The sequence below is a fragment of the Micropterus salmoides genome, unplaced genomic scaffold (assembly GCF_014851395.1).
Source record: "Micropterus salmoides isolate LMB-PRFRI ecotype aquatic unplaced genomic scaffold, ASM1485139v1 Ms_hic_scaffold_7, whole genome shotgun sequence".
NCBI lineage: Eukaryota > Metazoa > Chordata > Actinopteri > Centrarchiformes > Centrarchidae > Micropterus > Micropterus salmoides.
In genome coordinates this window covers 34,746,985-34,891,163 of record NW_024044459.1, presented here as the reverse complement: position 1 = coordinate 34,891,163, position 144,179 = coordinate 34,746,985, and the positions used below count along the sequence as shown (strand labels likewise).

The 144,179-nt window shown below is 42.0% G+C and overlaps 2 protein-coding genes across 7 annotated transcripts; both read right to left on the bottom strand.

The window, feature by feature from the left end:
- Nucleotides 1-8,949: 8,949 nt before the first annotated feature.
- Nucleotides 8,950-26,695, bottom strand: cdca2 (cell division cycle associated 2). 5 transcript variants are annotated; one of them, XM_038703730.1, is made up of 15 exons: nucleotides 26,396-26,695; nucleotides 25,722-25,917; nucleotides 24,661-24,797; nucleotides 21,887-22,052; nucleotides 21,336-21,493; nucleotides 20,767-20,913; nucleotides 20,199-20,328; nucleotides 18,198-18,511; nucleotides 17,832-17,883; nucleotides 15,731-15,805; nucleotides 15,364-15,449; nucleotides 15,141-15,203; nucleotides 14,824-14,895; nucleotides 12,781-12,958; nucleotides 8,950-12,586 (listed from the first exon to the last, which is right to left on the bottom strand). In XM_038703730.1, the coding sequence occupies exons 2-15, from the start codon at nucleotides 25,915-25,917 to the stop codon at nucleotides 11,664-11,666; spliced, it is 2,697 nt and encodes an 898-aa protein (XP_038559658.1). In that variant the 5' UTR covers nucleotides 26,396-26,695; the 3' UTR covers nucleotides 8,950-11,663. The 5 variants fall into 5 exon arrangements, with proteins under 5 accessions (XP_038559658.1, XP_038559659.1, XP_038559661.1 ...); XM_038703731.1 differs by having other exon boundaries at nucleotides 14,824-14,892; XM_038703733.1 differs by having other exon boundaries at nucleotides 12,781-12,943; nucleotides 14,824-14,892; nucleotides 26,396-26,694.
- Nucleotides 26,696-34,185: 7,490 nt separating this feature from the next.
- sema4c (sema domain, immunoglobulin domain (Ig), transmembrane domain (TM) and short cytoplasmic domain, (semaphorin) 4C) lies at nucleotides 34,186-128,591 on the bottom strand. 2 transcript variants are annotated; one of them, XM_038703488.1, is made up of 18 exons: nucleotides 128,080-128,591; nucleotides 116,405-116,492; nucleotides 97,790-97,917; nucleotides 78,308-78,510; nucleotides 62,848-63,002; nucleotides 57,462-57,524; nucleotides 55,272-55,370; nucleotides 54,799-54,895; nucleotides 54,168-54,287; nucleotides 52,640-52,791; nucleotides 49,723-49,898; nucleotides 47,504-47,648; nucleotides 46,729-46,942; nucleotides 43,083-43,198; nucleotides 40,374-40,531; nucleotides 39,708-39,793; nucleotides 36,921-39,467; nucleotides 34,186-35,441 (listed from the first exon to the last, which is right to left on the bottom strand). In XM_038703488.1, exons 4-17 carry the CDS (start codon nucleotides 78,429-78,431, stop codon nucleotides 38,572-38,574), a joined length of 2,601 nt encoding a protein of 866 aa, XP_038559416.1. In that variant the 5' UTR covers nucleotides 78,432-78,510; nucleotides 97,790-97,917; nucleotides 116,405-116,492; nucleotides 128,080-128,591; the 3' UTR covers nucleotides 34,186-35,441; nucleotides 36,921-38,571. The 2 variants fall into 2 exon arrangements, with proteins under 2 accessions (XP_038559416.1, XP_038559417.1); XM_038703489.1 differs by lacking the exon at nucleotides 116,405-116,492.
- Between the last annotated feature and the right edge of the window lie 15,588 nt (nucleotides 128,592-144,179).

Genomic DNA, 144,179 nt, shown 5'->3' with positions numbered 1-144,179 from the left:
CTGCTCACCACGCCTGCTGTCGGGCCTGCTGGCTCTTGCTCTGCTCCACTTCTTCCTGCCTCCGGTTCTAAATCTGGACCGTTGCCAAGCCAAATAAACTTACGGCATCCCTTTCAGTGTAAAAAAACCCATTTCATGCTACATTTACCGTGCTTGCTTTATTGTTGTTGTTGTTTTTTGTCACCAGATTTTTAATTGTGGGGGGTTTTGGCTAGTTGTTTGTTTTTAATGCTACATCTTTTTGCAGTTACATGTCAGATCCCCTATTGTGAAATGTACCTAAAATAGAATCTGATTGATTGCTTGTTTAGATTCAGTGGAAGAGGAAGTTTACATATTGAGTCCAGCTGAAGAGGCAGTTTCCAAGTAAACAAGGCCACTTGACACACGACTAAATCCTTTGGATACTTCTATATATAGAAGAATATGCAGGTGGATACAAGGGGAATTGATGTGCAGAATAAGAACATGATCAGATGGAACTTGGTTAACATGAAGTAAGGGAGCATGAATGTTCAGCTGTGAGTAGGCAGCAGTCAATCTGTGCCACCACCCGAGCAAAACTCATTTCTGTGTTCCTGTTTTTTCGGGTGATGACTGGAGTGCCGCGCTCAGATAGCCAGGCAGTGTCCAGGGCTGCTTTTTTTGTCCGTGTGAAACTAGCGAGCTTCCTGCTGGGCCTGGCTTGTTGCCAAGTCCCCAAACCCCAACCCAACCACTCCCCCCACCAACCTTAACTCCAACTCCAAACCCCTCCCATCCTGAAATGAGCTGAAACTTACAACGGAAATTTCCAAGGCCTGTCCGCCCAAGAGCGTGCCCCCACCCGTCTAGTGAGCCCCACCACTATCCAAACCCCTCCTCCCTCCCTCCGGCCCCTGCTCCCTCCCCTGCCTCGAATCCAAAGGGACAGACAGCAGCTGGAAGGTGAAGTGCAGCTTGTTGGCACACCTCTCGCGCTCCCTCCAACTCCCCCTGTCTGAAGTCTCCCTGAAAACACCGCCTCCTTCACTTCAAACCAGAAGTGCTTAAGAGTGCCACAGAGAACACTTGGACGCATGGAGGGAAATGTGGAGGACTTCTCTGTTTGACAAGTCAATTGTCCTGCTGTGGTTAACAGTCGTTGTAAGTGTAAGTACATTTCAAGCAGAGGCCTCTGACAAGGCCATTAACATGCACAAATAGCTCTGACTTTAACTCGATTAAGTAGCAGCAGAGGAGGAACCAGTCACTGTAATGGATAGTGCTGAAGCGGGAAAACTCCTGACACATCTATTCCTTATTTTAAAGGCAGGATTCAAAAGGTGACTTTATATGTTCATTTAGCCTCATTGAGATCAAGAACTGAAAGCAAGAAACTTTCATAGACAAACACGCAACCGACGAAGGAAGAACGACATGCATGAAGCCAGACGACCAACCATCCAGGAACAAAATATCAGAAATAAAGTGAAAATTTCACATTCAGTTCTGCAAAGATGCTGTAGAACTTGAAAATCATGAGACGATTGTTTCTTCTTGTCAGATAGGAAGTCCAAAACTCTCATGTCTGTCCGGTAAATATGAAACTGGAACCAGCAACAGGTGGGGGTAGCCTGCAGTTGGGAGCGATGGAGGTTAAAAAAACTCAGCTCTCAAGCTCATGTTATTGTACAAGTGTAAAAACTACAACTCTCTGTTCTAAAGGGGGAAGTCTGTAACAGTAACATCCTGGAGTCTCCACTTGTTGTCCCAGTCAAGAATGGTCCGACACATAAACCCCATAAAACCCTGAATTGTTGTTTTTCCGCTCTCTGTATGGATCAAACCAATAAGATACGATGTGTTCATTTGTAAGCTTTGGTACTGCAGGTGAGCAGATTTTGTCACCTTTGGATTGAGCTAGGCTAGCTGTTTCCAGTCTTTACGCTAAGCTAAGCTAAGCTAAGCTAGCTGCTTAAATGTAAACGTGTATGAAGTGTAAAAATGTGAAAAACATTCTGAAGAGTCCAGGAAGTAGGCTGCTAAGCAAAGCTACCTGGCTCTAGGTGTCATATTTAAAGCCCAAACATGAGAGTAACATCGATCGTCTCATCTTACTCCTGGCATGAAAGGCAAATAGTATCAAAGCTGAATATGGGATCTTATTTATTTTGGATCGTAGGATTTCAGATTCACTCCCTTTCTTCCATTCATACCTCAAATATAGATCCCCACATCTATGGTAACAAGAGCCATTTGCTTTGCTTTGTTATGCACCAATGTTTGTGTGGCAGAGTTTTCTGCTTATACTCCAAGGCACTACACCAGCAGAAGCTATAGACAGTGAAAGTGGAAACACTGAAGACGGGAGGAAGATAATAGAATAAATGGTTAAATTAAATTAAATGATAATTGAAATAAAAAAGACTGGAGGGTTGTTGTGCTCTCTCTGCTTTAACAGCATCAAAGCACTGAAAAATATCATCTGAAACTAAATAACTGCTCCACAGAGGTTTTCTTCACTTTGCCACAACAAACAGCAGCTATATCACATGAAGCCTTGTTTGGCTTGTTGGTATCCAGACCTCCCACATTACAGGCTCCTTCCCAAGTCCCAGCCTCAGAGTCTCAGAGTACGGCAGCTCTGCAGTGTTTGCAGAGCAGGATGCACCACAGACAACAATGCAGCCTGCAGGACTCTCTCACACACGCATTCCTGTGGGCCTGTGGTGGTGGTGGTGGTGGTGGTGGCGGCGGTGGTGGTGGGGGGACTTAACCTCTGGAGCTCAGCAGGCTTTGTCTACTCTACTTCTCCCCCACCTCCATCCCTCCCACCTTTTTTTACCAAGCGCTCCACTTACACACAACATGGTTTTTCTCACACCACAAACAGAACACGAAGACCTTCATTAAGAGTCGGGAGCGAGATTTATGTCAAAAAGGATCTGTTGGTTAATGGAACCACTGAACGAATGTGATTTCTTTATTTCATCAATATGAGCCATGCAGTATGTATTAAAAGCCATTCAGTTTGCAGTCATTTATATTAATGGTAGCACTTTCAGATTACTGCGGGGTAATAGGGGCAAAGAAGTGTACGTTCCCATGAATGATGATTCCTCCACAGTCGTACTAAATTGCATTACAGAGGCAGTAATGATCCGTGTTGTTGTAATGTAAACTGTGGTGAATCAGTTATTCATTTACTATGGTCCCTAATTGAATAATTAGATTCTTGTCTGTGTAAAAATATGCATGTTTGTCTTCCCCTGTGCTACCGAGAGGTAACAGATGGCGCATGTTATGTAATCATATTGATGTAAATTAAAATCACAGATTATCCTGAGAGACGTGGAGCAAAGTGACACGCATACATATCACGCTCGGGGGGATAAATACCTTCAGTCCTCGGGGGTATCAGTATCTGGCCCAGGTGACAGTGACAGAGGGCTCGCTGTGTTTTTCATATGGCGACAGACAACTGAAACTGCTGCTGAGAGGGATGATAATATCACGCCTCATTCATCTGGGGGTTTCCACGCACACACATTTCCCGCCTGGAAACAGGCACCTACAGGGACGGAGTGAAGTGTAAACTCATGTCAAATTGGTTTTCCAGCCTTTTTATATGTGGGATACTTTTCAGCCACTTTATTGGCTGACTTAACTCTTACATGGGGATATATTAATACAATTGATCTGTACTTTGGCCCAGACTGAAATATTGGTAATGGTGAAATGTAACTAGGTGCATTTAATTTTGAGGTACTTATACTATATAGTATTTCCACTTTATGCTACAGTTTGGAGGCAAATATAGTACTTATTACTCCACTGCATTTATCTGACCAGCTTTATTGCAGATTTAGATTATTAATATAAAATATAAATCAACTAATACATTCTGAAGCATTTAAAGTATTTAAAAATACTCCTACCGTTAACACGATGAACGCATTAGTGCATCACTAATTATAATTCAGTTATAAAATATAAATGAAATGGGCCATTCTTAGTACCTTCACTTTCATACTTTTACTTAGGTAAGATATTGAATAGGACTTTTACTCATGTGAGTGTTTTTACATTGTAATACTGCTACTTTCACTTAAGTAAAACATTTGAATACTTCTTCCACCACTAAATATCAACTAAAACAACTACAGGATGGACCATCGTAACATTTTGTGCAGACATTCATGGTTTCCAGATGATGCACCTTCATGACTTTGGTGATCCTCTGACTTTTCCTCTAGCGCCACCATGAGGTTGACCTAAGTGAAATATCTCAACAACTGTGGGCTGCATTGCCATGAAATTTGATTCAAACATTCATGTTACCCACATGTCTGAACTGCCAAAGACCTGCAAAACGAATGACGTTCTGATTGTCACTGACAACATCAGAAGGTTTCAGCAGCAGAGCTCCTCCTGACCGAAAGCACTTCTGTCAGCAGCCTTAAAGCCGTGGAAACATGATGTCATAACAAATAGTTAGCTGCTGAGTTATCAGCAAAGCTTATATCGGTTCAGTTATGGACTGAACTGATCCAGCAACATAGTGAACGTAAGCCTACTGACTTAGGCTCTTGCACTTACTGATACAAACTGAAGTGCATTTGAAAGGTGATGTGCTCGTTATGCTTGGAAAGAAGTGAATACAGTCAGTGACCAGTAATCTTTGAATAAAATGGAACAAAATTTTCATAATTTACACCTCTAGCATTTAGCTCAAAGCACCACTGCACATAAGAACATCCTGACATAGCCTGTAGCATGGCTGTAGTCTCAGTTTTGTTATCTTATATATATTTCCCTCTTAGTTTGTACTTTTATTCTAATTAGTATTCTTACAGCACACTAGCCTTTTAAGCAAAGCCTCAAGATATGCCACCCTGCACAAACTGTACCAGCATGTATCTTTGAATCGTTGTTGCTTCATCTTTTTTCACCCCAAGTTATATAAAAGCATAAACTTTCATCTCTAACCGTCACGACAGGAGCAAGTACACAGAGGCTGCCGCAGAGCTGCAGTGGCAGTGAACTTCCCCTCTGAGGTCATCAGTCCAAGTAACTCAACTTAACCCCGCCGTGTGCAGACACTCCAGCCGGGCCCCCCGAGGCCGAGTCCTTCCCTGACCCGCAGAATCACAACATACCCTTTTACTTCATCGGGGGGCCTGGAAGTCATCACTGATACTGGCAACACACAGGGAGCTCTGAGGTCATCAATAATGACTCCATTTACTTAACACCTGCTCATTTATCACGGCTGACACACGTCTGCCTGGCCCATTTCTCACAGAGGAGCCAGCCAACCACTGCAGATCTTGATCAGGTCACCTCGGGCTCTGAGATGGGTTTCAGTGGATTAATACACAGAAAACACAAAAACAGTTACACAGTCACGTTTACTATGCACACATGGATGTTAGAAATTCAGAATGCCTTGGATGTAATAGATATTTCTGATTCTGGTGGGTATTTGTGCTCTGCTTATTTTAACTGATCTAGGATTCTGTCCTCTAAAATCATCATTCTGTGCCACAGTGTGTGTGTAAAGACAGCAGCTTGGTTCCGCATGAGAGTTTCTGTTTTTCACTCCGACATCTTGGGAGAAAGCTACTGAACCGTCTCCTCTATCTACACTACATCGACGGATGGGTGACGAATCAAAGGAAAAACCTGGAAAGGAAAACAAGAGATTTCTATGACAATGAGCACTGAAGCTGATCTGGAGGCTTGTTATGAAAACCAACACTAAAATATGTTGAGTCACAAAACAGTCTGGATGCTGCTCGGGTGTGAAAAAGATGTCCCTGTGGAGCTGCAGGGCTGCTCTTCAGTTTGGGGATCCTACTAGTCTCTGCAACACACTGGAGGTGAATGGACACAATGCTTTACTCTGGATAATCACCAGACCTTACTGTCAGCAGCGTTCAGAGGGACTATTTCTCTTGTAAAAAAACCCATGCTAGCTGCTCTGTGAGGCTATCTTAAGCTAAAGGTTAGCGCGCCAACATGCTGACGTTTATCAGGTTTTAATATTTACTATGTTTTTCATCTTAGTTTAGCGTTTATGCATGTTGACATTTGCTGGTTAGCACTAAACACAGCTGAGGCTGATCAGAACCTCATTTGTTTTTCAGGTACTTGGTCATTAACCAAAGTGTTGGACATTAAGAAATTTTAACTGGATGATGAAGCTACAGTTATATTGTAACACCAAAGTTATCACAGTTCATCCTCAGGAACATGGATGTCTGCAAGTTATGTTATGACCAGCCATCCAGTAGCTGTCAAGACGTTTCACTCAGAACCACAAATGTCAGGCGCCAGTTACCTCACGTGCACCCAGCCCCCCCCCCCAAATAATCTTAAAAAATAAACAAACATCAGTCACCTGGATTCATCCTCTGGCGACCACAAACCCCATCCGATATTTCAGTCAGGACAGAATCGACACTGCCTCTGTTCACTAGGAAACTCTGTATTTTTTTCTTTACCAGAGCTGATTCTTTAAGCACTTCTGCAGTTAAATCTCTGAGGCCCCTGAGCCAAACCAGTGCCCTTCAGCTCAGTTCTCACACAGTTGAGCAGAATCGAAGTTAGAGCTCCTCTTCAGGGCTTTAAGAAACAGCAATACTTCTTGTTTTCCAGTTGTAACGGCAGGCTGCCTCCTTTCTCTGGAGACCTGATGTCGATGATGTCGGCTTAGCTGACCAGGACCAGCGTGTCTCAGATGGACTAGATTTTTTTATGTTATTGAGCATTTATGATTTAGGCCTGCAGTGTAGAGGTTTGTTCTCCCCCCCCCCACCCCCAATTCCTGCTAAACACCGGGGAGGGAGTGGGTCTGGAACTTTCCCCAGCATGCAACATGCAGAGGGGAGGGGAATACCCTAGACAGGTCACCAGTCCACCACAGTTAAACAACACACAGACAAAAAGGGACAGCTCACACCCACGCCCAGTGGGAATGCATGTTTCAGGAATGTGGAGGAAACTCAACATGGGGAATACACGAGCAGATTCACACTCAGCAGGACATGATGTGAGGACTGAGTATCAACTTCCCTTCATGGTTTGTGCAGTTTCAGCTTGTCCCTGTGGAGATCAAAAGGCCAAATGACAAGAACATTGGTGATTCAAACTACAAATTCTAGTGTAATGTAATACCCAGCCAATCGTGGCCACGTATGATTATTTGATTTTAAGAGAAATGTAAATGTGAGAAATTTTAAAAATGGCTCCTACTCCTTATGGTGGCTGCAGCTATGGGGTTTAATGTCTCAAAAGTATTGATAATAATTAATTAAAAAAAAAGTTCTTTACCATTACAACTTTTTTCTGTTATACAAAGACGTTTTTACATTAAACATTCATAGTTTTATCAAGTAAAGTCAAAACATCTGCTGTCCTGCTTTAACTGAAGTAAAATCATCTTTTTTTTTTCACGCTACCAAACCTTTCTGATAAATCTAAAGTTTCCTACAACACGGACATCACGTCTGAAGAGTTAACGTTCAGGCAAACACTACTTTTCCACCCTCACAAGGCATTCACCTGTAGCAGTCGAGCGAATCGAGTTTGAACTTGCCCGGATGTTTTGGAGATTTGTTCGGGTATGTTACTGGGCAGCGCTCCGTGTCCAGTGCAACACCCCACACTTAAAACTGACAGGACTGTTTGCCCTTTTAGACACCTCCCTCCACGAATCGTCAAATACACCATGTGATTACTCTTACATTTAAATGCAATTGTCTGTATTTGTGTTTTCTATAAGGCACCTGTTGATGACTGACTGCCAAACTGTATATGCCCTTTTTAAAGATACATCACTGTCCATGTTGCATTTACAGTATATGCACATAATGTTCCCTGTAGTCAAGATAATTAGTTGCCTCTTTCATCTGTTGTTAGCCAGAATACCAACAGTGTCGGTAGTGCCCGTGTGAGAAAAAAAAGGCCTATTTTACCATAAATCCGGTAGCTTCCCGACACAAACAGGAAGTAATTAGTCGTCTCCTCTTCCTCCTCTGGCCTCACTCTGCATGAGTTCACAGATAATGCAGAAACACGGAGACACCTACAGCACTTTGTAAAAGCCACCACACATTTAGACGCAGTGGACGGACACAACAAACTCACTCTCCTCATGTACAGCTCAATGAAGGCATTTCCTGTCACAAATAAAATATCTTTTGGAAGAATGGCATCCGTTATCCTTCTTTTCAGCTCCACAGCCGCGGATGTTTTTCATTTAGTCCCAATAACGCTGACTCAGCTGACACCACTATCAGACTTCACACAGCTCGCTCTGGAGCCACAGAAGGCTTCATACAGCTTTTCCTCCCCCCCCCACATGTGCAGTCGTCCTCCTCAACCCCTGAAAACAGACACTCGTGTGTAAATAAATTCCCCTTGAAAAGTATTGCACTAAACGGAGGCAACCTCAGATACAATTCGACCTGACGATACGCCTTATGACAGCACAGGGATGCCAATGATCTAGCCCAGCCCAGAGGTTTTCAAAGTTGGACGCGGGCCCCAAACAGTTTCAGTGGAGGCTCAGTAAATCAAAGTGAAAGAATATTACATTAGTTATCAAAAGGAGACCCCGTAGTTAGCCTAAATGTGTGCGAGTTGCTTCAAAGAGATTAGTTTTGGGAAATATTACTGTTTTCCCACCTCCCCAGAGTCAGAAACTAAAACATGCTGTAGGATGTAACTCTTTTTAATGTATTCCTGGGAGTCTGAAGTTATGTCAAACAGCATTATTAGGCCATCTTTGTTCAGGTGTTGAGCGTCTATGGGATCAAATAACACAATAACGATCCCCTAGACATCTAGGAAACTAGGGGAGGTGCATTCTTCTCAAGCTTTGTCTGAAGGGAGTCTACAGTCTATGATCTAGCTCCTTTATGGTTAATAAGTGTATTGATGTTAAACGCTACACATAAAAATGTACCATGTTGAGTAAAGCTGGCTTAAAAAAAAACATTTATTCACAGCTCTTTAAAGCGATGGAGAAGGTTTTGTATTGGAGGTTGGAGGCCAATAAAAAGAACTTATTACCTGACAGATCTTTAAATATTGTACATTTCTTTCTACTGATGTTATAAAAAGGTCGAGTCCTTGTTCAGCTGAAAACTCATCAAAATCATCGAATTAGTTGAACTAAAACATGGAATTACCATTACAGCAGAAAATACTGGTAAAGAGACTGCCTGTGATGAGACACTTAAGAGTTTGAAAAGAAAAGTAGCACTTAGAGTAGAGGCAGCTGTTTGAGGCAGACACAGCTGTAGCGCGCAGACACGCTGGGACAGAAGAAAACCAGACAGAGTAGCTAGAGGGTCTCCTGTTGTTGTCCCGCCTTTGTTTGTTGCCCTCCTCCTGCTGTCTTCAGCTCCACAGGAGAGCCGTGCAGGGCCGAGAGAGCGCGTCTCCGAGCTTCAACAACAGAGCACTCCCAGCACAGAAAGGACAGAGGCAGCGGGACAACTTAATACTATTCAGCGACTAATTAACTAATTGAAAGACAAAAGTCTCTAAAGCTGGAAGTATAATTACTGCCTATGCCTCTTTGTGTCTGTACAGCGAGCGCTCATCCGTTTTCAAAATGAGCCGTAAAATCAAGTGTACAGTGAGTGTGAAATCTGGTGGCTCAGCCCCGTATTTGTCAATGAGATCAATGCTCTCTTATTAGCGACAGCAACAAGAGCCCCATAGAGACTCGATTTATTGTCGTCTCTTTAACTCTCGTTTTGTCTGGGCGAGCTGGATGGGCCGTAGGCGGCGAGTCGAGCACCGTGAGGTCAATCACATGAAGCTGTAAAATGAGATGTAACCCACATTCATAAGGGCCCCGGAGAAAAGAAAAAAAAAAAAAAAAGAGAAAGCAAGAGGGAAAGATAGAGCTTCAGTGGAAAGAAATGGACTCTCATTTTTGCAAGTCCTCCTTCTCCAGCTGTCAGCCCCGCTCCCTGTCCCATGGGGGGTTGCCACGGTGACAGGAGGCCACATGTCTTGGGGGCGTCGTTTTTGGTCAAAGGACCCCATTGTTCTTGTGTTAAGCCGTCTTCACTATGCCCCTCTGCCAGGGAGGGGACGGGGACGGGGGGGCGCTTCGGCTTCACACCCACTTGTATAGGAGGTGCAGCACTTGGGCTGAAAGCTCATACAATAAAAACAAAAGTCTCCGCCAGTTAGAAGTTTCAAAATCAGAGTGGGGAAAAGACACGGTCACAACGTGGGCACATGATTTAAAAAAAATGAAACCCACACAAGCCTTAGGTTATTCTTGTTCAGCAGTAGCACCCAACAAAAAGTCTTTGACACAAATGAATGTGCATCCACTAAATTATTTCCCCTCCTGACGATATCAGTTCCCCGTGACTCTTCTTTCATAGTCCATCAACTTGACAGACGAGTAACCGGGAACTGCAGCTCCTCAGGTCCACCACCAGATGGCACAGTAGCCCCACTGCGTCAACCCCACTACTATATGATTCTGTCCATTTGTCTTCCAGTTGCAATACAGAAGAGACCTTGGCACACGCTCGGAGCCAGAACCCTCTGGTGTCCTTCAGCCAAGTGACACTGACTTGATGTAAAAGGAGGGAGTCAATTACCCAGTGATGGATAGATTACAGTCATGCATCATTCTGGAGCCAATTTTCCTATGTGAAGTGAATTTGAAACTCAATTTGTTAGAGCTCCCTCCATCCCGCTCTGACAGATGGATGAAGCCAGCAAAGAGGAGGCGATTTGAATCTGAGGTTAGAGGTCAATTTACTTCCAGACATTTGGCTGTGCTCAAAATGTAGATCAGAACGGTCATTTAGGTATCGATGCGTCCTGTTATGGCAAAAGAGGTCCAGGTTTATGTGGAAGGAAAAGCTGCTGCACTTGAACTGAACTGACCACACAGCTGGAACATCACATTTGTGGAGACGGTTTTATTGTCTGGATGAATGAGCTTGAATTTGATCTAATTAAGTGTCTTTGCATGCAACAAAAGCATTTAACCAAGTCTGGAACATTTTAAACACGTCAGGAAACTCACTGAGATCACATCAACATCTTCTTAACTTCACATTAAGCCGATTTCTGTTTGACTGGCTATTATTATTATTAATTACTGACAGTGTATTAAAACCATTCATTAAAAGCTCAGATAATGCAAGGGGACGGGGACCTCTCCTGGACATCCGCATGTATGTCAGGAGTTTATAAACAAACCCTTTCCAAACACAAATACACAGATTTATGAGAGCCTATTAATTTGATTTCTCTCTGTGAGTGAGGCACGTCGGTGAAGGTGAATCACAGCGCATCTTCATCTATCCAGAGTAGATATTGACTCGGAGATGCTCGATCCAGTGACTTTGCAGAGCGAGACTGAAGATGCGCTGTGATTACCAGCTGAGTGGTTGGATATTGATTAGGAGGTGGTCAGCGGAGATGATTGGGCTCTCAAGCGTATTGACTGGCTTCGTTAGTGGAGGGAAGCGCGGGCTACAAATTACTGGTCAGCACTAATAATTCAAAGGGAACAAAAGCATCAATATTATTTACAGGCCGTTTCTTCGCAAAATCATTCCATTTAATTTTAAGAAAACAGGGTAATGAATGTATCACCCCCCCTTTAATCTCAGTTCACCCAAATAAGCACACAATGTCCCATACAGTAAGTCTCATGAAGCGTCGTCTTGCGTCTCCTCGGGGAGTAAAGGTTGGGCGGGTGGCGCAGCACTGAGCCGTCGGCCCCGGGTCCTCCTGCGGGCGTCTCTACTGGAGTCAGGGGAGGTTCGAGGCAGCCAGGCGAGACCTGCACTGCTGCTGTGCTCTGCGTTGATCTGGTTTCTCAGGCTGCGGCGTACTGAGCGTTGCCCTCTAGTGACGACAGGTTTGAACACATCCTCGAGATTAAAGTCCGCCTGCCAGGGTGCGAGGTCCAAACCGACTACGCCCTCCTCTTCCTGGCTATCAGAGCTTGACCCGATGTCGTTTGCTTGGGGTCCCTGTTCCTCCACTTCACGGCTCGTTTGGTGATCCTCCGCCTGGCTCGCCTGCTCCTGTGGGACTGTGGGGATTAAAGAGCTCCTCCTGCCTCGCTTGGCTTTTCTCTGTCCTCCCTCGAACGGCAGACTCAAAATGTTGTTGGATTCCTCACCTGAAGGAGGGCGGTCGGAGGTGGGTGGATCCAGACTGCCATGACATTCAAGTTTTCCATCCGAGTCTGCAGAAGTCTGGGTTTCAAGTTCAGGGTTAGCTCTTCCTTGTTCAGGTACAGTGTGGGTTAGTGGGGTTTCCCATGACGCCTCAGGCTTTGTAGTGGTTTGGTCTTCACAGTGCTCCTCGGTCTTTCCTCCAGTCTGGTCCACAGTCCCCTCACTGAACAGGTCACCATCAGCAACACTGACCTTCTTCTTCAGTCCTCTCCCTCTGGCCCTTGGCCCAGAAAGCCTCCCCGTGGCGCTTTCTTTACTGGAGTTGCGAGATGATTGCGAGACGGAGTCTTCTGAAGGATCTTCCAAGGTCTTCGTCACAGTGAGGTCACATGTTGCTTTAGCGTCATTAATCATTTCAGGGTTCAAGGGGGTCTCATGATTTGGGGCTGTTGGGAGAAATGAGGACAAAACAACATCAGGGAAGATTATTTCTACCACTTGTTGCTGACCTAACATTTCAGGAAAACAAACAGTGACTGACAACCACTTTGAAGGGTCGCACATATACGGATATTTTAGATTCAATATAATTAACTATGACTTACTATGAGATAAAGTTAGCTTTTGCCTCCATGTTTACCTGTGCAGCTCGTAGAGGGCGTCTGTGCTGCTGGAGACTGGCCGACGGAGGACAACCTCTCCGTGATGGGACTCAGGTCGGGGTTCTTGGAGGCGTACGACCGAGAGCCGTACAGGGTGCGGTCCACGTCCTTGTTCCACCGGCGTGCGGCAGCGGAGGTCATCTGTGGACAGACCGTCTGCAATGTTAGAAAGGTTCGTACGGACATGACAATCGGTTATTAGCTGGTCAGCACTTGTGATGCGGGGTGATTATTTCTTCTACATCTGTTCAACACTACTGATTATCTGGGAAAGTGATTATGTTAATTGATTCTTACAGACTCTTCTGATATCACCCTCAGCATGTACATGTTTGAGGCTCATTGTGGGTTACTGAATAAATAAATAATAAAATTTATCATTTTATCGTTAAAGCATTTACTTCTCCACAGGATCTGGGGTGATTTTATTTAGCACACGCTTTTGTGTTTCATTTCCTGTCCCTGACGTATTATTGTGTTAAAATTTATTCTGATCAAGATGGACCCTTTGAGAAGTACCACTTCAGTTTCAGGTGGGCAGTAATTCCTGTTTGGTTCGTCCTCTGGATGACACCATGTGCTTCACAATGGATCTGGGAGTTTTACACACGGCTTTAAATCACATTTCATCAGCTCGGCCCACCATCTGCACAGTGAGACGGCAGAACTGAAAAGGTATTCAGCTAACCTAATTTGGCAAAAAAAAACAAACAAACAACAAGCAGCTACAAAGCTGTTAGAAGAACCAGACACTTCAAGCTCAGTAAACGGACTGTTTAATGTGAGCTACTGCAGACTGTCCAGGCAACTTGTCTGACGCACAGGGGAATTTATTGCAAGTACACACTCCCTGCCATACTGGATAAACTCCTTACAATGTGTGTAGTTAGCGAGCTTCAGTACAGCTCTTGGTACTCTGATTAGCTGCCCTCATCTGGATTATCCCATTTATTAATTAATCTTACCCGAATGGGTTAAAAGGATAAATCTGGTGATTTTCTACATTTTCCATTCGGTCAACAAATACCATGAAAACACTAAAACCAATGATTGTTTCCTCCTAACAAGTACTGTGTGCACCCACAGGTGATATCTCTTCTTCCTCTGCGCAGGTAGAGCTCCACCACGTCAGTGACCTTAACAAGACCTATCTGAATGAAAGGGGAGAGAGCCATAACTCTACTTTAACTGATCACCGGGGCATAAAAACTGCATGTATAGAATCAGCAGGACAATCTGGTAAAAATTGCTGAAAAAGTTTGACAACTTTGCCCCAAAATAAGGTTTTAAAAAAGTGTTTCCCCCCCACTGGTTATTTTATACGCGTCACTACCACCATGCATGCGTGGTAGACCCTTAGGTCAGTGGAACACCCCGATTAGCTGAAATTTGTTTCCTGACTCAGCTGTTAAAAGCAGATGATTGGCTTTATAGCGGGAGGGGAGGGACAACCCCTGTGGCGTGTGTCCTCTATAAAACGTCTCTGCTAACACTAGCGTATCAAATCAGCCACTGAAAACAAATTCAGATTTCAAACTGAATTTGTTGGGGAGTTAATATTTGGCAAAAATATTTATGTTTTCTAAAACTAAAACAGAGGCAGGGTAGGGAAGTCAGAAAGTATTGAGACTAACATATTGTTGGTTTGGCTTTCATGGCATTTATTAGAATAAAAACACACACACACACACACACTTTACCTTTCTGCCTCCATTATCTGTGACAGCAGGGCGGGCTCTCCACTCATGCAACTTAATGAATTAGTTTAAGTTTTCTTAATGAGTTCCCATTATTTATAAAGCTGTGGTGAGCATGATAAGTGTGTGCTGGTGTTGCTATAGATAGTCAAATGTAAGGGCAACACTGACGCATATATTCATACACACAAACAGTTATTTTCCCCATCTCAGGTAAAGAACGCTGTGGTTAGATTGTGCAGCTATCAGCTCCACGACTGCCTCCCAGATCCCTCAGTGAAGTGGTGTAAAGAGAAATCAAACGAGCAGACTCAGCCGACTCACCTTCATCTTCCCAGAGGCCAACTTGGCAGCAGAGCGTGTCGACCTCTTCACAGGTTCGCTCTCTTCTGGCTGCTGGGGGAACACGAGAGTTGGCATGAAGATACGTTATATAGACTGTCTCTCTGCCACACACTCTCTCTCACACACTCAAAATGGAAATCCTCAGATGAGACTTAACTCAGATCCAATGGAATTAAACAGTAGATTAGATGGGAGCATGTTATGACCCCTAAATTATTAAAAAGACAATCTGGTCTGGTAAGTAGAGATTTCTACTAATTCATGCAAGCTGAACACAGTTTGTGGAAATAGCAGACCTTTCTCTTTTGACTGCCGGAGCGAGCTGGAGCCTCACTGGTGGATTCACCCTTTGGTCTCGGCTGTAAAGGAAAAGATTTAGAAGTTTCAGGTGAATCAAATGTAGATTTCACAGTATGGGAATCTACAGAGGACAGTAATAACAGATGGTCACTGAATAAATATGTACCTATCCCAGAAAGTAGATTAAATAAATAGATAAAAGCTTTAATGTTTGCAGACCTTTTTCTTTTGGTTTCTGGATTGAGCTGGAGATTGAGCTTCCTTCCATTCGAGGTTCATGGTTGAGGTTGCACTGGGCTGATTCTCTGAGGAAAGTGTAAAAAAGTATGACAGCTGAAATGACAACTGACAGCTGTAGGAAATATTAACATTGATTCTGTAGGTTAGCAGAGTAAACGGTAACCAACACAGACTAAACATACATGTTACACAAACCTGTGCAGTTTGTGCTACACACAACAAGCAGAAATGTCATTTCTGCTTGGTCTTATAGCTCAACACACTGGGATGTGTCAGGAGACAAGAGAAGGTGGAGAAGAGGACAGATTAAGACATTAAGTTAACTGACAATGAAACTGCAGTTCACCTGTCAGACTCTGAGAAAGAGACTCCTCGTGGAAGGCGGCGTTTAAATTCAACGGCTGGGCGTCCCACATGCATTCTGAAAATGCAACAAATGGAAAGATGTTAACATACAGACAGACATTTACAACATTCTGCTAGAGACAATAAATATAACTCAAACTAATAATGATAATAATTTAGCCCAGTGTTTCCCAACCCTCTCCTGGACCTTATTCCTGCGTGTTTTAGATCTCCAAATTTTAAGCCACGTGGCAAACTCAGCTTAACAGTAGTGGCGCCTTGTGGGCTCATGTGTGGGTGTGGCCAATCTCTATCCCTGAGCTGAGACTCACTGCAGTAACTCTGGGCACTTGGGCTGCGGGCGAAAAGTCAAAAATTCATAAGGACTTAGGAAAAGATGACAGCGGGTTTAAGAGAATCCGACTGCTCTTTTCCAAGCGACGTAATTATGCGACAGCGGATTTTACAGACGCGGCCTGCTGTGATGAAACTACAATTTTCTGAAGATGGACTACAAAAAAACGCATCTTTGATACTGTGGTGTTTTAACGCAGGCCATCTAAAAAGGTGGAATATATGTTAGTACTTCATAATAAAGATAGCAAAAAGGCCTGTAGGGTACCAGTCACCACATAATGGAAAGGGTTGTCACATTGAGAATGTTTGCTCACACTCACCCTCCTGCCCACCCATAATTATCAACATGAATCCCAATTATTGTATGTAAACAGTGTTTCCCACAGAATGACAGTGAAACTGTAGCGGGAGAGAGACAGCAAGTGAGCGAGCGAGCGAGCAGAGGTGCTGAGCAAATTTGTGTTTTTATTGTGGAACACTTTATATAACAGGGGCTATTTCAGCAATTTGAAACATAAAACTGTGTAGAAAGTAGCATCAGATTACAGCAAAGCCAAAACAAAAAGGACACCAAGTGTCAAGTATCACAATGTGCATCTTGCAGGGATTTTATTGTTTGAGTTTGAGTTTGAGAATGTGCGTCGCTTTAAATGCTGCTGCCGCAAGGACTTGTGGGACAGCATTATCTCCTTTCATTTTGTAAAGGATGGTTCTGGTGTACCCTATGCTAAAGGAGATATGACAGGAAGCAATGAAGCACCTTTCATTATCATTTAGAGAATTCAACCAGCTCTTATCACGGCTGCCACTGAAATACGTCCGGTTCACATCACTCAGTTAGGAACCTTCCTAAGCAAAAAAGACTTTGACCGCAGCCCTGTAGAGAATATTTAACGCCTAATTCTCATTCTTAGGGAGGATGCGGATGCTGCTTCTGGGCTGGGGTCACAGACCCGACTACCCCGTTTCCCTCCCCAGGCTCCACCTTTGCCTCGGTTTCTTGACATGCTGTTTTAGTTGTAGTTTTTGTTCCTCGCACATTCCAACACCCTTACACACATTTTCCATGCATCCACCATCCTACCCTGACATGACTCAAACCACTGATGTTTATACCTCATACTTTATCACCTTTACATTTGCATAAGTCTTAATATGGCTACTTTAGAGTTAAATCTCTCTTGTTAAACATTTACCGTGGTGCGTCCTCCCTTTTGTTGTGGCCTTTGGAGCCAAGTCATAACAAAGTTAACGTCAGACTACACTACCGACAGCCAGCTTTCAATTTAGCTTGTTGTACTTTTGGCTAATTGCCAAGCTAACGTTAGCTGTGCTAATTTAAAACAGAGGATGAGCGACTGAGGACAGAGCAGATTAAAATAACACCTTCTACGTGTTTACGCTTGAACAGATTTATTGATAATTGATGCAGTAACTGAGTGTAGGTGTTGTCCATGCAGGTCTGATGGCTGCTGTGTGTGAGTTTGCTGGAGCAGAAGCGCTGGCTGCATATGGAGTTTACTATGAGTTACTTGAATCTTTAAGTACTGACCAGTGGGCTCTGATTGAAAACATGTTGACTATTCTTGACGCAGCTGATAAGATAATTAGCTCAGCTACAGCCACCGAAGCAGACGTGATCTCTTCATCGAAGCATTAAAACTTCTTTACAATAATGTGAAGAAATTACCCCATCTGTGGGGAAAAAAAAAAAAAATCCATATCGTGCATCACTACTAACCAACCTGTATCGGTCGTTCCTATAAAGTCAATCTCCTCCACTGAAGTGAAAACAGCCTATGACAAGAAAATAAGAGAAAAACAGTGTTGTTCAGTGCAGACTAGTCTGTAACATGTACAGTCTAGACCAGATAAATGGTTCTTGGTAAAATACAGTTATCACAACATACATGACAACAACTCATAAGCTCGTCTCTAAGTATACTAAGAGAAAAAATATTGACTGTGGAACACATTTCCATGCACCAGGAAATCTTGGATGTTTGACATTATCCTGGTTATTTCATTGTTTTAGGACAGTGCAGTATGAAAACCATGTTACCGTCACAGAAACATCAGCAGCCTTAAAACAATCCTGGAATATTGTCTACCTTTCCGGAATCCTCTTCACCATCCTCTCCCGCAGACTGTATTCTGCGGTTGCGAGGCATTGCGAGTGTGGGTGAGGCGCCGAACACAGTGGGGCTGCCGAAGTCTGGCTGAGCTTGTGGTGTCTGGGATTCACTCCTCTGCGGTGTCTTCAGCAGCGAGCGCAGCTGTAAGCTACCACCCGGGGTGGGCGCTCGGGCCGGCGTGCCGCCCTTCTGTAACGGGGTGCTGGGGGGCAGGTTCTTGTCAAAGAACTCAGGAGAGAGTGGACCCCCAAAACGCACCCTTTTCTTCTTCTTAGCAGTGTTATCCTCTCCTGGACAGAAAGGGAGTAAAGCTACTTTAACCTCTTAGATTGTACCCATGGTTCTTGGTGTTGATTTCAGAGGTTTTTAAAGATGAATGTACTAAATGTTTTAAATGAGCAGGCATTCCACTAGTGTATTTTATCTGCATGAAGGCGTCGAAATGTTAGTGTGCTTTTGCATGTGTGTATAGATACAATAGTAGATGTTTTGATTGTTATTTTTTTCGTTGTATGCAGTGTTTCCTCACAGGATTTAGAGAGACTATCGTGAAAAGGTTGCCGGTTTAATGGTAAACCGTGGTAAAATTCCCGACTGTTATTATTTCTGTACACATTTTAATTACCACGATAACCGGGTTCGGTTACAGCGCTATTATAAAAACTCACAGCAAAAACTGTCCAGCATCAACCAAAGTTAGCAGCATTGTCCCAGAAGCAGGCGCGCATGCGCAGTATGCAACGTGGGTTTGTGTGGGTCACGGCGCAAGACAGCGAGATTTTTCAGTCACTCTGTAGTCTTGTCCTATTTTAATTTTTATGAGGGCGCTGAGGGAAACTTGATTGAAGAAAACGACCTTATAGTGAACGCAGGGTGAGTTAACTTATAGGTTTGGTTTGTCTGACTTGCTAACAGCTTCTAAACTGAAGCTCTTTGTTAGCTGCTCTAGTAAAGATACTACACGTCGTTCTGCTGCTGTATGCATTGTTGTTATTATGGCCTGTCTACCTGCAGCACCAACTAGCCTATCACCTACTCGAGGCTCGTTCAATAAACGTCCTTGTTGTGCAAACATTATATGACGGAGGAGAAGACAGCAAACAATCCTTCTTCGTCTGCAGGGTGCTTCCATAATGGCAGTCTGTATGAAAAGATGAGCGGTCACGAGAGATTTATATATTGTGTCCTCATTTCAATGCATTTCTGCGTTCATTTGTTTGTTTCCAGTTCACATGGTAACCGCCAAACTTCCTGTAAATGGTCTGAAAGTCCGAACCATCCAAATAATGTTTTCACACTAGAAATTAGGTTCACCACAGTGTGTTACACAGTAAGCGCTCAATACAAAACAGTTCAAACACCAATTAATGCGTCCATCTTTCTATTTCCCAGGTTGAGGTTCAATTCAAAAGCTGGCCAACGAAAATGAAACTAAGTTATGCCTCTCATGTTTAATCGACAAGCTTAGTAATTCTCCAACCACACCGGAGTTCCCCACCCCGCAGCCTCCGATGCTGGTGAGCAGCGCACTGACTGTGACCAGGCTCCAACTCGGGACTCTTTCGGACCTGTGCGTTTGGGTTTAAAGGCCGTTTAGTGCGTTTTGTGTGAAAGCCCCCCTTAGACAAAAAGTACTTCAAACAAAGCATCGATGAACAATCTATAATCTGGGACAGCGGTATAGTGATGGTGGTGAGCCCTACATTGCAAAACATCCCATGTTAGTCACCAACACTCTCACCTTGTAGTTGAAATACACACGATGTTAGGAAATCACAGAAAACTCAAATGCAGTTAATTGACTGCATTTTCTCTCTGAAAATACAAGCTCAACACTCTCCTGGTGTTCAAGCTGGATGCACTGACACTCTGCTGGTATGCTGGCTGGATACACTGCATCAAGCTTAGCTCTATATACCATGCCTCTAAGGCAGGGTTAAAACAAGATTAAAGGCCGGTTACTCAGTGTGTGTTTACCTGTGGGCATCATCTCCAGCAGCGAAGGAAGAGAGGGGATGCGGAAGGAGGCGGCAGGCCGGTCTGATGAAGCGGCTGCGGGATCATCAGGAGGTGGTCGGCTGGGGCTTTGGAGTTCAAAGACTCTGTCCTGTTGAGAGAGAATACATCAGAGCCTCCATTCGGTTGGACTGCAGTTCAAGGAGCTTCACAGAACAGGTTCAGGAGTGAATGATGTTGCAATTTATCTGGTATTAGTGTACATATCTGTTCATATAATCTGGAAGGACGCTGAATGTAAAATGATATTAATCAATTTATCTCAGCAGATCACTGTGTGTGTGTCCCCTTTGCATCATTTAAAATGTCAGCACTGACCTAAGTGACAAAAACTACATTTCTTGTGGCTGCTGGTTAACAAAAGCCTTCAAGTGGTTTGCAAGAGGAAAATCTTGCCAAGTGGCACTATCACAGCGGGAGCTCATGTGTGTCACAGCAGAATCACTCTAAATCTACACACTTTTCTCTGTGATTCACTCCTAACTTTTGTGTGCACATGCATGTGTGTTGCAGTCTGAATGAACCTAACCTGTTGGTTCGCAGAAGGGGAGCGGCCTTGGAGCTGAAAGTCAACGTGAAGTGGTGGCGATAAGAGCACAGCCTGGGCCTCCTCCCCAGTCTTACTGAATGGCAGTGGTCTTTGTGTCACAACCTGCGCTACTGGATCTTCATCTTCCTGTGGATTTGTTTAAAACAATTCCCACTGCTGTTATTCTTTTGCACAGTGCAACAACAACAAGAACAACAACACAACTGGCTGTGGATTCATAAAATACAAATGTGCTGATTCGGTACTTAAGAGTGATACAGAAGACTTAAAACTCACATTTCACAAGACACAAGTAGAAGAAGACAAAAAGGTGCAACGATAAATAAATAAAGCTCGATACCAAGCTCTTAAATTAAATCTGATTTGCTTGTTTTTCTCTTTTTGGGTGCTTCCAGTCAAACAGTTCTGTGTAGCCCTGAGATCTACAATTCATAGGAGTTAAAAATAATCCGCCGATTCAATGGAAGCCAGGAAGTACAGAGAGGTAAAAGCTTTTAGTTGAATTATTTACAGCAGCCAAGAAAAGTACACGGTTAGGGTGAGTGTACCTCCTGCTCCTTCAAACTGAAGTGGAGGATAGGAGCGCTGGCCTCTCTAATCTCCACCTCGCAGCCTTCTAAGGGGCCCAGGCGCCTCCTCTTGCTGGGTATGGGCGTCATCTTTGGTGGGTGGTTCTCCTTCCCTCCTTCATCACGGCTGTTCCCATCTGAGAGGGAAGAAAAACAAAAACCACCAATCGAAAAGGCAAGTTATATAAACACACAAAAACAAATGGGACTTGGGGATACCTCAGTTAAATAAAAATATCTAATCAACATCATACAAAATACAGCTTTAAAAAAAAAAACCTGATCAAAAGGAGTGGAGATAAAATCTCACTTCAGCAACAAACAGCTCAGAAACTGGCCCATTTAAAAAGCTGACCCGAGCTCAGATGAAATGACTGCTGTAAGATGTTGTCAGAGCCAGGCTTTTACTGTGCTATTCATTAATCCATTGCTTTTGAACAGTGCCTCCAGACATCATAAAGAAATCCTACTGGCATAGATCCTCGTTGAGAAATGAAACTATTAATCCTGTGGCAACGAGGCGGCCTCACCAGACAGATAATCTCTTGTCTTGATGCGTCCTCCAGTGCCGCTGTCCTGCCTTGGCGTTGGATCACAGGCCTGACTCTCCTCCACATCCATCAGACCCTGGAATGAGGCCATCTTCTGCCTCAGTGTGGAGATGTCCCGGGGAAGGAAGGGGCTACTTCTGACAAGCTGAGAGTTGAGAAGGCAAAAAACAAACATATCTGCTCAGTGATGCAGCTTGACAGGTCATACACATCAGAAATTACTGAAGTGGTATTACTGAGAGGCAGCACATCTATCACACACACACACACACTCCAGGAATATTATGGTTTGCTGAGCTGTGCGTCATCTAACAGGAAAGTCACAGGAAGTCTCATGCATGAGAATATTCATTACCATTCACACGTGTAAAAGAATATTTTACTTTCCTTCAAGTGAAATTTGACCCAAAACATATCACTTCAGTATCAGACTCACCGCCTGCAGACTTGGTAGTTTCCCCAGCGGAAAAACAGTCCAGAGAAACTTCTTGACCAGTTCTGCAGCATAATGCACTTTTCCACTGTCCATTTTGTGCTCACCGTCTTCCAAACATGTATAGCTTTGCCAACATATGGCTGATGAGCTTTTAAGCAACTCATGCCCTTAGCTTAGCCCCGCCCCCCACCCCGGTTAGAAACATGTTATCTGAAGCAATGACAGACAGAAATCCTATGGAAGCTGTATTTTTAAAAGCTAATGTGCACAGTACAGGATTTTCAAATCTTAACCAATTTTTAAAAACAAGGGATACCACAAACATAACGACAGAATGGACAGATGTTTTAAACTTAAGAGTGTACACACCAGATGGTTAAGTCCAGACGCAGGACCACAACGGTTTCACAGTGGCGGTCCCGGGGACTTGAGATTTCACAGAAACTCGCATGATCAAACGTGACTTGACAGAAACAAACATGGAGGCAGCTGGCTGCACTTGTGTGTGCTATGTTTTGCACAGAAAAACAAAAAGAAGAGAATCAAACTGTGGATAAACTCGAGGCTGAGAGGAGGGAATCAGCAGATTTATTTATTTATCAAATATATAAATTTCAAATCTGTTCAAAATCAGGGAGCCTCTGATCCAGTCTGTGACCTTTAGATGTCTGTAAACCCCTCACACTACAGATCATTTGGGCAGATAATGCGTTCTCACACGCCTCAGACCTCCACGATGGTGAGGAGCAGAGGAATTGGACCCAAACGATCCCAATTATCCTCTAGTGTTTAGCCAGCATTAATCCTAAATTGTTTTGTCAGAGATTTAAACTAGATTTATATGCATAATTAAAAAAGCACTGTGTTTCTCAACTGATCCTAATAGCTGCTTCATCAGCATCAGAAAACAATACCAAGTTAAACTCTATTGTTAAGATGTTTTAAAGAACTGAAGCATATTTTGTTTCGGGAAACACTGAAAATAATAATAAAACAGCAGAGATGTGGATTATGGAGCAGAAGTGATTTGAAAAGCATCAGTGGATGTCATCATGCTTCTTATGCCGCGGAGACTCGGTCCTGTTAGAGTACACTGTGACTGACACGTTCTTTTTGGCGAGGTGTCACTTTAATAAGCTCTCTGAGGGCTGTCACTTTATAACATTAACATATTCATTCATGTGTTAACATATTCAACATAGCAGTCGAAACAAGGGTTTAAGGATTATTACACTGTCACACGGTTTGACCTTTCTTTTCACATTGATCTTGTCGAGGCTTGTTTAGTGGACTAATATATTTGGGTAATCCTGTGGATTTCCCATCACACTAGTAATTAAGTTAAAGAGAAGCCAGGGAGGGTCCAGTGTTCTTGAGAGCGATACAAGTTCTTTTCTTTGAGTAATACTGACGTTTAAAGTGCATTAATTGCAGTATTTTTCTCCCACAATAATCAGATAAGATAAACATCAGTCACAGGATGGTCAGAACTTGTAAAGAGGGCAATTAAATTATCTCAGATACGGCAATTTTTTCTCTCTTTACTTCAGACCACGCAAATGCATTGCTCAGGTTAGGCGGGTGTATAGTTCTTTTTGTCAAGCTTCAAATGTTTTTATCGCATTTGTTTTAAGTGTGTACCAAAAGCTCTGTACCCTGCTTACTTGACCGAGGCTGCAAAAACTTCTGTGTGTAGATTGAAGTTGTCCTCTTATAATAATGATACACTGTGTAACACACGGGCTAACTGATCTACACATGTGACGTTTGTTTTAATGCAGTGTTTCTGCAACATTCATTCACATGCCGAGGGCTGTCAAGCTTGAATTTTCAGAGCAACCCCCTGTCCGTAATATTGCCTTTTTTTATTTATTATTTTTAAACAGCTACGTAACAGTTCGTTCCCTGTTATTTTTGCAGCATTAAACCAACGTTGATGCATAGAGCTAATATCAAAATTAACACTTCCTGGCTGCAGTGCTGTTTGTAAGGTCTGTATTTGGACACTTTACCAGTAATCGTACACAAACAACTGCGTGTTACTCATGTTAGACATGATAGCCCGTCTGCCCTCAGGTCAGGATATGTTAATTGTGTTACTGAAGCTGATGTGATGTATTTACAGGGGCCGCTACACGAAGATAATGACTCTTTTTTTTAAATTAATTATTATAACATGCATTACAGAGAGGGGGGAAGCTGGGGCACACTTCACAGTAAATAACTATTTAATAAAAATCTCAGTATCTCACAGCGAAATGAAAAAGTGTAGAGTTCAGACAGATATGATGCGACTGGATCCCGAGAAGCATCTCACCTCTGGAGTTTGGAGGGTTGGAGGAGTCTTCGTCCTTTGTTGTGCCATGAAGCGGATGAGGGAGTTTGTCTCTGGGGAGCCCCGGACACCGACGCTGGACCTCCGCCTTGCCTTTATTTGTGCTAGACGAGACTTATCTAGAGCAGGAGGGAGAAGAACGCCACTTCAGGAAAACTCAATTGGTGCTATATTTGGGAAATACAAACTTCCCCCTTGATGTCTTATGTCTCTGATTTTATGCAACAGTGGTGCTGAAGAATGCATCTGTTATAGACTTTGATCACATTTGTGAATGTAGCGTGGCGGTATATTTTCTATTTCTAGTAGCTATCAAAATGAAACCAACGTGGAACCGAATGACATCTGCACTGGTGTGTTCACTGTTGCTTTACATGTTCAGTGCTTGTAAAATATCCACAGTGTCAGCGTCTTGTAATTGATAACAACTCTCTGCATTTCTACTACAGTGAGTCGCCAATTATACCTTTCCGGCCCGCCCAAGTAAAGTCTTTGTGTGTCTGATACTACAGATAATAATGAACCCTGCAGTCTGTACATAGCATTTCTCATGGTTAGTGGTCGACGATATGGATTTTCCACTGGCTGTTGCCGATATTTTTATAGCACAGGGCAGCCGATGGCCGATTTATAATGCTGATATGAAAAAAAAAAAAAGATAAATCATGTATAGTGGCATTACTCCATGCAGAGTACAATCTAATATACATGTTATCTCAGCCAGTGACGGCTATTTTAGATGGAAGCTTTATTAATGAATAAAACAAACAAACTTTGGGTTCTTCTGTAGATTTCAGAGCATGACAGTTTACCTGAAGTTACCTCATTTAGCTGCATTATTCTCTACAGTCTTACAATATATATTTAACGCTAGTCATTCATAGTGTTAGATTACATCTGCTGTCATTTAGGATGATATATCAGCCTTGTGAGTGCAGGTATGCCAGATTAATCAGCCTACCACTACTCATGGTCTCTACCAGTGATAGCTGAAGTATAAATCTCTGTATATGGAAGCATCAAAGTAGGACCAGTCCTCTCACCTTTGCGGCTTGATGAAGATGCTGGGGTAAAACTTTGGACAGAGATGCCAAACTGATGAGGTGTGAGGCCGGAGAAATTCAGGGGGGCCGAGGTCTCATTTAAAACCAAAGAGGGGTCCTCTTCTGAGGGGGACAACATTTTCTCCTTCTGATCTCCCTCGGTGCTGGTAGCAGTGTTCATCTTCACGGTAGCCATCTGCACAGAACATTTACACACATCTTATTATTCAGGAGCAGCTGAACCTCAAGAACAAGTAGACAGTAACTTAAATACTACCTGTATTCGCTTATAACATTATTAGTCAAATAAGGATAATGTTTGTACGCCATGACAGCTAATAATAATGTGATTTCAGCATGAACAAAACTTCATGCCCAAAGCAAACTTTCCTCCTGACTTTAGCAGGATGCTAATACAGTTAGCTGAATAACGTTATGCCCATTATCACGCTTGTACTAAATTTGGTTAACAATAAATGCGTTTATTGGATGAATGGTGAGCTTTATATTTCGCTAACATGTTAACAGCTACAGTTTTGATCGCAGGCTACTGTCAGCTCGGATAAAACAGAACTAGCTTAACGCTAATTGTTGTTTAGTGGTAGGTTAGTTTGTCATGATGTTAGCTAACAGTAACGTTACTGAGTGACAGAAAGTAACGTTTAAACGCTTACCTTGTAAACTCAAGGGTGTATCAGGCTGCTAAAATGTATATACATAAAAAGGCACATAGGCTGCTGTGTCATAAAAGGCCCCTAATATCTCAACACATATTCCTGTAAAATAAAAACGAAAGACATAAAAAGGAGCAGACAGCGATTCAAATCTCGCTCCACGCCGGAGCGCCGTGTATCCCTCCGCGAGAATAGTCCGCAAGGCTCGTTAACAACACGCACATATACAACTTAAAAAAAAAAAAAGGGCGAGGTGTTGGTTACTGTTTAGGTTTGCTTGCAAAATATCAAAAAAAACATCCACGTGCTTTGTCAAACGCGAGAAAATTTAACGCCCGGAGGGTCTAACTTCCGTATTGTTAAGCGCTCCGGCTAAATATGAATTGGCCAATAGAAATGCCGGATAAGATGCCACGTGACCATCGAAGGTCAAAGCAGGACAGATAGAAATCATGAAATGTACAACAAACTAATTTAAACAACAACAACAAGACACATCTTTGCACATAATTAAAATGCACGATTGTTTATGTGCACCGTTTATTTAAGAGCCAAAGGGCAGATGCATGAAATCATGGCTCATTTTCATTAAAACTCTACACTGTAAAACACTTTATTGGCTAATAAATTGCAGTGCATTCACAGTTTACAATAATTAGCCTATTTTACAGTAATATACATGAAAACCCCAGTAAGGTATTGTATTTCTAAAGTAACCAGACAATAGTACAGTAAAATTACAACATGATATTGCAAATAATCATCATAGTTACAGCAGTTTATAGTAATATTACAACCACAACATTACTGTAAAACTACACTATGTTATTGCTCAATTACAGTATGGTGCTGTACACTAATCCCAATTTGTAGTTTTGACTGTATTATTATTTGAACTCCAATAAATAGAAATCTCTTGCAAAAAAAAACTTGCACTAAATGAACAGACATTTCAAAGAAGCACAGTGACATGCACAATGGGATGAGTGGAAAACACTGCTGTGATAATCTTGCCGGCAGTCCTTTTGCATTGAGAGACAAGCCTTTGGTTTGAGAGACCCAGGTTGAAATCCCCACTCTGACACTTCCACCAATGTGTCCCTGAGCAAGACAGGCCAGACCAGCAACTTAACTAGTTGCCCCAGAGGCGTGCGACCCCCTGACATTTATTGCTTTGGATAAAAGTGTCAGCTAAATTAATAAATGTATCTGCCTCCATAATTTGCAGAAGTACATGTACTGGGATTGTGGTCATAGACAGTAAATATCTCGGCAGGAATACAGTTCCCAGTCTCATTTATACATACTGTACAACATACTTTACTATATTCCCCTTGCAGTGCTGCAGTACAGTAATCATTGAGTGCTGTATTAATATGCTGTACTACTATATTGAATGACAGTATAGATTTCTTATCTATTCACATTTTGGAAAGTCTGGACGATGGATGCTGCTGTGAATCTGCTCAGGTTTGGTTGTACTCTCTGCCCAGCCTCCCTCACCGTTGGACCATGGAGGCCCGAATCTCATCAGAGATCTCCTTGGCCTCCTCTTCTTCCTCCTCTGAGTCCACTGAACAGAAGAGCTCACCCGTGGCTCTTTTTACAGTCTTGCTAAAGCTCTGGGTTGCGTTTCCTGTACAACCGCGGCGGCGAACTATCTTGGTACGATGCATCATTAAACCAACAAACATCTGAAGTACAATCATTTCCCAAAATGGTCGTACCTTGTTGGTACCACCGTGGTTTGAACAAACACGTTTCCAGGTGCTTTCGTCTGATTTTCACAGCAGGAAACTCACAAAACGTTGTCATATTCTGCCTAAATATGTTATTTGTGACCAATATTAAGTGACTTTATTATGCAAACTTATTATTTATGCTTTTCATATTATAGTTGTACAAACAATAACAAGAAAATCAACAATATAAATAATATATAACCTTTTTATTTAGTTACTTTTTATAAAGTTATAACTTTTTTTATGTTGCAATAGCGACAAGAAAAAATTAAGAACTATTAGCGATTACAAGACATTTAGTAAAATAGGTATAATCTGCAAGTTTATCTTCATTTTAACACTTTAGCACTATTATGAATCCCTTTGCCACAAAAGATGTCAAGGTCTTGAGAACAGCTTGGTGATAAGTGCCTGAGCTTGTGAATGTTCTCTGTTGAGACAGACACAGGTTTGAATCTCGTGAGTTCTCTCTTTATTATAATGTCAACGAAAGCTCTCAGGAATTTATTCATTACAGTACTTTCATGAATATTATGCTGTCCCTTTTGATATTTATGTTTGTAATGAAGAGAAAACCCATCTTCCTCAGAGGCACAGAAATGTATACATGAAGGTAATATTAAAAGTTATGTCTTTACATTCTCCATTTTGTCCTTTAACCTTAATATTAAATCAAGTTATTATGAACAGGTGGGTAATTTGTGAGAAAAACGCCTGCTGTTTGTAGATGGTCTGAAGATTTTCTACAGGCTACTTAGTACTGAATCAATGCAACCCTACCCATGACCTGACAAATACATTTAAAAGTACTTTTACAACTGTGCCCATGGGAGCAGTCTGCATGGATAGCATGACATTTAAGTTTAGCATTTAGAATGGCAGTGTGCTTTTATTCATGAAGATCCTGCCAGATGTAGAGAATTATGGGCAGTGTTGAAAAACAAATGTGGTTTGAAACTGCAGAGTGTAAAGCAGGAAATGTGTTTGTGTTTTAGCAGAATTAGTTCATGAATGACAGGTTGTGGTCATTGTGTCTCAAGTACCAGTGTTAGTGTGTAAACAAGTGAGAAAAACTGTAAGAAAAAGCAAGAATAATCAATCATTTTGATGTTTGGGGGTAAAATTTCAAAAAGCAATTTTTTCCCAGTGATCCAGCTGGACTGGAACTTGCTCGCTCGACTGCAGGGCCCCATCTGCTGTTGGCTGTCTTGATATCAAACAGCTGGAGCTCGACTGCATTCCTCTCTCAGTCTGTTGGTTCATAGCTGACCTGATGCTCAAAGTTTAAACTCCCCCAATCTGTCACCCAGACAGGTGGCTATCAGCATTTTCTTGTTGGAGGTTATATAGCGTGACATACTGTTTCTTTTTTCATCATTTCTAAGTCACATTGCTCTGCAGGAGTTCACTTTTCTCTTCACACAGACAGCACAGCAGCAGTCGATGTGGACTAGACTGCGAATCACTTTTCAAAATACATCCAATGAAAAAATGTTTTAAATTTCATGAACTGTTTTCTCACTCAAACTCAACTGCCACCAAAACTGTGGTAACACTTTCTAATTGTGTGGGACGTTGTGGCGTTTTACCTTTCTCCTCCGGTCGCAGAGCGGTTTACAGTCCTTCCACCTTACTCTCCATTCTTCAGAGGAATTCTTGTCCTCATGGTGGTTTTTGATAACCAGCCAGATGATCAGATGTCCCTCTTGGACACAATGACTGCTGGGTGTCTGGATCAGATTAGATGTATTACAATAGAGGACATAAGGTGTGATGTGGATGAAGACAGGGTTCACTAGCACTGCTGTAATATTATATCTGTAGCTGCCCTACATTGTCCTTCTTTAAGGGTAATATCACACAGGTTTCCGCAGACCGTGTAAGCCAAAGGTGACTCTACAAAACAATGAGCCAAAACTCTGTGTGGTGCTTGGACTGACGCAAGTGCCTTGATAAGGACGAACTCTGCGGTCCATCTCCAAGGTAACCCAAGGTCAAAATTAGTTTATTTTTGGGAGCCTGTTGGCTCACATGGTAGAGCGCACGGTGTACAAGGTCTTACCGCAGCAGCCTGGGTTTGTGTCTAGCCTGCAGGCCTCTGCTGCATGCCATCTCTGCTGTTTCTGTCAAATAAAGGCACAAAGCCCAAAAACTAAAACAGACAGACTGGTTGGCTCACTTTTGAAAATGTCGCATGTGGTTTTACTTTTTATTTTATTTATTTTATTTTTTTTAACAATCGCTAACCTCCTTTTGTCCAATCTGTAGTCATATTTTTAAATTTCCTAACACAATTAGCCCAACATCGGTCTGTTCAGGACCATGCCGTTAACACAGTTCATGTTGTTTCTGCAGAATATGCAGTAAATTAAACCATTTCTAAAATGTTGTATTTTTCTTTACATTCAAGCTTACTCAATACCAAAACTATGGATGTTTCTTGTCTTGTGTACAAATGGTTGCACACAACATGAAGACATACTTTTCAAAACCTTAAATAATATATAAAGCTTCTACTTCTGCTACAATAGCAGCTCAAAATCTATATTGAAACAACAGAATCAACTTCATCATTTAAACATTGAGAAACAGCTGATTTATTATAATTTGGGTAAAACAGATCAACCACAGCTAATTCCAATCTCAACCAGAGACATAGCCAGGTGTTGAAGATCTTTAAATCACATACACAATGCAGTAGAGTTGAGTTTATCCTATGTGGATACAGAACAATACAGAAGAGGAGAGAAAGAAAGAATAATGTCTGAACAAGAGAGAGAAATAGTTTTGCCACGGAGAGGAGTAGCTCAAGCAGGGAAGGTTTTTCAATCCAGGTGCACAGCGAGAGATGACTTGATGTTCAAAGAATAAAAGGTGGGTTTGAGCAGAAAATGTGCTATTTGGCTAATTGCGTGAGTTAGGTGTGTTGCTGTGTTAAGACTTTGGATAAAGTGTCTTAAGTTTAGGTAAACGCTTGTTAGCAATTGACAAAACCTGTAATAACACACAAAGTAACTTTAGGTTAACTTAGGTAAGCTTAGTGTTGTGAACCAGTCTCCAATAGAATCTGTATAGATTAGTGAATAATAACCTTCTCTGGACACTTAGTGAACCTCGCGTGTCTAGGAAGAATAAACATCTCCAACGTGTCCTTCAGATTTTGGTTTGGTATTTCACCGTGTTCTCAGTCTGCTGCTTTTGCCAGGCTCCCTGGCTGGTCTTCAATAAATCTTTCTGGCTAAGACAGAGTTTCCTGAAACCTTCCTTATCAATAAAGAGTTGACTAGCTCACTAGAATTTCTTTCACATGGTGAATATATATAGTTTTGTATTGCATTACTGGAATTAATTGAAAATTGAAACATATTCCAGCATCTCTGAGTCAACTTACTGTAAGGTAGAACAATCCATGCAATATAGAAGGGCCCTTATTTTTATTGTAATGGATTCTTGGTTTATGATAAATAATATATAAATATATATATATGATAAATAAATAACACTAATTATAATGCTAGCCATTGTTAGTGGCCAATATATAGTGAATGACAAGGTGTTAGTGTTGGCAGGCAAACGTTGTCAGTGTTTGGGGACACGAGTCGATCCTGACATGTGCAGGAAGTGTTTTGGTTTCATTAGTGCTTTTTGGACGTGAGCTGCATGTTGCTAAAGAGGACTGTGAATAGAGTGTGAATAGTTTTTTAAAAAGTGAACTCCTACAGAGAACTTTAAACAAAAGCTGTAACACACATGATGGAGATGTGGGTTTTGGGCCACAGCAGCAGGGAAACATAGTACTTTATATCCATTGCCTTGTTTTTCTTTTTGGTTTTTAATGGCGGTAAATAAAGTAAACAAGCTTTCTTGTTTAGTTGGTTATAAGCCAAACAACCGCCAGCATAAACCACAATGAATGGCACTTTAAGAAAAGCATTTAAAAATGTATCCATATTTTCAGCATGCAGCATACTCTCTGACTGAAAATCAATACTCCCAAACAGGTGGGTGAACTGTGGCCTACTCTTGAAAAGCTCAGTAAACCCAACCCACACACACACACACACAGAGTACCTACATTTGTGAGCTTCTGCAGTCTGCGGCGCAGCTGAGCACACTGAGATCAGATGCAGCCGTGATCCTCTTTCCACTGCCGGGACTGTCGCCCACATGAAGCATGCGGCTTCTTCTGTTGACACCAGGCAAGGCTGTGCAAAGTTGATGGAAGCTTCACTGTTTTTGTTTTGTGGTACAGGCTGGAGAAATGAAATGACTCCAGACATTCACAACACCTCAAACATGAGATGTTTACAATTTGAAAATCTCGAAGTCTTATTTTGAGAAAGTAGAATGACCAACACATTGATACACAGAGTTCTGGAAATCAAAAGACAGAACTATAAAGCGTTCAAGCTGAAGCTGAACATTTCATTTACATAAATTTAGCTGATGCTTTTATCCGACTTACAATTATAATACAAGCTATATTCAGTATGTCAGAGGATTCACGCCTCTGGAGCAAGTGTCTTGCTCAGGTGCACATCGGTGGGTGTGTCGTTTTTCGGCACTGTCAATATCACTTAATACATAATTAATCACATATTACATAAAAAAAACAAAAACATAACTGTCATAGCTGATTCAGATTGGTTGGAAATGTGTCATTCGGAGTCAGCCTATCCTAGCTTGGTTATTGTAACAATGAGTAAAGATCAGCCTCACACGTTTATAATCCTATTTGTGTGTTTATTTCCCTCCTAAACACAAATATGTGGAATCACATATTCTGTCCCATAAGTACCCCCTGAGGTACAAGTACCCCTGGTGCAAATCACTGGTTTAAATCACTTAAAATATACAAACACCAATTAATATTTACGTACATGTCCCTTCCTAAATACGTGTTAAAGGACTAATCCAGTGATTTAGCGTTGCACATCCAAAGAGACAGATTTTAAAATGAATGGTCAAAATCGAGCCAGCAGAAGCTGACACATCCCGACTTTGACCCCTTTGTGAATGCCTTCAAATCCACTGCATATTATTCCCATAATGCAGTGGTTCTTAAACCTTTTCAGTCAGGCCCCCCTTTAAAATCTGAAAAAAAGTTAAAACCCCCATCATTTCTATCAATCATTAACAACACAGGTGATTGGATCAAAAGATCCAGGTTATAAAAATATCCTTGCTTGCACCAGAGCCCCCTTTTTGTTATTCATGCCACCACATGAATCACATTCGTGCAACTTTGGGTCAGCTCAACGTCCATGCCCCCCCTGCAGTGGCACTATTCCCCCCCAGGGGGACCCGTTTACCAGTTTGAGAACCACTGCCATAACGCAACCCAATAGCTCTTTTTGTTAGACCCTCTGTAAACACCCACTCTTTGCCTCTAGTTTGTAATGCCTGCTTTCTATTTTAAATGAGTAGTCTCCCAAGACCATAACTCTGATGACATCACTAAGGCATCATCTGGGTTGTTTTCTCATACTTGACAAAACTCCCTCAGAGCCACAACAATCATATACTGTTTGCGCTGCCTGCAAGAATTTCTATGTACCACTTCTCAGGAGGAACCTGTTCATCTTTTACTATTTGCCTGTAATATTTAAAAGTGTCTGGAGAGTCTGTGGTGCTCTATAATTAACTTTTAGGAAGCTTTCTTTGCTCGATAGTGTTTTGCATCTTCTATGATATCAATATTATACATTAATAATATTCCTAACTTACTTTGTGGCTCCTGTTTGCTGCCTGAACAGAGAGTTGTATGGTTTATAGAGAGAGAGAACAGTATTCTGCACTCATGTAGCCTAGATGCGTGCTTTTGGAGTTTTGCAGCATCCCACTGAAAACATATAAAGGAATCTAATTAGTTCATTTTCATATTGTAGGCTAGTAAGTGTCATATATGGCAGCTCTCATCCGCTTCCAATGCCATAAAAGCATCGAGTCCCTTGATTTGCTCACTCAAAAATAAAGCTCTCATGGTGACAATAATCCACTGAGTTGAGGTATTACTTTGGTCCTCTTGAACAAACAAACTCACACACCTCGAGTATATCTCTATTTTTATTTGTGTATATATACACATATAAAAAATAAGGACATATGTACAATGATAATAAATATCAACATGTTTTTACAAGTGAAATAAGTTACTTAACATATTTTAAAAACAAACAAAATAAAAGATCAATAACAGACAAGCAAAAAACGGGGCAAAATAAAAGCGGGGCAGTAACAGAATAATAATTTGAGAAAAAAGCAGAACTTAAAGCCTTGTTGTGTGAGAGAAAATATTATGAGCAAATGTGTAAGAACTGAAGAAATTGCACATGCATTTTTTTTAAGCTTCAGACCTGTATTCCTTTATCTTTTTAGTTTTGCAACATGTTATAAAAGAAAAGCCTAATTGTGCAGGGGAAATATATTAAGACATAACCGAGTACCAGTGTAAAAAGCTAAAAATATGTTTGAACTATTTGCCTCACAGAATTAACATAAAGCGGACACATTCTATCACTGATCTGCTTTGAATTAACAGATACTTATTTGGTTTTTAGGGGCTGACAAATTAAATAATGGATAAAAGGTTTTGGTACATAATTCAGCCTTTTTATAAAGTGAGAGGATAACGAATTGGGTCCAGCAGATCACTACTGACATATAAACAGGAAGAAAACAGGAAGTCCATCAGCCTCAAGCCATTTTTTTTTTTTTTTTTTTGCATTTCGCTTGAGGGAAAATTTGCAATTTGAAGATAAAATATGCAAAAGGTTGCAGACATCAGCTCAAAGTAGCAAAGTGGACGGACTGCTGAGACTTAAATATCGATCTGGAATCAAATAAAATTAATTTAAGTAATTAAAAAGAAAATGCAGTCTACTTTGGCTTTTCCAAAAAGGTGAAGAGGCACAGAAAAAGTAAACATGTTGAAACGCAGCCATGAGTTCCTGTACAACCCTTGAACCATAAAACCAGACATGTTTTTTTTTTTTTTTTAAAGAGAGCATTAGTGTTCCACAATATTAGTGTTTGTAAAAGTCCAAAAATGACAGATCAAAATGATGCACTTGTACAAGGATGATCATATCAAAGATGGACAGTCCACTTGCAGAGGATCATGCAACACTAGGATGGAGTGCTGATGGCCGAGTACCTCTTCAACCTTGGGATCACTTCGATATTCTACATCTGTCCCAGCACTCTGTACACAGTGGGGCAAAACAAGGTATTTTTGTCCTCCCCTTCCTTCTCGCTGTGCTCCTCTGGTCCCGACAGACACGTCCCAAAAACAAAAGCCGCCCCTGATGGACAAAGCACAGAAAGAGGACAAAACAATGTGAAGTTAGTAGCAGCAAACTTATGAAGTGTTTGCTGTATTTCAAAGTTTCCTTGAAATTAGATCAGAAAGTAGGTCATATTTTTTAGGCCATCATTGCATCACCATGGAAAATATCACATTTTGTGCAGATCGTCCTGTTGGTGGATTACATCATTTAGTCTGGTACTTCATGCTAACACTTCATTATACCTTACTGAATAATTGTAGGTGACTATAAAATAATATAATATAAAAGGAGTGTACGAGAATTTGCAGCAACTGTAAAATAAACTGTGGTATGCTTGATGAAAAGGTCCTGCATACTGTCTGAATCCTGCAAGAAGAACACTGTTATTAAACAGCCGTTTCCGTCTGACAGAGGTCTTCCTTAGGTCATCTTATTTTGATCCTTGTCAGATTGAAACGTTTTCTTTTTAATAAACTGTTCTAGTCACAGGCTTCGGGCAGTGAGGATCCTTATCTTCTGCCAGGAAGGCACCTTTTCTGATGCACCTGTCCCTAGACTTTAATAAAGGCACGCACAAGGACAGCTTCTGATGAGAAGGTGACTGGTCAAATTGTGCAGAATATGACAAGACTAAGGGTCTGCAGCCTAGCGGCATTCAGCTTAACAAATACATTCTGATTTGAAATAGCTCTAAAAACAACCCAGGCTACATTAGCCATACTGAGTTTATGTTACTTAATTTTTCAAGCATATGCAATGCATATATAAATAGCTATAATACCACTTTGTATTTTCATGCTAATATCAGTCTTCTAACTGTTAATGCTAGTCTGTGCAAGTAGCTTAAGTGGTGTGTTACCTTAAAGCAATAGACACAGTTGCCAAGCAATGATCATTTTTATTTAAATGAAGTTAGACGTTTTGGGAAATACTATTATTTGCAGGGAGTTGGGTGGTAAGATTGATACCACTCACGTGCCTGTCCTCTAAATCTGGAGCTGGAGCCAGGAGATAGTTAGCTTAGAATAAGACTGACGAGAGGGGAAACAGCTTGCCTGGCTTCAACCCCACCTGCCAGCACCTCTAAAGCTCACTAATCATCCTTTGTTAAATCCGCACAGAGACCTCAGTGTAAAACAACAAATTGCAGTTTGATGTGGGGTTTATGTTTTGACTGGTAACAGTGACGTCTTGTTTTGACACTTGGTTTAGCTAAACTGTCTCATGGCTGTAGCTTCATATTTAACCGACAGACATAAGAGCAGTATCGACCTTCTCATCTTAGTCTCAGCAAGAAAGCAGGTAAGTGTATTTCCCAAAATGTTTAATTATGTTTATAAGTAATCTGTTGAGCAGAGGGACAGCAAGATAAGCCACAAATATAAACTAACTCATTCTTAACACTGAGCTGCTGAAAAGCCAAATTGGAAATCGTTTAAAGGTTAGGACTTTGCTTAAATCTGTTTGCATGAATTTAATTAAGTGGAACAATACCTTTCACTGGTTCATGACTGCTTCCCGCCTGCAGCCAGCAGTTTGTCAGCACAGCAGCAATCAGTCTGTCTGTCCATTATTCCATCAACACTGTGTGTGTTCTTTTTGTGTAGGAGTGTTGAACAGTGCTCTTCCTCTGTATGAGTCCACAGTAGCCCCGGGTCAGTCTCTGGGCATCGGTAAGAGGGAGGGGTGTCATGGGGTTTAAGGGTGCGTCACAAACACGCTGTATTCCAGGATGGTTGGCATTCAGAGCGTTTGTGTGTGTGTGTGTGTGTGTGTGTGTGTGGGAGGGGTAGTTTCCTTCTTGGCAGTACAACTTACCACCCTCACCAAACACATAAGATATAAAGCACTTATTGAGACATCCACAGCGGTCGCAACAGTGAGGGTTCAACTACATTCTCCATGCCTAATGTCTTCACGTCAGCTTCAATTTGGAATTAAGTGTGCAGTTATTGTTCCGCTGCTAAGAGCTGAATGCAAATCGCCTCTTCTTTCCAAAGAGATGAACAAACGTCTCACAAAAAAGAGAAAAAGGCTCTACCAAAACACGTATCTACACACGCTGTGACTCTAGTAAATGTCATTTGGAGTGCACTTGGAGTATATTGGACTTGAAGGTGCGTTTGAAGGTCACCGTGCAGGGCTGAGCGAGGAACGGATGCACTTGCCCTGACATTGTCATTCACAGACGGGAGCCATTTGTCACTTGATGACCGTTTGAACACTGTAGAAGTAGGAAAAGAACAACAAGAAATGTCTTAATTCAAACCAACCAGCACAACAAATTATAGTGGAAGGGATCGAGGGGTTTCTCCAGGGGTAAATACAACGTGGAGGGGGGGAAAAAATACAAATTTAGAAGAGAAAGTCTTGAGAGATTGTCCTTCATTTAAAACCCCCTTGTGTCTTTCACTCCAATTCACTTCATTTTTCATTTAATTTCCTCTCTTTTTGTCTCTCGCTCTCTCCCTCCTCTCCTCCCGGTCCCACGCAGAGCTCCTGCTACGGGGACATGATTGTCGCCTTGCTTCGAGATTAATTAGTCTTTTTATACCACTCTCACACTCTTGGCTCACAAATACAAAAAGGGAAGACGTGCTTCCAGTTTTTAAGTGCAGTAGGCTGAAGAAGTCTCAAAGGAACAGGAGGACAGAGAATCAGTTCAGTATTTCCAGTCAGTTGCACTTGCCGTTCATCAGCTGGTTTCAGCACAGGGTCTAAAAGCCTCGCTTGGTCCACTCAACGTAAAAGAAATGTGCCCTTCCGAGAAAATCTAACACCATTTGTTTGATTGCTCGAGGTCTTCTCCTCTGCGTTCAGCCTTTTTAAATACACAATTTACACAAGTGGCGATTGCACAGTGGAAGAAGAAAAAGCCACAATCATGACTGCATGTTGCCCAGAACACAATAATAACAGGATGGTGGTGAACACGGTGTACGAGTGTGTATATTCAACATGCTGTGTGCTATAAATGTCTACAGTGAGCCAAACAGGCATTGGCAGAGCGAGAGACAGGGAGCATGGGGAATTGACAGCGTGTCACTGAAAGAGAGAGAGAGAGAGCAGGCATCCTCAAAAGGAGGGAGGTAGGTTGGTTGTTTTGTTTTTCCAACTCAGGGAATGCAGACGGAGGAGGACAGGCCTAGACGGACGACTCCTCGGGGTTGGCGTCGGGCAGCACGCTTCTCTGCTGCAGAGTGCGTCTCAGCTCTTCCTTGAAGGGGCTGGAGTAGTCGTTCCCGCCCATGCCCAGGCCTCCCAGCCCGCCGCCCCCAGCGCCAGCCGCGCTAGCCCTCTCCTCCCCCGCTGTGCTCAGGTTGAGGCGGATGTAGCCATTGCTACCGGAGCCTCGGATATTGGTGAGGCTGAGACGGCTGGGGGAATGGATGGGCTGGCCCGGAATGGCGCTGGGTGACGCCGTGCTGCTGACGCTGCTGGGCCCCAGGGCGTGACCGGGAACGATTTTCAGCGAGCCGTCTGAGTAGTAGTAGTTAGCGCCTGTCTCCCAGAAGCGGTCCTCATCGCTGGGCATCTTGCTGGGCACAAAGGTGGGGGGCTCCTTGGGCAGAGTGATCGGGTAGACCAAGGTGCTCTCAAGAGGCTTCATGTCGGCTCCCTTTCCCAGCGCCAGCTTCAGCCTCCTGCGCAGGTAAAGAGCTGCCACAAGGAGCAGCAGGCACGCCGCTCCAAGGGTGATGACCAGCACCCAGAACAGCCCCATGCTGCTGTCTGGAGCCCGGGCCTCCATGAAGACCGGAGCACTGGCAACTACGGCCACCTGGTAGCGCTCGGTCTGGAACTTGACCCCCTGCTCCTCAGAGTAGCAGATATAGCGGCCTGCTTGCATCTGGCCCGCATTGGGGACAACGAGAGCCTTGAGGGTACGGTCGAAGCGTGGCCCTCCCGCCTCGGGGTCACCCAGCGGGAGCTCACGGTCATTAAGAATCCAGTAGGGTTGAGCCAGGTTGGAGACCAGATGGCAAGGCAGCACCATGTCAGACCCCACCACCACTGTCACGTTCCTCAGACGGGAGTGCTCTGCAGAGGAACACGGGAAGAGTCGGGGGTGGAGGGAAAAGCAGAAAGGACAGGAGGTTAAGTGGCGTCTATAAACATTTCAAATCATATTCTACAGCAGGCAGCTCCCTTCTGCTTAACTCAATTTTATTCAGCTCAATCCAAATGTATTCACTCAGTCCAGCTCAAGTCCATTCTCTTTCCTGCACTGACAGACAATTCCCACAAGGGGCCACTACTGAGGTCTGGCCCCACACTCACCAGGGCTTTGGAAGGGCTTATCGATCTTGGGTTTTCCCCAGCTGAACCTTTCCAGCATGAGGTCCTGTGACAGAGAGGAGGTGGACCTGGAGGGGAAAGGGCAGAAAGCAGAGCGGAAGATTAATGATGGTCCCCCACAGAGTAGTACAGACAGCATTGTATCCAGTATGTGTCAGTGCAATCTGCTGTGTAATAATAATAATAATAATAACCTGAATCTTTAGAAAACACATCAAAACAACTTTAGACTTTTGCAAGACAATTTCAAAATTGTAGCTACAAATACAGCATATCTGCCTTTTATTACAATTTAGATATAGTAAATTTTATTAATTTTCTGACATGCACGAGGTTCTTCTCTGACCACAGCGTGTAATATTAATATTTTATGGTGATGCTTGTTTCACCAGGCTGACTAGGGAAAACAAAGCATGTAAAGCAGGAGAGTTTTACTCCACAGCTTCAGGATGAAAGTCTGTAAAACCTGCAATGAAACCTGCTTCACTATTCTGCAAGGAGCTGCTTATATCCATTAGTATGGATGTCAATATAGAGTTTAAGGGACACATAATAATGTCTAAATACGGTTTCATAGGCTTTCCCATGAGCAGCTTCTTCTTCTGTTTACGGTATGAATGCATGGGTGCACATAGGTAGTCGTCTCACCCGCGGTGGAGGTCGATGCGGACACAGGCCCGACCCTCGCTGTCCCAAGCGCAGTAGGGGTCCCGGGCGAGCAGACAGTCTGGCTGAGAATGATAGCGGCTGCAGTTGGCCAAGGGCAGCTGGAGAACCTCCGAACGAGAGCCGATGTACAAGTACTTCTGCAGAGAAACCCAGAGAGTAGAAGCAGAAGACAAAGAGCAGATCCAGCCATCACCCGGAGACAGAAACCAGAGAGAGATGAAAAGCAAGAAGAAAGATAAACAGAAAGAGTGACTCAGTTAGGGGTTGGAGGAGATAATGGGATAATCACTCTCAATTACAATAACACCCAACCCCCCCCGACCCTCTTCCAATCCAATCTGGGTTGCGCTCTTTTCGCAAAAAGCTGTTAAAAAATGTCTGGTTGCCGCTAAGCCGGCATTAATGAGATAAGCAGTGGGCTTTGGTGCTGGGAGCGCCCTGTCAAAACTACATCGATCGGCGGTCACGCCATTGTAGAGCCAGGGGGACACGGGCTCAGCTGACAGGGCGGGGAGACTGAGAAAACAGCAGGGCCAGAAGTTCAATTCCCCGCTGTGGTGGAGGATCGTAATTACTGTTATTGTGAGGAGGGTTTTAGATTCATGAGGCGACACTTGATCTGAAAAAGGGCAGTGTTGATAAAAACATCTGCTGAGTGGTACCGGGCCAACGCCACCGTGCTGACTGCCCGTCTGATGTCAAGGGATCTATGATTGTAAGTGTCTGGCAAAAAAGGGTGTTAACACATCAGCAGAAGACAAAGTCCCGCTGTTATCGCATGAATACCAATGAACAAGTGATGCAACAGCAAAGCAAGCTAATGGAACCTAAACTATGCTTTCGAAGGATATGATCAGAGGAAGTCCAGAGGTACCGTTAGATGTGCTGGCCGGGCAGGACAGCATCTTTTCCTCCTGACAGACCATAAAGATTTCTCATCTCTCAAAAAGACAGGAAACAAAACATCTAGGAGCAGCTGGAAGCTCAAACTCCAATGATGAAACAAAAGATAAAAGAAGAGGTGCTTTCTTCTTTCCGTCATCTTCTGCTTATTAAAATCCCTTCTGTCTCAATTTGTTGAATTGAATCTGGTCTCTTGAGATGTTTTTAACAAAAATGTACCCAGACAGAGATGAATAAACGGAAATGTCAACACAAGACTTGAAACAAAGACGTCCCTTTATGTCTTGAATCTTTCAGACTATCAGATGAGAATTTTAATTAGAACTAAGTGATGCTTCATAAAGGGTTACTGTGGCGCATATTTTAATGCCAGAACAAACTGAATGCGAGTTTAATAGTATTGAATTTGAAATATTCAAACTAATTATTGTGTGCAAAATGTTCACAGCTTCACAGATTGAAATTAATCTAATGGTTTGAAACTGAATTCTCACATTGCTACAAGTTACAAATTCAGTTGCTCAAAATTCAGCTTCAACTCATCCGGGGGAACAGAAGAGCTACGATTGAGTCCAACTCCTTTTAAAAGACTTCTTCAGACCGCAAGGCTTTCTGGGTATGCAGGTTATTAGCGGGGTTGTGTAGTCTCTCTTCTCTTCTAGTCTAGAGTCCCCCGGACCTGGATGAGTGCCTCTGAGTTGAAACAAAATTTGGAGAAACTGAATTTGAAAACTCAAAAAGCAATACACGTTAAATTCAATTTCAATCTGTGAAATACAATTTGCATGCAATATTCAGTTTGAACATTTCAAATAAAAAAAATGATTGCTGGCACTTCAGCGACTCCACTCCACACCCTCGCATCCAACAAATTCTGTCACTTTCTGAAACTGAAAATGTGACAACCAATGCCCACTTTAAGCTGGCGAGCAAGTACGCAGGATTTTAACTTCTCTCTCAAGCTATTCTTTCATTCTTTACACCAGTGATTCCCAACCAGGGGTACTTGCACCCTAAGGGGTACTTCTGGGGTTACCAGGGGGTACATGGAGATACACTGATTTGATAATATATATATCCACATATTTGTCAACACACAAGTAGGATTACAAATGGTGGTCAAGACATGCCTCCGCTTGCCACCAACCTGAATCAACAGACTGCAGAAAGACTAGAAAAAGACCACAAAACCCTAAAAGTAAAGATACTGTAAATGGCCGAAACATCCAGTTTCTGTCATTTGAAACTACAAAAAAACACCATCGAACAACACGATAAAGCCATCCCATCCATGATAAAGGGGTATTTAGGAACACCTGATGGGGCTGTGGGGGTTACGACAGACAAAAAAGGTTGGGAAACACTGCTTTACACAACCACATCAGTCACTTTTCATGTGTTAAAACCAAAAATTATTTTCACGCCTCTGTGACATTTTGGGGTATTTTATGTCTTTTTAAGATAGCAGAGAAAGATGACAAAGGTTGCCGGCTGGACTTGAACCAGCGGCATTACAGCTCATGCACGGCATCTTAAACCCTGGGTGCCCTGGTGGCCAGCTTTTCACCCTGCTTTTGAGTACGGCCGTTCCGGTCATCTAGAAATATTTTTGCCTTTTGACCTGGTGAGATGGTCAAAGCCTTCACAGCCAGGTCAAGCTAACCGTGCTGACATCATCAGATCATATTTTCTCAGACTCGACAAAGCTCCTCCAGAGCCACAGGACTGTTTTCTCGTGCTACTTTCTGTGAATAACTGAGAGACATCCCCTCTTCTTTTCCTTACCTTGGAGTGGGAGATGGTCAGGCTGTCCACAGGCTGGGCTGCCTCAAACAGCTGGATCTCCTCTATCACGTGGGTCTCGGTGCCCAGGATCACCACCCTCCGCAGCCAGCCCTCCGCTGCAGCACACAGGGGAGGAAGATTCAGCTCACTTCTAATCTGTTTAGTCAAACTTTTCATTCAAAGTTCACTTCAGTGCAATATACTTTCTTCATTCCCTCGGAGCAGTTTTTTTTATGGCATGCATAAAAACATATATTTTCAAACAGCACTCGGCTCCCGATTTGACAGCTCATTTAAATATCATTGATATGCTATTAAAAATATAATAAACACACACACACACACCTGTGACTGCACACCAGTTCATTTGAATAATAAAGATGTGATATCATAAATGTACCCGCACACACGCATACCAGTCAATTTAAATATTAATGATCTGTAAACAAGCACCTGTGACTGCACCGTGTTTCACTTTAATATTAATGATACACTAATAAATTCACAAACACACAACTGTGACTGCATAGAAGTTCATTTAAATATGAATGGTGAGATATAATATGCAAACACAGCCCTTTGATGCCAAACTATTTTTAAATATTAAAACACAAGCTGTGTGCTACCATCTTCTTTCTTTAGCTGCTGTTCAAAAAAACTATACTGAGGGCCAAAAAACATTCTGACTGTGTTGCTCCGCTCCTCAAATGAGTTCAAGTTGCTAGCTGGACAAAAATTAACCTAAGGTAACGGCACTTTTAAGCTTTAATGCTTCATTTGGACTTGTCACAGCAGGTGAAAGTACTGACATTAATGATATTTGGGGTGCTCCACTGCCAGAGAGCCAGTCTGCAAATAGCAAGGCCCTGGAGCTGGAAGAGTGTTAATTAATGTTATTAATTAGGCTTGTCCTTTTCCTTTAATGATGTAAATATCTCTGCTGTGAAAAAAAGGTCTATTAAATAACAAGAAAGTACTCTCTGCAGAAAAAGTTGGTCACATGCATGATCACAAACGCATGAATCTACGGTGTCATCAAGTTGTCTGCAACTTTCATCAACTTCAATTTGTGAAACTTGAACGCCAGCTGCACTGAAATGTCACGCTACCCTGCAAACGAAAAAGAAAACAACTCCTCCTGCCAGAACTCACAGCTGCATTACAGAGTCCAGCTCAGCAAGAAACTATCTAAAGGTGAATTTGAAGGAGTCGAGATGCTGTTCCTGGCCTTTTGAGACCTTCGGTAATAATATCAGAGACATACGAAAACTTTTTCAAGCGGTGTGTGGGGAGCGTACGCTGGAGGCGGATGAAGGGGAGATCCTGTGCTGCTTTCATGTAGGGCATTGTGAGCAAGTTTAGATCCCCTGTGATGAAAGGTGTTTCAGGCACAGCTGGTGGGGTGACCTTGATGTGTGTGTGTGTGTGTGTGTGTGTGTCTATCTATGGATGGAATAGTACTATATGCTGACATGTGCTTTCTTGTGTGGTCCTCTCGATTAAGAGACTGTCACGGATAATATGAAAAGCTAACCCGCCAGCCAACGGGAGGCTTGAGAGAAGGAAATACATGCACACACACACACACACACACACACACACAGGCATATCATCACACTCGCCTCTCACGGCGTCAGGGACCAGTGTCGGCTAATCCCTCAATCCTGTAGCCTTTTTTTTTTTCTCTGAAAAACAGTCTAAACGAGCGCTCCCTCTCTCTCTTTTCACATCAGCTGTCGCTATGCTGCAGCTAATAGCTAATCAAGCCCGCAGCCCAATTGGCACTATGAGCGCACGTCTGCCAAGGGCCCTGTTGAGTTTGTGCTGTGAAGCACGACAAGCGGGAATGACTGCACTTGGCTCAGGGAGTGGGAGTGTGTGTCTGCGTGTGTGTGATTGTGTATAACAATTTGTGAGTGTGTTACCCTTGTGTCTGTGCCCATGTGTGTGTTGGTGTGTCCATGTGTGTGTCCGGGGTTGGCCTCCCTGCATGCCAGCAGAGAAACCCTGAGTCCGCTGTTGTCACACTGTCAGCTGCCACAGTCACTCTGCCGCTGCAGTGATCTGAATGGTAAGTAGTCGAGTCTCTCTCCATTCACGAGATGGGCTGCATTCAAATTCACATTCCCTGAAATCCACTGACAGATTTGTGTTATTCAAGATTAACACTCTGGGAGGGTGGACTGACTTCAGATACGTGCCAAAACAGGACACCTGCATATGGGCCTGACGGCTCCTGACTGGAGATATTAATTAAGTCGCGCATACGTAGACGTTTCCTTTGATGCATGAAGATGGATCTCGGCATGCAAATCAAGTCCTTAATTGAAACCCAGCTGAAGTCTGGCCAGATGGTATGTTGTTTTGTGCCACCATACCTAATGCCAGTACCTGTCCCTGTCTGCTGCCATGGCCTGTAAGCTCTCATCTCTTCAACAAATACTGTGTGCAACTCCCTTCAGCGCACACACACACACACACACACACACACACAAACCCAACCGCAGTGCAGGAACAGGACAATATGAAGAAACCTAGTGCCTAGGATGCATTTTTACTGCCACATTGAGAGAACACACAGGAGGTGGGTGATAGGAACACTATATACTGTACAAGGCAATCCACCCTGCAAAAATAGTAGCTTTGCCTTTGCTTGTCATAAAGGTGATGTTTGTTCATTTTAAAAGCTGTAGACTGTGGCGATCTCTCTTTGCCTGCATTGTATTGTAAGAAGCTGTTGTCATTTTGACCCCGACAACTTAGACAGGTAACTTGAAAAGGTGAAATTGTATCTGAACAGAATTTAAGTGCGCTGGTTTATGTTGACAAGTTCTAACACTGTAAACACAAATGTCTTAAAGAGTTAAGTGGTTGCATCTGAGAGGTTGAATGGGAGCTGCTGCTTAAGCTGAAGTACTTAAATAAGTAGAAGAGCTGAAAGTAGTTTAAATCAGTCGGTGAAAGCATTTTTTATTGTAAGCACAGTAGGCAGTCGGATCGTCACTTTATATGTAAGCACTTAGAGTAGTTGGACTGTAAACGATGAAAGCAATCAAAATTTCATTCACAAGTTGAGACACCAGAGAGTTTAGGTGTGTGCACTGTGAGTAGTTGAAATGTCAGTTGGTATGAACTGAAAGCACTGACAGCCACTGAAATACAAGTTGGACAACTTGAGTGGTCAGTAGAAGAGAATCATTTAGTTGAAATGTAATTTAAAGTTGTGTGTGGACGCTGAAAGCAGTTGAGATGTCAGTTGAAGGGGAAGAGATGAAAGGACTTAAATGATCAGTTTAGGTGAAGCTGAAATTCCCCTTGAAGTTGAAGACAGTTGAAGTGTACGCATTGTAAACAGTTAACGTGTGAGTCGACTCAAGAGGTTCGCATTTCATGCAATTTGCAGCAAAGTAAACATGGAACTTGAACTGCGATTTCTGAAAAGGCTGAACCAATATGACTGAGTATGGAGTACTAACGATGGTGACTTGTTTAAAATGTGAAGTATGAATGAAGTTGAAGATGGGTGGGAACACTGAATTCACTGCTTGACTTATACTGGCTTATTCCAATGCCCAAAAACTTTCAACTAAAACTACCAGTGGCACCATTTTTGCAGCAATATTTGGAACCCTCATGTAATTTGTACCTGTGCCGATGAAGAGCATGTTGTAAGCCCGCTGGTCCAGGGCGCTAACCCGGTCCACCGCCAGCCTCGTGAAGTTGACGCCCTTGGTTAGCAGCAGGGGGCGAGCCAGAGCTTTGTCCTCCATCAGCGGGTGCTTCTTGGCAAAGTTGAGCGTGCCGTCAGGCAGCTGCAGGGAGGTGTTGTAGCCGTTCGCCCTGTCTGAGTTAGTTATACACTGCAGCGCAGACAGAGGACGGAGAGACGGGGGACAGGAATGGACACAGAGGAAGGAAATGAATGGAGGAAAAGGACGAAGGGAAGAGTGAGAGGAAGGAGAAAGAGGAAGAGGAGGAAACTTCTTAGCTGCAGCTGGCACAGGTTGGCATGGCTAGTTGGCTCTGAGATGACGGCCCTCCCTCCCACTCTCCCTCCATCTTTCTTTCACTCTCGCTCTCACCTCCGCCTGCCATCACACCCCTTCCTCTGCTTCCTTTCCTTTCGTCCTGGATCATTACGTTCTTAGGTTTTTGTGTTGTGCCAGCTTTTCTTTTTTTTTCCACTTCCAGTGCTACAGCGCCCCACGCCACCCATTTCTACTTCCTTCCCTCCCTCTTTCATTATCCCTCCTCTGCCCACTGAGCTCTCCTTTTGTGATGCAGTAGTTCACAAAAAAAAAACGGTGCACAAAAGCCCTACATTTTTAGAATAATACTCTCTCTTCCTGCTAAGTTGTCTTGAAATATTTTCATTTGCCAAACATCATATCATATGTGCCAGTACAGGACTTCTCTCTTACCGATCCAGGCCGTGGAGCAGGGACAGCACCGGTGTAGCGTCCCCACCTTTGGGATGCCTCCCTGTACTCTTTGTAGGCTCCTTCAAACACATTCTTCACATCACCGATCTGGTACTGGCACACTGCCGACACGTCCACGTCACCCCTGAAACATGCCGGCAAGGCGAGGAATTAGTGAGAGACGGACTTCCTGTCATCCTCTTGTGGAAAATGTGACTTTTCAGTAGCAAGTAGCTTCTGGATGCAGCACAGGTGAAGCCAGACTAACAAGAATGTGAGTTGCTATACAGAATGGAATATGGGAAACTGTTAAAAGCATGGAATATGAACTACCAATGAACATGTTTACAGGAGGCTTCCAGAGTGTGCAGATGTGATATTTTCAGAAATCAGCCTAAACTGTCCTTTACTGAGCGAGCTGAAATGATGGGATGTGTTGACACATCTCCGCTCTTTCTGTGGCGAAGCACACTGATGTACAAATTGATGCACACGTAATAGACTTCCTTGATAGGGCCCTGAAATCAATCAGTTGGTGCTGTGACTCAGGAAATGCGTTTCATTTGATGGTAAGGTCGGGGGGTCTGGGATCTTAATTTCATTTTCCAACCCAATTTTAGACCCCAAGTGAAACTGAAATTGGGTATTGATGCATGACCCACACACATTAAATTAAACTTCTACTCCTCATCTCACAAATCTATTTGATTTCCACGCTCATTCACTGGAATGAAAACATTTTTCAGCTCTGAAATGGAGTCAGTTGACATATTGATACGTACATATAGTGAAAACTTTGTGCTCTAAAACATAACAAATAAATTCCATACCGATTCTTCCGTTTTTTATCGCAGTTAATTGTTATTTACATTCGCCAAGGTACATTAGCTGCAAGCTTAGCTTTACACGGAGTGTGTACCGCAGCTGTAAACAGGAAATGAGATGATGTATCCATGAATTCAGTGCTTTTCCAGTGCGGAACAACACTGTTAATGTGCCACGGGTTTTATAAGGTGAACGTCAAAACCAAAGGACAGCCCTGATGTCTTAGCAAGTTAAAGAGCTAGCCTATTCAGAGAGATTATGGCTTGAACTCCGAGTCATCATTTGCATAATGTCCAATTATCTTAATGTTATCTCTGTTGAAGCCAGGGGGCTTTAAGGAATCCCCAGTGAGTCACACAGCGCAAAAGGGTTGGGCTTATTTTTTTTTTTTGCTGCAGTAAGAACTCTGAATGAAGAAACAAAGCTTGAAGTTTAAAGCTGGTTCACTTTGTGATATGATATCTTACTGAAGAGCACAAAAGACTCACATTAAAGAGCATTAGCCGGAGATGGATGAAGTCTCCAACTTTCCTCCCAAAGAAAAGCTCCTGCCCTCGCTCCTATGTCTTTGTTGATAAGTAACTCATTAACACATTACATTTATGTAATGGTCCAACAAATGCCAATTTTATTCCACTAATAATACCACAGTCACTTATCAAAACTAAGTCACTATTGTCAACACCCTGTTAATTACCCGATTGTAGTTTAATTATCACACTTTTCTCTGTTGCTACTTCACAGGAAAAATGTCAGAACCGTTTAGTTTGTCCTACATTTATTTTTATCAAGCTAAAAACTAAAAGCCAATAACCAATATTATGATACATTTCTGCTCCTGAGAAGAAATAAAGCTTTTAGGTCATGATACTCAAATTGGAAGGTATAACATGTAAGGAAAATATAAAATTATTTGATGACACTGAATCACCAGTCAGTGTTTCAAAAACCCGGGTCTTCTAATGAAAATTTGTCATCTACTTGTTGATGTTTGGACCTGATTCTGTTTGGCAAATGGGTTCATTATCATCTGAAACACCATTAAGTCCATGTGACGTTAAATCACTACTACAACCAATAAAACATATTCAAGCACACTTGAGTTGTATCCACTCAAATTAACTCATAACACTACTGTCACTTAGTGGCCTGTTGTATTAAAAGCCCAATTACACAGTAAATATCTACTCACACAAAGTACATAATTACAGCCATCATATCAGAGTGACTGGCTGACCCATGATTTTAATAAAAAGCAGAGTATCTGACATGTTGTGTTGTAGTGCCTCGCCCTGACCGCACACGTAGTAATTAACTCACATTTATTTGAGGATGATACTGAAATTGAGCTATGTCTGCAGTTTTCGTTACATGTCTCTGACAGCAACACTCACCACTGGGCGTGGAAGATACCGTAGAAGGTGGTTCCCCGCCAGTCCTGACCCGGCAGCGTGAAGACGGCCCTCAGGTTGTTGAAGGAGACGTGGCGCTCGGGGATGGAGCACTCCAGCCGGGCTTTCTGGAAGGTGGTCCACTTCTTCTGCAGGGTCCTGGTACCACCCAGATCACCCTGAGAGAGAGGGCGTATCAGGTCTTGTCAATGGAGGGTATGGGTCAACTAAATTATATCTTGATTTTTTAAAGCCCCCCTCCATTTAAAAAATATGTTTAGCTTCACTTGGATGTTTGAGCTTCACTGTGCAGAAGGATCCATGTGCTGCACATTCATCTGTTGAAGGGGGAAGTTTCTCTGTGTTAACCCAACATCTCCCAACATCTCCCAACATCTCCCAACATCTCCCAACATCTCCCAACATCTCCCATCTCCGCTGATAGATTCCATTTAAATTGTATAGATTTTATACATTTGATTCTGATTGATTACTGATTCTACTTTTATTGTTTTTTCTTCTTTCTTTTTACTCTGTGCACTACATTCCCTGGTGCTGCTGTGCCAACAAGATCAATAAAATAACTTACCCTCTAAATCTCAGTGTAAGGCCAGTTCACCAGTGTGATTATGTGACATCACAACTACTGTAGTTTGGATGCCAATCATGGGCCAATATTAAGGCTGGACGATACGGCCAACAATGTTATCACGCTAAAAAGTTTCATATCTTTCGATATCGATAATTATCACCATAAGAATCAAATTGTAATTTCTGATTTTTGCTTCTGAGTGAAAGTTGAAGAAACCTGATGGTTAATTTTAGACTCTTCTTCATGTTTAACACTTGAAGCCAAACAGTGGATCACTTCACAAGTCTGAGGTGGAACATTCAACACAATTATAATAAAATCTTTGTCAGCAAATATGAAATGAAGTAAAAGCTTTTTTTCAGTCCTCATTCGTGTACGATTAAAGTGAATATAATTAAACATTTACTGAATATTTATTGAACATTTGTTATATTGTTATTGAAAAAAATTATATTGTGATCATTATTGTTATTGTTTTATTGTCCAGGCCTATCCTCAAGTGCACATTAACTGATAGATGTTTCATAAAGTAAACTTTCTAATGAGGCAATCAAGCTGCTTTTGTGGCAAAAAACATATCAGATATTACAAATCAAAGCAGATTATTCTTTATATGATTTAAAACATGTCAAAAGTTTTCCCCCTGAAATTTCATGCAGCGAACTTCAGCCTGGCAAATGCACGCACAGATCTTAAACTGTGCTGCATCACTCACACGACACACTGCAGCACGTATCCAAAACATCTTTTGCTCTACAGCGGCTGAAAACCTTGTTTTTCTTTAACTTGTACTAGATGGTGTGGTCAGCGCACCGTGACATCACTGGCTACAGATCACACTTCTTACCACGCCAGTGTTATCAGACATGCAACAGACACAAAGAGGGCAGTAAAACTACATAGTACCACATAGTATCTGAACTGTTGCCATGTTGGGAAAGACGCTATTGGAGCATCTAGACCACTGAAATGCAGTATAATCATAATGTTCAATTATACAATAAACATTGCATTGTATAAATTGATGAGTACTTCCTTTATATAGTATTGTATGGGCTCAAAAGAAGCATGTCTGCCAGAGACATCTCATTCCTATTACCCTCATTTAAAAAATGCAAATGCTCATATTACAGCAGTGAGATATGGACATTGTTGCTTCTGCTGCAATATCAGTAGGATGCGCTAAATTATTCCTCCCTCTAGTACACATCATGTGTGAGCATCTGTTTCTAATTTCATTCAAAGAGCTTTATTGTTCATTACAGCACGGACATTAAAGGGTGCTTCCCATAAAACAGTGCATATATTGTACATTTAATTACACACATGTCCCAAGACTGTTAACAACCTGTCTCCATGTTCCTCAGTTTTAAGGTTACTGAGATGATGTGGTTGGAACATGACACGAAACCCTTAACTAAAAGGTCAAAAAGAAAAAAAGTCTCCCTGAGTGACAACGAGAGGCACATCTGATGTCAGTCTATAATCACTGTGGTATATCAAACCTAATCAGTTATCCTAATGAGACCATTCATTAAGCAAATGAATACATTCATTACTAAATAGCTCTATGTCAGCGTAATTGTCTTCACATGACACTTTGTTAGTTAACTGGTGCTGAGCTGAAATTCAGTTGTTCTTGTTATTTAAATGAAAGTGCAGAGCAGCTATTTTATTTGTGCTTTATTCTGGTATTATTATATTTTATATATCATTATCATTACACAGTATTAGTAGTTTCAAGTTTCTGTCATGTTCAGCACACCACCTTACGCTATCTGTCCTCAAGTCAAGATAAAAGACTGAGTGATTCATAGATTAAAAAAAAGAAAATCAAAGCTATCTCCTGAGCCCTCTTGAGAAAGGGTACATTTAAGTTACGTAAACAACAGTGCTGTGTGCTCTCTGTTTATGGCAGCTTGTGTGAAAATCAAGCTAAAAGTAGAGCAAGCGTCAGCGGATCTGACCTTAAAATAAAGCGTCAGTCTGTTAACTTTGTTATGTAATTAACATCAGGCTGTTCCAGGTGTGACTTATAAGCTTATTTGCTTACTTTACATATATTTAGCCGTTAAACAGCTCTACTGGTTCCCTCCTTATATGGGCATCTCCTGTTGAAGGCTGCAAACCCACAACTGTTAGCAAGTACTGTCTGACATTTTTAAATGCTCTGAAGCAGCTGCTAAAACAGCTGGAGAAAAGGGAAAACAAATGATTTCAAGCCAAGCACGCATGTGTCCCTGTGCACTCTCAAACCGTCACTTGCAGATAGACTACTGCTTGAGTTAGTCTGTGCTTTTCCCTACATTTTGTTCCGATCAGTGTTACCTTGCAGACTCGGGCCACTCTGGCCACAGTGAGCTCAGTGTCACAGTCCAGCTCCAGAGCTCGCTCACTGAAGAAGAAGTAGATCTTGTCGTCGTCCCCCTCTTTACTGCCGCTGCTCTCCCTCACCAGGGCTGAACCCACAAAGTCCGGCTCTGCATGCGCACACAGGAGAACAGTATCAGACAGTGTTTTTACACACAATAGTAAAGACATACATCACAGCTGAACAGTCTCAGCCTGTAGGTGCATTTGGACTGAATCACACACACACACACAGATATTGACACACAAGCTTGACACCTCCATCTCATTCCCTGCCACCCTTTCTCACCTCTCTGTCTATTTTCTATCATCACTCTCCCCCTCGCCTTGTCTCTCCTCCAGTCATTTCTCACTCTCTGTCTCCCCAGCGCTCCCTATTATCGGTCCATTTTGTGTTTCTCACTTCTCCCTGTCCTTCCTGTCTTTCTCGCATTCTCTCTATATCCAGTCCTCATTAGCTTGTGAACTATTTCTTTTGGTAGAAAAGGGACAGACACATTTTTCAACTCAAGTTGCTGCTGGCTTTAAATGTAAAGGATACAACGTTTTCCTATATGCTATTTCTTTTAGTATAAAATCCTTTGAAGCAGCATTTTGTGCAATCATGGGACACTACAACTCAAACAGAGGACAATAAAATACTTTTAAGCTGGCCAGAAGCTGCTTCCGTTCAGGTGAGGCTAGCTTCACTGACCCAGGTCCAGGTCCAGCTCTGTATCACCACGAATGCACGGACACATCGGTCTAAACCTCAGCCTCATCTGTATGTTCCTCCCGGCTCCCCCTCCATTCTCCATTCCCCTCACCTCTCCCTCTATCTTTTCATCACCAACCCTAATGTCTGTTCTTTCATCACCCATTTTTTCCTGCTGTGACTTCATCCTCTTCTCTCCCCTTCATTTCTCTGCAAGTGGCTCTCTCCTTCCACCTCCCCCCTAAAAGATAACGATCCTTCGCTGTAGCTCAGTCCTGCACTTCATTTCCTGCAATTCATTTCTCTTTTTTCTTGTACTTGCATGTTTCTGGCTCTTAAAAAAAAAAAAAAAAACTCAGTTAAAGAGAAGCTGGGTGTTATCAACCTATAATGTGATTTATTTTATAATAATAATAATTTTTATAATTTTTATTTTATAATATTGTGATTTATTTTATTTGAAAACATATTTAATTTGTCAGTGTCACAGAGTATTTTAGTCTAATTCTTTACAAGTATGCATGCATGCATTTTAGCATACACGTCTGCTAAACTTAGCACACTATAACGTGATACTGGGCATCTTTGTAAAGTAGTTTGGAGGGGTGCCGTCTTTTTTAAAATCATTTCCAAATGACCAATTCTGCAAGAAACAAATATTGGAAAGTTGAGGATTTTTTGGCAAAGAACGGGTCAAATACAAACATATAGAGCATTGACCAAAATGTTTTTCAGTTGGCAGGATTACCACTTCTTTCTCTTTGTCTTTCTCAAGCCCTATATTTCACTTACCATTGAGCCAGGCAGGCAAGTATTCGCTCTTCATGCTGTAGTGCTGTTGGCCCAGGTTCCTCAGAATCACTGGCTCTGTACCCAGGAAGTTGTTGAGCGTTGCTGAGTATAGCTCCTTATCTGTACCAACAAAACACAAAAAGCTTTAGTTTAATTCTGTTTTTCAGCCACAATTGTGCAGGCTAACAATGAGAGAAGGTCATTGGTTCAGCGGGGAGGCACAAAAAAGACGGAGAACGGGCGACTTTAGGTCCAGCGAAGCTGTTCAAGCTGAAGTGAATGTAGCATGCAAAGTTAAATTGGACTTGTGGACTCTCAGTGCAATCGTATGGCTACCCAACAGATGGGAAAAGCTGCAGGAGCAGTTTGTGGAGATTTGATGGACATTTTATGCTTCTGTTAGAGCTGTAAAAACACGGTGCTGTTCACTTTACTATGCAGACTGCTGAGGTGGAACAACAGGAGCTGACTATGTGTTTGGTACTGATTTAAATGTTGGTGCACTAATCATGCATTCTTGATTTGAAATGATCCTTAAATGATCTTTACATCTGTTCTGAAACTTGAAACTTGTATTATTAAAAGTTAGTGTTGTCTGTACATGTAAACATGCACACACATATTTACTTACCCACTATTAGGCCTGTATGCCCCTTTGCAGGGTCATATGGGCATTTTCCCTTCCCATCTTCCATAGCTGCAGCGTCGAGGGTAAAATAATCCGCGTTCTGCAAGCACACACACACACACACACACACACACAGACAGACAGACAGACAGACACAAAATGAGGCTTGTGGTCAGTGTGTATTATGGCCCACCCGACACAGCTGCAAGCTCTGTCTGTCCATTACAACGGTCATAGCTTCACCCCTCGCTGTGTTGTCCGATCACGTAAGTGTCAGATACATGCGCACACACACCAGCATTCACACATTCAGCGAGCCCGGCGTGAGATTCTTTTTCCCATTGCATATATTTTTATTTTGTCACGCATTGGTCTTAGCCTGAGGTCAGATGGCAGACACCTCAAGTTGACACCTGTCGGCACCGGCTCGCAGTAACTGACGAGGGAAACACACACACACACACACGCATACTTACCACGTAGGTGCATTTGGGCTGGAAGGCGTAGGTGCCGCAGGTGTAGAGGTGCGTGTGGTTGTAGCTCTGCAGGAAACGGATGTAGTTGAAGCACTCGGTCTGTGAAGGCGAGGTGAGGAATTGTTAGAATACGATTGTCTTTCTTGAAAAGGCTTTGTCCTACGTTAAGGTGAAGCCATGAAGACTTTCACTATACTCACACATTCTCTGAGATTTAGTTTTACTCTCATGCTTCACTGGGACTGAAATACCTCAAAAACCTTGAAACTAGATCATGTTTGCTGATAATACTTGTTGTAAAATCAGTTGGCAATAACTTCATTTTACTTTTATCTGTCAGCTTCAATCCTGTTGAGGACATCACTTAATAGATGATGTAGTGGTGTCGTCATTATCTCAGTAACCTTTATGCTGAACAAAAAAGCAACAGATTGTTTCCAATCAAAGGATATGTTTGTAATTAACAGAATAATATATTCAGTGTTTTATGGGAAGGGGCCTTTAATGTCTTCACTGTGATGAACAATAAAGCTCTCTGAATGGAGTTGGAAACAGATGCTCACACATGATGCCAGAAGAATGAATAATTCAGTGCATCCAGTTGAAAACAATATCTGTACCTCACGGCTGTAATATGAGCAATAGGACTGTTATTTTTTTAACAGCTCCTGCAATCAGGGAAGATCATCAGGATGAAACATATCTGGCAGATGAGCCTCTTTCAAGCCTGCAACTAACATTACATAAAGACTAGTCATTAAATATAACGATGGGCACTGTAAACATCATATGGTTAGTCCTGCATAGTAAGTTAATTCCTGCTATATATATAACCATACAGTACGAAGGCATTCAAAGATATTTTAGTCACTAGACTAAAGTAGTTGGGCAGAATAAATGAACTTTTGCTAGTATTTTTCCCTAATCACAGGCCGTCACGCTGTATTGTAAGAACCACGCTAAAAACCTGTATTTTTTTTGAGTCAGTTTTAGTTAAAGCAGTGTTACTGCTACTACTGCACTCCAGTGAAGTATTTCCCCTTTGTATTAAAACCACAGTAAAAGTTAATGTTGTGCAATGAGAGAAGTTTTAGCTCTGTTTCCGAAAAGATCTGCGAGCTTCTATGAAATATTAAACAAGACCTCTTGCAAATGCACATTACACAGCCCAAGCAGCGGGAAGCCCTGGCTGAGACTAAAGTGAGGAGCTGGGGCCAATTCTCTATCTGTGTTTACACATGTACCACAATTAGAGGATCATAAGTCTGGACAATGTATGAGTTAATAAACATCATCTGTACAAGAAGCAAATGCAGATATGAAAGGAATAGTTTCTGTCTTAGAAGACAGATCCCACTCTCATGTCTGTATATTTATGAAGCTACTGCCTGTTAGCTTATGTTAGCATAAAGACTAGAAATGGGGGGGGGGCGGACTAGCCTACCAGCACCTCTGAGACCTCACTAATACAAAAACCAAAGTGTAAAAAGAGTTTTACAGGGGTTACATTGGACTATTTCTTCTCTGGGTGCAGTGACTTCCTGGAGTCTTGTCGTCACTGTACTACCTGTAAAACCACAACTTTTTACACTTTGGTGGGCACAGCCAGGCTAGCTATTATCTCCTGTGTCTGGTCTTTATGCTAAGCTAAGCTAACCGACTGCAGACTGTAGCTTTGTACTTAACGACAGACACGGCAGCCTATTGACCTTCTCATCTAACGTCTACTCTGGGGAAATATGCAAATATTCATATTTCCTCACAGCAGTGTTTGTACTTGTTATGTAATGTGCTGTGGCTAATAAACTTTCTATTCAATTTTATTCTTTTGTGTGTCATTTGTAGTATTAGCGAACGGATGAAGCCTCAGTGTAAGTCTTTATCACATAATACATTATTTCTGGAGCAGGACTTCACTCACTTTTTGTTTGTTTGTGAATTGATCGACCTTAAAAGTTGCTGATCCTAACCCTGTCTGGGAGATGCACTTCACCGGGTGCTAATGTAATAACTGGAAGGTTTCCAGTCAGAAACCCCAGACTGACTTGACAAAATGTAATTGGACAAAGTGAAGTGAGTAATGTTGCTCTCATAAACCACTGTCTGAAAAGCGACTGCCATGCCATGGCGCCCCTGAGCATGGCAGGTCACCCCAACAACTCTGACACTGTCAGCTGAAATCCATGTTACCTGGTTGTTCTTCCCCTTGGCGAAACACTCTCTCTTCTTATCCTGCGGAGCGGGCCAGTCGATCTGGAGAACAGAAAGAGACAGATGTGATGTGGGCAACACGTCGTCTGCAGGAATGATGATGTCTGCCTTTGGCACGTAACTATTACATCCCCCAAATATGTCATGTGTCGATATATCATCTTCATCCGTTGGCATAGACCATAAACAATGCACTGCAAATAGATGTGTAAATCACCTCATTTCTTTCGGACGTGGTGCACTTAGAGACACATGTCATGACAAAAAATTCACACTTTCCTCGTTGCCATTTTGCTTAACTCGGCCTCTACACTCTGCACTCTTCTTCACCAGCTGTTGTAACTATAGCAACAGCCACTGACTCAAAAATAGCACATTTAACAAGTACATTTTGGTACAGAAACTTTGATTTTGATTATGTTTTTAATAGATGCATTTTCACATAATGGACCCTAATTAGAGCATGTGCATATTTAAGAAGTTGTTTCTGAAAGATTGGAGTCCAAAGTTACCCTCACCGTGAACTAAAGAGTTACTAAACCAACTAAAGAGTGCAGTTAAGTCTGTTAAAATAGTCCACAGACTGAGACGCCCAGGTGGCGCAGGGAAAAAGCACCACTGCAGAGACCGAAGTTCAGTCCCTGGCAGCTTCAAACCCCATCAGACACACTGTTAGTGAGGTCCTTACTGCTTTACTACTACTACTACTAGTACTACTGTAGTGACAAGCATACGTGGAGGACGCAAATAAAAAAGAAAAGTGTTTTGCTATTTAGTATTATTTACAGTAGCTGCTTTTTCTTAAATGACTGTGTAACACATGAATGAACTTTGCTCCGTGGACAGAGGTCCAAAATATGAAGTGTGATCACTAAGAGGGTTTCCACACCATTAGAGATAATTACACTGGTCATTACAGGCGGAGAGCTGCTGCAAATTCAGAATGAAACTCTGATTTACTTGACTGGATTTAAAACAACAGCAATCAAACATTGGGTAATTGCCATACACGGTACTGGTAGATAGAGTGCGCTTTAAATCCTAGACTAACTTTTATATATAATGATAATAGAATTAGTTAGAATCCTCTGATCAGTACAATATATTAATATTTCAGAGGCAAGAAAATGATTCACCTTCACCCTTCCCTACCACTGTCCACTGAACACTCAAATGTAATTCTCCTAGAAGTCCCACTGCAGAGATGATGGAGTTTAATGGTTAAGATTTAATAACTGAATTAATCATCAGGATCAGTGGCTGTGAAATATTACCTGTACGATCTGTGGGTTTAACTAATGCGTTATAGTTTTTTCTTTTAAAAAAAAAGAAAAGACAAGATAAAATGAAGCATAGCATCTCCAGCAGTTTATTGTTACCTCTAATTTGTTCCCAGGGGACTCTCATTAGTCGCTAGTCACCGTCTACTTTATTATCTACTCCGAGAAATCCAATGTTCACTTGCGTCACACAGATCAGGTATTTAATAAAAAATGTTATGCAGTTGTAGGTCGACAAGTAGCAGTGGTAGCTCTCACTGTTAATGACTAACGGCCTATTAAAGAAACATCTGCCAAAGTAAATGTCCTCCACCTCACATTAACACACGGCACTAACAAGCAACAGCTGTTAAGCAAACATTTCTGCTATTTCAGCTTGTATAGATATCGGACACAAATAGATTGTAAAAATAGATTGTGTATCGTGCATACTCAGTGAAAAGGCCTCAACCCTTAAAAAATGGAGTGGAACATGTTTGATGTTTTATCTCATTCAAATAATGCAGTCGATGCTTTTATCCATTAGAGAATGAATAACAAACAAGACCTTAAAGTGAATACTGGTTCTTAAGTAACTCAAAGTGCTGGTAGAAATTGTAATGTAGTGTACACGGATGGTCCTAAAAACTAATTTGTGTAGCACAGATAGGTGGATATTTTACAATATTTTGTACATAAAATGCTGCAGCAAGGTGAAACAGCGCATTACTGTTGCAAGTGCAGTCAAAACTGTATCAGTGGCGGATGACTTAACAAAGTGAATAAATGAAATAATGAAAAACAATCCACTATAATCATCAGGGGAAATAACATAGCTAAATAATGTAGTTAAAAAGCACTTCAGACACAAATTGGAAGCAGACTGTCTCAAAAATAAATTCCAGAAAAAACACAGCCCTAGAAAATATCCAGGGAAGAAAGGCAAGCATGAATATAATGAAGAAAGACAGCAGCAAAGAAATAAAAGAGTGGCAGTTAAAGGAAGGAGAGGGGGAGGAGGGGTGAGAGAGTGATGGGCAGATGGTGACAGAGGGGATGGACAATTCCCTCATCCTCGCAGTCATTTTTCTGTGTTGGCTCCTTCCCTCTACATTGCACACTGGGGGCCGACAACAGGTGGTCTTATCATTACTGTAAGATGCATAACCCTCACTCAAACAGCCTGTGTTGTATGTCACAGTGTGTGTGTGTGTGTGTGTATGTGCGTCTAATAACTGCTCATTATGGCGGTAAATCGGATAACAATCCCCAAACCGCTGCAGGCTGCTCGCTACACCTTCATTATAGACTGCTGTAATTGTATTGATTGCAATATGGACCAATTATTGAGGGACAAAAGCAAAACCAGATTGAGTCTCTGAGGCTTTAGCGTCCCTGTATGTGTAAGTGTGTGGGTGTGTATCAGGTCGAGTCAAGGGTATTTATAGAGCTCATTTAACATACAGGTTCGCCCCAGAGTGCTTCACAGGAAAAAACACAAGATACACAAATTAAAACAAGGACAATAAAAAAAAAACATGATTGAATAAGTGCATCGTAAACTCTGGGCCAAAGCCTGTGCCCGTGTACTCCCACACGTTCACAGTGGATATGTTTGTGCTGAAAGAAGCAAAATATTGGAGCCAATAGCTGCACATATTACCGTCTAATATCTGGCAGCTTACTCACACTATTACTTTTAGCACCAGATAAGATAATTAACTTCCAAATAAAGTAATAACTTTGCAAAACGTCAGAAAACATCTGAGTCCAAAATATGTAAAACATGATAATGTAAAAATCCAAAATCTCTTTCCTGATGAACAAGTAATCATTATATTATAAGAAGTGCAAGTTTAAGCTATTCTTAAATATAAATATCATTCTGAATATGTTTGTTTTTGTAACATGAAATGGTAATTTTCATAGTTTAAAGTCTGGAGTCTAAAACTGACAAAATACATAAGTAACTTATATTGATAGTTACATAATTAAATGGAGGGAAAAATAAATAATGGTTTTATCGGCTGGTAAAAAAAGCAAAAAAAATTATTTTATTTTTGTGTGGTGAGATAGTGATCGCTAAAAATACTAAGTAGTTAGCTACCTAACTGAAGCTAACTTTCACCATTAAACTACACCAACCAGTAAATGTAATTAATCATCCAAACTGAACTGAGTTCACAGAAACCGTGCATCTCTATTCACAACATTCAAATTAAATATTTTATTTTATTTATATAGCGCCAATTCAAGACAGAAGTTATCTCATTTCACCTTTTATACAGAGCAGGTCTAGACTCAGTGAAACCTCGACAGAGATGCCATAACATCACATCTCTTCCATCACCCACGAGTACTCAGCTGGTGTGAGATCAGGCTGGTATTCTAGACAGGAAGAAATATTTCCTTTAGCACGATGAGAAGATGGATCCATTATGCCACATCCAGGAGATGGTTAGCTTAGCTTAACATGCTGTCCATGTTGTGTCCTGTTTGTTTAATCTGTTCACAAATCAAAGTGTAACAACGGCTACTCGTGGTTTTACAGGGCGTTACTCAAAAGTCAACACGTTCTCACTACCAACCATATAAAAGAAGCAACAAAATATAGAACCAGTTAGACTTTCAAAATAAAACTAGTGGTTAACGTTGCAGTTACATTACGAAACGTCACAGTTTGGTGAGGTTTAGACACCAAATCTAGTTGGTTAGGTTAGGGAAAAGATCACGGTTTGGGTTAAAATAACAACGTTACTAAGTCCGGTTTCTGGTCACCCATCTCAACCACCCTCGGACCTTTCTGTTAAATATCCTACATGTACCTTTAGCATTCAAAGATGACATTACAGGGCTTCCCCACTGTGATGAACTATGACCCTAAGGGGCTCCCCAGTGAGTTACAAACTGACGCCACCAGGGCTTGACCGTGCGTCCATATGTGACGAGATGAGAGTGAGAACGTGTCTTTAAAGGCAGTGAGTCAATTAGATGATGCCACTTGGTAGGAGACACAATCAGCTCCACAGAGAAACGCTAATAAATGCTAAGTGCTTTGCAAAGGCTTTAGACGGAAACTGACCCGAACCTGCGCTTTATATTAAGTTCAGTAATGGCAGACTTTATCGCACGTTAGTTTAAGGGCACCGATCGGGCTCCACATACATGATTTTCTTCGATTAACAAAAAAAGTTTAACATTTTGGTGTGTGGCTTTTGGTTAACCCTCTCAAAATGTTTTACTAAACTCAAAAAATATATGTGGATGAAATCACAAGGAAGGATTTTTTCTGCTTTGGAAAAGTTGGCATACTGGAGGACTCATTACTAACAGCGGCAATTAATGCATTTTATTATATTTTTGACCCTTCAAGGAGGACACTTTAATACATTTTGAGTGGATATTAAATTGCTTTGACAGGTTGTACATTATTAGCTTCTACAAGGAACATTTAATAAAAGAGGTACATGCCAGACCAATAAAATACCCAGCAACTAGTAGCACTCACTCTACTTTATTATGGTAGTATTAGGTCTTTTCATTACCTGCCAGAATAATTTTTTTTTGTGTGTGCATGTTCTCAAACGTCCTTGAATCCAGAAAATCAGCCCCCCAAAATAAAATAAAATTAAGGTCAGTCTCTAAATTACTACGCAGCAAAGAAGTGCGGCAGAAGCAGAGATTATGCTTCATGTTGTCTTTCCTCTCCTGCTTATCCAAGCAGGAATATTTAAAGCCTTGCTATAATAATTATATCACAGTTAATATCATAATTGAATTTGGTGTATTTAAATTAAGTATCTGAAATGTGTGTTTATCTCTGCGGTGCCAGGCCGTGTGGAGGAGAGGATGCTTTTTATTCCTGAACTGTCCATCATGAAGCTCTGTGATATGAAATCTTATGTGTTATCATTTAATTTTCTTGCCTTCTACAAAAGCCTTTCAGAGTGTGTGGGTGTTTTCAGTGACAGTCGCTCAGACAGTGTTGTGAATAGAATTGTTTTTCTTAAAATCCTTCCTTCTCCATATTTAACTTTTAAATTGTAATCCCCCTAACTGGAGGAAAATGAAGCCTTTAAAGTTTGTGTGTTTATGTGTGTCATTACCTGTGGCCGTAGCTGCTGGCTGATGTTGTTGGGGTCCAGGGCGAACAACGCCTCCCGTGCGCCGACGTACAAAACCCTCTCGTGGTCGGACAGAGTCAGCATGCTGTAGTTGCACACTCCCTGGACGCTGAACCTCGCCATGCTGTCCAACACATCTGGATAAAGACACACATCGTTAGATTGCTGATAATACATACCTGCAATAAAGCTCATCGCTCCTTTCATCTGATCTGTTGACAGATGACAGAATATTAAACTGAGAAGAACATTTCACACTTCCCCTTTTGACATTTGATGATGTCTCAGTTTGTTCACACCACCAAGCCTCGCCCACTCCCCCACCTATAGCTTAATGTCATCGATTCTGTTTGTACTGTGGTGCTGCATGCATGGTAATGTTTCTCAGTGTCAGTTGGATGTGTAAATAGGCAAGTATTTGCTAACACATTCTTCATTTTAGCTTTATAAAACTGATAATAGTTTGAGATGACTGCGGTATTGGTATCGGTATCGGCAATACCAGACTGGGTATTACGTGGTACTGGATCGGATAGGAATTAAGTGCTTACAGCTTGTTGCACTGCCCCCAAGTGGCCAAAAAACTAGGTGTTGATAGTGAAATGGCTTGTAGCTTGCAGTGTTCTTTCTCCAGGTCAGCAGAGAGCAGCCAGACCGCCCTTTTATTCAATTTAATTGGCTAAAAAATTCAGTTTGACCCCATTTACACCTCTGCTATGTCCTCGACTCCCAGAGTAAAGTACCGCAGTGCATTTACAATAATCCACACCACTAAGAGATCTTCATTTGAAGATAAGAACTTCAAATTAACAAAGACGTGAAACAAACAATACATCAACATAAACACAACTGTAAAAAAAAACATTTTAACTAAAAGCTCTCATGGTTATAACTTATCAGGTCCTAATGAGTTAGCAGTAAGCTACCCACAGTATCTAGCTTCAGGATCTGTTGTGAATTATTCCAGCAGGATGGAACGCTGCACTGAAAGCTTCCCAAGCTCTGTATTTACTTTAAAAACTTGGAGCAGAAGCCAATCTTCAGGGCAGGTCTGATAAGTTCCAGATCTGCATGTCAGAAGCGAGATAAGGTGGTCGTCTATTTAGAAAAAATAAACAACAAGCAGTGATGCTCTTGCCCTATCAGCCCTTGTTTTGATGAAGAGTGCAATGGCGTGTACCATTACAGCCACCAGTTATATTGATGACTACAGATGATATCACCATAATCTAGGACTGACAGAAATGCTCAGCACAATCTTTTTTATCACTCAGCCGATGCTTTAATGTGAGTTTTTAGAGTGAGTTTGTTATTGAGCCAGATGCCAAGATGTTTGGATTCATAAACATGTACAATACAAATTCCATTAAGACTGGTAATTTTCAAATTGAGAAAATCGGCTAATCTTCTCTTGGAAAACAACCTAAATTGTGTTTTGCCTCAATTTAACACAGCTCTTAGAGTAAGGATTGTTAAAAGACTGATAGATTCAGTACTGCAGCTTTACAGAGACTCCCTCAATGGGAAAGAGCAGCTTAATCTAGGCTATAGAGAGCACCTCCACACGACACAACAGGGATTTAGTTAGACCAAGAAGCATTATAGCAAATGGGAAATGAGATGATGGCAACGTGGACAGGATGCAGAGCTAAAGATTGCATATAAATGCACACCAATGATGGGTGTGAATCTGCAGGTGTGATTGGGTTCATTATCTGGGCTGCACATCCAGATTTAATACAAGGCCAAAATGAGGCCTCTTACTCTGATTAGCCTATCGCTCAGCATATTAACGGAATATTAGCCTCCTGGTAAACCCCGTTATTAATCAAATAGCTGAATCAGTGTGATTTGTCCCCACACTGTCTCATTTGTTTAAGGATTGTCCATATATTTGGGTTGTTTCTCATTTTGCTGGCACAGACCGACGCACACAATCTCAAAAAGATTATGAGAAAATCACAAAATGTTCTCTCCACGGCCCCATCTGCAGGCCTTTTTTGGAAAAACCAGAGCTGACTTTTTTCATCAAATTTTTTAAAAAGATGCACCCACTGTTTTGCTGTTCACTCTCTCTCTCTCTCTCTCTCTCACACACACACACACACAAACACACTCCATTCAAATCCCCTGACTAGCATACAGACAAACTAGTGGTGCAGAGCAGATGAGAAAGCAAGACAGAGACAGGAGGAACGAGAGAACGGATGGTGTTTAGTTTTCATTATCCACACTCTTGTTGCTTGCAGTGTCACCTTGTTCTCCCTCTCCTCCTCTCGCTCACTTCATCTGGGCTGATAGAATGCGTGCGAAACGCGAGGCGACGACAGCCCGTGCTGCACGTAATGCGATCTCATAAATTGAATAAGAATATTTTTTCTTTTTGTTTTCTACAGCATGAATATTTCCACCTCTATTTTCTTTTTTTCTCTCCCCCCAACTGAAAATAGCAGCTGAAATCCAGGGAGGGAACAGCAGGAACTGGTATGATTTATGGTGTGACTAACTGCTCGTGTGTCGCTGTGGCCTAGTTGGGACTAAATATACATGGAGCAGGTTGTGTGTGTGTGTGTGTGTGTGTGAGAGAGATAGAGACAAAATAAAATACGGTTAGAAAAGTCAGGCTTGTTACTGAATGCTTGATGGTCGTTCAGCCTAAAGCCAGTTCTTGGAAGATTTAGTCTTTTTGTTGTTACAAATGCAAGGTAATCCTTTTCTATACCTGCTGCACAGGGAGGGAGGGACCCTTTTTATATGCACAGAAAATGTTGCTTTCAACTGAGCGCAATCACATCAAACACGCTCACCATTTTACATCAAAGGTGGTGCCAAAATCAGGAAAAACAAACTCAACTTTCAGTCTGAATGACAAGTTCTGAAAGTCCTCGGAATCATGGAAAGTCAGAGCGTTTACAACTATGCAAACTTTGTCGGCTGATGAAGACTGTGTGATATGGTCGAATGCTCCAGGAGAAGCTAGTAAGCGGACCTTGAGTAGAAAATGCTTTGTCAGCTGCCGTCTCCATAGGTGTAATTTACACTGGGGACACATGAGACATGTCGCCACCACTTTTTGAAAACATCTGCTAAAGGTTTTCTGAAAATTAGCTTGCAACAAGAAATGTTAAATAACAAATAAAATTTCTATGAGAATGTTTTACTTACACAGTAGGAAAACATGAAATTCAATGTAAATATAGAATAAATATATCTGCCTTGTACAAAAAATTACAAATTACAAAATTACTAACGAACTGTTCTAGACCTTCTAGAAGCTCCAGATGTGTAGGACGAGATTAGTGCCCATATATTATTGCTTAATTTTCCAGCAAAGTCGTGAAAAAATGATCAGAAAAGTACGTTTTATTTTATTTAGGAAGCTGTTCCTAATGACACAAGTGGTCATTTATGACCTGCAACACCCTGTGGCACCAAATTGTGTCTTTCTAAGAAGCTGTTTTTTGAACTGTCGAGTTTAGGCCACCTGACTCAGGACTTTGGCAATGAGAGCAGAAGCTGTAATATTTACTGACTTAAATAAAAACGTGATACCATCCAATAGACATTCAACCTAAAGCCGTTTCTTGAAAGCTTTTTGTTGAGGTCATCTCTTTTTAAACCTGCCAGGAAGTTTGTAATTTTTAAAGAAAAACAACATTGATTTTAATTGAGTGCAAAGCCTCACTGAACTGACAGTGTTAGACCAAATGACGTCAGAATCAAGAAAAAGAGGGTATTATTAGATCTTTGGCCCCAACGTAATTTGAGTGTGAGACCCCTGACTTTTGCAACACAGCTATTCATGTACTTGAAATTTTTACCATTTTCATGCAAAAACATCCACAATGTTCAAAGTTTTAACTGTTGACTCCACAACTCTCTCCAACAGCATTTTGACCATCATGGCACAATAAAAACCCACTTAAACCCTGCTGCCAACCTGCTTCCTTGTGTGTTTTGTAAAGGCATTATATAAAAAAAAACCCATGGTGAGTCAAATCTGGTTATGTTATTGCAAAAAAACAAAACTGACATGTTGTGAGAGCAGAAGGATGGAAGGAGAGAGACAGAGGAGAGGAGGGAATAAGGAACCAGAGGAAGGGAGGAGGATAAGTACTGAAGCCAGCTTATTATCTGAAGAGCAGCGGTGTATAAACATTGGAGGGTATGTACGGATGAGGGAGCTTGATGAGAGTGAGTGAAGAGAGAGAGAGAGGGAGGCGGCATCCTCAGGGGAGAACTGAGCACATCTGCTGTGTTCCACACAGCCGGGCAAAAAAACTCCAGAGCTGACACACTTTTAAGTTACACACATCGCACACACACTCACATTTACACAAATAAGTGCACATCTGAACACATGAGCGCGCACAGAATATCCAAAGTTTATGTGTAAGCTAAAAGACACATTGCACAAACACAAACACACACACACTTGCATGCAGAGTCCTGCATAGATCTCCAGGGTACCTGCTCAGTGACTTGAACTGCTCTCCACCAACAGAGGGAAAGTTTTTGCTCCCAGTGGCTTGTTTGAAGTGATCAGCGTCTCTGTCATTAAGAGGCAATACGAGCAGACGCACTTACCATCTGCCACCACACTGTGGCAGCCCTGAGGCTACCTGCGTTATGTGTGTGTGTTTGTCTCTCTGTAACTGACACAAGGCTGTCCACACCTGCGGGTTCATCACTATTTATGTGCAAGTGACCGTGTGTGTGTGTGTTGTGTGTGTTATTTGGAAAGACAGTGTGTGAGTTCCCATTTATGTAAACACCATCTGTATGGTTTCCACAGCTGCGGAGAGCTGAATATAAAGAATAAACGAGAATCTAAAGAATATGAAGGAGAAAAACGGCATAACAGAAAGGAAGCATATCGTACAACTAACCTTGTACTGAATATAGACACAGAATCCTGTCATTCGACAGGATCAGCCCTATAGTTACTGCATGTAAGACATCTGAAAAAGCTTTAAACTAGGATTCTTTTCAGACTTGTAAGGACCTGATGAATGTGCGTGTGTGTGTGTGTGTTTTGGCGGTTTGGGTTAAATTACAAGGCCTTTGATGCTCGGAGACAACAGTTTCTGGGGAGCAGAAGAAAAAGGGAGAATACAAATAATAGAGTGCGAATAAAAAATGGAGGGCAGAGACGAGGAGAGGTGTAATGAGTCCAGCAGATGACGGGAGAAATACAAACAAAAGGTACAAATATAGAAAGCCACAGTAGAAAGGGAGAATACAAAATACTCAGCTGAACTCAGAGGGCCTGACCGAGGTTAGTATCACTGGAAACAGAGGTGATCAGAGATCACTGCGCTACACGGGCTGGGTGTGTGTGTGCGTGTCGTTAGGTTAGTGTGAGGCTGTGATAAAAGGGTAATAAAAAAAGACAAAGAGAGTATGACATGGCATTGGGATCTTTATGTGTGTGGGTGGATTATAAATTGTTGATAACAACACAGCCATTTAAATAAATAGATGTTCGGGACTTAAAGAAGAAAGCCTCAAGAGAAAAAGTGGGTTTACCACCTTTTAATACCTGACATCACGTTGATGAATACCTAATATATAAACATATATTCCAGAGCTGCACATCTGCACATTTCTTCTGATCATTTTACAAAGCATACCTTATGTTTTTAGATTGAGTTTCTTCCTTTCTGGCAGACGTTATATACCATTTATTTCATTTCAACTTGCAGAGACACGAAATATGCGCAAGGCAAACCATTACAGTGAAACTAACCCTAACGACGCCTTATATAACGCCTTTGAACTTGCCGTAAGTGTACGTATAATCAACAACTTTAAAGCAGATAGTAATCTAGATAAACGTAGAGGAGTAAAACGTACAGTTTCCTCTGAAATGCAGTGGTGTTGAAGTACAAAGTAGCCATAACAATGGAAATACTTGAGTAAAGTACTTAAAAATTGAGTAAATGTGCATGTCATTATGTGGATATACAACTGTGAATATTTGGAATTCGCTTCTTTCTAATTGGCTCATGACAAGCAGCGACGACATCTGAGACTAGAAAGCGCTGCCTCAAACTATCAGTTTCACATTAGTCTTCTAATCTTTTTTCTTTTTTACATTTAATGTTCGGCAGACTAAAGTTCGAGTGTTGGATGTCAGAGTGCCCTTGAGTGCACCACAAGGGCGAATGTTCAGACAGTCCCTGTGTACAACTGCGATATCACGCAGCACTAATTCAACTTCAGACAAAACATTATCAAGAGGATAGCAAACTATAATGCACCCCTAGTCTTTAAGAAAAGCGTAACGGGAATTAAAATAAAAGGAAGCAGTTGTCATGACTCAGCTGTCATATTATGAATGTGCTTCGCTTCTCAGAGTAAGGCAACAAGGACAAAAGTGTTTTCACTTTGAAGGATTAGCATCATAAACAAGATTCAAGGCTTTGGTAAATGGTTTCGTAGTGAACATTAATGAAGTGAAACCAAAGGCTGTCAGAAGGTCTGAAATTAAGCGGTGACAGCACGGGATTCTTTGAGAAGTGGTCAACAGTAACGTAAACTATATACAAATGTGGTTAATGGGATAAAATAGTACTAAACCAAAACCAGTTGGGTAATTGACTGCACAGCCTAAATGAAAAGATTAATGCTATTGTCACTATCAAGGTTTGTATAATGCATAATGTGCTTGTGTCTGTGCACACTTCACTGTAGGGTATCTCAGGGTCATGTCACAGCTTCACCATCCAGGGCCACGCCAAACTGAGCCAGACCAAACAGAACTCCCTGTGTGTGGTGGAGGAGAAGGAGGAGGAGGAAGAGGGGCCAGCGCCTGTTGCTGAAAAGGTCTCGATCCGGGCCTAGCCTCTGTAATCTGCCTTCCAGCGGAGCTCCAGCCTCCCTCTCCCTGTCTGCTATAAATACATCCAGCCTCTGCTTATAGCTTCTAACCGCCGAGCCACTCACACACCAAACTATGATTAAAGGCCTATTTTGGGCAGAGCTTTGAAGCTGCGACAAACACCGAACGAGAGTCAGAGACAGACAGACAGGCAGAGGAGGGAGAGACGTCGCGCAGCGCCCACACAAACACGCAGATAAACCCGAGCGGGCACGCAGAGCGTCGTCAGACCTTCATCTGAGCAGGTACCCTCTTTGAAGGGAAAAAAAAACAACACGAAGGCGCACACACTCCCACGCCGACGCTTCAGCTTTGTCTGCCGAACAGACGACAAGTTCACAGGAGAGTCAGGTGTACGACAGAATGAGAGCATGGAGAAAGAGAGAAGAAAGGGAAAGATATACATACCTTATACTAGCTAGATCTGCAAAAATACCTATTGTCAATTGTGGAATGAATTTTAGATCATGTGTTATTGTAAATTAGGAACTGAGATTAATAGGATTATTCAGTCTGCAACACAAGAAATTCATGTACTTACTACTAGCCTGGGAATGAATCAATATGCCAGAAAGAACAATAACAAGTAGACTGATGAATGCATAATAAAAAAGTACATGTTTTTAAGCTGAATAATTACTCGTCTCTGCTTAGCTTAAATACATAAGCCCTTGTTTGTTGGTTATGGAGCATTTGTATTTCCTATAAAGCTTCACTATTATTCTTTTCCATAAACAGTCATGGCAATAGAGCCATTGAATTCAACAGAACTGGAGGAGCGAGATGAGGGGATGGGAGAGTGGGAGGAGAGGAAGTGGTAAAAGTGGATTAACACAACAACGGAACAAGTGAGCCCAGTGGGGGGATGGTTTTCGGCAGAGTGATGAAAGCGGGCATGAAACAGCCTCGCTTGGTGGGGGGTCGCCATCGCCAATCCACAACAAGCAGAACAAATCAAGGGCTGGTTGATGCCACAAGTGAGGTTTTTCCATTCCAGCGTCATGGTTCAGCATGTATGACTGGCACAGCGGCGGGCACCAGCTGGGGAGAGTTAGGCCTTTTTGTACAATGTTGTGGTGATGGAACGCAAAGACAGATATAGGGGAGCCTGTGGAGCTCAACGGATGTAGCGTGGCACTGCTGTAGTTTTGGAATATGACTCACTGAATGATTTACATGCCATGACAAGTATTTGGTGATTCACACGAAGGGGACTTCTTAAGACTATGGAGCACTACACTCAAACCCAGCACATCAGTTTTAAGACGTCCTCTAACTGTAGATACTTGTAGTCCAAAAAGACTTGAGTCAATATTTTTTGGTTATTCCAGTGCTTGGACTTAGCATTTTGATACTTTTGTCCAAAGCAACACAAATTTATTTTCCTGCATACATAGGGAGCAACTTGGGGATGTCTTTCTCAAGGACGTGTTAAAATGCAGATAGGAGTGGTTGGGGATTGAACCACCAACCCTAACAAGCGTATGGTTAAAGCCAAACCCTGTTCTTCCACCTGGGCTACAGCCGCAAGCCGTAAATTACATTTCTGTCCAACCGAGTTACTGAGTAAACAGCACCGCCTTTTTTTTTGAATGAGTGGTAATTTGGACAAGAGACTTCCTTTCCGGATTATTTTTTGAAATTTTAATTCATACCCTCAAATGAATTATTCGTGCACGCGGTTTGTATCTCCATATGCTGCATGTACATGATAGCTCCAGGCTGTTGGTGTGAGAACTCCAGAAAATGCCAACCAATGTTTTCTCCAACCAATAGTCAAAAAACCCCAATACATTCAATTTACAATTAAATAAAACTGAGAAAATCAGCAAATCCTCTCATTTGACTTGAACAAGCAAATATTTGGCAACTTTTTGACTGTTAAATGACTGAAACAATTACTTGTCTCTTAAAATTTTCCGATCTTCCGTGATACTGTATAATTTATGCTATAAATATGTAATCGAACTGCATCTTCAAGGAAAAAAACATGTGAAATTCACATTGAAAACCGGACATGCTTACCCACTTTTAAGGTCAAAGGTTAAAAGTAAAAAAAATAAAATAAAATGTTCCTGCATGTGAATTCTTCACATGTCCAAAGCTGTTTCACATGTGATGCACCCCAGGGGCCCATATCAGGTGTCATCACACGTGAAACCTCAAAATAACCACATATTTGAAACCATTACATTGGATATTACATGAAAAATTGCTGATTTCACATGGGAAATATCTGAAACTCACATGTGCCTTTGTGAATTTATCACGTAGGCACACGTGTCAGAAACCCACATGTTCACTTGGGTAAGAATAATGGATGGCAGTGATTTTTAATATAATGTCAATAGGGGTAAACCAGTGCATCGGTTCAACCATGGCACTACCGCCACAAGAAGGTGCTTTGGATAAGAGCAGCCTTTGAGTGGCATTTTCATTTTAATTCACATGCCCGCTTGCCCACACATCAGCTCTCACAAAGTCAGCCCGACAACAGCGAGCACACGAGGTCCTGACATCTGGTCCCGGCTGTTAATCGCCACTGACCAATCAGCGCTGGGTCAGAGGATGAGTGACACTCATAGCAGATAAAAAGCGGTGATGAATCTCCGTCTTCCCTCCCTCCCTCCTTCTCCCCCATCTGTCCTCCCAGTCACGCACAACCTCTCTCTGCCTCCTCCTCTGCCTCGCTCCCAACCACTCATTACTGTAATTGGAGGTTTTGAGGAGATACGGCAGAGAGACAGAAAGAAGGGAAAAAAAGGAGAAAGGTTGAGAGAGAGGGAGAGAGAGGGAGAGAGAGGGAGAGAGGTCAGAGGCACGGCCCTTTTTCCACTTTCTTTCTGCACTGTGTTTTTTTCCCTCCCACCATCTCTCATTCTATCTTTCTTTTTTTCTAAATCAAGAGACATACATTTGCTCTGGCTTTCCTTTAAAGATGCAGGGCTCATTTGCTGCATCAAAGCTGGCTAGATTTTCAAACAACATATCAAATTTCTAAGGGCTCTATTCCTCCTACTCTCTTCACCTCCCTCTTTCTTTTCTTTCTCTTATACTTTCTTTGTTTAACCACAGCTGCTGCGTTTTGTCTTACTGGCATTTTGGCTTGCTGGCCTCTGTCATTGGGCTGGGCGAAGGAGTGCGTGTGTAGTTGTGTGTGTTGAGTGTGCGGACACAACGGGAGAAACCCAAAAACAGAGAGGGAAAGAGTGTGTTTGAGAGAAAAAGACAGAAAGCAGTGGGAGAAGACAGTGGTGTTATCAGATCACATATTTTCTGTGGTCAATGGAAGTAGGCCAGGTTAAGGGCGTGAAAATGGCTTAAAACAGCACAAGGCTTCAATCAGCTTTGGCCTGTTCAGTGGGAAGAAAAAGGACAGAGCAGGTCAGGTGCAGAGAGAGAATGAAAGAAGCAAAGGTGAAAGAGAAAAAAAGATACAAAATAAGATTTAAAATGCCTTTCCCATTGAAGAATGAAAGAGAAGACCTGCCATATTCATATAACTCAAATAGAAGTTTGACCCTGCAGAAGACGTGTATATGGCTTGGACTCCAATTATGCCCGAGTTTAGACTCAACTTGACAAAGAAGTCTTGCAACTCAAATGTGACTACCTAACTTTCTGAATTTTTCAAGCCCTGTGTGCTACGTTTGCAGCATCAGTTTCATGTTTCGTGATTGTGTTGCAGGCTGAGCTGAAATAAACAATACATAACACATTCTTCACCTTACAAAGGTTGAATTCACACATAATAAAAGGAATCTTACAATGCCTCCTGTGGTCATAATGGCCAATTAACCAACAGCAGCCAGTCACATCGCGCAAGCATTACGAGAACGATGCATTTGTGGGCCACACCAGCAGTCAGAAAAAAAGACGATATTTTGGATAATTTTCATATATGTAAAGACTAGTCTGTGGTCAACACAAAAGAGACAGCAACATGCAAAACATGTGGGTCAGTAATCACAGATGGAGATGCTTCAAACTTTGTTCAACATCTGCTGCTGTGCGAAGAACGGCGAGCTGAGGGTAGCCTTGTTCTTTGGCCAGCTAGAGCTCCAGGTAAAGTCAACTTTGAAAACATTAATGAGCCTTTGACACAGTCAAAGAGAGCAATTTTCTTGAATTGAAGATTTGGTTGCCTGCCTGACATCAATTAAATGTGGGAACATTAACTATTTGTCTCTGATGATTGGCCAGCAGTCAAGTTACCTCATATTGCTGCTGCTCTTTTTTAGGATTTGAAACACATTTCACACTTTAAAGCTCACACTTGAGGCTTAGCTGATTTGTCTGTTCCACAGACCTCCACTATTGTCCAAAAACTATTAAAAAGACATCAATGAGCTGCCGCTTTTCACTGTGCACCAATGTTCCTTGGGTAAACATGGGTTATTTAATTCATGTTGTTAAATCCACATTCACTGTCCAGGTGGTGTAAACACTCCAAATGTGCATTAATATGCAACATAAAATAGTCCTCAACAAATAAACTTTTTAATCCTGTTTGAGTGCTAAAAACTACAGAGCCCAGCTGATTTAGAAAACAAAAGTATTTAGTTGGTATCTGTCCTCAATAAGAACCGATGGCCACAGACAGGACAGGTAAGTCAGCAAGCATTGAGAGACAGACTCAAATGTTGCAGGATTTGGTCTTTCCAGCCCTTTCCTTTAACATTAAGTATAAATATATGGATGAGGAGACCTTTTGCAAAAAATAATGAATGAGAAATCTGCACAAAATGAATATAAAATGAAATATTAACCACACAAAAGTGAAAAGAAATCAAGATACATGCACTATGTCAGTGATTATAAAAGAAAAGTATGTAAATTTACAGCTCTCATTAGCGGCTCTACGAGGGCTACACATAATGTGTGTACATAAAATGTCTCATTAAGAGCCAACTGCATTTTTTTTTTACTCCATAAATGTGACAAGTTGCTTGTGAGGAATAACAACAGCCTAAAATTCAAAATGTCAACATGTGACTTTTAAAAAATAAAAGAAGAAGCCAGAATAGGTGGATAGATAGCGAGGGAACAGAGAGAGAGAGAGAGGGAGAGAGGGAGAGAGAGAGAGACAGGATGTTTGTGTTTCTTCTTCTACAACCTCATGTAATTGCCGGGTGGGGGTGGTGGTGGTGTTGGTGGGCTGTAGGGGGGTAAATATTATCTCTTCAACCATCTCTGCCTACCATAACACACACACACACACACACACACAAGCCCCTCCTACACTGCCCGCAGCTTCAAATCCCTCAGACTGCCAGCCTAAGCAGTACACACACTCACACACACACATATAAACAAAGGGGGATTAGTTAGGACTGACTCTCTCTCTCTCTCTCTCTGTACACAGATAGGTATAAACACACACGCCCTCTGTGCTCCCACATATCCTCTCACTCTGGGTTTTTCTTTTCTCTGTCTTGCAAACTCGTACTGCATGCAAACAGACGCACACGCATGTTAATATGAACGCTGCGTGTCCGTGCAGGGAGATGCCTTCATGCAAACTGAAACACTGGGGAAATGTGTGCATGTTTTCCTCTCCCTCTGCCGTTCCACTGAAGCTACTTTCTGTCCTTTTAAGGCAGTTAGTGAATGGCCCCTCTCTCTCTCTCTCTCTCTCTGAGTCTTTCTCTGTGTCTCTCTACCTGTCTCCTCTCTCTTCTCATTTCTCCCCTCCAATCCTTCCCTCTCTCTTTCCGCAGCTTTGTTTTTCCATTTCGTCTCCCTCCCTATCTCCTCCTCAGCACTGTAGCAAGAACCCATCCATATAAGTCATTTAACCCAGTATTGAGCCTGAAAATCTCATTTTTCTTTAACCAAGTGGAGAAATCTGTCAACGGCAAGATAATCCCACTTGTTCCCAACGCAAATCAATTTGCGTCAAGAATCTTTCCGCGCTCAAGTGCCAGACTCGAATCAAGTACGATAGAAGTGACGTGATCTGCTGTCTCTTGCCGTTTCATGACAAGGGTTTTACTTCAAAGACATTCGTGACAAAAAAGTGAAGCTGCACTAGAAGCGAGGGGAGTTATCGTGTCTCTACAGGCAGATTTATTCACCCGTTTTTCAGAAAAATACCTAAAATGAGATTCTTTTTGGTGGTGCGTTTTACATAAAAGACCATGTGTTTGCAGCTGTCCCCGTTTGCCCTGTCTGGTGTGTCTTTACCACAACTGTGTTCTAACCAGAGTGCTGCAGTGATCTGGCCTGCTGTCTGCAAACATTGCTCTGCTTTGTCACACTGGAGCATTTCACCAGAAAGTATTGACTCCCTATTGATTGTTTCCCCCCCCCCCGTCCTCTGTCGTCACATCCCACCACAACACCTGTGATGACTGTAGCATTAAGGGATGAGTGGATGGAGGAGGGCTGTATGGATAAAAAACAGGATGGGGGTGGGGGTGCATGAGCGGCATGAGAAAGCAACCTTTGAAATGTCCCCACCACCGCTGCTGCCACCGAGCGCCATTCTCCTCGAGAGCGGCTGAAATCTGAGCTCTTTGTGAAAACGCCATAAGAGCATTTGGAGTTCATACGATGAGCCGCAGCATACAAAGCAAAAAAGGGTTGGGGAGGGATAAAAGGCAAAAAAGAAAGCAGAGGAATGGAAGGGTAAGGAGAGCTGGAGATGGGATGAAAGGTGGAATAGGTGGTACAGAGAGGTAAGAAAATATAGCTTTTTTCCCCATATTTTTCCCCTCTCTTTATAGTATTTCCCTAATCCCCAAGAGAGAGAATGCAGCACTTCTCCTTTGAGGGATTAAAAACGAGACTATTTCTCAGCTTGCAACAATTGGTATTGTTCAGGGAAGAGAGCTGGGCCTGGCTGCAGAGGCGGGCCGAGATAAAGAGTGCAAATACAGTTGAGCACTAGGATTAGACTGATGTATTGTTTTACTGAGGGTCGGTGTCGGCCTCTTAACAAAAATCAGAAATCACCTCAGCTCTGAATTAATGGAAAATCCTTCCTGATTATTGTAATGGAATACATTTTTAGCAATTATTGGATTTGTATCAGATGTCTGACCAGATCAATAATTCCAGTGCCAACTTGGAGGATTCTACCAGCAGCTGTCAGTCGATAAAATGCTTAATGTTAAAGCCCGGCCTCAGTGGATTTGGTCGCCGGAAGGAAAGTAAATCTGTGCACATTTTTCTGTTGAATTTAACGTTGACATGCAAATTTGTCAAATAGCAAGCCATCTTGGTAGTACTGATTTGTACTGATTTGTGAGACAACAGAGAGCCAGACTGTCTAAAATGGAGGAAGCTCTGTACGCCAGCTGCTGTGTTGTGCTTTTATTCGAGTATAAACTGCTCCACAATAGAGGAATAGTTTGAGGCAGTTAGTCCGACAGTTATGAGACAGAAGTCGATGGTATGAATACATCTTTTAAATAAACTGCGTGAACTTTTTGTCCTGTTAGTGACCAAGCTAACAAGCTTATAACTGACAGTCTGTAAGCCCAGCCACAGCCCAGTACAGAGAACACCAGTCCTCAAACTAGTCCTCATGCATATTTTGCTGTGCCACTTTTCCACTGTGAATGAGCCTTTAAAGACACAGTGAAATAAAAAATGTCTCCATGTTAATTGCTCAGCTATCTCTTGATATTTGCCAAATATAAGTTAATGATGTCATTTTATGCTCATTTTATGGTTCATAATTTTAATATAATATTATTATATTATGCTATATTACTATTTTGGACGTCTTGTCACATGTGTGCTGCAGCTCAGTGTGTTTCTCCACCAGTGTCTTTGAGGGCGTGCCACACTAGCCGCTATATGACACGTGTTACATAGTGACGCCAATAGGTTACGGAAGTAAAAGCTGGACTACAATCAAGCTGTTTTTGGGCGGTTCAGGAGCAGTGTTTTCTGTGGGATATGGTAACTCTCTTTGGGGTAGACTTTTTCACTTTGCAAACCTATTACATGCACAGAAAAGATATATAACACACGAAAGGGAAAAAGCCTAAACGCACAATGATCTCTTTAAAACAATTATTTTGTGTATTTTTACTGCAAAATACTCTTTTCTGTTCTTGTGAAAGAATAATATTTAATATTTTTAAATGAGTCATCTTGAACTCAGGGTGTAGACTTAAATATATCAAATCAAATATAATTTGGGGCGACTAGCTAAGTCCGGCCATCATATAAAACCACACTTGACCGTTAGCTGGCGGGTAGCTATCACACGAGGTATGTGAGGATATCATTTGGCACAAACTTTGCTAGCTAATCCAGCAAGTGCGGTTTTATATGATGGGCGGGCTTAGCTGACCCAAGTCACATTTCATTGGGTACACTTTTGGATAGGCATAGAAAATATTTGCACATTTTACAGGAAAAGAAAAGAGATGGATTTTAATATAAAAACACTCAACAAGGTCTTGTAGACACAGGATTAGAGAGTTTATATTTTATTTGACTTCACGTAGCCTCTACCTAAAAGAATTCTGGCTTTCATTGGAGAGTTTTAGGGACCCATGAGGTCTAACTCCTCTATCTGCTGGTATTAGATTGCTCACTCACCCTGGTATCGAACAGTCTTGCGTGGGATTGGATTCCAGTTGAGACCCAGCGACTTCTCCCATCCAACCAGAAACACCAGGAGCAAGACCTTCGTCCCTCCCACGGCTCCCATGTCAGCTCCCATTCGTTGGAACTGGCGTTGAGTGATGGATCGATGGATCAATCAGTTAATCAGATGGACTGGAGAGCAGCCCGGCTCTTGTCTGCCAAGAGAAAGAAAAACCAACACATCAGCTGGGCGCAGCAATTCACCTCAGTTTATTGGCTCGGCTGTTTATCAGAAACTATTTTGTCAGAACAGAATTTACAACTTGCACATTTTTCAAAGAGACCACACAAAGCAGTTCACACATTCAGGCTGCACTGAAATATTCAATTCTCAAAAATTGAACACGGTCATCGAAATCCACAGTAATGTAAAACACAAATGAGTTATGCAAATCATTAAAGCCAGCAAGGACATAGCTGTAATCAATGTATGTGCTTCTGTGTGCGTCTGCCAACAAAAACAGACCAAACATTTTAATGACTTTTGGCTGGGAGGGTTATTCAGGAAAGTTTTCCCTGCCCCTCCCTCAGTCTGAGCGATAATCCAGCTATCGCTACTCAAAAAGCTCAGAAATAGCTTATCGCTGCACTCTTGTCAAGCCAATTCAGCAGCAGTATATTAAACTGGGGCTGGAGTTATCAAAGTTAATTGGCGCTGGCAATGCATCAAATGCCAATGTGTTGGGAAATGAATGTCGAGGCAAGGACAATCCAGTAGCACTGTGTTGTAAATGAATTGGTTTATACCTAATGAACATGTCAAGTGAGAGGCTACAGAGAGGCATTACAGTCCAATAACAGCACAGGATGATTGACTTGTTACGGTGCAGCAGGTGAGATTGATGCACAGGGCGAGAAGAGGAATTATACATTAAAATAAAACACACACACACACACACACACAATGACAAACTCTTGCCAGCCTTATACCTTATGTCAGACCGTCATAGTGTATGAACTCAGTGACATCAATTAGGTCTAGAGGCATAAATCTATTAAGCACATGCAAATTTAAGAAGAAACATATTAACTGCTAATTAAAAGCCTCAGATAAATTAATTTATTTTTCATTAGTAATTTCCTTTTTATTAGTGGAGGGTGAAAATTACTTTTTTTTTTTTTTTGTTATGTTGGACTGCTGTCATCTGTGGATTTGTTGCAGACACCTGTGCTGACAAACATCCATGATCAATGATGCCAAGTGGCAGATAATGTAGATGAGAAAGAAATCCCATGCTTGTTCTTCTACAAAACCGCCAGTGGAAAGACGTATTTATCAAAGAATGTAGACTGATTTATTGGTTCTAAAGGTCAGCTAAATTACAAAAAAACTAACAAAACAAACACAAACTTCTAGTGTTATCTAGTCATGCAAGTTGTTTTATCTCGACAATCATTGCTAAAGGACTCAGTTTGCTTTAAATGAAGATTAGATTGTACAGCGTGTCATTTGACTGCTTCCTAAGGCAAAAGGTGGGGCGAAAAGCCTGCCAACATAAACTCCTTTTGGTCTTTTGCATGTTTCTATGCAATTATTAGAACAAATACAGAGCACGCTCTCTGCTCAAAGGCATTCATGGTGTTGAACTGCGTATAGTGTGTATAATTGTTTTTAAAAGCTTACAAAAAGGGTCAGAAGCGGCCCCACCTGAATTGGGTCTCCGACACGGTTACATAATCTGATAAGAACTTTGTTTGAAGCACACTAAGGTCTTAAGGATAATCAACAAAACATTCAGCCCACAGTTTTTATACAGGGACCATTTTGTTTCTCTGTAAAGTAGTTCCTGTTTTTTTTTTTACATTATCTAGAGTAAATGGGACACTGTCTCGAAAAAGATGACACTGTTACATTTAAATGTCATTTTTAAAAGCTGTTATTTCCACAAGAAAAATTCTGTGCACGTCTTTTGTATTCAAATGGCAGCACAAATCTCAGAGATGGATGTGTCAAAACCTCAGCACATTAAATCCAAACTATCGTCAAGACTAGATCCCACAGGGTGTGGTGAAGTGAAATCTTTTTTTTTTGTAAAATAATTTGGCTGAACTGACCCTTTAATTTAAATTTAAAGATAACCTATATTAAAGCCACTGGACGTCCAACTCACTAAGCATAATCTCAACCAAGTCTAATTACTCTAACCTTAATACTAAATCAGTTACTAGATTTTAACCTAACCGCTGCACATATAAAGAATTATGGATCTTTCTTTATGTTCTTATGAGGACCAAATACACTTCTGTGAACTTAAATACAAAGATACTCCCAGAAATGTTAGTATCTTTGCTTTCCCCTCTGCAGCTGCTGCTGTGTATCAGCGAATGAAATGGCGTCTATGATGATGCATGCTCATTGGAGAAGGAAACCCGCTTACTTTTAAACAGGCACAAAATGTCAAACTGCATTTACTTTATCCCAGCAAAAAGCAATATACTTCTTTTTAGGTAGCACATTTTGTCTCCTACTCCCTCATCTATTCTCACAAGTGGATATTAAAGTCTGGTGCTGGCAAACAAACATTTGGTGGATTGGCAGGGAAGGTAATTGAGATTTGGAGATGTGTGTGTGTGTGTGCATGCGTTTGCCCACTTCCAACCAATGTGACTGTTATTGATTACACTTCTAAGAGGAAAATAAGAAGAGGCAGAAAGAAGAAAAATATCAAGCACCCTCCACACTCCCCCGCCGCCCTCCATCCCCAGATCAGATCATGGCGACGCGCTGTTCAATGAGCGTGTTTAAACGCCGAGTTTGGGTGAAAGCTCCTCAAGCCTCGCGGCGCCGACTACCAGCTTTATTGGATCGATGCTAGAGGTCTTGCTGGCCAACGCTTGAGTGAGCCGAGATTGAGATAGAGGGAGGGAGCGAGGGATGAAGGGCTGAAAGGTGGAGAGAAATGGAGGGAGAGTTACGGGGTAAGAAAGAACACGTCTGGAGACGTAGCAGGAGGCTTGCAATTATTATTATTTTTTCTCAACAAACATCCACTCTTCCATCTCTGTGCTGAGAGGTAACGAAGTGAAGTGGGCATCCTGAAGGCTGGATTAAGTGAAGAGGCAGTGTGTAAACACTACAGGCGAAGAGGAGGAAGAGGATGATGGAGGAGATGGAGATTCAAGGCTTCTGCCTGTGAAAAAGCTTCAAAATCTTCAATGTACACCTCACTCTTTTATCCATTTTCTCTTTATCTGTTTGCTGCCTGTTTCTGCTTTTCTTTCAGTCCATCTCCCCCACTTTCAGTTTGGTACACCAAATGTTGATTTTCAACTCCAGGAAACAATGGTTTATAAAATTCTAGTGAAATATCATCAATACAGTAGAACAGTTTTAAAGTTTTATCTATTGAGGTTGCTTGCTGGGAACGACTGCAACACCCCGCCAAAATAATCCAGTGACAATTGTACACCTGTTCTAGGTTGACTATAAATGTTTTCTTTGTCCTTTTCTGGCTCTGATAAAGACACAGTGGTTTTAAGCCTTCGTCTGTTTAAACAATTAGAGGGAATGCATATTAATGTGTGCTCCAGTCTCTAGTTTTCCCTTTGATGTTTGCTGTACTCAAACTGAGAAGCTCCTGATTCGCCTGCATGTTGATTTAAGATGTGCGGAGAACCCTTTTTCAACAGACCAACCTGCAAGGCGAGGGTCACGTGACACTGGGTAGACTTGTTAGCTTGTCTACTTGTACTGGAAAGCTGGATATATAATAAAGTCATGAGGTTAACAGTAGTGCCTTTGTCGATCATTCACGATCAGGTCATATTGCAATCATAAGGACTCGACATTAATTACTTTCTCATTTCTGTATTACTGTATTATCACAGTCACACAAAAGACCAGCTCTATTGGATAATGAATAAAGAAGAGATCATTGCCACTGTAGTAAAACGACAGCAAACACAATTTTGCATAATTAATTCCTACTGAAATGATTGTTTAAGAATTTAAAATTTTACACATGTAGTATGACCAATATAGGAAAAATGTATCAAAAGCAAAAGTACTCATTGTGGTGCAGAATGGCTCTTGTGTTACACTATGATAATTACTTACGCTAACATGTTCGCAGCATTTTAATGTTTAAAAACATACATTTGAGGGATTTTCTCCTATAACAATGCATCATATATGTTAAAGTAGGCATGTTTTTTATGTAAAATCTGCAACTTAACTTTAACTGTCAAATAAATGTCCAATGTTCACTTTGTAGAGGTATTAAGTAGCTTAAAATACAAGTAGTCAAGTAAAGTACAAGTACTTCGAAAGTGTATTGAAGGACAGTACTTGAATTATATACTACATTACACCGCTGTCTATTATAGTAATGTGATAATAGCTCGCACAGCCACCGGGGTTCAGCTGGCAGTAAACATGCTAACAGCTACCCCCTTAGCAGAGGTATTAGCTTTGAGAGAATGTGCAACCCATTTAAAAAACCAGCAAAGGCATCAGTTCAGTTCAGTTTGATAAATTAGCTGCAGATAGCTGCTTTAATAGATATGGCAGAGTGATCCCATACAGTGCCAATATAGAAAATTGAGTCATTCACCACAAAGCAATAACAATCAACTAAGAACAGATTAGTTAGCTGCAGTGTTGTTTTCTACTCTGTGTTGTTGACTACTTCTCCTCACTTGCTGACACCACTCTGCTGCAAAAATTGCACACTGAATCTTCAAGCCACATCTGCGGGGATCTGTATGAACGCTGGGGGGAGAAGGCTGAAGTCAGCCTATGATGTATTTTTCTTTCTATGACTCTTATGATGCCTCGCTGTGTCGTAAGAGGCGAGATTTAGCCTCCCTCTCCCCTGGTGACCAAATTAACTCACATGCTCTGTCTCTCACCACGGCCTCTTTAAGGTCCTGCGGTGTCACATAACTCTGCAGGCGGTATCAAATCATCTTTTAGCTGCTGGTGTTGTTGTTGAGGCTGGTTTAGCTAATGAACTGAGACACGGCAGCCTAATAATATCAGTCACCACTCCACGATGGAGAGCTCATTATAACATACAGAGAAATAGGCCACATGTTCTGATTAGCTTGCTGAGCTCCTGTGTGTGTTTTGTATGTGCACGCGTGTGTGTTTCTCGAGTGTATTTCGAGGTACTGTATAAATGAATCCCAGTAGGGAAAAGGAAAGCGGGGCCGTTTCTTCGAGGTGAGCGGATGTCGGGGAAAAGAAGGAAGAGAAGGACGTCGTTTTCAGCAACCATCTGTCTGTCGCTTTTTCTTCACCACTGTCCTCCTCCTGCCCTTCATGTTCCCCACCTCTCCATTTTTACACACACACACACACACACACACACACACACTCTGGTGCAGTCCCAACTGATTGCTAGTCCTTCCAGGCATTGTATGGCTTCTAACCCTGACCTCTGACCCTTTTGTGGAGCTACAGAGAGCCAGGGCGCATCACCCACCGCCCTCCACTCCGACTATCACACTGGGACAGACTTAATGTCCATTAACCCGTAACTGCCCTTATACACACACACACACACACACGCACGTACGGACGGATGGACTAAAGGACAGCTCCCACCCTTCATTTCCCCTCTCACCTCCCTGCAAAACAAACACAGCAGCTATAGTCAGCTTTCTTCCTTCCTTCCTTCCTGCAGCCCCGTCCCCTCCCCCCTTTTCCCTCCACCTTTTAGTGCTCAGGGAGCGTTTAAAAACACACACAAATACGCACAAGTGCAAACTGGCACACATACACAAAAGCTGTTTCACCTAAATAGAACAAACTGGATCAAACGATTTCACACCACGTGGACGGAGGGATGAGACGGGCTCCTGGACTTTCATGCCGCATTCACCTCACTTTGAAATCGTCATAGTGGGATGTTGGCGCAGCACTGGTGCATTAATGTTTGGACGTGTGTGGGTTTGCTGATAGCTGGTTTTCAACAAAAGGTCTATTTTGCTGGATACAGGTTCAAATGAGCTCACAGCACTGACAGATTTTTCAAAAGACCTTCACGACTAAACAATACACAAGAATGACTTGATAGCGTGATGATACAGTGGGTACGGAAAGTATTCAGACCCCTTTAAATTTTTCACTCTTTGTTTCATTGCAGCCATTTTCCAAAAATCAAAAAGTTCATTTTATTTCTCAGTAATGTACACTCAGCACCCCATCTTGACAGAATAAAACAGAAATGTAGAAATTTTTGCAAATGTATTAAAAAAGAAAAACTGAAATATCACATGGTCATAAGTATTCAGACCCTTTGCTCAGTATTTAGTAGAAGCACCCTTTTGATCTAATACAGCCATGAGTCGTTTTGGGAAAGATGCAACAAGTTCTGGATTTGGGTATCCTCTGCCATTCCTCCTTGCAGATCCTCTCCAGTTCTGTCAGGTTGGATGGTAAACGTTGGTGGACAGCCATTTTCAGGTCTCTCCAGAGATGCTCAATTGGGTTTAAGTCAGGGCTCTGGCTGGGCCATTCAAGAACAGCCACGGAGTTGTTGTGAAGCCACTCCTTCGTTATTTTAGCGGTGTGCTTAGGGTCATTGTCTTGTTGGAAGGTAAACCCTCGGCCCAGTCTGAGGTTCAGAGCACTCGAAAAGGTTTTCGTCCAGGATATCCCTGTACTTGGCCGCATTCATCTTTCCCTCGATTGCAACCAGTCGTCCTGTCCCTGCAGCTGAAAAACACCCCCACAGCATGATGCTGCCACCACCATGCTTCACTGTTGAGACTGTATTGGACAGGTGATGAGCAGTGCCTGGTTTTCTCCACACATACCGCTTAGAATTAAGGCCAAAAAGTTCTATCTTGGTCTCATCAGACCAGAGGATCTTATTTATCACCATCTTGGAGTCCTTCAGGTGTTTTTTAGCAAACTCCATGCGGGCTTTCATGTGTCTTGCACTGAGGAGAGGCTTCCGTCGGGCCACTCTGCCATAAAGCCCCGACTGGTGGATTGCTGCAGTGATGGTTGACTTACTACAACTTTCTCCCATCTCCCGACTGCATCTCTGGAGCTCAGCCACAGTGACCTTTGGGTTCTTCTTTACCTCTCTCACCAAGGCTCTTCTCCCCCGATAGCTCAGTTTGGCCGGACGGCCAGCTCTAGGAAGGGTTCTGGTCGTCCCAAACGTCTTCCATTTGAGGATTATGGAGGCCACTGTGCTCTTAGGAACCTTAAGTGCAGCAGAAATTTTTTTGTAACCTTGGCCAGATCTGTGCCTTGCCACAATTCTGTCTCTGAGCTCTTCAGGCAGTTCCTTTGACCTCATGATTCTCATTTGCTCTGACATGCACTGTGAGCTGTAAGGTCTTATATAGACAGGTGTGTGGCTTTCCTAATCAAGTCCAATCAGTATAATCAAACACAGCTGGACTCAAATGAAGGTGTAGAACCATCTCAAGGATGATCAGAAGAAATAGACAGCACCTGAGTTAAATATGAGTGTCACGGCAAAGGGTCTGAATACTTATGACCATGTGATATTTCAGTTTTTCTTTTTTAATAAATTTGCAAAAATTTCTACATTTCTGTTTTTTTCTGTCAAGATGGGGTGCTGAGTGTACATTACTGAGAAATAAAATGAACTTTTTTTGATTTTTGGAAAATGGCTGCAATGAAACAAAGAGTGAAAAATTTAAAGGGGTCTGAATACTTTCCGTACCCACTGTATTTTACTACCTGAGACCAGAGAGGAATCTTCATCATACAAGCAGTGGATGTCACTGAAAAAGAAAAATGTGGGTCCTATAAGAGGAACAGTTTGATTGGTGGCATGATTCAGCTTTTTGAACTTTACTTCCAAGAGATAAAGATAAATTGTTCAAAACATGATCTTTATCCCATTCATCTAGTATCATTTTTTGTGGTTCAAATACATTCAGGAGGTTCAAAATGTTATCCGACTGTCTGTCAACCCACCAGAGAGCCTTGGGGGAAGATGTATCATATGATAATTTCACCAATTTAGAGACTATTTTTTCTTTTTACAGCTGAAACGTTTTGATCAGAGATCAGCCATTAAAAACACTGAGGTCCCTAAAAAACGGTTTCGGTGATCTGAATCCGAGATCACTCGCTGTAAGCCGCTCTGTACGACAGCTTTAGCTAAATGCTTGGAATAGAAATGTAAAAATATACAATTGCTCCACTTGTGGCGATGCATCAAAGGAGAGATTTCAAGGTTCTGGGTTCAAGTCCAGAGCAAAGTGGCTATGAAATCGTAGTGAAAGAACATCATGTTACAGCGGTCGCTGCAAAATTGATGACTTGTGGGATGTGAAGTGAGGGAAGTCAACATGGACTTCACAGCATTTTTTTTTTTTGCCATTTCTTCTCACTTATTCATACAGTGCTGCAGAGCCATGTGTGCAACAGGGCTGAAAGAAACACAGCTCTACGTTGCACGGAGAAGCTTTATTCCTATACAGTGACAAGACGGATGAAGGTAACAGAGCTGATGCTCTGCTTTTATGTGTGTGGAGCTAATGGAGCAGACATGGACACTCCATTGACAGTGAAACACCCACACACACCATGCATACTCAGCGTCTGAGAGACAAAGGTGGACACTTGAAACAGGAAGTGTGTGTGTGCGTGTGTGAGGGAGTCTGCCTGGTTTGAGTGCACGGTTTAAAGCAATATCAAGCATGAGCGAGTCTGCACCTAAGTGATAGCATTAACTAGCATATCTGTGAATATAGGTGTGAACACACTGTGCTGACCGGCTCACATTAAAGAGCCACACACACACATGGCAGTGTGTGTGTGTGTGTGTGTGAGTGTGGGTGACGTGCTGGCAGACTGTGCAGTGTGTCTGTGTTGAGCAACCGATAATCAAAGAGGGGCTTGATCGTCTGCCAGCAGTGTGTGAATGTGTGCATTAATGTAGAAGATGAATAGGAGAGAGTGTGTGATCGTGCCTGCTGTAGTGTCCTTCTGAAACACCCAACGCGATGTTAGCATATTCCAAGAAGTGTTTGAAATCCCACTTTAAAACTGCTACCACCAATATGTGAGCCACCCATTGATTTTCATGCACCTGAGCACATGGTTTCCCATATTTGCACACAATTACTGATTTGCTTACCAGCGGCGGTGCATCAAGCAATTCAACTGTATTAACTTAATGTCACTGCCTTTCCTTTCACATTGTGATTGGAATTCACATCCCATCCTAATTACCTCAAATTGAAGCGGAACTGAGCACCGCATTTGACTTTAAACCACCTATTTCCACTTGATGGAAACGTCAAAAAAAAAACAAAAAAAACACCTCCCATGAGAGTGTAACATCTTAGCCTCCCTGCTGCCAGCACCCCGCTCTTTCATGTCTCTCCCCTGGGAGATTCTGCAGGCCTTCAAATCTCCATCTTCTCTCCTTTCATCCTTACTGTAGCTCTTGCTCGCTTGCTTCCCCTCCCCCCTCGCTGCCTTGTCTGTGTCACGGTCGGCTGGTCAGGCGTGGTCGGCTTATAATTCTTTGATCGGGGCTCTGATCTCCTCCATCAGTGCCAGGGGCTCCAGCTGATTACAGATGAAATGGATCTGATTTGGACTCTGACTGCAGGCCAAACACCTGCTCAGACCTGAGGAAGTGATAGAAGAGGAGGTACGGGCGAGAGGAAACCGGAGAGACTGGCGCCCAGCTAATCGGACAGCGAGACCATCTGTGCTTTTGGTTGATGGCCCTGAAAGCACGCCTGACGGAAGCAGATATTTCTCCAAACATCTGTGGAGTGGACGTGGTATGGAAATATTTCAATAATAGTTGATCCCCAATCTGACTGACATGACCAGGATCAGTGTTTCTTGGCTACATGTGATTTGAAAGAGGTCTGTCGTAGTGATGAATTCACAGAGAATTATCACAGACTACAGTTTCCTTCAGCTTCTTAGCGTCTTTCAGCTCTTTGTTTTGGTTTTATGGCAACTTTAATGTTTCGGTTTACTCTCGCCGCTCTCACCAGCCTCGTTGCTAGCAGTCAGCTGTTGTACCACTGTACACTGCCTGGCCAGTACCAAACGACAGAAAGACAAAGCTAGTGCCTGATGAAGATTGAAGATTTAGCGAATGAAGATATCTTTACATATATTGTTGAATATGTTAAATGCTGCACACATATATGGACTGCTACACACACACAAACTGTATTGTATGTTTAACCTGTTTATGAACACTGCATGCTTTTTATATATATTATATATTTGAATGCACATAATCTATTTTTATTTTTACCAATCTTTGTTCATCTCTGTTTTCCTTGTTTTTAGCTGTGTGTATATATTTATATATATTTACCCAAAGATATTCACTTTACTGTCATAGAGGAGGAAATAAACCATAAAATATATTCATATTTAAGAAGCTAGTTAGTGCAGTTAGCTCAGTTAGCCATGCAGCTAACTCCAAAAGGGTGTAACTTTAAGTTGAAAAGTAGTGGGGACATAAGGGCTCAGATTAGGGGTGTGATGATACCCTTGGGTCATGAGATGTTACGAGACGAGAAGATTTTTAACACTAATTTGTAGAAAGATTAAAGCTGGGGTCCTCCCCCAGAAACTTGGAGCAATAAACACTTATGCCGTTTTTCCATTACCTGTACCAGCTCAACTCGCCTCGCCTCGGGTTGGCCGTGCTCCGTTTTCCATTGCAGATAGTACCCGGAGATAGCACCCCTCAATGTAGCTAGTCGTCATAGCAACGCCACACACAACTGCCGCATCGTAATTTTAAATGCGACACACACGCCAGCGATCCACACAGCTGTCACTTGATTTAAGTTAAAACGTTTCAACATTCCTCAGAATGTAAAGACAGATAAGAGGTACGAAAACCTTCCAGCTGTTTTTTCATCTGCCTTTGTTGCTGCAGCGGTCTGTGTGACGGCGGGAGCAGAGGGCTCTGTGAGCGGGCGGCTGGCCGGCCTCACACGCTCCTCCCGCCGCCACTTGCGGAGCTCCTCAACTCCGAAAACTTTATATAATAATATATAATTTTCGAAATCTACACAGTGGATTTCTCACTTCAAAACTTCTCAGAAGTGGATTTAGTGATGAAATAACGTATGAAAAGTGTAAAATATAAAACTTTCTGTTGCTGGCCTCTGTCTGGCGCGCACAATGATCATGCAGTGACGATTCTCTCTGACCAATCAGCAGTCTGCCATGTTTTAACGTCACATTTTAGTATCGCCATGAAAAAAAGTACCTGGAAGCAGCGACAGGAACAACATTTACACGATGGAAAACAAAACAAAAAGGCGAGGCGAGCTGGTCCCATGCAGTGCATAAGGGGCTTTAATTTCCTGCAATCTGGAGACATTTTCTGCTCCAATTTACAAAGGAAATGTCTTAATTTATTTAAAGGGAAACAAAACCAAACATTTAGCTGGCAGGTGACAATTCCTAAACACATATAAATAATGCAATAATCAGCAGATTGTTTTTGGGACAATGCAAATTTGTTTCTTCTATATTTAAAATGCAATGCATGTTTTCTTGTTGTGCAAATAAACCTTCTCAAAGCATTTTCATTTGTTAGTTGTGCAAGATATTTTTCAGAACATTTTTAACAAATGTTAAACACAAAAACACAAAAAGTGATGGGGACAAATTCAGCCATTTCAAAATGTGGTGGGGACACGTCCCCAGCGTCCACAGTGTAAATGACACCTATGGCTGTCCAGAAAGGGCACCAGAACCTGAGCAGGGCGAGCAGGCAACAGAACCGGCCTCCCAGTGAACTGAAGAGACCAACAGAGGCCAGCTTGACGACAGAGAATACAGTAACGAGGTGGTTTACAGCGGCTCCGACCATGACTCTGATCCCGGGGACGACGAAGAAGTCAAAGACGTCAGAACTGTTACTTCCTCACATTCTGTTGATCATGTCAGTTCATTTTTTTTTAACATCTTAAACTAAAAGTTGGGCCATATCGACGTTGTCGACTGAATATGACGTTGATGAGTCATCACCAAAACAGTACAGTAAAATAAGCCTCCAAAGATGAAAATAGCAATTCAGTTTGATTATCAAGCTAACTTGTCATGTATGCGTCAGGATAAATTACAGTATGACCATTTAAATATTATGGACTTCTAGACTGGACTGAAATTGGTTGGTTGAATGTGGATGTTACTAGCTGTTGTTTCTCTTGTTCCTTTAACCTGATTGTGGAAACCAGGTTTTTTGTTTACTTGAGAATAAAGAAATAAGATGACTTCTGAAAGCCAACAATAATCAGGTTAGCTGTGTGCGAGCAGACACTCTGTGTTTTCCTCTCTCAGCCTCTCTATCAAGGGCTCCCTCTCTCACTTTTCTCTGGTCGACCTTGTGCTGTCAGCCCGGCGTATGTTGTTTCTGATGAGCACACATGAGTGCGGCGAGAAACGGTAAAAGCCACGTGCACCCTGCCCTGCCTCGGCCTGACTGCCCCGTGCGCGGGCCTGGGGGATGCTGGGATAGCACTCTCTGACCTGTCATCAGTGCACATATATAAGTGTGAGCACGCTAGACCATGATTATCGAGTAGTCATAGGTCGATCAGCCTGGCTTAAGGGAATGGACTGGCTTTCACACAGTTCAAAGAACACTTATATACACACACACATATATATATATATATATATATATATATATAGCTAAAAACAAGGAACAGAGATGAACGATTGGTGAAAATAGATTATGTGCTTACAAATGGGTGAAAAAATATGTATATATATATAAATATATGTAAAAAGCATGCAGTGTCCATAAACAGGTTAAAGATGTATATATACAGTTTGTGTGTGTGTAGCAGTCCATATATGTGTGCAGCATTTATATTCAGCAATATATTTAAATGTGCACCAAAAACAGAGTTAGTCTGATTTAATTTTTGTGCCTGTGTGTGTGTGTGTTAGCCGGCTGTTCGTAAGTACCTTGACAGTCACATTGCCTGTATGTATCCTCACATACGCACGTACACTGTACACACATACACGAAACATAAAAGGAATGCTTTATCCTGGTCATACGCACACCCACAGACGCACATACACATCTCGCAACCTGCCCCTCACACACCAGCGCACTAATCAAATCACTCTCATTGCTCTTTTCCCCCGCCAGCCAGGTTCCGACAAACAAAAAAGCTGACAAACTTTCTCTGTTGTATTTCAAAGCTCATTAAAAAGTATTCACTGCTGTACGATTTAGCGCTGTAATCAGCTCTGAATAATAGAAATGGTCGTATTGACGCCTGCAGGCACCCGACGCACTGTTTCATTTCGGAACAACAACCGCTGGGCGTGTGAATGCAAAACACTATGACACACACACGCCCACGCACACTATCTCGTTCTCGCTTTGGGTTCTCTCTCTGGCTGCCAGTCTCTGAAACACTCCCAGTGTATCCTAGCTTGGGGAGACCGCCTACTATGCTCATAGGGGGGCTAATTGTCCGGCAGCACTCATTCACATCCCCTCCCACACTCTCTGTCCTGTCCTCTTTCCTCAGCTTCGTTCTTTGGGGAAGAGTTCAGGAGTTCACACTGAGCCCAGGGCCCTGGATCCCAGTGAGGTGCCACAGGGCAGAAAGGTTACACCTAGCTGGACTCCTATAGAAACAGCCCACACATCTCAGTGGCAGGCAGGTGGGGAGGGGAAGGTTTGCCTGACAGAGCTGAATAGAATGACAGCCGATAGAAGAAAAACAAGATAGACACAAGCAACTGAAGTGTAAATATGTGAGGGTCGGAGTGACTTTGTGGGCTGAGGCTTTTACGGTAAAGTTTCTTATCCAGAGACATGAAGTTTACTATATATATATATATATATATATATATATATATATATAACTTTCCTGGGTGCCTTGCAGTTTCTTGTTTTATAGTCACATGTTCCATATGCCCTCAAAACCTATGTGGGAAAAATGCTGTAAAGTAAGAATTCTTTGTTAATCGAGTAAATTCATCATGTATATTTATTGATTACATTGGTGAACTCCCCACAGTTCTTCTGTGGATTTAGGCAGCCTCAGTTGCTTCTTTCTCTTCATGTAATCCCAGACAGAATGGATGATGCTATAACTTCCAGGATCATATGCTTACAAAATCCCTGACTTGTGTGAACCTAGAAGAACTGATGCTGCTCTGAAGGCAAAGGGTGGTCCCGCCAAATATGCTTTTTGTTAATTGATAAATATAATCTACTAACATGTCTACTTTTGAAAGCATTCTTCCTTTACAGCATTTTTTCCCATACCTGTCTACAACTTATATGCTTGGCCGCAACCTATCTCAAACACTAGATGGTCCATATAAACACTCATTCCGCATGCATCAACACTGAGCACTGCAATCTTGCCGCTTCACCATTTACCTCCCTCCACCTCCCCTTCTGCCTCCAGTATTAGCATTTAAATTCGTCTGAATTTAGAATGTTTTTCTCAATATGTGTTCATGTTCATCAGGTGTTGTGGATCTGCTGTGGGATTTGTGAACTCAGTGAGACTCTGTGTCGAGCTTGTTCTAAGTTTTCCGGAGCATCGCATGAGCAGAGACACAAACTAAAATGTGCATTTTTTATTTAAGTAAATGGTCAAAACTTGACCTAAAACTGCTTTCGGATCATCATCATCATCATTGTGACTCATTTTTTATTTTTCTAGATTTGGCCATTAATCCTACTGCTAATAGTGACAGTGGACTCAAGTTAGATGCTAAAATCTGGGAACTCATCACTAAAAAGAAGTGTGACGAGGCAAGAAACACAATCAGGCAGGTTATAAACAAACTTTAGGTTAGCCAAACTTATTTGGAAGAAAAACCAAACAAAGTTTAACCACATACGAATATATATTTACAATCCTTTAAGCTTTAGGTAATGAACAGCCAACAGCACATTAAAATAAAGCACTAATGGTCAATGAGGTTGTGTCTGTATTGTGTATCTGCTCCTATTTGTATCCAAATGCGCACACACCTGACACACAGTCTGTTTTGTTAAACATGCTCATATATCAACATGAACATGAAGCACGAAGTTCAGTGAGCATCCAGCGGCTATCGAGGGAAGGACATTAGCTTTCTTTTAGCAAATACAAATATTGGAGGGGCCAAATTTCCATGTTTCATGTATTTGGATGTGACCCCCCCCCCCAGGGTGATTACTGACTTGCACTTTTATTCTTCTTTGCTGTTTTACTTTTCATTTATAAGCAATTCACATACCTGGAAGGCAAGCAAAGGCTGTAAACGAAAAAGTGAGAGACACTTTCCCCTGACTCAACAACTGCTAACAATAAATGTGCCTTTGAGCAAGGCACTTAACCCAGCTGGATTCAATGTGCTCAGTGACTGAGAGAAGCCTGGAGACAATGAAAGAGTTGAGCTTCTGGTACTGGGCAGTTCCCAATGGCCAAAATTAGCTGGCTGTGGTTGTACTGGGCAGCTCCCAGGAATGTATGTGCATTACTGTTAAAAAAAAAGGCAAAGCAGGACAAGTCTGAAGAAGTATGTGCATACTCAGCAGAAGCAAATCCTTCCCTGGATGAATAAATGTATTAAAAAAATCTGCCAACGACAGCTATAGGATCAGTTAGCGAAATCAACGGTCATCAGCTAAAAATGCACCTGGCAGACATACAGTGCAGACAGATATTTGTTAAGTGAAGACAGGAGAAGTGAAAGGTGAGAGGAGTGAGACGAGAGTGGCGGGCCTCAGTGCTCTAACCCGGGGTCTATTAGAGCCTGATTGGACCCATTAGGAGGGAAAGGCGATACGCGAACCCGCGAGCAGTGCTCCTCAGACCCGGCTCTGCATTAACCACTGCCTGCTCTCTACTTTGTTGAACACTTGGGCTGATCGATAGCAGTGAGGGAGAAGCAGAGGAGGGTAGGAGGTGGCGAGGTGAGCCGGAGAGAAAAGAGGTCCAGGTTTACGGGAAGATAAGCTGGGATCGATAGAGAGACAAGGACTGCTGCTGCGTGGAGAGAGAGGACGGAGGAATGCGAGATGCGGCAGGTTCACACTCGTTCACCTCATCAAACCCGACGGAGGGGAACCTGTGTGTGTGTGACAGGCATCATTTCTTGCTTGTGTGTATGTGTGTGTCTCACATTCTCACAATTGGCAGCCCTTGTGCATGTTTACCACATCAAATGTGATATACTGTAATTTAAAAAATGGCTGATTTGAATAACAACCCTAAAGCATTTCAGTGTAATGCACATTACCGCAGCGCTACTTTCATCAGTACAACAGCATGTCACGCTCATCAGTCTGCTGCTCTTGGTTTCCCTTTTATTTTAACAGGAACATTGCTCTTACAAATAATAACAAGTTTTTTAATTCCAATTTCTTTTTTGTTAAGCTGCTATTATGAAACTTATTTCTTGTGGATGCTTCACATTAAAAGTCATGAAACAGCAGGATTACGCTCTTTGGGCTGGTGGAAGGCTTTTATTGTGAAACCCTGTTGCAGGAAGTGATGAGTATCATTGACGTTACAATGAACAAAAATTGGAATAAATTTGTAAGTATTAAACTTTGATGTTGATTAACAGTTGTATTTCATTATTTTTAAGCTGTCCACAAACAGAAATGTAAAAAGAAATCGGTGGTTGTTTCATCAAGCTTTACGTGCTGAAACAATGTTTTGGTTGGGTGCAGTGACTTCATGCAGAGCATTAACAGCCTGCCAGGAAAGACTAAAGGCTCGTGCAGACTACACAACTTTCAGCGTCAGCCGATCGCCCTGCTGTTCACACTACATAACTTGGCGTCTTGTGACGGGAGTCTAGTAGAGCCGTGGCGTTCACACTACGTGACTGATCGGTGACAGGGGGTCACACACTACACGAGCTGACAGCGGCTGTGTCACCTGGCGCTGGTCTCCAAAGCATGTTGTGGCAAGAAAACACACGTGAAATGTGAAACTGGAAAAGACGCAAACCTACACACGAAACAGCTGTTGTTTGTTATTATAAAGATGGCAATTATAGAGACAAAGAATACGGATGAAAGGACGGATTAGCACATGCAGGTAGCAGGGATCATCTGAGCTACAGAGAGAGCTGGAGGTCAGTAAAAAACGTTTTGCGGTGAAAAAGTAGCTGCCTGCTCAAGATATTTGGCACGCCAGACATCTGGCTGGCGTCTGTGATGTCTCAGGGAGCCGTTTTGATGCACACCCCAATGGTCGCCGAGCTCACCGAATGGCAAATCTTAAAATCCTGTAGTGTGAACTAGGCTTGAGACATTATTGCGGTAAGTGTTTCATTGACAGTAGTTTAACAGCAATCCAAAAAACGGCATAGTGGAATCGACAGGAAAAAAATGTGAAGGAAATCAGTACTTTAGAAAGAAAGAAAGAAAGAAAAACTCAACAGAGAGGTGACATGACTGTGTTGTCCTTGTGGAGTTAGTGTTGTGGTGGAACATTATTCTGAAGGAATTTTATTGCCACCACCATTACTATTACTTTAAATCTCTTTCCCCAATCTCTGAGATATAATATTTAAGTTTAAATATATTACTTTGTTTTATATAAATGCCTAAAAAGGCAACTCACTTTAAATTCGTCACCTAAGGACGGATGGTCAAGACCCCTTTGGCATCAGTTTGTAAAGCGCTGGTAAGCCCTAAAGGGTTACCCAGAGTGTGTTGGTAAAGGTTTGGCTGCTGTTTGGGAATTCACCACAGTAGCTAGTGTTGTATTACATCTACCTTAATGCACAGGGTTGTATCAGTGAGCAGGGTGATTGGGTGTGCATGGATACGTGCAGCACATTTATCTGTGCGTACCTGTCACCTGTCACGCCGCTTTATGTGTACATAACCCCACCTCCATCTTTCTTGCATTTTCCTCCCTTCCCCCCCTTCCTCTTCCTCCCTCACTTTCATGCCCCCCTTTCTTCCCTTTTCTCCCCCCTTCTCCACAAGCTCCCGGTGTCTGTGATGGCACCCTGTCAGAGAAAAGCTATTTATGATCAGCAACCAATATCCTCACAGAGATAGACACACACTGGGAGAGAGACATCCATTATTATTAGAGGAATGGGGGATAAATGAGACAGTGGGAGAGAGAGGCAGAAAAAAATATGAATAGAGGAGTAGAGCAATGTTGCCTGAAGCTGTTTTTCACGCCTCTGTGTTTATGTGTGCGCAGCTTGGTCGTTATGTCACGGTATATGTGTGCGTGTCTCCGTTTAAGTGCGTCCCTCTTCTGCCTGTGTATCTCTGTTTTCTGTAGGTTTGAAGTCGAGATACAAATTACTTTTTTTATTGAAGGCTGAAGTCCGCTGGAGCTCTGGGTCACTCGATCAAACAGACTGTAAATGCGAGAGCACACTTGAGAGAAAAAGAGATGACCACCTGGTAACTTACACACAGGCTCTCACATATACATGTCACTCTGGTATCCAGTATCCTACTGTGACAGCGGTTCCTGATACTTCTAAAAATCTACACTTAGCGTGGCACATAACACACTGTCCTTCACAGCCAAAACTTTTTAATTGATGTACAGCTATGGCGTCTTTTCAACATGATATCATGGAATGGCGTATAAATAGCACCCCACTTTTAAGGACATTTCGGCGTGCCATGTCAACGCATTTTAAGCTTTTCACGTGTCATTTTCATGCTGTTATTACGCTGTTCGGTCCTTATAGATCCAAAGCAACACAAACAAGGTTAACTCTATCGTTTATGTCAGTTGGTACTTTCACTAATTACAAATGTGTTTTGGGAATATGCGTCACTAAAGCACAACATAAAACCATATCAATAGGGGGTCTTACAGGAATAGCTGATTTTGAAACACACAACGCACACTTTGCCAAGAGTTAGATCTTTATATTCTGGGCATGGTCAGTCAGATACACTTTATTAGTAGAAGTCCATTCATTTCTCTTGTCTCACTCTCTTTCTTCCTCGTTTTCCACTTTTTGCTTCAGGCGAAAAACGGCCGCCTCACTTTCACTCATCACACACAGAAACAGAATCACAATACGGTGTGAGCGCCCCACACACGCGCTCACACCCATAGGGATGCTATGCTTCCCAAATTTAAAACTTTTTTCAATCTTTTTCTTTTTGTTTGCTTTTTTCTTATCTCACGGCTCTTGCATCTTTCTTCTGTTTCTTTGTCTCGCTTCAGAATTATTTCTTTCTGGGAGGATACCTGAAAATGCCTGTAATTTCCTCATCCTGTTTTGACACTTCCCACCCTCCCCCCTCATGCATGATTCTCCTTTTCCTCCTCATATTCACTTTCTTATTTCTTTTGATTCTTCACTCATTTTACATGCCCCCCCCCATTCCTCTTCCTTTTCTTCCCTTTGTTCTCCTCTCTCATTCACTCTGCCAGTTGTGCTGTTTACTGTGGCAGGTTTCAGAGGAGGCAGAGAAGATGCTGCTGTGTTTTTCGTCTCCCCCCTTTGTTATGTTTTTACTTTCTTACTTGTTTTTCTTCTCCTCCCTCGCACGTCTGTGTGCTTTCTTCTTAATCTCCCTTTCAGGGTTCTTTGCCTCTGTCTTCTTGCCGAATGTTGAGTAGAGACACTCGACTCAGATGAAGGTCACATTGGGCTACAAGAGAAAAAGAAGAAGAAGAGAAAGGTAATGAGTGACAGGGGTGGAAGTTTGTGTATTGTGAGACTGGGAAGGCAGCTTTATCATCCATCCATCTATCTAATTCAGTTATAACTACATAAAACTGCTAATTTGCACACATACACAAACACATTAAAGTTCAAATTCATCTGCAGTCTATGTGAAATATGTGGTTCTAGAAACTGAGGGCCTTCTCAAGGCCAATTTATACTTCTGCGTCGAATCTACAGCGAAGTCAGCTCTAACACGATCTGCTCAGTTTCATTAGCCAATAGATGCGTTCGAGATGACTGCGGCTGACTTGATAGTCTAACATGAGCTAAAGGTGCCTGCAGGGGTGGGGTATAAAAACGGCGCCCTCAAGTTGGACACATTCTACCTGCATGAGCTTACTGTGAGCTGAGATCAATGACTGGTCTGCGGCTGCCTTGATCCCGCCAGGGTTTGAATGTCATATGACATGGTGACGTTTTGCAGCGCCAGCGAAAGCCGGACACAATTACTAACCAGCATGCCTTGTTTTAAATCCAGCAAGCTTCACGTTAAGTCAGCGCTGCGCACGCCACATAAAGTCCAACGCACCTTTTGTTTGTAGTAGCCCACACCAACAAAGAAGAAGAAACTCAACACAGTGGAACATAGAAACCCCACCGGCAACTAGCGTTTTGGTGGTGTAATTGCAGAGCAACGCAAGTGTAAACGCTCACGCCGGCGTAAATTTCTATGGGAGTCTTTTTAATGCCAACAAATGAACTATTTCTTAACTTTATTAAAGCATGAAGGTTTTAAGGGCAAATGCTGAAGTAGATGCCAATTTGTTTTAGACAGTCTGAGGCAACTCGGTGTATTTTTGTCAGACAGACTAACTATATAGTGAGTGAGAGATTGCATTGGGGGTCAGAAGCCAGTGGCTTTGTTCCACGGGCTCTGGCCAAGACGTGACTCCATGACTTTGATTCTCTATAGCTCCTTGAGCTTTTTTCTGTGTACTTACTCCATCCGGCATTTTAAATACAAAATAATATTTGTCCCATAAACTTCTGCTTCATAAAATCATTCCTCATTTGTGGAGCAGAGGATTACAGAAAAGTGGATGATGCAACACAGCTAACAAGCTACGGCGCCAAAGTTCACTAAACGCTCACTCTACAGCCACACACACCTGAAGGGTTCAGGATCAGATTCATTGGATCCCATGGTTCACACTGCAGATCATATAACTAACAACCAGGTCTCAGCTATTGTGTGTGTGTGTGTGTGTGTGTGTGTGTGTGTGTGCTTCATGTGAGTGTGTGTAGAAGCTAAGATTCATGTCAACATCAATGGCTCACTAATCACAATGAGAGCGCCGAGGGCCACGCAGATACTCTCAGTAAACGTAAGGGCCGGCTAGCGTTACACAGAGGGATCTTACAAAGGCAACACCAAAGCCTCTGACACCATCACAGTTCATTCACTGCTATCAATAATCTAGACACTGGAAACTCAGCTGCACTCTGTGCTCGCTGCGCTGCATCGACTGGAACAGCTTATTGACTGAAAAGTCCCACAAATTGTGCGCAGAACCTTGACATAACTCTCACAGAAAAGGAAATCTTTGTGACTTGCATGATGCCATTTAATGTAAATTCTTAAATGAAAAAAACAAATCAGTGTCCTGTGAAAACCAAGTCTCTTCAAAAAGTCAACTTTTCACGAGCTAAGAAAAGCAGCCCTGGTTTAATCTTTGTGCAACACATGGTAAATGGATTATTTATCCAAAGAAGTACAAACATTTTCTCAACCCACAAAATACGATTTAATCCTTCATGGTTTTCAGTGGGCACTGACGATATGAAACCTGCTACTGACTTGCTTTTCTAAAAGAAAAGATGGGATAAATCCTCTGATGGTTGCAAGCAAATAAAAAGCAGGTTACGTAAAAATCCGAAACACCAAAATCGAGTTAGTTTAATTAAATGTGCTGGAAAGTGAATTTAGACTTGATGAGGAACCTCACGGCTATAAGTAACTCCCCATATGAGCATGAATGTGTGTATGTGTGTGTGTAGACTGCTTCTGGTAGAGCGTTTAACCCTTCGGTGAGTGTCTCCACCTGGGAATGAACCGGCTGCGTGCCTGCTGAAGCTTTAACAGCAGCAGGATAACTTTAAAGACTGTTAGGAAGAGAAAAATGAAATATACTACTGCTACTGAGGCCACTGGCTGGGTTAACTATAGAGCTGGATGAACTCAGACACACACAGACACACACACACGATTATGTGACAGCACAGCGGCACACTGGCCATCTCTGGTGGATTTTTCCTAAATAAGTAAGTCATCCAGACCTCAGCTTTCCATTGGTTTCATCCAGGAGAGCACAGCAGCCAAAAGCTCCACACAAACACACACACGCGCACAACTATGCATGCACGTCTACACACAAACCAATGAACATGTGTGCTTCCAAAACACACACACACACACACACACACAAGGCTAAAAAGGATGAAGGGGGCGGACTGGAGGGGGAGAGGGTTCTGGTTAAAAAGCAGGATTTCGTGAACACCTGCACGCACGCACATAAACACACACATGCACACACATAAACACACCTCCAGCAGCTGGCTGCCTGTGTGTTTGACAGGCAGCACAGTGAGTGGCTGTGTGGAAGCCAGCCAGCCGCTTGTGAATCAGCAATGACTAACAGTTTAAACCTGCACTTTCTGAGCTAATCGCCTGCATTCTTATTGTAAATGTATGTACGTGTGTGTTCGTGTGGGTGGATGTGTTGTAAACCCACGTGTGTGTGAGCATAGCAGAGTATTTGTATCCGTGCCTGAATGTGTGTTGATGTGTTTGCCTGCGTGTTGCGACATTGTGAGCCTTCCCTATCAGGCCCAATTGTGACAACCCAGGCCTTTAATTGCTTTGCACCAAATTTGACATTGTCTAAGCTGACGGCACCCTGATGAGCAGAATAAAAGTGGAGTGACGATGTACCCGTCACTTCCCCCAATCTGCCTCGACAAGAACACAACTCTGCGCTCCGTTTGATCGCTGCAGAAGACAACGCAATGGGATGCTAATCACATGCAAAGGCCCGGGCTTTGAGCGTGTGCCAAAGTGTGTGTGTCTGCCTTGTACGAGTGCACGCGTGTGTGCCAGTAATGGCAGCTCTAATCAGTGGCAGGATTGGAAGAGGCATGTGGCAGTAAAACCCAACAAAATGCCTGCCAGTCCCTATTAGACTCGAGCACTCTCCGAAAACCTTGCTGATGACACACACACATACATACACTCCATCTTGCTGGACATCTGGCCAAGGTCAGAATTAGATCTGAACAATAAACGCCAACTGCCAACTCCCTTTATCACCCCACCTACACCTCCAACACCACTACCACTACTTCAAAAACAAAAAAAGTTGGAGCTGCAGAGCTTGACTTTACAGTCTTTGTCGTCCAGAGTGATTTAGTCGTTAACTCTGACCCCTCTAAGTGCAGCCCATTAGTCGCGGGCCATGATTTACAAGCTAAAGTTAGAGGTGGCCGGCATTTGCTGGGGCCATTATCAGCGCCGAGGCACGACAGACTCAATTCCCACTGAGATCCCTCATGAGAGTCGTCAATCCATATTCAACTGAAGGATCGATTATTCAGTGTACCGTAGAAATGTTTGATGTACAGCTGATGACGTGTCTTCTTCGTGCTTTGCCCTGTGTGTAAAATATTACGTCTCCTCTGTGTTACTACTCCTGGTATAGGATTTGAGAGATGTGGCAAGGTCAGTTTTGACATTTTAACAGAGATGGCCAATCACGTCATTATATAGCTTTATTTATGTTAATAAAACATTAACTAAGGCTTTATGGATTAATTATAAGCCATAAATGCAAGCGACTTTTGGGTTGCCAGATTGTGAATCCTTTTGATTGTGACTTGTGTTCTGCAAGTACAGGGGATAAAATTAACAATATAACAACTTATTTTAAATACAAGTTAAAGAAAATAAAGGAAATAAAGGGATTTTTTGTAAAAGTATCTCCCAAAATTAGCTCTTAAAGTGGAAGAGTGCTGATTTTAATCATCAAAGTCGTGGTACACGCTTTGGGGATTACTACTGCATGTGAAAAAAGTTGTATGTAGCCTTTTATGGCTCCAGGGAGGTGCTCGAAAGTCTGGCTCAGGTGACGTAACTTAAAAGTAAAGAAATGTAAAGTCGATTTGGACTGAAGACCGAACCAGATTGAAAATGAAAAAGATTTTGAGGCTGTGGAGTTAGAAAGAAGTGAGCCTTCCAGACCTCGGTAGCCCGCTCCTCATCTCTGCTTGAGGCTTGCGTAAGTTGCTACGAGAATGAACAAACTGGTAAAGTTTTATGATTAGTGCATGGAATAAAAAAGACAGCATCTCTGGCTCTGCTGCATTGGTTTTGATTTTTTAAAACAAATGTCCGTTGTAAGTCTGACAATCTTATAGAAGTGCAATGTTAAATCGGTGGACTACTTATTACTATTACTATTTATAAAGTCATTAGTTACAACTTGTAAAACCTTTATAAAGGGTTTTTATTATAGTGTGGTAATTTTTTATTAAAAGTGAAAAATTAATTTCTCCCAGATTTCTAATCTTGTACAGTTGTGAAGTCCTCTGAGACAAAGAACTGGGGCACTAAAACTCTCAGAAAAAAAGAGGAATATTTGACTAAGACTTGCTTATTAGCTTTCAAAGCTTCTCATTTCTCTACAAAATGTCAGAAAATAAAATGGAGAATGGTGACACCCATTGTTAACATGCATAGTAAACTTTTTTGCTATTTATATTTTATGACTGCTCTAACATTACCAGTACCAGAGGAAAATACGCTTTGCCAGCTCCGAACTTTGTAGCTGCAGCCCACAGCACAGATGCTATCAAAGCCTCCGGCACTACAATCAGTCAGAAAGCATCGACCAAGTTTTTGGCAATGCAAATGAGCAGGTTTGAAGTCCTATTGTTTCTACACCGTGACACAAACCCCCTCACATTTGTTAGTGTCGACAGATAAAGTGATTGTGATTTAGATTTTTTCAGTGAAGTGGGACCTTTCCACTACCATCCACTCATTTCCTGTGTGAGGCGTGTTTGCCCGCGTTGGGTGCTTTTGGCAAGAGATATTGGTTTGAGCGGCGGAGCTGTGATTATTATTCTCACTGTGCCAGAACACAGGAGCCACACAAAATACTGAGCAGCACCTGGTGTGTGAGCTAAACTGAGGAAGACACACAAGATGAAAAACTCTCATTTGTCAATGTATCCACAAAATATCACAGTCACGCACTCCGCGGGCTTTTATTGGTTTTGAAACGGATAAAATCGCCCAACAGTTCAGTCTTTCTTTTTCAGATTTAATGTGCAAGAGAAAAGCCCTGTAATGTGGGGTGAGACGGGTGAGTGCATGAGCTGGGAGGTCTTTTTGTGCGTGTGTGTGTGTGTGGGTAGGTGTGTGAGACATCTGTTTACATAAGTGGGCGGATGTGATGGTAAAGCACTGGTTTGGGCTCTGGCCTTTTCACAACAAGGCCAACGGCTGCGCCAATATTTTTCTCATAAAGGAGTAAAGCCAAACAAATTCCCTTTTACTGAGGCGCCCTGCAACGTTGCATACAGGGCTTTTCACTCGACCACTTTCACTCCAGATTTCTGCTTTTCTCGCCACACAACTGGGTGTCAACTTTTCCATCTAGTCAAATGTCAGATATTGATGTAAATGCTGAAAAAGTGCTTCTGTCTAAATGAAGAATTATGAGGATGCCAGTGATGTTCCAGACCAATCAGTGTGTCACCTGCTTGTTTTACCACCACTAACGTTTTGTTAAAGCTGCTCTGATAAAGAGTTTTGCATTAAAAATGGATGAAATCATTATGTGTAATGTGGAACGTGTCACTTGTAGTGACAGAGAGTTATCATCCGACGGTTAGTTTTGGTAGAGACCAGGGGCCGTATTATAGAAAGTTCATAAAGTTAGGAGAGTTTATTTAAGATTTTTAATAAAGTTAGGATGGTTGTGTGATACATTTTCCTGTCTTAAGTTAGGATAGGATAACATTGACTTAGGAACTGTTCATCTGTAATGGCTTTTTCCCTAAATCAGGTCCTAACCCTATATTTCCATGGTTACCAAGCAGTTAAGATTTCTGTAATAGGGGCTACAAAGAGAGTGAACCAGACTTAAATTTGTCTGTTGGCCAGAAACACAACTCCAAATGAATATTAAAAGAAAGATTGATGGCAACTTTATAATGTGAGAATACTCCATGTTAAATGCTTTAAAATATAGTAATTGGACTCTTCTTCTTCTTTCCCTTAATGAAAATACTCATTTCAGTTGTTAAGTTCAACAGTAGATTGTAGTATTTTGTATTGAAATATGGAGATTCAACCCTTTTTATCTATGAAATGGTAAAAAACAAAATGGTTGTAATACTGATTTTGCATGTCTTCTTTTAAATATGATTTATATTTCTCTTGCAAACTCACGTGACTGCTTTATTTCAAGAGAACTTCAGATGCACCCTGATGAAGGCCAGGACTTGTAAGAGGTGGATAAACACAGACCCATCTCTTTGTTGCTCTTACTTTCAGCCTCCATTTGCTGTCAATGCCACATCTCTGCCATCATTAAATACCTAAAAAAATGCACATACTTTTCTTTTCATTTTTCTGTTTGCAATTTCACAGCATGGGGCCTGACATTATATGTGATTGAACTCTCCAAAGAAGACTGGTGTGACTCAGTGTCTCCCTGAAGGAGATACTGAACCATTACGGGGGAGTATGCAGTATGTCAGGTCTTGCGTGGGCCCCAAAGAACAATGGCGCCCAGCGGTGAATAGGTACATACAGCCTGTCTCTGCATACACTGTGATTTTATAGACTCACTCAAGGTCAAAGTGAGTGTGATTTTTCTTATTCTTCTCTGGTGGAATAATCAGAGGCAGGAATATCCTGTTTCATTAGCTTTCCTCTCACTGCTGCTCCCGTCTGTCCAACGAAATGCAACTGGCTGAGGGTCGGAGCTGCAGCTGTAATAGCAAATAGCCAGGGAACCCTACATAGGTGGGGGATTATTGACAGAGAGAAAGGTTAAAGAGTAATATGTGAGCGTGGATCAATTAATGCATCTACTCCTGTGAGTGTGCGCACCACATGCTGCACATATCCACTAGGTGTTACGTGTTTGTGAATCTTCATTTGCACACGTGTTCATACTTGCCTCTGCTCATGCTCGTGCACGTATATCTTTGTGTGTCGGCGACAGTAACAGCATGATCTCCATGCGTTATTTCATTAGGTGGCTCTCCCGGGCTGCAGGAGGACCCTGTCCCTAATGGCCTCTGTGCTCATCGTGGTGAGGCAGACAGAGTGCAAAATGAGGGCCGCCCTCCCCCTCCATGGTAACTGCCAGACCCCTGGGGGCCCATTGCTTGGCTGGCTGTCCCACTCAGGCTCCCGTTCCAGCCTTGAGGGACGGATACAGAGGGGAGCTTGACAGCTAAACAAATGAGATCACCTCCCACAACTGACCACGTCTCTCTTGACCTAACTTGACTCCACATACAGATTATCTGCAGTACAGTAAGTGGTCCTGCAGATTATTTTGATTTTTTTTTGCTTAGGTTTGCCACAGTTCTAATGTGCTGTTGTTTGAAAGCTGCATTTGAATTCGAGTACTTAGTTCATGCTGGAGAAGCAGTTTGAATCCTGTCCAAACCATCCTGCCACAACAGACAAACACAGGGAAAATACTATAGGGCATTTTATAAAACATCATGCGAAACCATCAGGAAAGCTTCCGCCGCTCGATATAATGAAATTCAAAGAGAAAAAAACCCCATTGTGGATTGGGAGATGAAACGAAGGCAACAGGAAAACAAATCTTGCAACAGTGTAAGTACGCTGTAGCCTGTAGCTAAGTGGCAGTCCTGGATGTTAATTAAGTCATGTTTGTGATGGAGAGTTGGAGTGGCGACAAGCAGAAATGCTGTGCACTTTGAAGGAAATGACTCATCTTTCTATTCTTGTGAGGACAGCTGTTCTTACTAACACACACAGCAGGTGACTGACGTCTGCACACACGCACACAGTGGACTCAACCTGTTTAGCCTGGCATAATGAAGCACATAATCACATCCACGGACGCTGAGACACAAAGGAGTTATATCAGGAAGGATTATCCCTGTTACACAAACACACACAGATGAGTCTGAAGCAAAGATACATTATGAGTATCAACAACCTCAGACTGTTGCCACAAACTGACAAAGAAGAAAGACAGAAGGCGGGAGAAGGCGTTGAAACGTATGTATGAATACAAAAATGGAATTCTTCTCCTCAAAATAATAATAATTTGACCAAAAGTCACAAAGAGAAGAAAGAAAGAAAGGAAGAAAACACACACACACACACACACACACACAAACACACACACCCTCTGAGCAGCTGAGGTCATCTTTATTAATAAACCCCTGACAACAAACACACTCACATCTAGGGCCTCGCCCTCACTCCATCCTTACAGACTTCCACACTCCCTCCCTTCTTTTAGCTCCTTGAGAAATGGCAATTGCCAGACTGACACAGTGGGGGGTTGTCTGTAACCACACACACAAACACACACACACACACACACACACACACACACACACACACACACACACACACACACACACACAGTGCAGAATGGCCTAGAGACAGCATGTCAGTGATCTGTCAGAGGCTAACAGTGCAGAACAGGTGTGTATGTGTGTTTGTGTGTTTTGAGGGGAAGCAAAAGATAGGAAGGCCAGACAGAGAGGAAGTTTGCCCTGCACACACGCAGATACACACACTAGGAAACATGCCCTGGCTCATTTGTTCCCACTGACAGGAGAGGAGAGGGATGGTTCTCTACAATACGTGCCTAAGGGAGGAGGACAGGTGTGTGTTGTGTTGTGTGTGTGCTTGTATGTGTGAGGAACTCAGAGGAAAAGACCAAACATTTGCATCAAAGCCCAAAAATGCATGTGTCTGCTTATGTGTGTGTGTGTTGGTTTAAATGTATCTACTTATGCATGTTGACCTTGTGATGTTTGATCTGTGGGAGATTGACTGTGGCGGGGCTCTGCAGGGCTTATGATGAAGCATTAGGGCCTGACCTGGGATCACTGCAGTCCAGGTGCCCTTGAGCAAGAAACTCTGGGTAACAGCGTCAGGACAGGTGGATTTTTAGACAGCTTTCTGTTCAATCCAGGTGGCTGTGTTGTTGTGTGTTGCTACAAGTGATCAAGAAAGGTTTGATCAAACACTGCACAAGGGTTAATAAGACTATGAGGCAGGACTTTGCTGAACAATCCTGCATTGCTTCCATTCATTAGTCTAATCATTTCTAGCTACTTATCCAGGTCCAAGAAGTGGAGGCAGCAGGCTGAGCAAACTAGGCCAATCTTTTCGTCCTAGCTATGCATTTCTTTCTGGTGGATCCAGGTGTTCCCCAGGCTATATGCGAGATATATCCTGATCCCTTCGGTTTCCTCCCTGTGGTCTCATCAGTTGGATGTGCCCAGAACACTTCCGGAAGGAGGCGACCCGATCAGATGCCCGCCCTACCTCAAATAGATCCTTTCAATCCCGAGAAGCAGCCGTTCTACGCAGAGCTCTTTCTGTAGGTCTGCGCTCCACACTGTGTGCCTGAAGCCCAATTAATACTTTCCGCATCATTTTGTTATCTGGCCATTTCCACAAAGGGCCTATATGGAGCGTCCATTTGCAGCCCAAAATATGTGACTTGAATAAAAACATGTCAAATCTTGTGCTTTCTGTCTCTACACAAAGCTCACGAGCAAAGCTGAAGTCTGGAACATAAAACGACTCTGTAATTCAAGAGTGCTGCCTTCAGGGTTAAGCTCCCTCTTCACCTCGACAGCCAGGTTGACTAGCACCATCTTCTTTTGCCGCAGTCCTCTGTGACCAAACTGTTGTGCAAATGCAGTGTTGCAAGCTAAGTCTGAACACAGCCTAAGTTGGATCCTGTCAAGTAAAATTATTTGCTAATATCTTTTTTGTTGCCTGGATGTTTTGCAGTTTTCTGCTCTGAATTTTGGGCTTCTGAATTGGGCGCTCCTTTTAAAGCCACAGTGGCTGTCAGTATCATGTTAAACAAGATGCATCTTCTTCTAAGTATTTCAAACAAACTGTTGTTGCTGCTGCCAAATACAAGACACATTACTTCCCATGATGCTACTTGTTCCATGGGATTCTTCATGGGAATGAATTACATAACAATGAGTGTTTACTCGAGCAAAGCTCCGGTACAACAAACTAATAAAAGCTTTATGAACTGAATATATGTTTAATCACTCCTGTGTTGTATCATTTTGCCATAGTGAAATAAGCAAAGGGTGTGGCCGACTATCAGATCAATGAATCCCACCATGAATGATGCCTTTCCTGTTAAATGCAGTAAGTTATGAAATACAGAAATTAAATTGTGCCAGATCATCAAGGGCACTCAGGAACAGAACATGTGACACATTTCAACCTCAGCGGATCGTCTTGCTCAGTAAACGCAGAACATCTGGTGAATTTCACCATTCGCTCTGGTTAGGGTGCATTTAACAATTGGTTAAAAGGCAATTTCTTTTTCCACCTCAACGAAGCTGTTTGTGCTTCTTTTGGATGTCGCGGAGTGGAGAGATGGCAAAGACAGCGAGGGTACACACACAAATGTTGCCAGCTGGGTTGAGCACACTGTGTTGGTGGTATGAGTTATACAGCTTAGACCTCTGAAGCCTTGGGACATCCCCAACACTTTTTCAACAGTGGGCCCATTTTATGGTGCATTCTCATAGAGAAAAATGAGCTCTTATGCTTGCATGGATTCTTGCATTTCTAAATATAGATGTAAATTCAATGATGCTTCAAAAATAGACGTGAAGAGTCGCCAGGCGTTTACATTCATCTCACTGTTCTGCAGCTCACTAAATGGTAAACAACTGGCAGCCCAGACACCATGACCAACAAGGATTATATCACCTCGCCGTGAGATCACAGCGGGCCGGTAGCCAGTTTCTCGATGTGCTTTAAACTGTCAGACGCGCTGAAACCCTCCACTCAAACCCTCGGCTCACTTACAATCCTATGTTAGCTTAACTGGAATCAATGGTGCAGTAATGGACAGTGAAAAACTGTGTTAAGGTGTAATGCTACCTGTTAAAATGCAGTTGCTGGCCGTTTAATATGGGCAGAATGCTTGCTGTGTAATGTTGTTAGGAAAGGGAGAGGTTTGGGATGGGAGACAGAGTTTGATCTGGATTTTTAAAGGGTTGATGCCTTTGGAGTGATGTTCAGAATTGAGAAACGTGACTGTTGCAGAAGAACGACTTGGATTCAGTGCTCTCAGCACAGTTTATTCTTGTCATGGTGGAAAAGACTCTGAAGCCGCTTTTACACAGTCATTTGACATCCAATAAAAAACATACAAACAAAATTAAGGCGTGTTAGTAGCTCCTTAATGCAAGTTTCACTGCAGGGTTACTTCAGGCTGACAGCCAAGAAGCTACGGAGAAAAATCATTACTTCACCTACATTACAATCGCACATTGAGACGCAATAAAATCAGCTTGATGTTATCCCAACAAAAACATAAAGATCAGCTTTTAGAACCCGTAATTTATTCATACACGCTGTCATCACATGCAGCTTTGTCACTGAGAAGCTTTTTCAACCTTCCATCAACCGTCACTAATTGCAGACCATTTTGAATAATATCAACATAAACAAACCTGCCTCTGAATAAATGTGAAGCTCACTGGTAGCTCACACATGCTGTCAGCCCTCGAATCAAAAGCTCAGCAGTAAATTTGAAATTGAAAAATGTCTTCAGTCTGGTAAATTGAAGCCTGATCATAATCAAAACCAGTGGTGGGCTGTCTGTTCAGACAGACTGGCAGCATGTTGGTATGTTTAAAAAAGGATGTGTCAAATTCAAGACACATCTTTTGTTCTTTTACATACTGTATAAGTAAATTAGGACAAAAACAGACATTCAAAGGACAACATGTTCCAAAATGCACACATTTAAACAGTAAAAGTTGCTGAGGTACCTTTAAAACCGACCACAGCACTTCAATCAACAGTTATTTAAAAAAGCTTTGATTAAAAAAAACCTACTCCACAAATGCACCAAAAAGAGTGAAAGAGAGTTCTCTGGCCCTTTAAGTCAAGGTTAGGAAAGAACTAGGCCATTTTGTTGCTGCAATGGAAAAACAAAAGCGGCAGGGTGTCTGGGTGGCAAACAGGGAGGGAGGAAAATGACAGCGGTACAAAGAAATCAAATAAAGAGTGACAATAAATGAAGTGCAAAGGAGGCCTGTGGTCACCGGGCAGGAGTCAGAGAGCTGCTGACGACAACAATCACACACTCTGCCTCTGTCTTTTTATCTGCAGTATTTGCCGCTTTCCTTTTCTTGTCTGCATCATTTTATCTCACTTTTTCTGATTCTCTTTCATCATCTCAGACACTTCTCCGGCTCGCATTTGCGCTATATGACTTTTCTCAAGTCTTTCATTTATTTCAGCCTGCATTTTCTCAGCTCTGTCTGGCACTTTCTGACTTCTGCTCTTTTTTTGTGTTTATTGGACCGTCTCTCTGCTTACTTGTTTCTTCTTTTTCTTGGCTATTTTGCTATCTGACACTGTATCTCTGTCTCTATTCATTCACTTTTCTTTGAAGGAATGATTACATTTTGGGGAAAAAGAATTTCCGGCTGTCTTCCAAAGACTTAATACCACTCATGACTCTACTCTGAATATGAAGCCACAAACAGGAGACAGTTAGCATAGCTTAGCATAAAGAGTGTAAGGGGAAAAAAGCCAACCTGATTCTGTCTTAAGAAACAATGTTGTTTAATCAATACAAAAAAATTAATATAAACACGACAGTTTGCAGTTTTACAGAGGATTATATGTGGGATTATTTCTTGGCCAGGAGCAGTGACAAGACTGCAGGAAGTATTTTACCAAAATATCAAACTATTACAATAAAAAACTGATCAATAGTTGACGAGACGTTTCAAAAGATCAACTGTGGGCCTGGATGTGTTTAGCCTAGCTTAGCATATACTGAAGGCAGAGGAAAACAGTTAATCTGGCTCTGTCTGAAGTAGTGAAGTGAAGAGAGCTTACGAATTAACACGATTTATCTTTTTGGTTTTATGAAATTCCTTCATTTAAAAACTACTGTACTTCTCCAGATGTGGGCACTGATGTGTATATTGTGGGGTCATCTGCATACATTGCAATGCTGGCATTATTTAAAATGAGCAGTCAACAGTCCGAAACAACTGCCCCGAGGCACACCGCACATCACTGCTCTTAACTCTGAAAAACCATTAAAATATGCTGTATACTATACCAGGGGTCGGCAAATAAGTCTGGCAAATAAGTCTAAGTTTTTTTAAACCATTACATGGTGGGCTAGAACACAGTCAAATAGTTTTTCTTATATTTTTGTCATTATGTGTACATTTAGCTACGTCGGTAGTGTGCGGGACTGGACTGTATGATCGATCCCAACATGCTGCAGATGTTTTTTTCTCCCTTGTTAAACAAAGTGATTATAAGGACACGTTTGCACATGCTCACAATAAAGCATGTGCTGCAGTGTGTGTGCGTCCCGGCGTTTGATCCGCATTCATAAACATATGGACGCTTATTTTCAGGGGAATCCAATCACATGTTTAGTGACGGCTTTTTCAGTGGTGTGTCAAGCAAGCTAGAGTCTATGTGTGTCTATGTCTATGTATGTCTATGAATGTCTTTCAGAACTTTTCAAAGTAAAAGCTTTCAATAAACTCGATAAAGTTTTGCTGCAAAAAATGCGCTTTTATTTTGGAGGCACAATCATTTAAGCGGAAGTGATTATGTAAGTAACTGTAGCTGTCATGACAGAGATCTATTTCAGCACCAGCTGCTATCAATTTATTTATTTTTTATTTTTCTGCTATCAAAGCAATCTGGCTGCGGGCCGCCTTGCCGACCACTGTACTATATTATATTTCCTGTTAGTAAGATAACTTCTGACCCATGCAGCTTCACAATGTTCAGAGCCCTAACAATTCAACTCACTCAACAACAATTTCTGATCACCAAACATCTTTTTCATGTCACTTTCTTTCATCAAATGATCAGTGTGGAGTGTCCCAGTGTTAAAACTACCCCTTTAACATTTTCCATTGCTGTTTCTCTTCAGATCGGAATAGTGTCTACCTGTGCAGTCCCTCCATTTAAATAAACGATGGGGAATTGACCAATACCACGTTTCGTCTTCTAGAACCAATAAGTCGATAGACCAACTCCAACTGCTGCTACTGCACCACGGAGCAAACACACACACACACACACAGCGACAGAGATACACACTGATGTCTTTATAGTTTGGTAACAACACCCTGGTGCACTTTCTCAGGTGTTTTGAGGGTGTGAAGCCCAGGTGAGAAGAGACACACACATAAATCATAACTACAAGCTTTTGATGCCTTCATACTAATTACAAACTGTCTGTGTGTGTGTGTTTGTGTGTGTTTAAGAGTGTTTAAGACTGTATGTGTGTGGGAGGTGTGACGCAGTATGTACGACAGAACAGGAATATGTGAGAACACAATGTGTATAAATGTGTCAGAACGCTACAGCACATGTGTTTGTTGATTTTGCAAAGCTAGCCCCCCGCACAAACACAAACCCACACACACACACATACCCTACCTCTCTTTCCCCAACCCCTGGTGCCTTTGTGAGTCAGTTTTGTCAGTGTGTGTCTGTGTGTTTATGTGTGTGTGTTTGTGTGCACATCTTAATCTCCCGGCTTAGACAAACTCAGCAGAGTTTCTAGTAAATGTTGTTAATAAAGTCTAGCGGGAGTTCTGTCTGTCATCCAACTGTGGTAACGCACACACAGACGGATACACACACAAACACACAAAGCATATATATATATAATTAATAAGACCAAAGCAGATCCAGACACAAAGCACTTAGACAAAGACACACCCTCACAATCACACACACAATCAAGGACACACACACACATACAGGTACAAATACACACACTGACACTCAAACACAAAGAGATGAAGATGCACACAGGTTAGCACACACTCCCATAGATGCAGACACAAAGAAACAGCCACACAGTCTCAGAGAAACAAAGGCAAAGGCACACACACACACAGACACAAAGAAACAGAGACACACACACACATACTTAAAGACCGAAAAAGACACACACACACACACACTGCGACAGACGGCGTGGGCCTGACAGCATGCAGCAGATCCACCACCAGCGCTGTGATGCTGATGAGCAACACAATCCTCTGCTACGAGCGCTGAGGCAGCACGCTGCGGTGGCGAACGCAGCTTTAGAGAGGACGGTTTTGTGCGGTACATAATACGGGAGACATTCAGCAACACAGCAGCAGTGTGGAACAAAGCGAGCGTCCATGCAGCTGCAAAAGAGAGAAACCACACACGTGAACACAAAGGGCACAGCGGAGCACTCGCACCCTCACACAGAGACACTAGTTGGTAATTATGAAGGAGTGTGAACACACACAAACACGCACAGAGTTACCCAGCACAATCCCCACATTAAAGAGCTGCTCGCCTATGATTTTTGAATAGGCTGTGGATGAAGAGATTTATCCAGCAGCTAACTGTCTCCCCCTCCACTTTCATCTTACTGTACAAGCATCTCTGGCCTTATACCGAGATACAGAGTAAAATCACTTTAGCTAACGACAGCTTCTTCCTACATAACAGTTGTGGTTGCTGGAAAGTGATTTAGTGTTGATGCTTTCCTCCTTAAGAGAGTTAGATATCGACTAATCCTCACTGCTCCACCGTTTCAGATTTAGGCATTTTCTGCACACTCAAGGGGTTGTTTTGAAATGTGCATGGGCTGGATACAGTTTACTACTTGTTTAACAAAGCTTGATAAGACAGTATTGCTCAGGAAATAAAGACACATTTAGCGGCTGGAGTTAAAAACACTACGTTGTTTAGCAGGTTGTTTTTGGTGGGTGAAAACGTTAAATGGTTTGGTGAGGAGACTTAGAAGCATGTAATTACTCCGAGGGAAGCCTTTTTCCTGTAGGCTCTGATTACCATTTATCGCAGCAGCTCAGCACTGTTTGTCAAGTCTCTATCTGTTCACAACACCCTGAATCCTACAGCAGCCAACTACGACCATTGCATGTATTAGACAAAAACGTGACGTTGTGTCTGTCATTATGAGGTAACAATTTCCTTCTAAAGAAGATGGATGAAATTTTCGGAAGCCTTTAAAACGCATGTTGCTGTGTAAATGTCTCTACTTCCACTTGCAGTTGCCTGTTACAGCCGCACGTCAGTTTTTCACAGACAGGTTTACACATTTTTTTATATCTGAGGAAAAAGAGCTTCGGTATAAAACAAAAATAAATAAATAATATTTGTCCATAATTCTTTTTTTTTAGTAAGTCTTAAATCCTCAACTGCTGTACTCATCATGTTCTTTGAGCTGAGGCTGATCTCAGCTTTTAGTTTGTAGCAGGCAAAAATTCCCTGTCCTCAAGCAGTCAAGTCAACACTTCCTAAAACTTGGCATTTAATACCTTTTGTCTGTTCTCTATGCGGACATCAGACAATTTTGCAAATTTCCAAATGTAGCTGAGTGGAGCAACAGGTGACTCGGTGCTCGTCTATGTGACCTTAATGTTTCCATATCTGACCTCCCTCTAAGCCTCCTTGATACTTTTTCTCCACACGTGGTTCCCTTTTATTTAGCACACACATGAAGTTCATGCACTTCCTCTCTTGCCTCTTACGCAGAGCTCTTGAAAGAATCGTTTGACATTTCGGGAAACATACTAATTAGCTTTCTTGCTGACAGTAACATAAAAAGATCAATACTACTCTCGTATCTGTCCATTACATATCTGTCCATTACATATGACTAAAAGGCTACAGCCAACAGTTGATTAGCTTAGCTTAGCAGGGAGGCTGGCTACAGGTAACAAGATCTACCTACCAGCACCTCTAAAGCTCACTGATTAGCATGTTATAGCTTGTTTACTTAATCCGTACGAAACCCAATATGTACAGAAATGGAAATAGGCGGGCACATAACCCTGATAAAACCACTAATTGTCCTTTTTACACTCTTGATAAAGATTTAGTACCGACGTCAATTTACAGAATCACAGAAACGCACACAATCCCACCCCTCTGTTACCCAGCTAAGTGTTGGGGAAAGACACACTTCTCCACAACCACACACACCCGATTAACCACACAGTCACACACCCACACGGACACACACACACACACACACACGCAGCAGCTAACTTAATTTCAAAATCAATTAATTAAAAAGCACGGTCCTCTCCCACAGGGAGTGAAAGACAAATTTGAGGAATTTAATCCTGGTACACAAATCAGAGCTGTTCAGCCGCAGAGATATGAGAGGACAGGCGGGACGGAGGGATGGAGGAACGGACTGTCCATGAATTTTAAAAAGGGAAGGCCATTTAACTCAGTTGCTTCAATTTGAGACGGCTCCTCTTGCTTTTCCCTGGTATACCATAACGGTTCTATCTATCTACCTATCTATCTGGTTTCTGGCGAACAGAAAAGAAAAATAAGCAAAATCAGCAGAGAAAGTGAGCAAGGTAAGTAAGTGTGTGTGTGTGTGTGTGTGTGTTGGTGGGGTTCATCAGTAACCCCCTCTCACTCCCTCACTGTCTCTTTCCATTAGATTTCAGGCGTTTTTTAAAGAGAAGTGTTATTGATTTTTTGACGCGTAGAAGCAGAGGGGGGCTCAGAGTGTGTGTGTGTGTGTGTGTGTGTATGTGCGTATGTGTGTGTGCGCCTGTGCGTGTGTATTTGTTCTCCATGGCTGTTCTAACCTCGGGCGAAAAAATCATAATAAAGAGTTTGCCTTTCTCTCCTCCCTGGTGTTCCTAAAAAAGACTTTGCCTAATAGGTACGAAAAAAAGGAAGAAAAAAAACTGCGAGATAAACTGTTCCATATGCTACTGTGTGTGTGTGTGTGTGTGTGTGTGTGTGTGAGAGAGAGAGAGTGTGAGAAAGAAGATAGAGACAAAGTGTGAGCGAATGAAGGTGTGCGTGCAAATACATTCATGTGTGAATGTGTTAGTACAGGTGAGACTGTGTGTGAGAAAACGCACGTGGCCTTCCATGTTTGTCTGATGTTACGAGTGTTTGAGAGAGTGTGTGTGTGTGTGAAAGTGCGTGAGTAGTGGATGAAGTATTCAGATCCTTTCCTTAAAGGAACAGTGTGTGAGATTTAGGGGGATATTGGCAGAAATGGAATATAAAGTTTTCTTGTCATTAGTGTCTCTTCCACGGAGTCCGCTATGTTGCGCTGCCATGTTTGTACAGTAGCCCAGAATGGACAAACCTGCCAGGTGTATACCGCGGCTTCAACCTCGATCACTCCTGCACAGACTCTGGCTCCGCATGGCATCACCGGTGCAAGATAGCAGTGCCTGTATACAAGATGTTTTGGACAAGTGGAGACAAAGTAAATTACATATTAATATATATTTTCAATCGGCAACTGTTTCGACAGTTGATTTATCGGTTTGAATCATTAACAAAAAACAAAAAACATCTGATTGCAGCTTCTTAAATGTAAATATTTTCAGGTTTCATTACTCCTCTATGACAGTAAAGTGAATATATTTGGGTTTGGACAAAACAAGACATTTTAGGAAGTCATCTTGGCCTTTGGGAAACAATTTTGACACTTTTTATACCAAACAATTAATCAATTAACTGGGAAACAATCAACAGATTAATCAACAATGAATATAATCGTTAGTTGCAGCCCTAGTGGAGATGTGTTGTCTTTATATACAGTCTATGGTAGCAAGAAATAAAAATGTCTGCTCAGTGAAAACCAAGGTATCTTAGTTTAGTTTGTTGCTATAATCATTCCTCTCAATTCTTAAATATATATTTTTATATTCAGCTGACGCTTATATGAGGTTTTAGCAGACCGAGTTAGCCCAATCAATGGGGTATGTTTGTTCTGGTAGGTTTATTGCCAGTGTTTAGTTCTACTTCTAGTTGACAACCTGGCTCCCAGGACAGATCCTTCCACCTCGGCTCTGCAAGAAAACATTATCAGGGGAAGCAAAAAGAGAAACTTGTCAAGACTTCTGAAGCCTCATATTAGCTTCAGCTGAACCTTTCTTTACCTGTCTTTACATAAACCATTTAAAAACACCATTTGATTGTCTGAAAAATGCTCTGACACAGAGCTTGAAACAGGGCTGCTGTACGTGTAGCATACTGTGTATGTACTGCACGCAGAGATGCCTATTACAAAATTTCACAGGGAGCACAGCAGTGGGGACTAAAGGGGAGAAAAGAGAATAAGAGAGAGCACCAAGAAGCAAAAGATGAGAAAGATTGAAAGAGAGAGTGGGAGAAGAAGGTGAAAGCCAGGTTGGAAATTGATGGCGTAATTGTTGACTGCTGGTCGCTCTTATCTTGGTTTCTCAGGGCTGTTGTCTGGATGAGCTGGCTTCTTTCTCACTTTCCAATCTCTGTCTCTCTCTAGGAGTGGACAAACCTGGCAACCCGTATACTGTTTGTCAATTCCCCCCCCCCCTCGCCAGCCTTGTTTTCTTCCCAATCCCTGTCTTTCTCCTCCTTTATCTCCTTTCTGTCGTATTACTGTGGCCGCATCCCATTGAGCAGATTTCTTTCCTTTTTTTCTCTTTCCATCCCTCTCTTCAGGCAGTCAGACATCATGCAGAGAGCGGTGGACTGGAAAAGAGCAGCATGAGAGGGGGTAGTGCAGCCAGCCGGGGGTCAAAGGTGAGTCTGCAGACGGATAGGGGCGGGTGAGGGGCCAAACACAGACTCTGTCTCTCTCTTTCAGCACACAAGCCAGACCAACACCTCAACAACAGGACTATTATAGTTGCAGCTGCTGATACAGCTGGGCTCAAAGGAGTTCCTGGTGCTGGACTCGAGGTGAGGCCAATGAGGTGCTAACCACAGCTTGCACTAATAACGGAGCACTAGGCTATGCTAGCAGTGGCGTTTCAATGAAAGGGTGTATGAGCAGACCAGGAGAAAGAGAATCAATAAAGCTGGATTTATGCTTGATGCAAGAGCTTAGCAGGAATCCCTCGGCAGATACCACAAATATTTATAGTTCAATGTTGGATTTCACCCATTAATATCACCAGCCTGACACCAGAAACATGTATCGCACATGGCCAGGCATCATGCTACAATTATTGTGTTTACATTTTTTAAAGAGCTTCATGATATTCGAGCTACAGTACTACTATAGTACTGCAGTTACATCCAGGTAACTCCTGTTTCGCCTTGTTTCATTACAGAAGCTGACATTACTGCAGTGCAATTGCGGCATTCTTTAATTAACTGAGATAGAGAGCGGTGATTGTGGAGAGAAGTCTTCAACTTACTTCATTGTTTTGGTGTTGTCTTCTCTATCAGCAATCTCCATCCGCATCAGAAACTGGTTGGAGAAACCCCTACTGTGTAGCTATATTTGTAGGATCCCTTGCTATTCCATAACTCATTATGGAGTTAAACCCCAACTGCTCAGTGGATCTACTCCATGGCCACCAGTTGACAGCCGTGGTTGTACTGGGCAGCACTGTGACAGAGTATGTGAAGGAAATCAGCTAGCATTGCTTTTTATCATGACGCCATCAATACAGTGACATTACAGAACTTTTTCCACCTGGCATAAAGATGCTGCATATCAGGATCGATTATCCAGCTATATGTCAGTCAGATCTCCACATTTAGAGTATTTTATGTATGTAGTATTCTTGTTGTCTGCAGGATCTCATCACATCTATCGTGGGCAATATGCAAAGCAGACGAGTAGGTGGGGAGGTGGCATCGTCAACAAAAACAGACAGCAGCAGGTTCAGTATTTTTGGGCACGATACTGTGCAGCCTGTATTTACTTCAAGGCAAAAAAGGGATGTTTAACAAGCGTTTCACACGAGGCAACAGTAACAGTGACAGGTTACCTCTCTGCTGCATACTTAGCAGCAGCTGTGAACACTGTATCAGATCCTGCTTCGCCATAAATGAAGAAAAGGAGTGGTGACTCATGAGCTCAGATCACGCTGAAGTCGTCATAGGATCCATGAGACAAAATATGATTAGTCAGTCAAGGGGGAAGGTATCTCATTTCCCCTCATCACACTTTTAATCATTTTTTCTACAAATCATGCTGGCTCTTTGCTAAGACATCTCCAATGAAAGAAAAGAAATACACCTCAGCTTTACACAGTATTTCACACATTGTCCGTAATTCTCTTCACACTTGACAAAAGGGCCCCATGGTACTAGAAAGAAGTGGTCTATCATTGATTTTTCAACAATAAAGGGCAGCACTGACTTCTCAGTAAGACTTGATAGGCTGAGTTTCCATTAGAATGTGCAACGCCTGTTAACTTTGAATTTCCAGTTACAGGTGCTACACTGGACAAACATCTATGTTTACATTTCGGAGGGGCTAACAGCTAACTTTGATTTTCCTACGCTGCCAGAATAACGCTAGACAAACACAGCAGGAAAAAAGCCAGGTAGCACTCTGTCTTCCAACAGCTAAGCTACTCCCCCCACACTAGCTCAGCTGAGCTCTCAAGAGCGCAGCCATGTAGGGCCCCTCCTACAGCTGATAAGACTGCATGGGCCCCTCTGTAGTGCCTACCCTGGAGAGAGGCCATTAACCCGGCTGCTGCGCCTTCCTGGATAAGCTGCAGCTTACCAGCCTGCGAGCTGCAGGGCAACTTTTTATTGTCCTTTCAAACTTTATGTGTGAGTGTGGGGTGATAGCTCGGGAGGGGCTGTGAGTGCTGGAGTCTGGAATACAGTATGTGTGTACGTGCGTGCTTATGCTGCGCGCTTCCGGCACTTCCTGCGCATTAACGGCCAGTCCCACGGTAGGGAGGGTGAGCTCTATCGGACCAGAACAATGCCAAAAAAAGGCTGTCATAAAAACAAACTACCATGCTCTGGTTAACACAGGGGGGAAGAGGAGGGTAGGGGCCTACTTTCCTCTACACAGCCCCCTGTTGCCCACTGCATCTGCATCATTATTCACACGCACACAGTAACAGACACAATCTCAGATATCCAGTCCATCAGCCAGTATGTGTTACTGTTATCCTTTGCTGGTAGCTCATACACATTTGCATATACTATCCAGAAAACACTGCATGAAAACAGCAAGAGGCAAGAGCTGAATATGCATAGGCATGTACTTATGCAAAGTACACACACACACACACACACACACACACAGCAATGTTGCCAGCGACAGTAGACAATAGGAACCTCTGCATTCACGCTGGGTGCAAACAGCTTTGACGTGTCACCAAAACCAGAGAAAAAGAGAACAATTCCGGCATTTCCCTCCACACAAAACACAGTGCGGACAACTGAGCCAGGAAACATATGCTGAGTCGGAACAAACAAAACAACAAGCAGCCGACGAACAGGCGCGTTGGGAGCCTCACAAAACATACTAAATACCTTACACGCTGCCCCCAAAACACAGTTGGCTCACTGTCAAGGTTTTTGGCCGAGCATATTACTATCTCTCCCCAATCCAGCTTTACAATTTCATCCACAGCCAAGGACGTGGCAGGCCCAGGAAATAGGATGAAACAAGAAAGATGAGGCCAGCTACTATCTGAAGAGGAAATTACTGCACAAGTATCAAATATGAAGATTTCCCTCCAGGAGTCTGTCTTTCAGTCAGAAGATAAAAAAACACATTGCATAGCCAAATGTACTGTAAATGGATGGATAGTGCAATATATAGGCCTACATGCAGATACTATAACATGAACCTTTAATTATTTAGCAGGAAAAAAATAATATTGCTGCAGTGATAACTCATTAAAGCAATAGTTCTACATTCTAGGAAATGCGCTAATTTGCTTTTGTGCCTAGAGTCAGCAGCAGCTGGTTAGCTTAGCTATGTTTGAAAGCAGCTAACATGACTCCAAAGGTAACAAAATCTGCCAACCCTGTTGGTTTCCCCTGTTTCCAGTTTTTATTTTAAGCTAAGCTAAGCAGCTGCTGGCGGTAGCCTTATATTTATGAGCAGTAATGATCTTATCATCTAACTCTAGGCAAGAAAGCAAATGAGCATATCTCCCAATATGTCAAACTACACCTTTGATACAAAAACTGCAGCGTAAAACAGAAAAGTTGCAGTTTTAAGGTGTGTGTGTGTGTGTGTGTGTGTGTGGGGGGGTTCTGTTGGACTGTTTCTTTTATTTCTGGAAATTAGCTAGCTAAGCAGCCAGCAGTTAGCTGTTTTCTCACTGCTTTTTGTCTTAATGCTAAGCTAAGCTAAGCTGATGTATGTTAATATGTGCTATATATTATATACTGTGCTGTCATCACGTCGTATGATAGTATTCTCACTGAACCCTAATCAGTCACAAGTAAGCAAAAAATCCAATTAACCTTACTAACTCTATGTGTCCTGTTTTACATAAAAACTTGGATGGAAACCCAGTTATTGACAGATAGATGCGCATACAGAGAGCGGAGCACCATAGAGATAGAGAGAGAGAGAGAGGGAGACAGGGGTAATGACAGAGAGAGAGCAAGGCTGGCGGGCAGCAGATGGCCAATAGTGGTCAGCTGGTAACAAACAAGCGGGTCAGGGCTTTCCTCCACCTCCGTTCGACCACTCATAAATAATGCAGAGGACGCGAGCCACCCAGAGCAGCTCCACCAGGCTTCTTCTAAAGGCCTCCAGTAAGTCTCTGAGCGAGACACATGAAGGCAGGTAGAGAGTTTGTTGTGCCGAAGTAAAGCACAAACTTTTATGTCATGGCGGGGAGCTACGGATTACTCTCCATCTGTTCGTGCATGTGCTTCAGACAATAGTAATTAGATTTGGGTGACGCCTCTCACCACTGCATTCTGACATTTTAAAAATGACACTGATCAGCTCGACAGGGGGGGAAATTACAGGTCACAATGTAAAGCTTTGATAAACAAAGCTTCCACATTGCAGGAGCGAACGTATCTGGTGCATCCAGCTATACTTGCTCTACAGATTTGCCTGTAGGAACGTCAGTACGCCCCATATTGGATTTTCCACCAGTCAGACTTTCCTGGAAACACTTTTCCTCCCTTAGGGCTTATTTATTTATTGATTGCCCAAAAGGGGGGATGCATCATTCAGTATCGCTGCCTTGTGTTCTATATTCTCTATTATGAATATTGCATTGTTTGGCAATAATGTTCAGTTTTGACAATAATGCCAATAAGACTTCATTTAATTTAACTAAATTGATTTCAGAGAAAGATCCATAATGGCTGCTTCTGGGGCATTCAGGGCGCTGGCACTACTATTAGAGCCACCAAAAGGATTATGCTACTTCCCTCTATACAAGCATAGTTTTCACTCACAATAGGCTGAATATGCACTTGTCTGTTCAATTAAAGTTGAGCTATATAAGTGGTAAGTGCTTACACTTTAGCAATGCAAAAATGACCTCATTATGCTACTTGAATTGAGCCGAAACGAGGGGGAGAGAGGGAGAGGAAAAAATAATATGTGTGCGTAAGTGGGTGAGAGAGACAGAGGATGAGTGAGTGAGAGAGAGAGAGAGAGAGCTCAAAGGGAAGGCTAAGTTGCAGAAGAGCAAAAGCTTCTCGTCTTGCAACAACTGCAATCACAGCCTGTGCCAAAACCTTCTGGATCCATCTTCTCTGCCTGATGGAAACTTCTCAACAAGCCTTAAAGCCACGGAGAGGGGGGTGGAGGTTGTGCAGGGTGATGTGTGTGTGTGTGTGTGTGTGTGTGTGTGCGCGCGCACAGTTTGCGTTCTAGATTCATAGTGCCTTCTGTAGCATTTTAACATCAATAAATTATAGCTACATCAACTTTGAAACAGAAACATTTCTGTAAACAGATGAGCCAGGAAGAGCCGGAAGAGCTCATTGCACTGCAAATAAAGAAAACACGAGCGAATGAAGAAACACAATCATAATCATACTTAGGTGTCGCATTTAGAAAAAATGCTGCACGTAAATATAACACATGCAAATTGGGAACTACTGTCACAAATTTCATATCCGCAGCATAAATAAACACTGCAAGTCATAAACTGTGCCACGATTCCTTTCTACACTCTAAATCTGAACAGGTTTCAGAAATGTGACAAAATAAAGCTTATTAAGCACACAACACTTGATTTTTTGAGCATGCTGTTGATGTAGACTATTCTCCTGGAAAAATAAATGGAGGTATTACTCACATCTGAGAAACATTCAAATAAATTGCAGGTGGTGGGGAGACAGCTCCAGGAAGATAATGGCAAGCAAAAGATTAAAGACATGTATTAAATCACTAGCAAATAACATTTTACTTTTTCTTTGTGTAAAAAGACAACTGATATATATTAATAATAATAATAATAACAATAATAATAATAATAATGATAATATATTTATTTGTGTAGCACTTGTCAGTACAGGTAACAAATTGCTTTCCAGCCATCAATTTAAAACAGACGATGCTGAATCAAAATCACACACAGTGGTGTACAACGAATCAAACAAGTCAGTGTACATGCTACAATATAAGTAGTCCACACTGTTTGCATTTACATGTAGGATGTGTTATGGGTCTAAGGCGCAACAATTCACATCACAACACAAGTGTCTGGACACTAAAACCTGAAGAACAACATGCTGGGAGTTAGCAAAAGATTAATGTTAGCTAACATCACCAATACTATCCAAATAATAGAATCTGAGTGTTCAATTTAAAACATTGTCAGCTTCATTTCAAACATCAGTGACAGGTGGTTAACTTCAGCCAGGCGGGCATGTTCATCAGTTTTTAGTTTCCCCAGTAAACTTCTGATGTGTTCTTCTTGTTGTGTACGACTGTCAGTGTTTCTGTATTTACTTGAGGTTTTTAATACGCGATGCATTTCATCATGTCCTGTACATGCCGTCAAATAGTTGGGAGAATTTCTTGCTCCGTGCTGGTGTTGTCTTAAATTGCAGTGTGTTGAAGCTATCTTGATTTCCTTTCTTGCTTTAGGGCACAGAAGAGGTAGAGGGAGCTGTTCTTCTAAGAAGAGGTGGAAGGGGATAAGGTCAATGGAACAACCACATAAAGGCCATCCGACACATTTATCCTCTTCAGGAAAGACAAGGAGAAATAACGGCACGTCAAAGGAAGTTAGGGAGGAAGGACAAGAAGCAACATCGTAGTTACAGGAAGCAGCGAGGTTCATGGTTTTTGGTCTAAAAAACGGAAACAAAGCCACAAGTTATCCCATTAACTTTGATTATGGTGATACACAAGCTTTCATGACCAATGTGCCAACGACATGTATATGTATAAAAATCTTTAATGCTTGTGTGCGTGAGTGTGATATAGTGAGCCAGACTTCGATTCCGGTGTCAGTGTGTCAGTTTTAGTCCACAGCTGTGCACATATCACACCTTCTCTCAACACTAACACACACCCACACACACACGCGTGCACTACCTCTATATAATAATAATAATAGAGTCTTTGATAATGAAAAAGTGGTAATGATGTTGTGGGCACATATGCAATGAAAGCATGAAAACACAAGGTTCATATCACTTTGACCCTGCACCCTGCCAAAGCCCATTTACCATTATGGTCATGTAAACAAGCCTCTTCCCTTCCGTCTTCTCTAAACATAAGCCTGTCCAGCCCAGCCTCCTGCTGTTCCCCTCCAGCACACACACACACACACACACCCCATCTGCTTCGGCTCTCCAGACCTTGCATCTGGCCTGCCATGAACCACATCTCTGTTCAACACATACACTCACACACATAAAAAAAAGTCGGGGCGATTCTGTTCATGCAGCATCAGAACACAGAGGGCATGGCCGAAGATGTGAACTCCCTTCAGCTCAGCAGGAAACATGGACCAGTTTAGAAACGGCAATAAAAAAAGAAAATCTGCCTCTGAAAGTGAGTTTAAAGAGAAAAGACAGGCATATATAGCAGGAATTGAATTGTTGCTGGAATAAAAAAGATCTTTTTGAAAAAAAAATGCCTCCTGTGGGAAGCTGGCGCTTCAACTGTTGCTCAGCAGAGGATGTGAAAAAAAGCTTCTCCCACCATCGAAAATTCATTATCGTTAGCAAATTCAGATCCATACACTCTCACAACACCCTAGCCGTGCAGCATGAACACACACTGAATGCTATGTGTGTGTTCCTGTATGCAAAGCTTTTAAAACAGAAATCATCCCGTTATCACAGGGGTTTACTGTGCATTCAGCTGCTGGCCATGTGGGCCACAGTATCTGTAGCATTGACGCGATGCATGTGACACAGAGATGACAATTAAGCACACAAACACACACAAAGGGCAAACAAGAGACATCTGGTGCAGCGACGATGTGACAGCTATGATGCAATGTTAGTCCTTTTATGTCAAAACACACAGTTTATGTCACATATGTGCACACATGCACTCGGACAAGCAAACACACGGACTGACACAGATAGCGAAGTGCAGCTGAAGTGATTAGTTTATTGACTAATAGAAAACTCACCTGAAACTGTCATTTGATTGAGTTGCTTTTCAAACTAAAGTGCCAAAGAAATGCTTCTCAAATGAAGGTATTTGCAGCTTTTCTTTAGTTAATTTAAAATAAGACCTCATCTTGGTCTCTTGGAAACGGACATTTATCTTAATTTTCTGACATTTCATAGAGACGACATTTATTAGAGGACCAATTAACTGGCAGATTAATATATTATGAAAATAACATTTCGTTGCAGCCCTATAGTGAAGTGGATGGCAGCAGGAACACGTGTACAACACACCACCCAAATGGGGACACGAGTGCAGGTAAATACACACACGTGTTGTAAATAACAGAGAAATGTTTAAAGAAGTTCAACATCTGTCCAACTTTGACAATTAAAAACACTTATGTGACGTGTCTATGCCTGAACTCAGCTGTAAAAGCAGGCCTGTTTGCATGTATGTATGATGCATGCAATTCTTTGTCTGCATGACTGTGTGCTGTTTAATTGCGTGTGTGTGTGTGTGTGTGTGTGTGTGTGTGTGTGTGTGTGTGTGTGTGTGTGTGTGTGTGTGAGGAGTGTGTGAGGGAAGATGGGAAGGAGGCTGGCCATCAGGATGTGGAGTCCATTGTCTGTGTGACAATGAAGAGATCGACTCGGCAGGAGTCCTGTGGCTCTCTCAATGGAGGCATTAACATCTGGGGCCAGAGGGCTGGTGTGCGTGTGTGAGTCTCTTTGTTGCAACTGCCCTGCTAAAAATGGATTTTCAAGGCTTTTTCCAGACTGGGAAAAGTGCAGATGTCAGGAGGAATGCTACAACAACCGAACTGGTTTACAAACATCTCTCCCTGTAACCTGTTTCAGTCTTGAATAATCTTCTCTTTGTATTTATATCAAGGCTTTTGTCTTTTTTTTAAAGGTCTGTGAACTTGATTTCACAGATTGAAAAAGGTGAGTAAAGTGAATTTTGCTAGGATTATCCTCCGCTACATCCCTCGACACTGCAAATGTCAAACCTGCGGCTCAATGCTCACGCTGAATTCTATCAGTATGTTACTTTCATTAATCTTTGCAAATGACACGGTGACATACACAAACACACACACAGAGAGACAGACCGAACTACACGCCCACCAACGTTATGAAAAACAAATCCTATGACAAACTTTATGAGATAATTTGCACAAATATCAAAGCAGAAAGTGGATCCTCAAGCACAATAATGCTCACATAAAGTCCTCCTCTCTACCTCCTCCATCAAATGAGGCAATAACATGACTCCACTAACTTCTCCCACAACTATTACTGTCTCCCCTTGTGCTGTCTGTTAGTTAACTGGCACTGGCACCATCCAGCTTGTTAAAAAAAAAGAAAAGACTAAGAACACAAGGAAAACCAGGCAGACTCCCCACTCCTCCTCCTCCTCCTCCTAGACCACCACCTTTTTACACAAATCCTTGCTCACTGTCCAGAGCGGACGCCTGCCCCCCTCAGTAATTACACTAATCACTCAACTGAAGCTAATACTTACTTCATTAAGGCAAAAAAAAAAAAATCAAAAGGGGGAAAGCACTCCAAAGTAATATCTCAAGTCAGTGGATTATTGTCACCATGAGGGCTTAATTTTTTGAGTGTCAACTGAGCAAGCAGAAATAGAGGCAGCAAATCAAAGGACTCCATGCTTTTATGGCATTGGAAGTGGACGACTGCTGTAATATATGACACCTACTACTATGCAAAAACGAACTAGTTAGATTCCTTCATATGTTTTCAGTGGGATGCTGCAGAACTCCAAAAGCATGCATCTACATGAATGCAGAATCCTGTTCTCTCTCTCTCTCTCTCTATAAACCATACAACTCTCTGTTCAGGCAGCAAACAGGAGCCACAAAGTAAGTTAGGAATATTATTTAAGTATGATATTGATACCATAAAAGATGCAAAAGACTATCAAGGAAAGGAAGCTTCCTAAAAGTTTATTATAGAGCACCACAGACACTCCAGACACTTTTATAATATTATTAGTCAAATAATAAAAGATTAAGGCAGCAGATTCCTCCTTAGAAGTGGTCTATTTAGATATTTGCCTACAATGCAAACAGTAGCCTATAACATAAATATGATGCAGTACAAACAATACGGTCTAGTTTTATCACCGGACTGTGATTGGAGCATACTGTAGATACAGACTACAGTGAAAGCCCGGAGTTGATTCCCTTCCAACTGCTCCTCACCGCAGTGCGCTGTGTTTACACTGCGCGAAATGGAGATAAAGTTGCATCACATTGAGCCCCAAAAGCACAACATATAACACCCAAATGATCTCTTTAGACAACGCGTTGTCTCTGAATGCGTCCTATTTCCAAGAAAAGGGGGCTTCATGGCAACAGTTGGAGATCCGGAGACTCCGGAGGATGTTTTCTACCTCTGCTTCCTTCGTCTACTTTTAATCCAGCCGCGTCGCAGCGCTGCGATCACCATAAGGACAAATAACGGCTATAAACTTACCTTATTATTACGGTGATGGTGGTGATGATTACAGGCAACGCGTCCTGCGCCTTCCTCTCCGTCTTTCCTCTGACGACAGATCCAGTATCCTTTTCACTGGCTCTCTTCTTTCTCCGTTATCTCGGATTTGTTTTTGAATTGGAGTTATAAATTATTCCACATCCTCATCAGTGCCAGATGAATTCGCCCGCGGTTTCTCTCTTCTCTTCTCTTATTTCCTATATATTTTAAATGTTTAGACTATAAGGCAAATCAAGCCATATGATTCTGTCATTCAGTTTCTACACAGAGGAACTGACTCTCCGCGCAACTCCCTCCCAGGGCTTTGTAACACGAAACCAGGGGAGGAGGAGGAGAAAAAGGAGAAAAAAGGAAAGAAAAGAGCGTAAATTTAATCCGCTATCTGGGACGAGCCTGGTGGATCTATCCGCCTCTCTGTCTCTCTCGCAGAAGTTTCAGCAGTCCGTACCAAACAGACACAGCGGAGTGGTCGTGGCGCTGCGTCTCTGTGCCAGTCTCCACTGGAAATGATGTGTTTGTGTGTTGTGTGTGTGTGTGTGTGGCGTTGCTGCGTGTGTGTGTGTGGCGTTGCAGCGTGTGTGCGCCCCCAGCCTACTTCTGCAGTACGGATCAAAGCAGGGACCTGGGAGGATTTCAAAAAAGGCACACAAACAGGTCTCCGCCTATTAGCCTCTAAGAACAAGGGCCCAGACACAGGCGAGGGCCCCCCAGCAGCCATTACACTCCTTGATTAAGACCGTTTTATTAGGAGGAAAGTGAAGGCATGTTTTGGCAAAGTGCGTCCCAACCTGACTCTGATCTGAGACACTCAGAGGTCCTTTTTAATGGGGTTGGGGAGCCGGGTGGCCCCGCTGTTAAAGAGACCATTGTTAGACTGGAGGGTCTGGTTCTTCACCACTTCCTGCCCTGCAGAAGAGCAAGGTGAGCAAGGCACCAGCTTGCAAACTTGCTCTGTAGCCTACCTGAGCCTGACTTTAGATCTCTCTATGGCAGAGAACAGAGAAAATGTTCCACAAGAGATCAATACAGCATTCATACAGCAATATTATTACTGCCTTCACTGTTATTGCACTGAATTGAGGAAAATAGGTTGGTGTAAGAATAAAAATAATCTGTTGTTTTTTAGCCATTGATCTCTTTCACATGAAGCCTTTAACCAAACTTTTATAGTTTCTGGTGTTCTATTAATTTTTTCTTTGTCTCGTGAAAAGATCAACAATCTGACTATTGAATTGGACTGTCTGTGGTCTAAAGCATCATTTGGGATCTGTGTTTAATGAGATGTTTATTCATGCAACTTACACAGTGGTGTCGAAGACTTCTTGTGTCCAGTAGCTAAACAATTGAGACGACCGATATTTGTAGATTCTTCAAAGAGGATTTAAAGATTTTTTAATTGCTAATCAAATCAGAGTTTTTTTTTTCTATGTATTAAAACATGTCTGGAGTGAATCTACAAACTGTAACAGGTCTTGAAGGAAAGAAGGATTATTTACACATGACCATGTTTTGCAAGCGCTTGCATGCTCATCAAGAGTCATTTGATTTGAATTTATTGAAGGATAGCCCCATGAGATGCAGCATCTCATTTTCAAGGGGGGGTCCTATAACACAAATACATAATGAACAAATACAAAAGAGAACATCACAAAACTACATATATTACACATACACATAGACAGGTAACACGCACACCCTCTCTCACCAAAACACCCTCAGTTAATACAAGGAGAAATAACAAGTTAAAACAATCCTACAACTAACTTTCAACTCAAAAACAAATCAAATTTTTAATTACTCCATCTGTAAGACTTATGTATAACAAGCCAACATAGTTATGACTGATTGCATTAATAACATGAACACCCTGTTTTAGGAGAGAGCTAAAGATGACAAGAAGCAGTGAAAAGTTTTCATTTCATTGTCCTGACTGACGACAACAGGAAGAGCTGAGGTTAAAGTCCACTCTACTCTTCACCCAAAGTCAGTCTGCTATATACAGTCACACTGGGGAGCGAGACGCCAGCCATATACAGTTTGTACACAACATCACTCATGTTGTATATATTGCTCAGTACTCTTATAGGGGCACTCCGGTGATTTAGTATGGCACTTTCATTAAGTTAGGAGACTCACAATAGACACATTAACAAAAAAAGAAGTCTACATCAGAGCAGCACAGGCTGAAATATAATGACTTCAGTCTAGTATGGGCCAAGCTCCAACTCAAATAGTGTCTTAAATTATATATATATATATATATATATATATATATATGCATTTTGATTGTGGAAACACTGTAGAACACAATGCAGGAACACACATGATTCAATGTAAACTCAAACAAACTACTTATTTTATGTTGACTTAGGGAAGACTAAGTAAATTATTTTAGACTGTTGCACTTCAAAACAAACAACTGCACTCCTTATGTTTAAAGATCGTGCTCAGAGCATGATTTGCTGCTATTATTATGAGCGTCTCTATAAGAGGCTAAATATCAGACACAAGATTAATAATCCTGAGCAGAGAGGACAAAAACATGAAACAACCACACACAAGACATGTTATTATGATCCAGAGATTAAATGTACAGATTATAAGGCAAATATTAGAATGATAATCTCTGTGGATTAGCACAGAAAGTGTAAACACTGATGTAGCTGCAGACACCACAGGGCCTTTTAACCTCAGCACAAATCAAGACTGACGAAAACATCTTTGACTATGTGACCGTTGCTGTGTCTTAATCCGCCGCCCTCCATACTCACACTATGCAAACAGCCTATTTTGAGCGCATAAGTGCTTTCACTCAAAAGCAAAAAGCAGTGCACTATGGGTAGCCTGACGGTGCACTCATAACGATCAAAAAGTTTTAGGCCCCATCCACACTACTGCATTTTTGTTTTAAAACAGAGACCTTCTAGACTAAAATGGCGAAAATGAAGACCTAAAACGGAGAAGTTTGAAAACACCACAGACCCCGTTTTTCGTTTTAAAACTGCTGGTAGGGTTTTACAGTGGACGGACAAAAACAGAGTACTTTAGAAACGATGACGCAGATGCTCACGTTTGGCGCTCTGATTGGGTCATGCAAAGCAGAAACATGATGCTACTCACAGAGTTTTTGATTTGGTATTTTTATTAAAATATTTTGAACCGTGCAAATGACACTTGTAGTCTGTACTGTGCATGTCGCCGTTTACTTTGGGACAACTCCCAGTCTGTTTCCCGCCGCCACAGCTGCTTTTAACTCCCCTGTTACGTTCGGTAATAGTCCCAGCTCCTTATTGTCTGTAGCACTTTATCCTTTTCGCCAAATCTGTAACTATGAAATAGACCATGTGCTTCATGTTTACACCGGCACGCGCATGCCCGGCCTCTAGCTGTGCGTTTTCAGTCATTTTAATGTAGACGGAGATCAACTCTGATACGCAGCTAAAACGCTGGTGTGGACGGAGATGGTATTCATTTAAAATTTTAAAAACGGAGTAGTGTGGAGTGTGGAAAGCTGGACACTTCTCATCCTCGGCAGTCGAAGGGAGGGACCACCATCTTATTTTATAACAAGAGCGAGCTGAAAGGAAAAGTACGTTTTTGTTCATTCATAATAAAACTGAAGTGAGGTCAAGTATGCGAACAAGCCGGCAGATATTTTGGTGGTTGACAATCGCTCGATCCGCCCGGTTACAATTTTCCATTAAAAGAAGAAGAATCGGACATATGGTGTGGTACGTGAACCACATCCATGTTCTAATGAGTCAGCACAACCCATTCAAAACTTACCCACTACGCAAGTAAGTACATAGTGGGTTAATGGAAGTATCTGAATTGAGACACAGCTTATGTGTGCACCCCCTGCTCAGACTGCACGTCTGAATTTACACGCTGTCTGACGGAAACGCTGTCAAGTTGCCCAAATCCTTTCACAGACAGATTACCAAATAAACAAGGCTGAATTATAATGCTCATAATCTCAACATCAGGTTGTAGACGCTCTGGCACACATTTGTTTGGTCTGAGAGTTAATGAGTTTGGATTTAGGGCACTAATTTGGAGCTGGACTCTCATTCCGCAGTGTGTTAAAAACAGCTTGTGATGAAAAGGAGAAGTAGCACGGCCTCGGGCCACATCAAGAGACACTGTTGAGAAAAATGTGGGTTTCACGTTAGAGAGTTGTGCTTACTGTGGTGAACGCGGTCTTCTAGGAATTTAGAATAAAAAGAAAGCATTTTTTAAACAAGAAAGAAGTAGACCTTGACCCTTGCCTCTGTATTTTCAGCGTCTATCCCACTCGATAACACTTGAAAATGAAAGACTATGATGAAAATTAATTTGTAGGGATTATTTGCACCCGAGGTTGGATAAAATAGACTTCAGATGCATTATGAAGCAGTCATGCGTGAAGTTCCGTGGCTGACCTCAAGTTCAATTTGTTATTGATGTACTGTGCTGCCGATTCAGCAGCCGGCGTGGAATAAATAAGTTTCAGTACAACGAACAACTTTATGTGGTGCTTTTACTTGTTCTCTTATTCAATTTCCTATATGCTGAGCCAGTTTCATGGCCTCAGGACTGTGAAAGCCACTCAGATCTTACTTAAGAAATCCATGATGCTGATCAGACAATAATGCAGAATATCTGCTTGAAATCTTTAAACGTGTCCATGAAGCAACTCCAGCTTGATCGTATATCATCGTTAGATTCTTTCTTTGGCTTCAACTTTTAGCCCAATGGTCAGAAATGTCTATCACAAGAGTCTGGTTCAGGATCTTTCTGGCTGTCTCCCTTTTTTCTAAGCTTTAAACATCAGCATCACGTTTCATGCCAAACTGCGCTGGAGTTTAATTCACACCTCCACTCCAATGGGAGCTTTTTGATTCCCTTTTTTTGTTTTTTTTGTTCTAACACCTGCAGTGGGCGTGAAGAAGCACTCAATTTGTCGGCGTTTCTGTTTATCAGTCAATGTACAGCCGTCAACAGACTGAAAGCAAAAACTTTCCCGCACGCAGCAAAGCCATTGCTTTGAGCATAAGGCCTTGAGAGTGTGAAGGCATAAATTATAGGCTAATGGCTGACAGAGCGGCAAAGAAAGATAGCGGCTGATAGCGTGTCAGTTGCTCGGAGCTCTTGCTTACTGTTTTTCACAGCATCTGATAAACAATAACAAGGATATGCGGGTAATTACAGCATTCCAGCGGCATGTTTTTTTTAATCCTTCCAGAAATTAATATGAGGATAAAAAGATGCATATTTGCATTTTGCTTTAGAAGCGCTTCAATAGATCATTTTGTTAAGATTATAAAGTCAATAAATCACAGGTTTCTTTAGCCTACATGCATTAGCCTGCAGTGAGTAAACTCTCTATATGGATCTAGATGGAGTAACTACTGACTTCCTCACCGACAGACTGACCGTATGTAAGACTGCAGGGCTTGTTTTTGTAGTCCTTGCTCCATTTCTTCCAGTTCTTTTACACTTTTAGTTAAAAAGCACTGAAAGGTTAAGGGTATAGGTGTTATTTATACTGGAGACACTGGGGACATGTCCCCACAACTTTTTGAAATGTCTGATTTTGTCCCCATCACTTTTTGAAAGCATAATTTGTTCTCAAAACTTACACCAAGAAATTTTAACTAGCAACTGAAAATGCTTTGAGAAAGGTTTATTTGCACAATAAGAAAACATGCAATTTCTGATCTACTGCTACATTATGGACTATCCAGACCTCTCAGGTCGTCTGGGATCAGGGCCGGTATTTATCAAGCTTCTCAAAGTGCCATTTTAGTTTTAAGTGCTGAGAATTCATGAAATTTACCTACTTTAAAACTTAAGTATAAATGCAAGTTATCAAATGTTTTAAAGCTAAGAATCACTCTTACTCTCCCAGTTCCCTCATCCAGAAGTCCTTTGGATGAGGGACGAAACGTCTTTCAGTATCTTCAACCAAGTCCAGTTGCCCTTGATTTTAACCTTCTTTGGAGAAGCAGCGTTCAGTTTTTAATGCACCATATATCTGTAACAAAAAACTGCATGTCTGCTGATACTCAGTATTTTTAAATCAAGGTTGAAGACTTTTCTTCTTATTAGATTAAATTTGAGGCTTTTGACTAATATCTCACACTGCACTGTAATGTTTTGTTTGTAATGTTTATTTCATCTTTTATTTTCTACTTAACTTTAGTTGTCTTCTTTTATATTGCCTTATGTTGTTGAAATGTGCTATTCATATAAACTTGCCTTGACACAGGAAGGAAAATTTCTGGTGAGTCATTGTCAGATGCATCATTAACGGAGCAGAGGGTGAATACAGGAGGTTGACACGAGACTCCCACTCCAAGGAGCTGGCGGTGGACACGTTTGACTCTGAAAACTAAACACACCATTGGTTTAACTCTTCAGATTATGATGTATGTAAACTCCCTCAGTCACATGCTGATGTACTTCTGTGATACCATGGTTACATAATTATGGATAAATACAGGCTTTGTATTTAACTTCATTGACGACTCACTTTATTTGTCTCATTTTACTTATTAATTAAGTCTATAAAGTAGATGTTCATAATAAATATATGTATATATATTTAATATATACTCGTTTAAGTTTTTATTTCTTATCTATAAAACTTTTCTTCTGTTCTGCTGCTGTGATGCTTTCCTGCTCCCTGTAGCAGTTTAACTTAGCGACGGGACCGATTCAAAATAAAGACATAAAAGGTCTACAGTGTACAAGCAGACATCGACCTGATGCAAAACACAGCTTAATCCGCACTGTTAGCTTTCAGGATGGTCTGTATGAGGCTGCCTCGGTAAATCCGGCTCCTCATATAGTAAATGTAGGAGGGATTAACTTTAGTGATTCACAATTCAGGTCAGTCAGGCAACAACAGAGAAAGAGATTTTGCTGGTATTGATGGGAACTAAACCCTAAAGAGTATCAGCTTCAAGGACAAAAAAAAAAAAAAATCTTTTCACATACCCCCAACTGGTGGACTCAAACTACAAAATCACTGTCATGTCTCAGAAGTGGTGGTACCAAGGTTGTATGAGCTACAAGCGGCATCAGGAACATTATTTAGCACGTCTGGCAAATGTAGAAAGCAGGCCAGGCGGCAAGAAAGTGGGGTAAAGTCTCATTATGAGACAGAGCACAGGTCACCTCCCATGAGCCTCTGCTCTCTTTGAATCGCTCTTCGGTCGGTTTGCTCTGTTTGGACTTTTCCATCGCAATGAGTCTTTGGGTTTACTTTGGCTGATACTGGGGAACAGTTAAAGCAGGGAAACGGTTGTTCTGAGCAATTACCTCATTTACCTTGTGTTACCTTTCACTGTCAGTTGGAGTTTTAATAGCACAGAGACATTCACAGCTTTTTCAATATGACAGGTGGATGTCAGTATGCGTTGATGCGTGCACAGGTCTGTTGTCGCTTATGGAGGATGCAATGCATCAATTTGGAGCCTGTAATGTCTCTATTAAATCCATGTCATCCAGATATTTTACAATTTATCTTATAGATATGTTTCATATTCTCTACTTGACAGACATCAGTCCAATTAAAATAGGCAGAAATTGACCTTTTAACAGAATTAGGATAGCAGACCATCAGCTGGATCGTAAAGAGATTGAAATCAAAAGTAATGAATGGTTTTAACACCCAGCAGTGGCGGTTTGATTCTAAACGGCGGAGAACCAAAGTTGTCATAATCAATCTAAAGGTCTTTTCGCAACGTTAGCTTTTTGACAGAAAACCGCTTTCAGTCGCTGCTGATCTGTCACATTTCATCTCATTGCAATTTCATGGGTAAACATTTGTGGAACGAAGTGGAGAAATCTCCTGTCTTCATCTGAAATGAATGGCCCAAATGTTTCATTGCCTCTGCAATTGCCTGGTGGTTAATATCTATTGAGATGAGTGTATTAAAGCATGCCCCATATGATGAGTAGCTCCCTCCTTCCCCCGACGGAAGACGGAAATTACAACTCAACAGAACATCATTTCATTCAACTTGTATATTCATTAAAGGGCGATAGAAAGCGACAAGCAAGGTTTTAATCAGAGCATTTTTAGGGTGGGAAGAAAAAAAAGACTCGTCTAAGAATTGCGTTTTCATTACCTCTTCATAAACATGCTTCATCTTTCCAATCTGACCTGCAGTTGAAATTGTGGTGTTGATTAGAATGGAAATAATAGGGCCTGCTTTCATCAAAATAAAGATAGTTCAGTTTAAGAGTGTGTTTTTTTTTGCCCACCCTAGAAAGGAGTTTAATTTTGTTAAAAGTCGGGGTGATAGATCAGCTAGATGACAGAGATAAAACACTGGTTCAGCCCTAAGTTTCTTTCACTTAATTTCACAAAGTCGCCAAGCCTATAAATCAGATTTAGATCTCTGCTTAATTTGGATTTCTGCATAGATTGGCTCATTACTGTACTTTCTCTCTTGATGGGATAACAGCATGCTAATTTACTGTCTTATGTAAAGAGGAATAGTTTCAGGGTGTTTTAAATTCCACTGGAAACTGTAAAAGTAGGATTTCTCCAATCCCCCAGCGAGAGTGTGTCGCCTGTCAGCGCAGAGGGAAAACTGCTGAGGGATGTAGGGTTGGGGCCCCTGGGACCCCTGTATCTCTCCTCCACTATAGATCTTCTCCTGCGCCCCTGGTCCCTAGCTGGCTCACTATAATAAATAGCAGTGAGCGCCCTCACTTCTCCTCAGCTCCATCACTCTGCAAAGTCTGCTTGATGATTCTTTTTCAGCAGCTGTGCATATGCAAACACACTGGCAAACATGAGAGAAATTATACACGGGCAGCTTAACTCCTACACTGTACTGTTCTTCTTCAGGAAGATACACTGGAATAGGCTCTGGTTATGCCTGCATTTTGATACTCTCATTTTGGGTGCCAAAAGTTCGATCAGCGTCTGAATAAAAACAATCCTTGCTTTAACAAAATGGAGCCATTTTTTTTAAAAGGCCATTTTCTCCCTCAGGCTTGTTGGCGTTTGGCTATGAATGCACATTATTTGTGTCCACTTGTTTGCTTGGAAAAAGCTCTACAAACCCTTAACACTGAAAACGTGTTTCTGTGACTCTGCATTTTTTATCCACAGCTGGATTCCACTTGAATGCATGATCAGATTTAACAGGACTAGAGCTGTGTCTGTATTTCATGCTAAGTCTAAGCAGGTTTTGAGTTTGCAATGTGTTGACTCTGGAAAAGTGACAAAATAAAGTATACTCAAAACAGTCACTGTTCGAACTAAACCCCCCTGATTTTAGAGTGTGCCAGTGGTGTACTGGCCATCTGGCCCTGTTTTTCCCAGCCATCCGGCCCTGTCTGTCTCTTTACCAGCCCTCTCAGTATGCCTGTTATTTGGGGTGTGCATGAGAGTTAGTTAAACTTGTGCACATGTCACAGGCTCCGCCGAGGCCTACTGAGTCTCTACTTTTGCGGATGTGGGTAAACTGTTGTGAGCAAAATGACTTGTTTTTATCAGAGTTTCATTAATTTAGTTGGATGACATTTGTAAAGTTTTGAAGAGCCTCACACATGTATTATTTTATACAAATTCAAATTAGCATAGAACGGTGTGTAGACATCTTTTCATTTGTTTGCAGTAAGTAAGAATTTGTGCTGTTTTATTGTCTCTGAAAGACAATATTTTATCGAGTGTTATTTACCTTAAAACATGAAAAAAAATGTGCTAAACATTTGCAGAATTTATGTGTAGGTTGGGGTTGCGATAAATACATATGTACTGATTATTATCATCACCCCAGAAAGAAACAACAACCATCCAATCCTTTGAAAAACATTTTGATTTCTATTTGTGAAATTTAATTGGCAGTGGTTGCAGCTTGAGTGACATGACTTTCTAAATGCTAGTTAGTCCAAAGTAGAGACAATCTGAGATGCTCAAAACCACAAATATCAACCTTGTGGTGGTGCAAGAGGAATAGTCGGAGGGTCACCATAGTCATTAGGATACATTGTCTGGGAACTATGAATGTTTGTACAAATTATCCAGCTAGAGGAACCAAATTCAGCAGGATTCACCCACCGTGAATATCTGTACCAAATTGCATTGCGTACATCCTATAGTTGTTAGATAGATATTTCACTCAAAACTAACTTAAAATGTAAACCCCATTTTGACACCAGAGAAATTGTCAGGGAGTCACAAATGTCTGTGTAGAATTTCACAGCAATCCTTCCAGTATTTGTTGAGCTCTTTCAGTCAGGAACAAAGTCGTAGACCGAAGCTAGCCACACAGTTAGCATGGCTGAAAACATTTGAATATTAACACCTAGCATATGGATCACATAAAATGCAACATGAACACATCACTGATATGGTACTGAGTCGTATTTTTTATCACTGAGGACAACGGTTTGGTAAAGGTATCCACGTGTAAACGACAGGGCAGAGAGGACTACAATCCTGCCACGTTGCTCAAATCGAGCCTGTTTTTGTGAGTGTTTTTCCGCCCTAGTGTCATCTAATGCAATCATCCTTCAATCAGTGTTCAGCGGTGAAAATCTAATCACACTGGTTTGAGGTTTCAGAAAGCCATCTGCTTTAATCCAATTCCTGACAAATATCCCTGTCACGGCACTCCCTCTGTCACCGTAACTACTACCCATTTCAGCAGGCTAATTTTACAGGTTCATCTTGTTAGGGATGAGACAGATATGAATGGTTGACAGTGTTTGAATTCTGAAGACAGCCACTACCACCTCCCACACCCTTGCCCATCCCACCGAGGACATTTTCCACTGATGTGACCTCGGGTGGCCCCCTCAAACCTCTGGACAATGACCGACAGACACTGAGCTTCTTTCTGTTTGCCAAAGCCCCCCTGCCTTATGCCACATCTTGCATTCTCTGGAGCCTGGGCGTACGGATGCCTTTCAGAGGCATCTTTGCAATCCTAAAGGGCAACTCGCTCAGCCGTGAAAAACAGTCGAAATACTTACACTTGCCATAAATTCCTATAAGCTGGGCAATCTTTCATGCTTTATAATGTTGTCCCTGGCAACACGGCAACACTGAGGGCCTCTGATAGGGAAAACAAAAGACAAATGACTGACCGTGCCCTTTTCTAATCTATCAATTTCTTCTAGAGCCCTTTGTCCTTCAAGCCGAGTGCCGCATGAGGGCCTGGATGCACGCAGCTGTGATCGTATCGCCCTGAAAATGCCTTGGAGAGTGTTTGAACCTGCTCACACACATTTATTCCATGACCTTTAGCCAAAACCAACTTGAATGAGATGTTCCCAGAGTTCAACCTGACATATCTGCAAATAGGGGTTGTCAAGCTCCTGGAAATCTCTATCAGACACTCTTGCAAAGGCAAAAATGAGATGTTTACAGGCATATGTGGCATTTAAACGGGGCTCCATAGGCTCATTTAGTGATATTTAGCATTTCCTGGCGCTCCGTAGAGCCGCTGGAGTGTCTCCATCCTGCTGGGTAAGTGAGTGGACTGGTACCATTAGCAGACAGTCTGTGGGCACTGGCGAGAGACTTAAGACCCATTGTTAGAGGAGCAGTTTAAATACCAGCATGTTGTTAATACCCCCACACGCTGATTCATACATACTGCCTCTTTACATGCACACGGAAACGCACATACACGGAAACACTCCTACCTTTGTGCTTTATCTCTAAGAAATCACCACTGTTATTTCCAGTAGCTGTGTGTGTGCTTGTGTGTGTGTGGAGCAGTCAGTGCAGAATATAACAGTGCAGTTCTTTCTGGTAATAGAGGTGAATTGTGCTGTATAAACACTTGACCCTCAACCCCTCCAAGCCAACTTCCCATGGCAATCCCAATAAAACCCGGATTATTTTTATAACACAACGTATGGCTGCTGACTTTACAAGCTCCCCTGTAGCCCCTGGGTGAGAGAGAGGGCGGTGGAAAGACAGGAAAAAGGAAAGCAAGGCCAGGTCAAAACCGCGCCGTGTCTCCAAAAGGGCAGCATATCCAAAATCATCAATGAAAGCCTTTTCTGCTGGGAGGAAAAGTAAACACCTTGACTGATCCTTTTTTCTTTTTCTTTTGCTTCAGTCTGGCGCTACAAAGAGGCACTACTGTAGTTACAGCTAACAAGCAGAGCTGGTGGCTTCCCTGTCCTGTCCACCATCATCATCTTTATCTTGAGGAAAGGTCAAGTTTGTTAAACAGCTCTTCCCTCTCTGCCATAATAGAGGGTGGCAAAAAAATAAACTATCTGTCACAAATCCAACATTGATTCAATTTCACTAATACTACAACACAGTGGCGGCCTTAAACATATGGGGCCCCGTTTCAAGAGCGAATGGTGTTCAACATACTGTACGTCAAAGCAGCTTCACAGTCAACAACAGGAACTGATGCATCAGAAGTGAAGGAGAGGAAGAGGGTCAGCTGCTGGACGACAGAGGGAGAAATCACAGTTTATGATAATGCAGCGCAGTGAGGATGTGTGAGCGTCTGTCATTGTTAACACTAAAGCTCCAGTCTGCAGTGTCGTTCATACACTTCACTGATAAACTACAGAATTACGCTTCATGATCAAAGAAAGTTTATATATCTCATCAACACTTCTGTCCATTCTCACAGTCTCTTCATACCTAAATGACAGAATAATAATAATAATCCTCAAGTCTCCCAAAATGACATATGTCTATTCAAAGTACAACAAAACACAGTCCTCACTCCCAAGGCGTCACATATGGACACATGGTCAAGAGCCATAGTCGTCATAGTTCGACGTTTTGTGTGTCAGTTTTTTATGGTAAAGGTAGGTATATGATATTTAACAGAAAAGACAGAGTAAGGAGGTGGTTGGAGTGGATAGAGGGCCTGAACCCCGACTTTGAGCCAGGAGACCGGGGTTCGTGTCCCGTGTGAAACAAAAAGTCAACATTAAATATTTTTATTTAGTATTTAAGTTACGACGTAAGTGACGTTAACTTACGTGTTAATTGACATACGTAGACCCAAACCATGATCTTTTCCTAACCTTAACCAAGTAGTTTTGTTGCCTAAACCCAACCAAATATTTTCTGTGCCTAAACCTAACCAAACTGCAACGTTTCACGACTTTAATAACGCCTGTTTCAAAATGGTGATGTTTCAAAACGCGTTTTATTTTGAAAGTGTAACCGGATGTTGCATATTTATTGTTGCTACCGGTTACTTTACCGGAAGTATGTTTGTTGTTGACCGCGGATCCCTAAACGTCAATAATTGATGCAAAAGGGCTACCCAAGTCTTTAAAAAGCGACGACAAAGGGCCTTGACCATGCGTCAACATATGACGAGTTGGGAGTGAGAACGTGTTGTAGATGTCCAATCCCCAAAACGACATGTAAGAGTGTTGACGAGTCTTACTCCAGCGACAGACTTCAGTATGTTACATAACCTAGGTCACATGATGTTTGATGATGATGAACACGTTGTGAACTGTAGTTTATTATAGATTTAGGCAACAAAACTACTTGGTTAGGTTTCGGATAAAACGTGGTTTGGGTTCTCAAGTACATTACGTAAGTTACGTGACATAAGTCGTCTACCAAACATTATTTAACTTGCATGTCAACTTTGACTTTCTTTTACATGGGACTCAAACCTTGGTCTCCTGAATGAGACTTGACTCATCCATCCTCCCCATCACCTCCTTACATGGTGATTGTTGCTCTTTTTACTACCTCACCTGACTCCTACTGCTACGAGAGGTTGGAGCCTAACAAAAAACGTAAATATGGCTTGTAATAAGCTGCCGACCCATATGGATGTTTTTCTGGTGAGGATGGGCTGACGAGTCTGCATCACACTTTTTTAATCAACTGATGTTTTTTATTATGCCTGGTTTAAGGGGGTGCTGCTACCACCTCAGCACCTCTACTTCCTGTGTCCATCCTCTTTAAGTAGTGGGTGAATTATCTAATTCTTCCATGTCAAGATACAGTAGTTTGGTATTTCTCATTAGTTTTTAATTTAATTTAATTTTGACTTGACAAGTTCAGTTCAGTTTAATTTCGTTTTCAAAGTGGGTTGGCTAGTTTAATTTTATTTTATGAAAATGTTTTGATTCCTTTTTTTTTTCGTTTTGGTGTTGGTTTGAGTATTTTTGTGTCAGTGGCGAGATTCAAAAAGGTCAGAAAAAGTAGTGTGTAATAAACAATTCTATAAAAAGATGTGTGTCAGCTGCCTGGACCGGGGTTAGCTTCTGTTTTGGGGGAGGAGGGCTTGGCGTTCTCCCTTACCTTGCTAAGGTAGGCTAGGTGAACCTTCGTGTGCAAGGTTTTCAAATGGACTTTGTTGGATTTTTCCCCTTAAGAATATTCCACATATTACATCACCTTCCACTGCAAGGCACTTGCTCTTATCTGAGACACAGTCATGTTCAAAGTAATCCCAAATGGGACTCTGCTGCTTTCTCCCGACTTTCGCCGACATGATGCCAGGCTTGATCTAAAACTGGCACAGCTAAGACACTGGAAGATAATTTTCTTCATCCACCCAGAATTCTAGGCTCATGTAGGCCGTATGAAATAAAGTGAGAAAGATGAAACTAAAGACATAAGGAAAATATTTTTTTCACTCCTAGTTTTTGTTATTGTGTAAGTTTTTGTTAACGATGATAAACTTGGTTGGGCCCCTTTTGAGGGCGCGACCACAGGAAATGCATCATAATAGAAAACGTAATTGCTCTAAAGATAAATGTGTCTTAAGTCTATAAAGCATCAAGTTCAGCATCACATGTTGTCAATTGTTCTGCTAATCAGTGTAGTGAGATGGAGCGTGATGACTGTGGAGGTTGGGAACGTCACTAATATCACTTTGCATGTAGAAATTCACATATGTGTAAAATGAGAGCTTACCTGGCGTGTAGTGACTTTTGTTTCCAAAACAGAAAGTTACTGGAAAAAACATGACGCATCATTTTGATCATCACTGTTACGACCTGGCTCGTGGGGAAGAGGGAAGCAACATGAACCAGAATGTTTTTTGGTACAATTGCAAGTTATTTATTTTCAGGGTTCACACAAAAGAATGGAAAAAGAGCGGTTGGGTGCTGCTTAAATCAAGGAAAGAAATATAACATATCAGTAAATCATCAACCGAAAGCTACTACAGAAATTAACACATTCACCAAAAGTAGAGCACTTAAATTCTTTGTGCTTTTACTCTTCTAGTTACACAAGGTTAACGCTGTCCCAACTCAACACTGTTTTATTATAGTTTTGCAGTTTTCAAGTCAAGGGTAGGTTGGCCATCTGATCAGCAATTCTGACAAAGCATACTGGCAGCTTTAAGATACAGCACCCTTCCACACCCCAATAATATTTTTCAGTCCTTAATTTTATTGAGTGAACATGTTGCAAGAACATAGGCTGTCAAATCTGTTTGGTTTTCCTGAACACGGACAAGAGAGGCAGTTGAGTTATTGGAGATTTTGAATGTGAGAGAGCAGAAAATTGCCAAAGAGGAGTATGATTTATGTACCAGGCAATGTAACACACAATGGGTTGGACTCTGTTCAAAAGTAATACATTAATGTGCTTATAACTCCCTAGGAAAAGTATTTTTACACCACTATATCACCTTGCTGTTACAGCCATAAAATTGTCAGTTGCATCCTCTTATCCTCTAAAATTGGGATTCAACTTAATTTCCCTTCCTCTCTGTGCTTCTTGATAGAATCAAAGTTGAGAGAATATTTCCTCCAGGCAAAGCCAACTTTTCTGCTATTTCTCATCTGAGCTCAGCGCCATGTGCGAGGAGACGACGACTAATTCTGTGAAAATTAATCAGGGCGACTGGGGGGGTGGGATGTATTTCCTGGATAATTCAAATTTAATCTTATATTTAGAAGAGGTGATAAGAGAAGTAACGACTTATTTCTGTGATCGGAAACCGTAATGTGGCATTACTTAAATTGAAACAGTAATTTGTTTCACTCCATTGTTCGGTGGAAAAGGCTGGGCCATGGTTGGGGTTGGGGGGTGGTGGCTGCCGGGACTGCTGCATCAGCATGTGTGCAGTAATGTGATAGCGAGGCTTGGCCGCACAAAGAAAACA

Bases quoted from the DNA above. Each gene is read 5' to 3' on its own strand.
- sema4c (XM_038703488.1), bottom strand. From the start codon at position 78,431: ATGGGAGCTGACATGGGAGCCGTGGGAGGGACGAAGGTCTTGCTCCTG. The intron at 55,371-57,461 runs GTAACATGGATT...TCGCCTTCACAG, and splicing joins CCAAGGGGAAGAACAACCAG to ACCGAGTGCTTCAACTACAT. The intron at 47,649-49,722 runs GTGAGTGTTGCT...GGCATGTTTCAG, and splicing joins GGTATCTTCCACGCCCAGTG to GGGTGACGTGGACGTGTCGG.
- cdca2 (XM_038703730.1), bottom strand. From the start codon at position 25,917: ATGGCTACCGTGAAGATGAACACTGCTACCAGCACCGAGGGAGATCAG. The intron at 21,494-21,886 runs GTGAGGCCGCCT...CTTCCCTCTCAG, and splicing joins GACAAGAGATTATCTGTCTG to ATGGGAACAGCCGTGATGAA. The intron at 12,587-12,780 runs GTAAACATGGAG...TTCTCCCAACAG, and splicing joins GCCCTCTACGAGCTGCACAG to CCCCAAATCATGAGACCCCC.